Below are 144,179 nucleotides of genomic sequence, written 5' to 3' on the forward strand. Positions count from 1 at the left end.
CTGCCCAAGCTCAAGGTCTATGTCATCTCCCAGCTCAAGATGCCGCAGTTCGATGAGCTCTTCAAGAAGGAGACAGGGAAAGACAGGTAGGGTTTTGACATTTTGACCCTTGGGTCAATGATGCCATTGGGTTTTGGCTTTGTGAGTCTGTCTGTCTGTCCAATTCTGGTCAAGAATGACTTCCGAAAAATACAGTCAGTGTGTTTGAGGACTTGAGCCACTTGAAGCAGGATTTGCCAGGGAAGTCGAATGCATTGTAGTCAGTGCTCTTGGGCATACACATTCTAATTCAAAAGCTGCTTTTGAGCATTTTTAACAATAGAATAAGAAAGAAATCCCAACAACCACCCAACCACTCACACTATCATTAATGGGATTTAGTTCAAAGCACTCTGAATATATGTTAGGAACTAAGAGGATTAGTTGTAGACCATGGGGTATGAGAATCTCATTGAATGGGACAATGCAGCTAGAGAGGGATTTTAGCAATCTGTAAGTACAGAAACTCTGTCCCAAACAAAATGCTGGATCATGTTGTGAATGGAAGTGGTAGAAGAAGAAGAAACAAGACGTTGTGTAATAACGCTGAGACAACCTAATGCCAACTACCAATTTTACATTACGAAGTGTTAGGTTCTAATTCTCAGAGTAAAAACTCTACGGACACTATGAACGCTCAAACCAAGTTTATTCTTCCCAGAGGGTCAATTAGACAAAGACATGGTGTCAGCCGTGGTAGTATACATACCCCACTTTGGGTGGAGTCTCCTCCTTATCGCTAAACATTGCATCATTATTGCTGGGCAGGTAGCCTAGTGGTTGGAGCATTGGGCCAGTAACCGAAAGGTTGCTATATCAAATCCCCGAGCTGTTAAGGTAAAAATCTACTGTTCTGCCCCTGAACAAGGCGGTTAACCCACTGTTCCTAAGCCACCATTGTAAATAAGAATTTGTTCTTAACTGACTTGCCTATCAATGTTAATAAAAAATAAAAAAAAATAAAAGTGATATGGGCCTTAAATGGTTCCTCCCCTTATCAGCACTGCTACATGTGATTGTTCTCCCTGCAATCAGCCCCTCCCAAGTTTCATTATGGCACCTCTCATGTCTCTTTTATAACTAATGATTAATAATATAACTAGACCACTAGGCCACCCTAGGGGGCGGCAGGGTGGCCTAGTGGTTAGAGCGTTGGACTAGTAACCGAAAGGTTGCAAGTTCAAATCCCCGAGCTGACAAGGTACAAATCTGTCGTTGTGCCCCTGAACAGGCAGTTAACCCACTGTTCCTAGGCCGTCATTGAAAAATAAGAATTTGTTCTTAACTGACCTGCCTAGTTAAATATAAAAAAAGGTAAATTTGTAAGTCGCTCTGGATAAGAGCGTCTGCTAAATGACTTAAATGTAAATGTAACTAACGATTAATAATAGTTAAAGCTCAGAAACATTGACGAAATGTCTCTGTGTTTCTGCGCAGGAAAATCTCTTCGACAATTCGACAACAGAGTGATCGAATTAAGATAGTACAGTTACATATAATACGAGATAATTGGTGTCTTCATTAACTGTTGACAGGAAGTGACAAAAGTGCTGCACAGCCTCACAAGATAATGTCACTGAGGCAAAGCTAGGAGCAGAAACCGATTGCAGGTCCTACCAGACTTTCACTGGCTGGCATTCTCCCTGGGTACTCTCGCCGTGCCCCCCTGGCAGAGGCTGCCAACAGTAAACAGAATGAGCCCAGACAGAAGTGGCACCGCTGCCAGCTGGGATATCCCCCAGTGAGGGGCTGGTATGGCTGGCAGGTCCAGCCTCGACAAACTAGCCTTGACGGTTCAGTAGATGAAAGGGCTCCATTTTACAGGGGGCACTGCTTTGATGGCTGTTTAACAGCATTGAAATTGCGATTTCATGTCAAATCATGTAAATTAGGAATATGGCAGTGTGAAATCTTATGGTATTAAAAATTAAGCAATAAATTGAGGGCCTTGGGCAGGATGGATATCGCTGCAAGCACCACATATGGCCAGTTTTTTTCTGTCTCACAATTTCTCTCATTTAAATCTATTGAGTCATGCAATACATTTCGTTGGAACATATAGTATATATTGTGTCTTGTTTCCCCTCACCGTGTCATCCAGGAAGACCTCTAACTCATGGCTGAGCACTGGCTGGTTCACCATGGCCATTGCCCTGGAACTCTGTGACACGATCAATGTCTATGGCATGGTGGCTCCTGACTTTTGCAGGTGGGTTGGGTTCGGCACAGGTCACAGTGCTGTCGGACCCGAGAGTTTCAATGACATGTATGCCATAGGGATTATTACCCCAATGATTACTAATAGGCAACTTATCACTTTTATTATTATTATTTCTGTTCTGGCAAAAAAAAATATACCTGCTTGTGTTCTAAATATCTTGACTATGCATCTTAATACATGAGAGGGGAAGGTCGAATAAAACAAAGATAGATAGATGGAGGATAACAGGTGCTCCAGATAATGAGCTGATATCCACAGGCAGGTCCATGGGACCAGATCCAATGTCTGTGTTGTGTGAATTATTCATGCTGGCTCAAACTCTCCTCTGAGGCTAGAGTCTACTGAGTCTAGGACTGAAGAATTATCACAGGGAAAGAAGTAGCTTTGATAAGCACATCTCAGGGCTAAGACATATAATATACAGGCATTCGGAAAGTATGCAGAGCCCTTGACTTTTTCCTGATTTTGTTACATTACAGCCATATTCTAAAATGAAGTAAATAGTTTTTTCCCTCATCAGTCCAAACACAATACCCCATAATGACAAAGCAAAAAGGTTTTTGGACATTTTTGCAAATGTTTATATTTATTTAAAATATACAATATTACATTTACATAAGTGTTCAGATCCTTTACTCAGGACTTTGTTGAAGCACCTTTGGCAGCGATTACAGCCTCCAGTCTTCTTGTGTATGACGCTACATGCTTGGCACACCTGTATTTCTGGAGTTTCTCCCATTCTTCTCTGCTGATCCTCAAGCTCTGTCAGGTTGGATGGGGAGCGTTGATGCACAGCTATTTTCAGGTCTCCAGAGATGTTTGATCGGGTTCAAGTCTTTTTTTTTTTTTTTTTTATGTTATCTTTATTTAAATAGGCAAGTCTGTGCTCTGGCTGGACCACTCAAGGACATTCAGAGACTTGTCCCGAAACCACTCCTGCGTTGTCTTGGCTGTGTGCTTAGGGTTGTTGTCCTGTTGGAAGGTGAACCTTCGCCCCAATCTGAGGTCCTGAGCGCTCTGGAGAAGGTTTTCATCAAGGATCTCTCTGTACTTTGCGCCGCTCATCTTTCCCTCGATCCTGACTAGTCTCCCAGTCCCTGCCGCTGAAAAACATCCCCACAGAATGATGCTGCCACCACCATGCATCATCGTAGGGATGGTGCCAGGTTTCCTCCAGATGTGACGCTTGGCATTCAGGCCAAAGAGTTCAATCTTGGTTTCATCAGACCAGAGAATCTTGTTTCTCATGGTCTGAGAGTCTTTAAGGGCCTTTTGGCAAACTCCAAGTGGGCTGTCATGTGCCTTTTACTGAGGAGTGGCTTCCGTCTGGCCATTCTACCATAAAGGCCTGAGTGGTGGAGTGCTGCAGAGATAGTTGTCCTTCTGGAAGCTTCTCCCATCTCCACAGAGGAACACTGGAGCCATGTCAGAGTGACCAATTGCTCAGTTTGGCAGAGCGGCCAGCTCTAGGAAGAGTCTTGGTGGTTCCAAACTTCTTCCATTTAAGAATGAAGGAGGCCACTGTTTCCTTGGGGACCTTCAATACTGCAGAAATGTTTTGGTACCCTTCCCCAGATCTGTGCCTCGACACAATCCTGACTCGGAGCTCACAATTCCTTAAACCTCATGGTTTGGTTTTTGCTCTGACATGCACTGTCAACTGTGGGACCTTATATAGACAGGTGTATGCCTTTCCAAATCATGTCCAATCAATTGAATTTACCACAGGTGGACTCCACAATCAAATTGTAGAAACATCTCGATGATCAATGGAAACAGGATGCACCTGAGCTCAATTTCGAGTGTCATAGCAAAGGGTCTGAATACTTATGTAAATAAGATATTTCAGTTTTTTATGTTTTATAAATTTGCAACAATTTCTAAAAACCTGTTTTCGCTTTGTCATTATGGGGTATTGTGTGTAGATTGATGAGGAAAATAAAATATTGAATTGATTTTAGAACAAGGCTGTAATGTAACAAAATGTGGAAAAAGTCACGGATCTGAATACTTTCTGAATGCACTGTACTGCATCTCCACCATCTCTCTGTATTTTTCAATCCCTCTCTCTCTCCCTCCCTCTCTACCACTCCCCTCCCTATTCTCTATCTGTCTCTCGCATGCATGCACACACACTCTCTCTCTTTTTCTGTTGATCTCTCTCCTCTCCAATCTCACTCTCTCTCCCTCCTCTTCCATTTCCCCCCTCAAACTTCTCTCCCCCTCATTTCCTCCTTTCTCCAGGGCTCCTTCCCATCTCTCGGTGCCGTATCATTACTACGAGCCTTCGGGGCCTGACGAGTGCGCCATGTATCTCTCCCACGAGCGGAACCGGCGCGGCAGCCACCATCGCTTCATCACGGAGAAGACAGTGTTCGCCAACTGGGCTCGGATGTTCGACATCCACTTCTACCAGCCAGACTGGACCCCGTCCTCTACTCTCAATGGAAACAGCTCACTCACACCTGCTTCAGATGGCTCCTGATACCAGACATAGACAGAAAGGTCATCAGGACCTGGGGAAGAAGTGACTGTGTGTTTGGACACCAACATGCTGATTTTCCTCATCCTCTCCTTGGCTCCCTTATGGGAGTGTCCCTTATGGGAGTGTGTGGGAGGAGTGGAAAAGTACAAGGGTCATTCCACCAATTCAGTGCCTTTTGAGAAGTGTAATTTGGAAAAGATATATGTTTGATTTAACCTAATTTTAACATTCTGACATCAAGAGCACATGTTCAACTTCATAAAAAAATACATTTTCCCATCTCAGCAGGTTCAATTAAAAAATGACTATAGTAAGTGCTAACTAAGTGCCAAATAAAGTAACAGGGTTGATGTCTTCTTAAATCAGCCATAAATCCCCTTGTGACAGGGGGAATGGAAGCTCGCTGTGTGCAACAGAGGGTGGCAATTGAATGTAAGCTTCACAAAAATATTATGAAATTGTAAAAAAACAAAATGCCTGTCTATCTATGGGTAACAGGGATGACGTGTTATGCTCGACCCGCTCAGATTTCCACCACAAAACACCAGAACGTGGCAAAAAAGAGTGGAACCAGCTCACCTGCTTTTACACTAGGATCTGACTATTAAAGGAGAGTTCTGTTCACGTAACGTGTTGACCTTCAAAATGAAGGACAGATGTAAATGAATCACTAATCACATTAAATAAATAATCATCTTCAGAAATGACTTAGTTATTTTGTTGTTTTGACAAAGGCTTTACAATGATGGTGATACTTTGAGAAATGTTGGGATTAAGTGGGTTAACATCTTAGAAGTGACACAGGGCTGAAGGAGGGAAATGTCAAAAGGCAGAATTTTGGCACCTTAGCAAGTGTCATATAAAAAATCTGATTTATTGAATTCTCCATATGGTCTATATTAAATATCTCTTAGATTAATATAACAGACTTTTTAAGATATTGGTGCACAATTTTTACTTAAAATATCAAAGGGACCCAAAAGGCACTCTTTTCGTGGAATGACCCGCAAGCTGCAGTTGCTGGAGAAGCAGACTTCAAAGAAGTGGGTAGCTGCTCCTCTAATGGCGTACGCACACACTGTAAAATAAAAAATCTAGTTGTTAAGTAACTGGTTCCACAGCCTTTTTCTTTTGTTTACTCAACTTTTTGGTCCAAGTGTTACCAAAACAACAAAAAATTGTTGGCACAAACTTAGCTCCAACTTGAGAAAACTTGATGTGTTTGCTCAACTTGTGTTCGTTCTACAATGAAATATTATTTGGGCATCTTAACTAAAAAAGGCTGTGCAACTGGTTACACACACAAACAGTGCTTTTAACACACATGATTAAATTGTGCATTTTAATTTATACATTAATCATTATTCAACATGTCCTCACCTGGGATTTGAACTCACAACCTCCTGGTTCATGGAATGCAGATCTTCATACTACGCCACCATGTCTGTGTCAATTATCAGTTAATCAGACTTTGCTCTCATTATTGATTTGATTGACCTATTTCAGCAATTAGGCTAATTTATAACTCTGGGATGTACCAACTCAAATAATAATGACAGACGCAATATCTCCTTCACAATACTTAAAATAAATTATTTTGTTGAATTATTTACACATTCTGTAAGTAAATACATAGGGCCTATATAAAACCAACTGGGCACTAATAAAAGGAGAGCTCAAATACAAGGACAACTGGCTACCAATCTGTTTTTCCACACTGATACAAACTGGGAAGAGAGATTCTATGTAAAACTATATGATCGCATTGTGTCATCGTAGTGCCTTTTCCTTCATGTTTATGGAGAAAACAGAGCTGGAAAAATGTCAATTCTTATCAACTGAGCCTGACTTGATCACCTAGCTACGTTTGCTTTTTTCCCCAAAAAGTAACTAAGTAACAGATTACTTAAATTGAAAACTAATGCGTTAGGTTAGTCGTTACCACAAAAAGTTATCTGAGTACTTTAACGCGTTACTTTGGTATCCTAATGCCAGTAGCTACCCTCCCAAACAGGATGGGGCTACAGGGGCAACCCTTCGGAATGATGGGATCTCATCTACACAGCGTCCACCTGAGACCTGGATCATAATGAGCATCCCGGAGGTGGACCTGGTTGGATTTAAGGGCTTCAAAGGACAAGCAGGGTTTAAAACAAGCTTGTTTTTTAATTAGTCCAGTCCCTATAATCACACTCTCAGGGCGACATGATAATTACATTTGACCTTACCTCGTAAAATGCAGTGTAAATGTATAAGTAGGTTTTGGTGCTTACAAACTATTCACCTACAAGCCTCTTTATTCGTATATTTGGAAAAGGTTGATCTGAGTTTTACAGGTTCAAAGTGCCAAGGTGGTGTACTTGGTATACACAAATAATAAGCAGTCTTGTCCTGACTTGATTTGGGTGAGGAATCCTGTTTCCAAACCAATCTGACAAAACAGGCGTTAACAAAGGTTAAAAACAAATCATGAGCTATCCCCCTTCCTCTTTCAATAGTGTTCAACTTTATCACGATTGAAATCATACCGTTTGCGGATGCAGGGTGTAGAGTACATTACAGTATGTGTCAGGATTTGACACCTCATTGAGCCGGAGGATGAACAGTCAACGTTCCATATCATGGTCTGATCATTTCATCTTCTGAGCAGCAATTTCCATCATGACACATATCCCCATTCCTGACATAGATAAGCACTGGCGCTAAATTGCCGAAATTACAAATGTTGATAGCCCCTGGTAGTGGGGGAGATGGTTTTGGGATGTTTTGGTGGTGATTCTTGAATGGTTTTATCAGTAAAAAGTGACATCATCATCCAGTGGGACCAAACTGTTTTCTGCACATAGTTGAAATAAAGTATAAGATAAGTATAGGAAAAGATTGCATAGCCTACGCACATCCAATACTGAGCAGGTGCTGGAGATCAAATAACATGATCAGCAAAAGGTAAAAACAGAAGGCAGTGTACAGAGTCTGATGATTTATGAGGTATTATAACTTATCTTTTTTATAGGCCGTTAATAACTTGGCCCCAGTCCACTTTTAGATGACCAGAAGGTAGGCTTAAAACAGACTGTCATTTCTCTAAGTGTCAAAAGCTAGTGGAAATTCTTGGCAAATTTGAAATGTGAAGGTTATGAGGCGTTTTAGGAGATATTACTCATGTTTGCCCTGACACCTAGTGGCTATGTGTGTCCTCCATATATATGGACTGGTCTGTGGGTGCGGGAGAATGAATGTCTTGTCGTCTATTACTGTTTTAACGTTGATTGTGGGCATAGCGGGGCACTTTGCAGTGTGTGGGTGGTCTATATGGACAACAATTGTTCCAATCGCCCGAGGAAAGTTGCAATTGCCACGTTTTCCGCCTTTATGTGTTTTTCACCAGTAGAATATAGGCCCACCCTTTGTCTTTAGTGGATAGTTCATTGTTGACAAAATATTCTAAATATGGGCCTTACAGTCTGTGAGGAACCTTTATTATAGATCCATCTGCGAGGCCCCTATTTAAACTGGCAAGCCTGAAATGAACCTTTACCATGATAGACCAGCCTGTAAGGCCCCTATTTGCTCTGATCAGCCTCCGAGGAGCCTTTATTATAGACCATTAGACCAGCCTGTTAGGCCCATATTTACTCTGACCCGCCTGAGAGGAAACTTTATTATCGATTAGCCTGCAAGGCCCCTATTTACTCAGATCAGCCTCAGAGGAGCCTGTATTGTATTAGTTGTATGAATAGATAGCTCTATTTAACCAGCCAGCTAAGATACAGCTTGCTATATTAGCTCATTGCTCAAGAGAAAATAGCTAGCTAAGCAGTTAGCAGTGGTGTAAAGTACTTATGTAAAAATACTTTAAAGTACCACTTAAGTAGTTTTCTTGGTATCTGTACTTTACAATTTTTATTTTTGACAACTTTTACTTTTACTTCACTACATTCCTAAAGAAAATAATGTACTTTTTACTCCATACATTTTCTCTGACACCCAAAAGTACTTGTTACATTTTGAATGCTTAGCAGGACAGGAAAATAATCAAATTCACACACTTATCAAGAGAACGTCCTTGGCCATCCCTACTACCAGATGTGGCGGACTCCGTAAACACAAATGTGTTGAAGTGTGACCACTAGCTATCCGTAAATACATTTTTTTTATTTAAATTGTGTAGTCTGGTTTGCTTAATATAGGGAATTTGAAATGATTTATACTTTTACTTTTGATACTTAAGTACATTTTATCAATTACATTTACTTTTGATACTTAAGTTAATCTAAAACCAAATACTTTTAGACTTTCACTCAAGTAGTATTTTACTGGGTGACTTTCAGTTTTACTTGAGTCATTTTCTATTAATGTATCTTTACTTTTGCTGAAGAATGACAATTGGGTACTTTTTCCACCACTGGCAGTTAGTAACATTGGTAGCTGTAATTGCTGCATTATGTTGTCAGATGAAAAACATCAGCAAAATAGTCGACTAAGATGCAAGCTCCTTTAAAAAGAGAACTAAGCAGCTAAACAGCTTAGATGATTTATATATCAGCCTGTATACTGTCTAAGTAGTCTTGCTATTTCAGTCTTTATATGTTAGCCAGTATAATTTGAAAACAGTCCAGCCATTTCAGTGTTTTTTGGATCAGCTAGCCTGATTAAAGATTTCAAAATGGTTATTCTCGCTCTCCCCCTTTTACAATTTGAATTTGAATTGGCGGAGTTGCTTAAACATCAGCCTGTGAGGCAGCAGTGTGTAAACATCAGCCTGTGAGGCAGCAGTTTGCAAACATAGGCATGAGGGAGCAGTGCCTCACAGGCACAAGTCACTTGTGATAGTAGTAGATTGTATTGGTTTTTCGCAGTTATAGACTGAATTGTCTATGGCGTGCTAAAATATGCTATTCCTGCCATTGACCTGTGATGTTGTGTTCTTCAACAAAAAATAGACATATTTTCACCCTGTCTTTCTAATTCAGCTACTGAGTGGTGTATCTGTTAAGAAATGGCATCATATGGAACTGAATAAAATTTAAATTAATACATTTTTCTTATGTGGGACAATGCCTTTACAATTACATTTTAGAAGGATATGCATAGTTTATGTGTGGCCAAACAACTGGAGTGGAGATTGATAAGAGTCTTAAGGAAATAACAGTGGTTGAAGTGTGCTTTTAAACCAGCAGATGGAAATATAGTCCCAACCTTGGGAAAAACTTCCATCCAAATACATGTTGAATGCTGGAAGAACTCACCCTTGAATTTACACACCAACCTGTTTTTCCTCCCCTTTTTTTGTAATTATTGGGTTTAACCACATGGGAAGGAATCCTCGGAGAGGACAGAGCAAATCCTTTGGCTTACCACACCAGGATCAAGCTACAGAACAAGCTTCACAGAGTTATTTCAGGAAAATGGACCCTAGGTCCTGATCCTGCATTAACCATTATATAATGAACACATCATTTCAATTAATCGTATAATAACTGCATACAGATGTGTCATATCAAATGTCATCACATCATCCCTATGTGAGTGAGTGCCCTCTCCCAACTCTCCCAAGTCTAGCCTATGTCCCTTTGCAACATTTCTGCAATGGCCATGTAATGTTTCTGCAATGTTCCTGTAATGTTTCTGCATTGTCCCTGTAATAGTGTTTCTACAATGTTCCTGTAATGTTTCTGCAATGTCCCTGCAATGCAATGTCCCTGTAATATCCCTGTAATGTTATTGCAAAGTCCCTGTAATATCCCTGTAATGTTTCTGCAATATCCCTGCGATGTTTCCGCAATATCCATTTAATGTTTCTGGAATGTCCCTGTAATGTTGCTGCAATATTCCTGTGTGTAAAGTTTTTGCAATGTCCCTAACGTTCCTGCAATGTCCCTGTAATGTTACTGCAATGTCCCTGTAATGTTTCTCGAATGCCCCTGTAATGTTTCTGCATCAAGTAAAAGTTTATTGGTTGTGTGCACAGATCTTCAGATGTTATCGCAGGTGCAGCAAAATGCTGTGTTTCTAGCTCCAACAGTGCAATAATACCTAGAAATACAAAACAATGCACACATAATCCAAAAAGTAACAAAGAAATATCAGAACGAGCAATGTAAGAGTCTGTAATATACAGTATCTGTGTACCCCATTCACCCTCTGCAATGCTGCTGGGTTTTTCACACTAAACTGTTTCCCTTGTGTATCAACAATCGTCCCCGAATTGAGTCCATGCCCTGATGAAACGGGGGGGGGGGGGGGGGGGGGGGGACTCAATGTTAGGAAGGTGTTATATAATGTATAATGGTGTGTATGGACAGTATATTTATTTATTTTTGATTGGTCCTTTATTTGATCAGGGAGTCATACTGAGACCAACGTTTCTTGTACAGATGAGCCCTGAATTACAATTAAAATACACACACTGAACAAACAAAAATACAAACACAACATGCAACAATTTCTAAGATTTTACATAGTTACAATTAATATAAGGGAATCAGTCAATTTAAATAAATAAATTAGGCCCTAATCTATGTATTTCACATGACAGGGAATACAGATATGCATCTGTTGGTCACAGATACCTTAAAAATGGGGTGCGGATCAGAAAAACAATCAGTGTCTGGTGTGACCACCAATTGCCTCATGCAGCCCGACAAATCTCATGCGCATTGAGTTGATCAGGCTGTTGATTGCGGCCTGTGGAAGGTTGTACCACTCCTCTTCAATGGCTGTGCGAAGTTGCTGGATATTGTCAGGAACTGGAACATGCTGTCGCATATGTCGATCCAGAGCATCCCAAACATGCTCGATGGATGATATGTCTGGTGAGTACGTAGGCCATGGAAGAACTAGGATGTTTTCAGCTTCCAGGAATTGTGTACCGATCCTTGCGACATGGATCCATGCATTATCATGCTGAAACATGAGGTGATGGCGGCGGGTGAATGATACGACAATGGGCCTCAGGATCTCGTCACGGTATCTCTGTGCATTCAAATTGCCATCGATAAAATGCAATTGAGTTCATTGTCCGTAGTTTATGCTTGCCCATACCATAACCCCACCACCACCATGGGGTGCTCTGTTCACAACGTTGATATCAGCAAACCGCTCGCCCACACAAAGCCATCTGCCATCTGCCCGGTACAGTTCAAACCGGTATTCATTCGTGAAGAGCCCACTTCTCCAGCGTGCCAGCGGCCATCGAAGGTGAGCATTTTCCCACGGAAGTCGGTTACAGCGCTGAACTGCAATTAGGTCAAGACCCTGGTGAGGACGATGAGCACGCAGATGAGCTTCCCTGAACCAGTTTCTGACAGCTTGTACAGAAATGATTTGGTTGTGCGAACCCACAGTTTCATCAGCTGCCAGGATGGCTGGTCTCAAGGGAAGTTAATTTGGGGACTTGATCAATCAATCAGTGTCAGATTTTTATTTTGACTGAATCTGTGTTTGGATATTGGTTAGGCTACAATTAGTCTGTGGAAATGTTCGTTAAGTTGAGATGAGTGCTGCTCATGGTCATCTTCTCCAGTTGGCTCATGTATTACAACATTTTGCCTGTATGTTATGTAGGCTAGGCCTAGTTTAACAAGTTGAGTATTTGGCTCTGTTTTAAAATATCAATTTTTTATGCTGTGACGCAAGTTGTGTGGATAATTGCTTTTTGTTCTTTATTTTGTTATTGTCCATTATATTCTTACTATAAAATATATGGGTGTTGACTGCGAGGTGTGTCTTGTCTGGTTAATTAACAAAATAACTAATGATTTGATTTGGATAGTGCATCCATGGCTACACAGACCCATAACATAATTAATCTCAAAATATGCCATTCTATTCTTTTGAAAATACATTTCATTAGTGTTTCTTAGGACCTGCCTAAAACAAAGTAATAATGGATTTCTTTGTGATGGTGTATAATCAATGGATTTATTAAAATACTGTAGATATCCACCCACCTCGACCGAGGTCCTCTTAAAATTTCCGGCATGAGTATAGGAGATATAAAAGGCTTATCCAGGCAAGAATGTGGTAAAAATGGGGCTGTATGAATTGGGTTCTAAAAAACATTTAGGGACACCGATCCTTTCGAGGTTTTAAAAGTCAAATGAAAACATGATTAAAAAAATGTTTGACTTCAAATGAAATCTTTGAAAGTAAAGGAGTGGTGTGACAAAATAAAAATGAACAGGTTTTTATTCAGGACACAAAAAAAATCGAATGACATGAAACATGTACAACCCTGTTACACGTGTCCAGAATAGGGATGTTTCTCAACGGAAGGATGTCATTTACAAAAAACGGTTGTTTCTATAGTCTGGCCTGGAGATAGAAGCTGTTTATCGGTCTCTCAGTCCCAGCTTTGATGCAGCTGTACTGCCTCCGCCTTCTAGATGGTAGCGGGGTGAACAGGCCGTGGCTCGGGTGACTGAGGTCTTTGATGATCTTCTTGGCCTTCCTGTTCTCGTTAATTATAGACGTGTCCCCTTAGCAGAAGGTTCAGATCAGCGTTGTTTGCTTTTCTGTAAGGATCAGTCTGTTCCTTGTTAACATTTTATAAATGTCTGACTGTCATGACAGGTTAATATGCACCCTCTTCACACAGAGGTGGAACCATTGTGTACTTGAGTGCTTTCTTCAATGTTTCTATTAGCAGCCATAGCGTTTTCTTCTTGGATCTCTTCATTACGAGTGTACTTTAAATGTAGAATTTAAACTTTCACCAAAGGATTGAGTAGTCAGATTGGAATAGTTGCTGTCGAAACAGACACAGTGTATTTCAAGCAACTTTTTGACTACTTTTCACTGTATAAATATGTAAATGAAAACACCAATCTCATATCTCATTTACCAAACAGTCCTTCGCCTGCTCTTTCTGAGTCTGATAATGTACTGCGATGCGTTGACATAGCCCCATTCCATCTGCTAGTCTCATTGACCTAGCTAAGTGCAGCCTGTGATGTTAATATTTGCCTCTCTCCGCCTGCAGATTGCCTCTTTCAGAGTAGTGGTAGTATTTTCAAGTTGCATTTTCAAGTTTTTATTGTCACGTGCACAAGTACAGTGAAATGCCTTTCTTTCCCAACAATGTGCTAATCAATATCAGTTGTACTATAACTTTTAAAAAATTACAAAACACGAGAAATAGATATAAGAAGAACACAAGAAAGTAAGTAAGCAATATACAGGGTCAGTTCCAGGGTCAGTGCCAATACCATATTTACAATGTGCAGGGATACTGGAGTGGGAATGTTATATATGTACAGGGGTAAGGTGACTAGGCATCAGGATATATGATTAACAGAGCAGCAGCAGCGTCTATGATGATTGAGTGTGTGTGCGTGTGTGTAGAGTCAGTGTGAATGTGCATGTTATGTGCGTGTGAGGGTGTGTTGGAGTGTGGATAGAGTCAGTGCAACATTTCTTATTAAATGGAAGGGTCCATGGAGAGAGTCCATGTAGCAATAGTATGGGAGAACAGGTGGGGAATTCGGGGTTCCCTGTGGGACAGCGGCAGCCTCTGCTAGCCAACAGGTGGCCTGAGTGTCTGTGAGAGCATGGTGAGAGAACACATAATGGGAACGGAGTGTGTTGGAGGTGGGGATGGAGGGATGATGACAGATAGAGAGGAGAGAGGTCCGAGTGGTTTGGATAGTAGTAGAGAGATGGAGGATGGCGATAATGAGTTGAAGAAAGATGGAGGAGAGCACATTGGAGCTGGGGATAGGGCGTGAAAAGGGAAGAAGGTGGTAGATGTTTTTGCGATGGGGACAGAGGTATGGACTTTGTTGGTCTATGCTGGTCAGTGCTGGTCTGACTAGCATGGTTTAGCTGGTTAGGCTGGTGATGCCGGTGACCAGCTCTGATGATGCTGGTATGCTGGTATGCTGGTGACCAAGCTGGTCTATGCTGGTTCAGCATTGTCTTGCTGGACAAGCTGGCCTGTCTAGCTGGCAAAACCACGACCATAATTGTCATATTTCCCAGCACGGTTGATTAATTCATAAATTATTTTTTATTATGCTACACAAAGATAAATAACATGCATTTTTCTAAACTATTCCAATCTGTTAGTAGGACTCATTGCACCCGTATGTTTTCTCAGGACTCTTTTGTTGAAGATGTAAAACATGTAGGTTGGTCTGATGTGTATAATGAGGAGAATCCAGATGCAGCACTTGGAGTATTGGTACAATTATTCATGCCAATTGTTGACAAACGTCCACCTGTTAAGAAAGTAACTGTGAGAACTGTTAGAGACCCACCTGGATCGATGATGAATTGAAAAAATTGTATGGTTCAAAGAAATTATGTAAAAGAGGTGGCAAACAAGTCAGGCTGCTCAGCTGATTGGTTGAAGTACTGTCAATTGAAAAATATTGTGAGTAAAAAGAAGAAATTATATTACCAAAACAAGATAAATGACATAAATAATGGGAAAAGACTCTGGAGCACCTTAAATGATATTACAGAAATCCCAATTTATCTCCATCTTTCATTGATGTTGATGGGTCATTTATAACAAAACCTTTTGATATAGCCAATCATCTGAATTACTATTTCAACAGTAAAGTGGACAAACTGAGAAGTGAAAGGACAACATTGAACCGTGAACCATCATACTTGTGTATTGAAGATCTAATAAGGAAAGAGAAGGATTGCCGTTTTGAATTTTGTCAAATTTGTGGAAGCGGTGGAAAAACTTTTTTTTATCCATCAATAATGCTAAGCCACCAGGTGTAGACAACCTAGATGGGAAACTATTGAGAATGGTAGCAGACTGTATTGCCACCCCTATTTGCCATGTCTTTAACCAAAGCCTAAAGGGCTGTGTGTGTCCACATGCGTGGAAGGAAGCTGGCTCTAACAGCCAACCAATCAGTTTGCTGCCTGTTCTTAGTAAACTGATGGAGACAATTGTGTTTGAACAAATACAATGCTATTTTTTTAAGAACAAGTTAAATACTGACTCTTTTTTATATCTGAGAATTAACCAATGATATCAGGCCACACCCGGCCACGACACTGTGTGTGTCCTTTAACACTATATAAACTATATAAAGTGTTTGTCATTATACCCTGATGAAGACAGCTTGTTTGTCAAAACGTTGGATATTAGCTTATTAAATTATTGCATCTGAGCTCCTAGAGTGTGCGGCTCTCCTTTCATTTTTCAAGTGTTCTACTCCGCTAGCCAGCACCTCGCCGAAATAGGAGTGCGTTTCTTTTGCCTCTAAACTACTGACTTTCAGCATGCCTACTGTGTAGGGAAGGGCACTCAATTTGTACTGCACTGACTCCGATGACTGAAGATTGGCTAAAATAAATTGATAATAAGATTATAGTTGGATCTGTTTTGGATTTCTAAAAGTGAGAGGTTATAGGCCGACAGTCAGTGTCCGTATTTCAGTTACTATTCCATTTAACCCATATTCTTAAATTAGGAATATTCTGTTTATTCATGGATGTCAAAGGTGCATGTAAACAGCTTATCCCTAATAGACCTTAGGCGGGATATGAGCTACTATCTGGAATGCTGTGCACATGTGAACGTGGTCAAAGTAAGGCCTATTGATGTAATGTATTGTCTTATGCTGGTTTTGCTGGTGACCAGCATATGCTGGCATGCTGGTGTCAAAAACACAGTTCCCTCCAGCGGCAGCCACCGGAGCCTCCCCTGCTGAAAAATGAAAGAGAAAATAAACGGACTCAGACCAGCATAGGCTGGTCATCCTAGTGACCAGCCTTCGCTGTGTTCTGGAGACTGGCAGCCTTCTCTTTGATTTGGACAATAGAATGAATGAATGCATCACATCAGACCTTTACTTTTCAGATTTTTCAGAGATGATCAGATTAGTCAAAAGACCAATTAGTGAAAAAGAATATCAGGATTGGGCTGCCTGTGAAAACGCAGCCATCAAGAATATTCATTTGCCCAAGTTGAACATGTGTCTGAAAAATGACTGGTTTCATGTGGTGTGCCTCAAGGTTAGATCTGGGGTCCTATACGGTTTAGCCTTTACATGTTACCCCTTGGTAGTATTGTTAGAAAACATAGTGTCAAATTTCATTGCTATGCCAATGATAATCAGTGGTATATATCGGTATCACAAGATGATGTTAGCCCAATTAACACCCTGGTTGAATGTATCACTGACAAATATTTGGATGGCAGATAACTTCCTACAGCTAAACAAGGAATTCAATTGGTGCTGGTGGAGCGAAGGCCCACAGAGAGAAGCTGACGGCACATTTACAGTCTTTGTCATTATATGCAACCTACCTAGGTGTGATTTTAGACTCTGGCCTACATTTTGAGGCACACATCCGTAATGTGACTAAATTGGCTTTTTATCACCTAAGAAATATTCTCTGCCAGGCCAACACTGACACTAATGCATGCTTTTATTACTAGTAGGCTTGATTATTGCAATGTTCTCCTGTCTGGTCCTTCCCCCCCAAAAAAACATTAGCCAACTCCCAAATAATTCAGAATGCAGCAGCACGTGTGCTAACGAAGATCAGAAGGAGAGCACACACAATTCCTATTTTAAAGTCCCTGCATTGGTTGCCTGTTAGTTTTACAATTGATTTTATAATTGCTGTATTGATTTTTAAAGCACGACGTGGCCTTGCAACCGAATACATGTCTGATATGCTTTTAAGATATGTGCTTGGTTGGACCCTCAGATCCTCTGGCACTGGCCTTTTAGTTGTTCCAAAGGTCAGAACCAAAACATTTGGTCAGCCACTATGGTCCTGGTCCTTGGAACAGCCTGCTGGTGGATCTGAGGGCCTCAGAAACTGTAGAAATGTTTATGAAAGATCTTAACACACCTTTTTAGCCAGGTGTTTACATCGGGTGCTTTTAGTCATACTATGTATTTCATTTCTTTTATCCCATCCTATATATCTTATTCATGTTGTATTTATTTTATACATTAGTCTCTCGTGTCCATTGTTATTTTATTATTGTTTTACTTTTCAACTCGTCTCCTTCTCTTACCTTTTATTATGTAATCTGTCAAACACTTTGAAATGCATCCCTGCAAGACATACGCTCTATAAATGAGGTTTTGTTTGATTTGAACAGTCTTGCTTTCAGAAACTTCTTCAGGCAGGTGATGTTTCATTCAGAGACTCAATCATGGACACTCTTACTGGCGGTTGTGGCTGCTTAGCGTGATGTATTGTTGTCTCTACCTTCTTGCCCTTTGTGCTGTTGTGTATGCCCAATAAAGTGTGTACCATATTTTGTGCTGCTACCGTGTTGTGCTGCTGCCATGTTGTGTTTCTACCATGTTGTTGTCATGTTGTGTTGCTACCATGCTGTGCTTTCATACGTTGCTGCCATGCTATGTTGTTGTCTTAGGCCTCTCTTTATGTAGTGTTATGGTGTCTCTCTTGTTGTGATGAGTGTTTTGTCCTATATATATATATATTTTTTTTTATCCCAGCCCCTGTTCCCACAGGAGGCCTTTTGCCTTTTGGTAGGTCATTGTAAATATGAATTCGTTCTTAACTGACTTGCCTAGTTAAATAAAGGTTAAATAAAAAAATGTAAATTAATCACTGCTGTTGGGTACATATTATCTGTACGTTTGTGTAATGATGTCAATGCCTCAATTGCTAATGATAACAGATTATAGAGATTATTTAGATATAGTGCAGTAAACTTTGCTGGAATATTTAATAACAAAACAGGAACAATGTTATAGTGTATTATAGTTATAGTGGCTGTAGTGTGTAAAATACATTTAACAGAGTATACAGGCCTATACGACAAAATGATTATTTTATACAAGAAAGCAAACAGGGTCCAGCTGACCCATAGATTCATTGAATTCTTATATTGACACTTCTTAGATTATCTGCAAGATTAGGGGGAAGAGATAGCAAAAAAGGGTCCCATATTTGATAGAAATCATTTATCCAAATCAAATCAAATGTTATTTGTCACATGCAACGAATACAACAGGTGTAGACCTTACAGTGAAATGCTTACTTACAAGCCTTTAACCAACAATGCAGTTAAGAATTTTTAAAGATTTGTATTTGTATTTATTAGTGATTACCATTGCCTGGGGTTCAACCACATTAAGGCACTTACATCCCATATTAAACAGAAGATAAAACAATACATCATACAGTATAACAGTATTACACCACTACATATCTACAATACAAAATGTATAATAGCACCACAGTATCACGGCTCAGAAAAAGACCCAGATGCAGACAGTTCGAATAACGGCCGTTTATTATATAAACAGGGGGCAGGCAAAGGACAGGTCAAGGGCAGGCAGGGGTCGGTAGTCCAAGGCAGAGGTCAGTAATCCAGGGCAGTGGCAAAAGGTACAGAACGGCAGGCAGGTTCAGAGTCAGGGCAGGCAGAATGATCAAAACCGGGATAACTAGAAAACAGGCGCTCAAAGAAACAGGAGTACGAAAAACACGCTGGTAGGCTTGACAAGACAAGACGAACTGGCAACAGACAGACAGAGAACACAGGTATAAATGCACAGGGGATAATGGGGAAGGTGGGCGACACCTGGAGAGGGGTGGAGACAAGCACAAAGACAGGTGAAACAGATCAGGGTGTGACACATACAACAATAATACAATGTAGATTGAGCTGTGCTAAGGTAAGTGAGGGCCTATTCCCGACAACACCCAATACAAATAGCCATGGGTCCATTCTTATAAGACATATCAACATTCCCTCCAGCTCCGTTTTGACATTCTCCAAGAAGATTGTACTTAATGGGCAAGTCCAAAATAGATGGCCATGAGTGCCTTTTTCCTTCTTACACTTACAACAGGTATCCGAGAATTATGCTTTCATTTTACTACATATAATGGGAGTCGTATGAACCCTTTGTATAATCTTATATTGTGTCTCTTGCACCTTGTTGCAGGTGAACAGTTGCTTCGAGCATAGCCTTTGTCTAATTTTGAATGTATGTGCCTCTTCCCAGCTCCGTTTCCCGTACCCTGATCGGAGCACTTGAGTTCCTTTCATGACAAGTGAATGTTGAACCTTGTCTGTTCACTTTCAACTTTAATCTTGCATTTTGAATTGAAACTTGTTTACTCTATTTTGTCATGTAATTCACAAGACTCCTTCTCTGACATGTGAGTGAATGTACAAACTTGAACGGGAACTTGGTAAAAGACAAGCTGTTATCGCAATTTACACCAGTGGCGATCAGTGCCGTTTATGATGAAGAAGGACAACAACAAAAATTCACGAGCGTGGCCTTATTTCTAGTACAGCATATTGGATGACTGTCATTCATATTCCATTCACAGCGATAGGTTTAGGCTACTACATGATACTCAAATCTTCCCTGTACCCATCATGAGGTTGCTACAACCTAGCCTATGAATGAAAGTTTACAACGTAGGTGCACACAGGTCGAGATAAAAATGTGAGATGACAGAGTGACACATTCAATACTGCATGGCACACTCTTGCCTGCATCGAGCTCATCTAGGGTGCAATCATTAGTCCAACAGTTGCAAACAAGAGTTTATATTGGACAAATTCAGGTATTTTTATCTTTGTTTCACAATTCACTTTCATTGCAGTCACGTGGTATTCATTCTCGCCTCTATGCACTCTCCTCCTCTCACCCTTTCATTTGTGGACTTCAATGAACAACACATCAGCTGTACGTGACCAGGTGAAAAAAACGTTCCTAGCCAAACCATGTCATAACCACTATACACAGCCTACACCGTAATCCCCATATTAGCTAAAGTAACGTCATAGTCAACATAGCTAATATAACTAATGCGTTAGTAAACCCCGCCACAATCATGCAGTTACACCGGCAGGCCCCGGTGGCAATAAATGAATACATCCAAAAGCTTACCTTGACTTGGAAGAGTTCCAGTGTTGTGTTGGATAGTCATAGCCAGCTAACTAACATAGCATCCTTCTGTTTGTGCCGGGTGTTTGAGTAACTAAACTAGCCAGCTGCATTTGCTAGCTAAGTAAGTGAAACTGAACAAAATGACAATCTCTCTCTCTCGATTATCTTTCTTTTCTGAATAAATTAATTTGTTGAAAACTGTTCAACTATTGTCTTTCTCTCTCTTTGAGTCAACTACTCACCACATTTTATGCACTGCAGTGCTAGCTAGCTGTAGCTTATGCTTTCAGTACTAGATTCATTCTCTGATCATTTGATTGGGTGGACAACATGTTAGTTCATGCTGCAAGAGCTCTGATAGGTTGGAGGACGTCCTCCGGAATTCGTCGTAATTACTGTATAAGTCTATGGAAGGGGGTGAGAACCAAGAGCCTCCTAGGTTTTGTATTGAAGTCAATGTAGCAAGAGGATGACGGAAGCTATCTGTCCTCCGGCTACACCATGGTGCTACCCTACAGAGTGCTGTTGAGGCTACTGTAGACCTTCACTGCAAAACAGTGTGTTTTAATCAATTATTTGGTGACGTGAATATATTTAGTAAAGTTTTATCTTAAAAGGATAACTTTTTCAATGTTTTGCAATTTTTATTTTTATGAAATTCACTGAGGAGAAAGATTCTCCCCTTCCTCCTCTGAGGAGCCTCCACTGATTTACACTGTGCTGAATCAAATTGCAGTCATTACACTGAGCTAATAATTTATTTTACAGTTGTAATGGGGAATATGGGTGGAAATTCTAAAGCAGTAATTCATCGGTGCAAATATATTGATCATGATTAATAATTGCATTTGTTTCCAGTCTACTGAGGTGTTCTGTTGGTTGTGTTGTCAGACTACATGAGACCCAGCCCAAAGAGGTTATGGTTATGTTGTGGAAATTCACCACTAAGGACTCAAACTCAATTGAAATTTCTCTTCTCTCAATGTTCTGGGTGTACTGCCAATTGGTCTGAGGAGGAGGTCACGGTCACCTGCACGAACCAAGATAGAGTGAGAGGAGATGCTGTGTACAATTCAAGGCTATCTCTTCAGACAATAACATTTTCCCTCACAGTTATGTCTTACTGGATGCTGTGATCACTTGGGTAAAAATAACTCCAAAGTAGAGACTATGTTGCTCTGCTGATTTCAGCGTTTCTTAATCTCAAAGCATCAGTCATGTTCAAATTGTAGCCTATTACCACAGAAATTAGATTGCTAGTATTAGATAGCTACCCCCTATTGCCAGACGCCAGAATGAGCTAGCTACCCCCTATTGCCACACAACCCCAAAATGAAAAGTTTATTACTTCCCTTCCAACAACAGACATCAATGGAGCCAAGGTCAGTGCACTATGAGTACGGTGTTAAGGGTCAAAATGAAACGTTGGTTCTGATGTTATACTTTGTATAAGTGAAGCTTCTACGGTGGTGTATATAATTTCTGTTCGCTCCACAGGTAGTATTACCATTTCATTTTCATTTTCATTACAGTACAACGGTTTGATTTGTTTGATCTTAGCTAGCTACATAGCCGTCTTTGTATCAAAGATAATTGTGTAGTTATTGAGGTTCGCTAGCCAGCTATTTTCGTCCTAACGTAACGTAACGTAGTCAACACTGCTAGCTAGCCAGCTAGCCACCGAATAGCAGCACTGTAGAAACGATTACATTACAACGGAACGACTTGATTAGTGTAGTGTTAGCTAGCTACATAGTTGTCTTTGCTATCTTTGTATCTAAGATAATTGTGTAGTTTTGAGTAATTATCGGTTAGCTAGCCAGCTATTTTCGTCCGCCGCGCTGCCGTTCTCCTACCTAGTCAACACTGCTAGCTAACACTGCTAGCTAGCCAACTTCTACCGAATAGCAGCACTGTAGAAACTTACATTACAACGGAACGACTTGATTAGCGTAGTGTTAGCTAGCTACATAGTTGTCTTTGCTGTCCTTGTATCCAAGATAATTGTGTAGTTTAGAGAAATTTAGAGAAATTGTCGAGGTTACCTAGCCAGTTAGAGGTTACCTAGCCAGCTACACTTTCAAACAAAGTCAACAACGCAGCCACTGCTAGCCAGCCTACTTCACCAGCCAGCAGTACTATATCATTTTAGTCAATAAGATTTTTTTATTTTTTTTTGCAACGTAAGCTTAACTTTCTGAACATTCGAGACGTGTAGTCCACTTGTCATTCTAATCTCCTTTGCATTAGCGTAGCCTCTTCTGTAGCCTGTCAACTATGTGTCTGTCTATCCCTCTTCTCTCCTCTCTGCACAGACCATACAAACGCTTCACACCGCGTGGCCGCCGCTACTCTAACCTGGTGGTCCCAGCGCGCACGACCCACGTGGAGTTCCAGGTCTCCGGCAGCCTCTGGAACTGCCGATCTGCGGCCAACAAGGCAGAGTTCATCTCAGCCTATGCGTCCCTCCAGTCCCTCGACTTCTTGGCACTGACGGAAACATGGATTACCACTGATAACACTGCTACTCCTACTGCTCTCTCCTCGTCTGCCCACGTGTTCTCGCACACCCCGAGAGCTTCTGGTCAGCGGGGTGGTGGCACTGGGATCCTCATCTCTCCCAAGTGGACATTCTCTCTTTCTCCCCTGACCCATCTGTCTATCGCCTCCTTTGAATTCCATGCTGTCACAGTTACCAGCCCTTTCAAGCTTAACATCCTTATCATTTATCGCCCTCCAGGTTCCCTTGGAGAGTTCATCGATGAGCTTGACGCCCTGATAAGTTCCTTTCCTGAGGATGGCTCACCTCTCACAGTTCTGGGTGACTTTAACCTCCCCACGTCTACCTTTGACTCATTCCTCTCTGCCTCCTTCTTTCCACTCCTCTCCTCTTTTGACCTCACCCTCTCACCTTCCCCCCCTACTCACAAGGCAGGCAATACGCTTGACCTCATCTTTACTAGATGCTGTTCTTCCACTAATCTCACTGCAACTCCCCTCCAAGTCTCCGACCACTACCTTGTATCCTTTTCCCTCTCGCTCTCATCCAACACTTCCCACACTGCCCCTACTCGGATGGTATCGCACCGTCCCAACCTTCGCTCTCTCTCCCCCGCTACTCTCTCCTCTTCCATCCTATCATCTCTTCCCTCTGCTCAAACCTTCTCCAACCTATCTCCTGATTCTGCCTCCTCAACCCTCCTCTCCTCCCTTTCTGCATCCTTTGACTCTCTATGTCCCCTATCCTCCAGGCCGGCTCGGTCCTCCCCTCCTGCTCCGTGGCTCGACGACTCACTGCGAGCTCACAGAACAGGGCTCCGGGCAGCCGAGCGGAAATGGAGGAAAACTCGCCTCCCTGCGGACCTGGCATCCTTTCACTCCCTCCTCTCTACATTCTCCTCTTCTGTCTCTGCTGCTAAAGCCACTTTCTACCACTCTAAATTCCAAGCATCTGCCTCTAACCCTAGGAAGCTCTTTGCCACCTTCTCCTCCCTCCTGAATCCTCCTCCCCCTCCTCCCCCCTCCTCCCTCTCTGCAGATGACTTCGTCAACCATTTTGAAAAAAAGGTCGACGACATCCGATCCTCGTTTGCTAAGTCAAACGACACCGCTGGTTCTGCTCACACTGCCCTACCCTGTGCTTTGACCTCTTTCTCCCCTCTCTCTCCAGATGAAATCTCGCGTCTTGTGACGGCCGGCCGCCCAACAACCTGCCCGCTTGACCCTATCCCCTCCTCTCTTCTCCAGACCATTTCCGGAGACCTTCTCCCTTACCTCACCTCGCTCATCAACTCATCCTTGACCGCTGGCTACGTCCCTTCCGTCTTCAAGAGAGCGAGAGTTGCACCCCTTCTGAAAAAACCTACACTCGATCCCTCCGATGTCAACAACTACAGACCAGTATCCCTTCTTTCTTTTCTCTCCAAAACTCTTGAACGTGCCGTCCTTGGCCAGCTCTCCTGCTATCTCTCTCAGAATGACCTTCTTGATCCAAATCAGTCAGGTTTCAAGACTAGTCATTCAACTGAGACTGCTCTTCTCTGTGTCACGGAGGCGCTCCGCACTGCTAAAGCTAACTCTCTCTCCTCTGCTCTCATCCTTCTAGACCTATCGGCTGCCTTTGATACTGTGAACCATCAGATCCTCCTCTCCACCCTCTCCGAGCTGGGCATCTCCGGCGCGGCCCACGCTTGGATTGCGTCCTACCTGACAGGTCGCTCCTACCAGGTGGCGTGGCGAGAATCTGTCTCCGCACCACGTGCTCTCACCACTGGTGTCCCCCAGGGCTCTGTTCTAGGCCCTCTCCTATTCTCGCTATACACCAAGTCACTTGGCTCTGTCATATCCTCACATGGTCTCTCCTATCATTGCTATGCAGACGACACACAATTAATCTTCTCCTTTCCCCCCTCTGATAACCAGGTGGCGAATCGCATCTCTGCATGTCTGGCAGACATATCAGTGTGGATGACGGATCACCACCTCAAGCTGAACCTCGGCAAGACGGAGCTGCTCTTCCTCCCGGGGAAGGACTGCCCGTTCCATGATCTCGCCATCACGGTTGACAACTCCATTGTGTCCTCCTCCCAGAGTGCTAAGAACCTTGGCGTGATCCTGGACAACACCCTGTCGTTCTCAACTCACATCAAGGCGGTGACCCGTTCCTGTAGGTTCATGCTCTACAACATTCGCAGAGTACGACCCTGCCTCACACAGGAAGCGGCGCAGGTCCTAATCCAGGCACTTGTCATCTCCCGTCTGGATTACTGCAACTCGCTGTTGGCTGGGCTCCCTGCCTGTGCTATTAAACCCCTACAACTCATCCAGAACGCCGCAGCCCGTCTGGTGTTCAACCTTCCCAAGTTCTCTCACGTCACCCCGCTCCTCCGCTCTCTCCACTGGCTTCCAGTTGAAGCTCGCATCCGCTACAAGACCATGGTGCTTGCCTACGGAGCTGTGAGGGGAACGGCACCTCCGTACCTTCAGGCTCTGATCAGGCCCTACACCCAAACAAGGGCACTGCGTTCATCCACCTCTGGCCTGCTCGCCTCCCTACCTCTGAGGAAGTACAGTTCCCGCTCAGCCCAGTCAAAACTGTTCGCTGCTCTGGCACCCCAATGGTGGAACAAACTCCCTCACGACGCCAGGTCAGCGGAGTCAATCACCACCTTCCGGAGACACCTGAAACCCCACCTCTTTAAGGAATACCTAGGATAGGATAAAGTAATCCTTCTAACCCCCCCCTCCCCCTTAAAAGAGTTAGATGCACTATTGTAAAGTGGTTGTTCCACTGGATATCATAAGGTGAATGCACCAATTTGTAAGTCGCTCTGGATAAGAGCGTCTGCTAAATGACTTAAATGTAAATGTAAATGTATTCCATGTTACAGAGCAGCTTCTCAGGAACATATAACACCAGAACTTCATGAGGAGAGGATTTACCATTGCTGAGATCGTATTTTCAAGTGATCAGAAAAGGTCAAAGATAATCCATAGTCTAAAAGGCACCAAATCAGGTCAAAAATAATACATAGTCAAAAAGGCACCAAATCACCTGTCTAGAATTTTAAATTCAACACTTTTTGTCCAATATCAAAAGATAGGGTGGTTATGCCATTTTCAGGCTGATGTAGAACACAGATGATTCAAATAAAAGTACAATTTACTGAATTAATATGCAAATTAGGCAGTATGGAATACATAATTACAGGTAATTTAAGACCAATAATTGAAGGTAGGGTGGTCATATTATTAACAAATCTTCATGTTTTAATCAAAACTGAGTTTGTAACCATTTGAAACAACTACTTCATGCAAATTGTATACATCAAATGCTAATTATTATGTGTGAAAAAATATAATACAGAATGTTAAACCCATTCATTTAAAGTCAGGTGGTCATATTGTTAACATAAATTGCTGTTTTAAGCAGAACTGGGAGTCTACACTGAGGAGTAAGGTGCTGAGTGAATACACACACACACACACACACAGACACAGACACACCAGGGGTGACAAAAGAGTACATATACAGTGCATTCGGGAAAGTATTCGGACCCCTTGACTTTTTCCACATTTTGTTACATTACAGTCTTATTCTAAAATTCATTAAATTGTTTTTTTCCCTCATCAATCTACACACAATACCCCATAATGACATCACAATACCCCATAATGACATAGCAAAAACAGGTCTTTAGAAACGTTTGCTAATTCATTAAAAATAAAAAACTGAAATATCACATTTACATAAGTATTCAGACCCTTTACTCAGTACTTTTTTGAAGCACCATTGGCAGCAATTACAGACTTGAGTCTTCTTGGGTATGACGCTACAAGCTTGGCACACCTGTATTTGGGGAGTTTCTCCCGTTCTTCTCTGCAGACCCTCCCAAACTCTGTCAGGTTGGATGGGGAGCGTCGCTGCACAGCTATTTTCAGGTCTCTCCAGAGATGTTCGATCTGTTTCAAGTTCGGGCTCTGGCTGGGCCACTCAAGGACATTCAGAGACTTGTCCCAAAGCCACTCCTGTGTTGTCTTGGCTGTGTGCGTAGGGTTGTTGTCCTGTTGGAAGGTGAACCTTCACCCCAGTCTAAGGTCCTGAGCGCTCTGGAGCAGGTTTTCATCAAGGATCTCTCTGTACTTTGCTCCGTTCATCTTTCCCTCGATCCTGTCTCGTCTCCCAGTCCCTGCCACTGAAAAATATCCCCACAGCATGATGCTGCCACCACCATGCTTCACCGTAGGGATGGTGCCGGGTTTCCTCCAGATGTGACGCTTGGCATTCAGGCCAAAGAATTCAATCTTGGTTTCATCAGACCAGAGATCGTCCTTTAGGGTGCCTTTTAGGTGCCTTTTTTTGCTAACTCCAAGCGGGCTGTCATGTGCATTTTACTGAGGAGTGGCTTCCATCTGGCCACTCTACCATGAAGGCCTGATTGGTGGAGTGCTGCAGAGATGGTTGTCCTTCTGGAAGGTTCTCCCATCTCCACAGAGGAACTCTGGAGCTCTGTCAGAGTGACCATCGGGTTCTTGTTCACCTCCCTGACCAAGGCCCGACTCCTCCGATTGCTCAGTTTGGCAGGGCAACCAGCTCTAGGAAGAGTCTTAGTGGTTCCAAACTTCTTCTATTTAAGAATGATGGAAGCCACTGTGTTCTTGGTGACCTTCAATGCTGCAGAAATGTTTTGGTACCCTTCCTCAGATCTGTGCCTCGACACAATGCTGTCTCTGAGCTCTACAGACATTTCCTTCGATCTCATGGCTTGGTTTTTGCTCTGACATATATTGTCAACTGTGGGACCTTATATATACAGGTGTGTGTCTTTCCAAATCATGTCCAATCAATTGAATTTCCAACAGGTGGACTCCAATCAAGTTGTAGAAACATCTCAAGGATGATCAATGGAAACAGGATGCACCTGAGCTCAATTTCGAGTCTCATCCAGGTTTATTAGCTGACCTCTCGCATTTGACTTGAATCCAAAATGTGCCCAAACGGATGCAGTTGCATGACCGTGTTTTATAATCAGTTTCCACCTGTTATTGACAAACTGGACCTGATGTTACCGCTCAGATCTTCTGCTCTTTTCTGTCCATATGGGAAGTCGTGGTTAAATCAAGGTTTTTAATTGTTTTTGCTATTGCTATCTCTGCAAATTATTCAAATTCAATCATGAAGTTTGATTATCGCTTGCATTTGCATTGACGTCAGAGTGATTAGAAGGACAATAGAATGCTGAGTGCGAGGCCATTAGTGACTTGATGGCTGTTGGCAAGTGCATAGCCTAGTTACCGTGAATCAACGGTCATGTGGAATTTGACTGCGGTCATGACTCGTAACTGCCGGTGTTGCGTAATACGGTCACCGTAACAGCCCTAGGTCTGCGAGGAAAACCGGTGGCACATTTTATAAAGCATGTGGGAAATTCCTGTCTGACCATAAGACTACGAGACCCGCCCAAACTAGACCCTTACTGTGAGCTGCCCAGAAGGAGACACATCATCCGCAAACAATTGAATTTTACAAATTCAATTTAAAAAAATTATAAAACCAATAAAATTAAGGCGAGTAACGCATAAAAAGGTACCCATAGTCTTATAGAGAGAAGGCTATTCACTTGTCTTGTGAGAAGACTAGAGCGAGGGTGTAACGATACCATGGAAAGCCCCGCTGACAGCTGTCTGTAGGCATTTAGAAGAGAAGTGTTTATGTTGTCTGAAGCCACTAACAATAATATAAGGTGCTCATCTATATGTATAGAAAGCTACATATGGTGCATAGGAAGTAATTTTTTAATATTTTTTTTATTTATCCATTATTTTACCAGGTAAGTTGACTGAGAACACGTTCTCATTTGCAGCAACGACCTGGGGAATAGTTACAGGGGAGAGGAGGGGGATGAATGAGCCAATTGTAAACTGGCTCAGGAGACAGGAGAATCGTTGAAGATGCACATGGAGTCAAGTAATAGCACAAAGCGAATGTGGATGTGAGAGTGTGAAAGAGGTGCGTGTCTGAATGGATACCCAAAACCAGTCTGAATGGATACCCAAAACCAGTTCTGTTAGCTGAGTTTTTCGATCTATAGCATTATCTACGGTTATTATATATGTATTTGTCACGAACGTCGTAGAGAGGAGACCAAGGCACAGCGTGATGATAATCCATCTTCTTTTAATAAAGAAATAACACTGAACAAACTACACAAAATAACAAACGAACGTGAACGCTATAAACCCTGAGTGCAGACATGCAACCTCACATAGACAATAACCCACAAAACCAAAATGGAAAATGGCAACCTAAATAGGATCCCCAATCAGAGACAACGATAAACAGCTGTCTCTGATTGGGAACCAATTTAGGCCACCATAGACCTACATTACCTAGACAATACCAAAACCCCATAGATATACAAAAACCCATAGACAAGACAAAAACACCCATACCACCCTCGTCACACCCTGACCTAACCAAAATAATAAAGAAAACAAAGATAACTAAGGTCAGGGCGTGACAGTACCCCCCCCCCCCCCCCCCCCCCCAAAGATGCGGACTCCCGGCCGCAAACCTAAACCTATATGGGAGGGTCTGGGTGGGCATCTAACCTCGTTGGCGGCTCCGGTTCTGGACGCCGCCCCCCTTCTTTACACTGAGTCCGCTCTTGTAGCACAGACCTGTGGATCATCATCGGAGGCTCTGGACTGCGGATCCTCGCCGTAGGCCCCGGGCTAGGGACCCTCGCTGCGTGGATCAACGGCGGATGTTCTGGACTGGGGACCGTTGCTGGAGACCCCGGACTGGGGACCGTCGCTGGAGACCCCGGACTGGGGACCGTCGCTGGAGGCCCCGGACTGGTGACCGTCGCTGGCTGCTCCAGACAGGAGGGCGACTCACTAACTGCACCTGCTTCCTGACTCCCTGTGTCGACGTTACACTAATTCCTACACTTACCCTTAACCCTAGCCTAGTTAACATTAGCCAGCTGGGTAACGTTAGCCACCTAGCGACCGAGCTCAAATTCGTAACATATCATACTTTTTTCAAATTTGTACCATTTTACATTTTGGAAAATTCGTCACTTACAAGAACTGGTATGTGCTTTTCTAACGCCTACCAAACCCGGATCCGGGATCCCCCCCATCACAAAAGCTGACTAGCATAGCCTAGCCTAAAGCCACAGGGATATCATATAATAAAATGTTCATGAAATCACAAGTCCAAGACATCAAATGAAAGATACAGATCTTGTGAATAAAGCCATCATTTCTGATTTTTAAAATGTTTTACAGGGAAGACAAAATATGTAAATCTATTAGCTAACCACGTTAGCAAAAGACAACTTTTTTTTTACTCCACCATTTTCTTACTGCATCAGTAGCTATCACAAATTCGGCCAAATAAAGATATAAATAGCCACTAACCAAGAAACAACCTCATCAGATGACAGTCTGATAACATATTTATTGTATAGCATATGTTTTGTTAGAAAAATGTGCATATTTCAGGTATAAATCATAGTTTACCATTGCAGCCACCATCACAAATCGACTAGAATAACTAGAGAGCAACGTGTATTACCTAATTACTCATCATAAAACATTTCTTAAAAATACACAGCGTACAGCAATTGAAAGACACAGATCTTGTGAATCCAGACAATATTTCAGATGTTATAAGTGTTTTACAGCGAAAACACAATATAACGTTATATTAGCTTAGCACAGTAGCAAACCAAACAACAGCATTGATTCCAGCCAAACATAGCGATAACGTATTCACCACCAAAATAATAATTTTTTCACTAACCTTCTCAGAATTCTTCAGATGACAGTCCTGTAACATCATATTACACAATGCATATAGAGTTTGTTCGAAAATGTCCATATTTAGTGGCACAAAGCGTGCTTATACAATGAGAAAAGTTGCCAAGCTCCCCAGAAAATTTTGGGCGCCATCTTGGAGAGTCACCTAGTCTAATCAATAAATAATCATAAACTTGACTAAAAAATACAGGGTGGACAGCATATGAAAGACAAATTAGTTCTTAATGCAATCGCTGAATTACATTTTTAAAATTAACCTTACTGCGCAATACTGGGTGCAATACAGGGTGCGATAGCGCAAGGCTACATGGAAAATAATGTCGTCTTATGCATTTTACTTTTTCAACAGAACAATGAATTATCAGCATAAATAGTACTTACTATTAGCTGAACTCCCATCAGAATCTTGGGAAAGGTGTCCGTTGGCCAAAAGAATCGTTGCTGGGTTGGAGAATGTTTCCTTCGACGTTGCAATTAGCAGTACACCATGGCATTCGAGAGATACCCAACTAAATACAACGTCACAAAATGAAATGCCCGAAAATCGCAATATACTGACATAAACTGATATAAATCGGTTTAAAATAACAAGATTATGATGTCTTTAAAGCCTATAGCGAATAAAAACAGAGCCGGATATATTTAGTTTCTAAAACCAGAGCTTCTAAAAAGACATGCCAAGACCCTCTCTGCGTCAGCGCGAAGTTCCAAAAGGCAGGACACCTCGGTTCCAACCAATTTATCAACTTTCTGAACTGCGTAGAAACTCCATTTCAACTCTCCCTATTCGCTAACAACCAGGGGAAGGCGTATGCAGTGCATCTCAACCAATAGAAGACAGGCAAAGTTAAAGACAGGTCTCAGAGCAGATGAGAAAATTTGCCATTCTCACACAGACATAGGAAAAGTGCTCTAAGTCCAGTTCTCTTTCACTTACAGACATAATTCAAACGGTTTTAGAAACTAGAGAGTGTTTTCTATCCAATAGTAATAATAATATTGTATATTGCATATTGTACGAGCAAGAATTGAGTACGAGGCAGTTTAATTTGGAGACGCATTTGTGCTATGTCGAAATGGCACCCCCTAGTGGCAAGAAGTTATGTAAAGCAGCTGTTGATATTCACCCACCTCCCCTATTTAAAGGTTGAATCCATATGTTTTACATCGCTATCGGCTTCCCGAGTGTTTTAACAATGCATCGCTTCTATAACGGCCGAAGGACTCACATGTGTTTCCCAAAGCACAACGTAGGGAGAACTTTCAATCATTGCATGTGTAAATACTGATACAGTAGGATCGAAAGAAAGCCACCACAACTCTCGGATCCACGTTCTCCATTCAAATCTTACCTTAATATTAGATACTGACGACGGATCAGCTCCTAGAACTAAATTAACAGCTATGGCTGCAAATATTGAGGTGGCTTATTCTAATGCTTAGGCTATGCCATAAATTGAATATTTGGCATATCATTGCTTACATGTTGTTAGGTTTGAAATGGAGGCCAAATTTTGCCAGTAGCCTTCAATTAGCAAAACAGAACTCGATCGTATGAACATGACATTTATTTCAATATGATTTAAATACAGTATATAGGCCTATGTAGCTTAATGTATTTATCTTTTAAAGCAGTCATCTCGGTTTTAATTTGAAACATATTTTTACCCTTTGCTTGTTTATAACATTTGCAAAGACAATGGCAACTTTGTATTGTAATCAACTTTGTTCTGAAGTTATCGGCAGTCACAGAAACAGATAGAATCAAGATGTTTATGTTTAGCGGATATCTTGTGTATGAAGTGACGCAGAAGGGCAAAAAAAAGCATCTAACTACCCAGTTAGCTGTTCTACGAGTGGTCTGAGGCAGTCGGCAAATAATTCGTGTTTTCAAGTGCAACTTGAGTAACAAGGGTTTTGGGAAAGAGCTCCGAGATTTAACGATACGCCTATGACGTTTATAACGATGAACTTAGCCTTAAGATGCTTTTGGGTAACCAGGCCCTGGACCATAAATTATGTGAGACAAAACACATAATATTTTTTGGCATAATTTGAAGCGCAAATTACATTTTCGAAAAACACAATTTCCATGTGGAAATGTTGTGTAATTTTGTATAATCACCTTGAAGTCAAGAATACTTGGTAGCAACAGACCTACTTGCACAACCACTGTCTTAGTCTTCATCATAGGATCAGTAAGTTAGCAATGGATGTGCCACCAGTCAAGAAGAGAAAAACAAGAGGACATACACTACCGTTCAAAAGTTTGGGGTCGCTTAGAAATGTCCTTGTTTTTGAAAGAAAAGCATATTTTTTTGTCCATTAAAATAACATCAAATTGATCAGAAATACAGTGTAGACATTGTTAATGTTGTAAATGACTATTGTAGCTGGAAACGGCTGATGTTTAATGGAATATCTACATAGGCGTGCAGAGGCCCATTATCAGCAACCATCACTCCTGTGTTCCAATGGCACGTTGTGTTAGCTAATCCAAGTTTATAATTTTAAAAGGCTAATTGATCATTAGAAAACCCTTTTGCAATTATGTTAGCACAGCTGAAAACTGTTGTGCTGATTTAAAGAAGCAATACAACTGGCCTTCTTTAGACTAGTTGAGTATCTGGAGCATCAGCATTTGTGGGTTCGATTACAGGCTCAAAATGGCCAGAAACAAAGAACTTTCTTCTGAAACTCGTCAGTCTATTCTTGTTCTGAGAAATTAAGGCTATTCCGAGAAATTGCCAAGAAACTGAAGGTCTCGTACAACGCTGTGTACTACTCCCTTCGCAGAACAGCGCAAACTGGCCCTAACCAGAATAGAAAGAGGAGTGGGAGGCCCCGGTGCACAACTAAGCAAGAGGACAAGTACATTAGAGTGTCTAGTTTGAGAATCAAATGCCTCACAAGTCCTCAACTGGCAGCTTCATTAAATAGTCCCCGCAAAACACCAGTCTCAACGTCAACAGTGAAGAGGCGACTCCGGGATGCTGGCCTTCTAGGCAGAGTTGCAAAGAAAAAGCCATATCTCAGACTGGCCAATAAATATAAAAGATTAAGATGGGCAAAAGAACACAGACACTGGACAGAGGAACTCTGTGGGGGATGCATGCCAGCAAAGCTTCTACACAACACTAAACTATACATTAATGGCACTGTAACGGTCACAAACCGTGCCCACAAACTGTTAGGGGCTACATAAAGCTGTCCCAACAGCAGTCCCAACACCTTACCACTGCTACACCTGGCTATCAGCGGAGCCTTATCAGTGCAGCCTCATTTACTGCCTTTTAAAAAAACAGCTGATATGGCTGACCTGCTTAATCAAATGTGGTTTCTACTGACAATGTACAAACTATGGCATAAGGGGACGACCAGCGGATAAGAAGCAATCCGTAATTTCGATTAAGACATTAATGAGTGAGCTAGGACGGATGTAGTCAATATAACTATTTGTTCAGCACTTTTGAAATGTACAGCAACAAAATTCAGAACATGGGCCGTTCTTACAGTGTTCTCCCTGTACACCAAGTCAGAGCCATAGGATAAATAAAGGGGGCATATAAGCAGACATTGAAAGCTCTTACAATATTCGATGATTACATTACTCTAAAACAGGTTATAGGCTACATGTGCACCACCAAGTTAGAACAGTATGTGAAATTATGAGGTGAAAATAGATCAAATTATTATGGTGAGGCACATTGAACGCCATTTGGGTCTTTGTGTGTCAAAAAAGATACATGTCATATAACACTATTTGACGCGTTGAATAAGCTTTTAATTTGAAGCGTCAAAATGTCACAATTCTATTAAAGAGTGTTGTGTGTGCTGAATTTGCACGTGCAAGCCAAGCGCAACCACTACTATTTGTAGCACTGTCAAAGCTGTACACATTTTTTGTGTAACAAGCACACACCAGCCAGGAACGATGTGTTTACAATACCACGTTGGTGAAAATAGACCAAATTTTGTCATCAAAGAGAAAGATGCTGGATTTACAATTCCGAGTTGAATGACCATTCAAAACATATTGTCCTAGTTTGAGCTGTTTATTCCCGACTTCCCAGTTGCAATGCTTGCAGTTAGCCACTGTCACCGATTCCTTACAAACCACGCATTGTTGAATTTGTGATCTCCAAATTGTTGTGTAATGTTTATGTCCAATGGCCGATGAGCAGCAATACGTTTTATCTATATTTTCTCCTCATTATTTCTCTTCATATGACAAGGATTAAAAAGGATTTGCCAGTAGACTTGATTCATGATGATGACTGCTAGCTAAAATTGTGAAAGTAAGATGTTGACATGATCAGTCCAAGCTACTGTACATATAACGTGATTTGACGTAATTTCTGTGGCCAATGACCTTGAGCCTTCTTGGAAGGGAACTTGTAATATAACTCTATGGCAGGACCCAAAGGGCTGAAATGTTGGATGTCCACCCTTTCTAAGGACTTAAGCTTGGCGATTGCGTGAGTGACAGAGCACTGAGCCAATTACGGTGCAATGCTCCTATTTTCTGCTGGCCCGCTCCACCACCACAGAAAGCACTGAGCTAGGCTGAAACACCTGCATTTTGGAGCTGCCTTACTCAAGAAAACAAAAAAGTTGAGCTTTTGCTTGTCCGGGGCTACAAAACAATGTGTGCTGGTGGGGTACTTGAGGACTGGAGTTGAGAAACACTTTATAAGACTTACATTCTGTCTCACATAATGTTCTATATTTACCACCGTAGGTCATTGTCATCATAATGAGCACCCGCATCCCTGCTACTGACAGTATGCATGGCCACCTGAAACCAGATCCTAGGACCCCTGGGTCTACATCCTCCTGAAGAAGGCCATCATCTAGAAGCTTTTCCTGGTGGACACAGCTGCTGGGGCACCAAAGCCCACTCCCACATCCTCCACCACTGGAAATGCAGCACACTGAAGGGCTCTGGTAAGATCAGCAGCACCTCCATCAGCAGTAAGCCAGACTGCTTCTGCCTGAGTGGAGACGTTGGAGGCCTACCGGACACCATGATCAAGCCCATCACCTGAACCGCTGGATGGGGCATCTGATCAGAGAGAGCCTGGGTCCTGGGTGAAGGGTGGTTTGGAGGCTGCAGCAGCAGCACATTGATGTATAGGTGTTAAAGCTAAGGACCTAGACAAGTTTGGTTTTTGTATGAGCATATGAAGTACACTGCGTGCACAATTATTAGGCAAGTGAGTATACTGATCTTGTCATTATTCTATGCACATTTTCCATTATTCTATGCACATTTTCCATTATTCTATGCACATTTGCCATTATTTCTCCAAACCATATAAACTTGAATGCTTATTGGATGTAATCATTTTCAGGTGATATGTATTTGTGTAATGAGGGAGGGTGTGGCGAAAGTAAAATTATTAGGCAGCTTTATTACCTCAAGTAAAATGGGCCAAAAAAGAGATTTAACTGACACTGAAAAGTCAAAAATTGTCAAATGCCTTTCAGACGGATGCAACACTCTTGAAATAGCTAAACTATTGAGCCGTGACCACCGGACAATAAAATGTTTTGTTGCGAATAGTCAACTGGGGCGCAAAAAAACACATAGAGAAGAAAAGGAGCAAATGAACTGCAAAAGACTTGAGAAGAATTAAACGTCAAGCTACCAGGAACCCATTATCCTCCAGTGCCACCATATTCCAGAACTGCAACTTACCTGGAATGTCCAGAAGTACAAGGTGTCAAGTGCTCAGAGACATGGCCAAGGTCAAGAAGGCTGAAACATGACCACCACCGAATAAGATTCACAAGTTGAAGCGTCAAGATTGGGCAAAGAAATACCTGAAGACAGATTTTTCAAAGGTTTTATGGACAGATGAAATGAGAGTGACTCTTGATGGACCAGATGGATGGGCCCGTGGCTGGATCAGTAATGGACACAGGGTACCACTTCGAGTCAGGCGCCAGCAAGGTGGAGGAGGGGTACTGGTATGGGGTGCTATCATTAAGGATGAGGTAGTTGGACCTTTTCGGGTTGAAGATGGACTGAAACTCAACTCCCAAACCTACTGACAGTTTCTAGAATATTCTTTCAAGCAGTGGTACAGGAAGAAGTCCTCAGCATTCAGGAAGGCCATGATCTTTATGCAGGACAATGCTCCATCACATGCATCCAAGTACTCCACTTCTTGGCTAGCCAGCAAGGGCCTCATAGATGCCCGAATAATGACCTGGCCCACTTCCTCACCTGACTTAAATCCGATTGAGAACTTGTGGGCCCTTCTCAAACATGAGATTTACAGTGACGGAAGACAATACACCTCTTTGAACAGCATTTGGGAGGCTGTGGTTGCTGCTTCAGCGAAAGTTGATAGTGAACAGATCAAGAAACTGACAGACTCCATGGATGGAAAGCTCATGACAGTTATTGAAAAGGAGGGTGGCTATATTGGTTATGGAATATTTTTGAAAGGCCAAAAATTGTATTTCATTGTCATTTTTTTGTTACTTATGTTACACTTACTCTAAAAATTGAGAATAAGCAAGTGAGTTGGGAAAAATTATTTTTGTAATTTAGTTGCCTAATAATTCTGCACACTTATATTCTCCTGAGAAAAACAAAACTCAGATTTCCTTTGTTAAACATTCAGGTTAGAGGTTCAATAACATTTTGGATTGACTAAGAGCATTATGTTTGTTCAACATTAAAATGAATACTGAGGAATAGAATTAGCCTAATAATTGTGCACGCAGTGTATTGTGCATTCATGAGGCACACAGAACCTGCCTGGACGAATATGAACCCCTGAGTTAGCCCCATTGACTGTTGTTTCTAGCTAACCTACTACTGTACAGTACCACCTGACCTTGAAAGGATGTTGTTTTCTTGAGTCTTCACTGTGATTTTCAGCCGTATTATGATAGATGCAGGTGCTCAGAACTAAAGACATATGCTGCTCTCGAGTTCCTCAGAGCCCTTAGAGCCTGTGCAGAATGACAAGGCCAATTGGTTGTTTCAAGCTCGCTATCAGCCAGTGAGAGAGTGCCAGGCAATCTGAAACATCAACTACAGCAGGTGTTCCTCCGGTGAAGCTAATAGTTCTGTTTCACAGTCTTCTGCAATCCCAATATGGCAGCTATGCCATTGTTACCACGTGAAAATATGGGTTTTGAATTCTTAAGAGACTTTTCTGGCTGGCCCGGCCGTTGAGGTTGCTGTTGTGTCTTGCAGATGGTTGGCCTATCTCTTGGAGCTGCTGCGGTGCTGTGGACTGATGAAAAATGTGTTTTTGACACATTTGGGATTCATGTGTCTGTCTGTTCTAACTGAGAGTACTCCGTTCTGCTACCTCTGGTCTCTTAGCCCTCCCACCCCTACGGGAGGGCAGCTCCCTCTCAGCCCAGTCCAAGCTCTTCTCTGTCCTAGCAACCCAATGGTGGAACCAGCTTCTTCCTGAAGCTAGGACAGCAGAGTCCCTGCCCATCTTTCGAAAACATCTGAAACCCTATCACTTCAAACAGTATCTTAAATAATCCTCCTATGCCTGTGTTATGTGGATGTCCCACCTAGCTATCTTAAGACGAATGCACTAACTGTAAGTCGCCTGGATAAGAGCGTCTGATAAATGACTAAAAGGTGTATATATATTTTTTTGATAAAATGTTGAACTTTTTGTACAACAAATTTTCTGTATTAAGACATTTTTAGAAGTGATTCTCTCACCATGGGTGCTCAGCCTGCTTACAGCCGAGTCAGTTTAGCTCATCTGATGATGAGTTGATCACCTCTATCCTTTCCGTGGTTTTAAAAGGATTTAAGAGGATCATTTTAATTTAACATAACAGTGTTTACTTAAACCGTGTTGACGTCACATTACGTAAATTTATGGACTATGTATACAGCTGAAACAGAATGCACAAAGGTTTCCAATGAAAGTCACATCGGTGCAGTGTAACATATATCAAGTCACTGCAGTATAACTTGACTGTAAATGCCTCATCTGTGTTGAAATATGGCTTGGAAGCGTTTTCCGATCCCAAGGATCAAGTGGTTTGAGATTTGTGATTAATAAATTAATTATGTGTTCTTGAGTAAAAAATAAAATGCGCAGATGTTGTGTTTGTGTTAACCATCATGCCAACATTATGCATGCCAAAGATCGGCATTGGTGAAAAACGTATGTAAATTAAAACACATTCATTGTATCGTTGAAACTTTGTATTGCTATATCTGCTCTTTCCTACTTGAAAAACAATATAGACTACAAGTTCAATGATCCCTTTAGTATAATCTAAATTATATAAATTTTTCTACAAATTGCCTTTTGTTCAAACTGTGAATTTGAAGTATTTTGGGAGTAGGCCAAGACTATGTTGACAGGTAATAAAAATTAAGTTCAAATTAATTTGCAGTTATGAGGAAGTGATTTATAGAGACTTGTTAGAATAGTTCTGTTTGATTGTGTTTTAACACACAAAGCTTTTCAAAATGTTTTTTCTGACAGACCCCCCTGTATATCACTCCCATACGGTAGGAGGGTTAATGAGTTTCCCCATTTCTCTTTTCCCCTTTTTTGTGAACATATGTGAAATGCACTTTTCAAACTGTGAAAGACAGCAATACCAAAAAATTGTATAAAGATAGGCTAAACTGCTTTTCCAATGGAAATCCCTGATCACACATGTAGGCAATGTCTTGGAGACATTGGCTGCATTCCAAACTCAAAGTTGACAGCCCTTGGCCCTAAACCGTCTGCCCTTGGGGGAATCCCCGCAGCCGTCGGTCCAAATGATTAGCCAAGCAAGGGAAGTTTGCAACGCAAGCCCTCAGCCCTCGTTTTTAATGGAGTTTGCGAGTGTACAATTACGTTCACTTCAGGGCCTGAAACGCCCCATAATTCAATTTGCGATGATTGTACATCCGCTAAGGAAAGTCTGCCAAAATGTTAAACCTCAACGGCAATATGGTGTCAACATACAAGTGTAAGTTCAAAGGAATGTAAATAAGTTAGAAACTGTGCTACTAATGCACAAACACATCTCGTAAAAGTGTTGATGTTTTTGTTTGGTTATCTTTTGGAAATTGTAGAAATAAAAAAATGTCTTTCTTCAGAAGTTCCAGCTAGGCAGGCTAACGTTAGTTAGTTAATTTGCTAGCTATCATTCAGTAGGTGTATATTAATAAGGATATAGTTAATATAAGTAGACATGCAATAATAATTGACTGTAGCGCATATAAAGCACCCACAAGCTACCGATGGCTGAAAACAATCGTTGCTGGATGAACGAATTTCTGCCCTGCAAGCGTAAACTCGTCAGACGTCAAGACACATCATCAGAAGTGTCCAGTGTTGCAAAATAATTTTCAGGGTAAGTTGCTAGAGGCAGGTTGATTTGTTGCTAAATGACGTTGTGATGTCATTGCGTGATAACGTAAAACTGCGTCATGATGTAGAATACACAATAACGTTACTCAAATTGACTGGCCATCTCGGCAAAAAAACATGATTTGACATTTGTTCAGGTACAGACTCCCACTCTTTTCTGTTCTTCTGGCTGTACAATTTTGATTGAGACATGTTTTAAAATATATATATATATTTCACCTTTATTTAACCAGGTAGGCAAGTTGAGAACAAGTTCTCATTTACAACTGCGACCTGGCCAAGATAAAGCAAAGCAGTTCGACACATATAACAACACAGAGTTACACATGAAACATACAGTCAATAATACAGTAGAAAAATAAGTCTATATACAATGTGAGCAAATGAGGTGAGATAAGGGAGGTAAAGGCAATAAATAGGCCATGGTGGCGAAGTAAATACAATATAGCAATTAAAACACTGGAATGGTAGATTTGACAGATGAGTGTGCAAAGTAGAAATACTGGGGTGCAAAGGAACAAAATAAATACATAAATACAGTAGGGGAAGAGGTAGTTGTTTGGGCTATTTATAGATGGGCTATGTACAGGTGCAGTGATCTGTGAGCTGCTCTGACAGCTGGTGCTTAAAGCTAATGAGGGAGATAAGTGTTTCCAGTTTCAGAGATTTTTGTAGTTCGTTCCAATCATTGGCAGCAGAGAACTGGAAGGAGAGGCAGCCAAATGAGGAATTGGCTTTGGGGGTGACAAGTGAGATATACCTGCTGGAACGCGTGCTACGGGTGGGTGCAGCTATGGTGACCAGCGAGCAGAGATAAGGCGGGACTTTACCAAGCAGGGTCTTGTAGATGACCTGGAGCCAGTGGGTTTGGCGACGAGTATGAAGCGAGGGCCAGCCAACGAGAGCGTACTGGTCGCAGTGGTGGGTAGTATATGGGGCTTTGGTGACAAAACAGATGGCACTGTGATAGACTGCATCCAATTTGTTGATTAGGGTGTTGGAGGCTATTTTGTAAATGACATCACCGAAGTCGAGGATCGGTAAGATGGTCAGTTTTACGAGGGTATGTTTGGCAGCATGAGTGAAGGATGCTTTGTTGCGAAATAGGAAGCCAATTCTAGATTTAACTTTGGATTGGAGATGTTTTATGTGAGTCTGGAAGGAGAGTTTACAGTCTAACCAGACACCTAGGTATTTGTAGTTGTCCACATATTCTAAGTCAGAACCGTCCAGAGTAGTGATGCTGGACGGGCGGGCAGGTGCAAGCAGCGATCGGTTGAAGCGATCGGTCATTTAGTTTTACTTGTATTTAAGAGCAGTTGGAGGCCACGGAAGGAGAGTTGTATGGCATTGAAGCTCGTCTGGATGGTTGTTAACACAGTGTCCAAAGAAGGGCCAGAAGTATACAGAATGGTGTCGTCTGCGTAGAGGTGGATCAGAGACTCACCAGCAGCAAGAGCGACATCATTGATATATACAGAGAAGAGAGTCAGCCTGTGGCACCCCCATAGAGACTGCCAGAGGCCCGAACAACAGGCCCTCAGATTTGACACACTGAACTCTGTCGGAGAAGTAGTTGGTGAACCAGGCGAGGCAATCATTTGAGAAACGAAGGCATGTTGATTGATGTTGTAAGTTCTGTTCAAGATCAAACATTTATGACCAACTATATTCATTGGGTTTGGCTCGTCGAACCCATATTACTGCTACTGCAGTCAGCCAACAATGATTTGCAATTTACTGAAATTGCTGCTGGCCTGCTGCTGCCTGTGCACGAGCTGAGCGCCTGCTGCTGACGTCACTCACAATGCACTTTTGCAGCCAGGCACGTGTGTTGTGACTGAGTGTGTGACAGACAAAATCGTTTTTGTGTCATTTAGAGGGAAAATGCGTGCATTTGAGTCACTTTTCAAAAGTTGCTAAAAGTTCAATTTTTTTTTTTTTAAAGTAGCTCAATTTGTTGCTAGGTGCTGTTTGAAAAAAAAAAAAGTTGCCAGTGTAGTCTGAAAAGTTGTTAAATCTAGCAACAAAATTGCTAAATTTGCATCACTGGAAGTGTCCACTTAATTTGAGGGGAGAGGGTGTGTCTTTTCAGTGTTTGGAATGCAGCCATTGGCCAGCTAAGCTATTGCGTAGCAACACGTCATTGGCTCTAACGGTCGTCTCGACCCGAACTGCGCATGTGCAAACCGTCCAACCAAAGGCACTCCTTCAATATAATGTTATTTTTGAGGAAAATGAAAACGTGTCAGTTTGTCCCTTTCACAAGGTTGGAGTAATAACATGTTCAACTACTTAAGCCGTTTGCTCGAATCTAGGTTGTGCCTTCAGATTTCGAAAAAAATATTTGTTCACTTCTTTCATTTACTCCTCAAACACCGGCTTGGATGTTTGGTCTATTTTCGCAAGCTGTTTCGCGGAAGTCTTGCAATGTTGCGCTTCTAGGTTTAGAAACTCTATGGCAATACGCAACAAAGCGTCCAGGCGCCTGGAAAACCACTCGAAGAAGAAGAAATGGGTCAGTCGAAGACGGCGGATTGGATGATGAGTTCGAATCAAGCAGCGCGTCGGGCAAAGTTTGTGAAGATTAATGTTATGAATGGACAACATGAATGTTAATGAATCACTTCTTGTTGGGATGCGTTTGTTGAGTAGTCTTGTTGGGATGCGTTTGTTGAGTAAGGATGCATATGTGGGAGACCTGTTTGAGGTGTCGAAATATGCGCTGGAAAAAGTGGAGTCTGTCAGACCAGGAGTTGTCTTAATTTGATTAAGACCACTCCTGGTTTTTGGGATTTAAGGATTTTACTTTAGAAAAAAATGTGTATTTAACTAGGCAAGTCAGTTAAGAACAGATTATTGCGCCGGAAGACTCGCCCTCCTAGGTTCCCCTTGAGCCTGTGTAGGAATCCGATATGTAAAAAAAAATAATAATAATACTGCATTTTTGGGGGATTTAGTTCAGTTTATTTATTTTGGTTTGGTCGTTTATTTTTGTATTTGATAAAAATTTTGGGAATCCTGTTTCCATCCCGCACAGTAGGTGGTGGAATGCACATTACATTGTGCGATCGCCAATATACCATAGAAGAAGATCTTCGTCATATCCTCCCATCTTTCGTTGCCGCATGTTTCCTCGGATATTTGTGGATCAGGTCTGGTATATTGTTTTTACGTCCATTTTAGAGTGGTTTTATGGTAAACAATTACGTTTGTGTTTGATATTTGACTGGGATCGATGTACCTTAGATGAAAAGAGGCAATGACACTTCATAGGATACCCAGCAAATCCACTGTTTTCATTTTGTTAACTGGCTAGCCTGGCTATATCTGGCTATTTCTTTGCGTCTTCAACAGACAGCATCCCTTTTGTGAAAGATGTCGCATGTGGTTTAGGCTCGTTTCTGAAATTGTAGCTATGTTCTTGTTTAACTGTTCTCCGTAGGTAGTTAAAGTTAGATAGCTAGTAACAACGCCCTCTTGTCAAATGTGGTTAGCTAGCTCGCGTATTGACGTTCACATAATAAGTTCCCTAGCGTGTACAGTTGTTAGCTGGCTATCATAGCTAGCAGCTAGTTAAGTGAGGAATGCCGAACTCCATTCTCTGAGCGTTTATCGGCTAGTTAGCTTGGCAGCAGATGGATGTTGACGCAATCCCTAACACTTCCAGTCAAATTATGGAGGAAACTGGTCATCTGGAGCAAATTGTTCTGATACTAGTGTAGATAATTGACAAGATAACAACTCGTATGCCTCCACTTGAAAACAGTTCAGTTGCTAGTTTAAATGTTTTAGTTTAACTCTTACTCATCTGTAATTTTCCCAGGTAGAAACATGAACCAAGAAAAATTAGCAAAACTTCAAGCCCAGGTCCGGATAGGAGGAAAGGTAAGCTAATTTCCATATTTAGAGATTCAACAGGAAGTACATAGGGTGCGTTCAGCAGAACAGAATGGTGTGCAATGTTTAAAGGTAGTCAGTGATATGACGTAGATGCGCTAAGTAAACAGCATAGTGGGTCAATTTCCACAACAACTAAGGGCATTGGAGCGCAAGGCTAAACTTCTCCACTGTTTTGGTCCCATGCCTACCTATAGAAGTTTGAAGAGAGACCGTGCACATGCGCAGATACTGTGTGAGTTTAGTTATGCATCAGCAGTTTTTCTCTTGTCAGTCACTACCAGTCACTCAATTAGCCCAAGGCGGCCACTCAATTTAGCTTAGGGCCCCCAAAAGGCTAGGGCCGGCTCTGCCAGCATGTGTGGGTATGGATGTGGGTACACAGACACGTGAGCCACTCTGGCCCCTCATAATGTGTTCTAATTATTATTTTTTTGTCCCCCACCCCCATCAAAGTTGCCCATCCCTTTTCCACATGTTGGAGGCATGTTTGTTATACATTAATGTGTCTATCTGAACATTCCAAAACATTGCGTCCTGTTGAACGTGCCTCTGTTGAAATGTGTATTAAATCAAGTCAATCTTGATGAGTTAGACCTATATAATACATTTTTATCAAATGACAATATAGTCTAAAAGTTGTTTAAAATAGCACATTATTCTTGTCATTTATGGTGACGTGTGTAAATTAAATATAGGACTACTACTTCTATATTATATATTTGCAAATGTTTTATTTTTAATGATCCGCCTTATGGTTTCCGATACTGCTGATGGGTTGATAGAGCACTGGGCACACCACTGCTTTATTTAACCTCCATTGATGTACATTCTTACATCTTGCTGTGTTGTTTTCAGGGCTCGGCACGTAGGAAGAAGAAGGTCGTACACAGAACGGCAACAGCGGACGACAAAAAACTTCAGAGTTCGTTAAAGAAATTAGCTGTCAACAACATTGCTGGTATTGAAGAGGTAAACACAGCTACCATTATACATTTTGTGTAATCTTAAGTTCTTAAATGTTGTATTTTGTTTGTTTCATGCCTCCCTTATGCAGTGCCTTCAGAAAGTATTCATACCCCTTAATCCACATTTTGTTGTTACAGCCTGAATTCAATATAGATTCAATTAGGGGGGTTTCTCACCCATCAACACACAATGGCCCATAACGTCAAAGTGAAAGCCATGCTTTTGGAAATGTATTGAAACAAACATTTGCGTACTATTATTTTCAAAATTCTTAAAGCTCTGTCAAATTGGTTGTTGATCATTGCTTGACAACCATTTTCAGGTCTTGCCATATATTTTCATGTAGAGTTAAGTCAACATTTCGGCCACTCATGAACATTCACTGTCTTCTTGGTAAGCTACGGTGTAGATTTGGCCTTGTGATTTAGGTTATTGTCCTGTTGAAAGGTGTCTGGTGGAAAGCAGACTGAACCAGGTTTTCTTCTAGGATTTTGCCTGTGCTTAGCGCTATTCTGTTTTTTGTGTTTTTTTCCCATCCTGAACGATCATACCCATAACATGATGCAGCCACCACTATATGGAGAGTGGTACTCAGTAATGTATTGGAATAATTTATATTCAGGATAAAAAGTGATTTGCTTTGCCATATTCTTTTAAGTATTACTTTAGTGCCTCGTTGCAAACAGGATGCATGCTTTTCACTCTTGTCAATTAGGTTAGTATTGTGGAGTAACTACAATGTTGATCTATCCTCAGTTCTCCCCAATCACAGCCATTAAACTCTGTTTTAAAGTAACCATTGGCCTCATAGTGAAATCCCTGAACGCTTTTCTTCCTTAGCGGCAACTTAGTTAGGAAGGATGCCTGTATCTTTGTAGTGACTGGGTGTATTGATACACCCTCCAAAGAACTTCACCATGCTCAAAGGGATAGTCAATGTCTTTGTGGTTGAATCCATGTTTGAAACTCACTGCTCGACTGAGGGACCTTACAGATAATTGTATGTGTGGGGTACAGAGATGAGGTAATCATTCAGAAATCATGTTTAACACTTTTATTGCACACAGTGAGTCTATGCAACTTATGTGACTTGTGTTTTCGTTACAAATCGTTACTCTTATTTAGGCTTGCTATAACGGAGGTTGAATACTTATTGACTCAAGACATTTCAGCTTTTCAGTTTTAATACATTTGTAAACGTTTCTAAAAACACCGTTCCACTTTGACATTATGCGCTATTGTCTGTAGACCAGTGACGCAGTCTCAATTGAATCCATTTTGAATTCAAACTATAACACCCCAAAATCTGGAGAAGGTCAAGGAGTTTGAATACTTTTTGAAGGCACTGTAGATGTTTAAGTCTCTTGCGTGGACTGCAGCCTAGTATGGCTTTGGGGACCAAACTTGGAGTAGAATTTTGAAGTGAGCAAATCCCCCCCCCCCCCCCCCCCCCCCCTTACTGTCACCAGGTAAACATGATCAAGGATGACGGCTCAGTGATCCACTTCAACAACCCCAAAGTGCAGGCGTCTCTGTCGGCCAACACATTCGCTATCACCGGCCATGCCGAGACCAAGCAACTCACGGAGATGCTGCCGGGCATCCTCAGCCAGCTGGGCGCCGACAGCCTCACCAGCCTGCGCAAACTAGCAGAGCAGTTCCCTCGACAAGGTGGGTTGGCCCTCATGTAAAATCATTAGGTTAGGGCTGGGGTATATTCACAAGGAACCAACCGGGACAAAACGGGGAGGGACCTAGCAAAATTTGTCAAATAGAAGCTCTCGATTTTTGTTGCAAAACGTTTTCCGTTGCAAAGGGAAATTCTGTTACGGTGTGCACTGGGGATTATTTTGAGACCTGAGGAGCGTCTTGATGCTTACTATATATACACAATTGAAGTCGGAAGTTTACATACACTTAGGTTGGAGTCATTGAAACTCATTTTTCAACCACCACAAATTTCTTGTTAGCAAACTATAGTTTTGGCAAGTCGGTTAAGACATTTACTTTGTGCATGACACAAGTAATTTTTCTAACAACTGTTTACAGACAGATTATTTCACTTATAATTCACTATCACAATTCCAGTGGGTCAGAAGTTTACATACACTAAGTTGACTGTGCCTTTAAACAGCTTGGAAAATTCCAGAACATGATGTCATGGCTTTAGAAGCTTCTGTTAGGCTAATTGACATCATTTGGATCAATTGGAGGTGTGTACCTGTGGATGTATTTCAAGGCATACCTTCAAACTCAGTGCCTCTTTGCTTGACATCATGGAAAAATCTAAAGAAATCAGCGAGTCCTATATCGACATAACCTGAAAGGCCGCTCAACAAGGAAGAAGTCACTGCTCCAAAACCGCCATTAAAACGCCAGACTATGGTTTGCAACAGCACATGGGGACAAAGACTGTACTTTTTGGAGAAATGTCCTCTGGTCTGATGAAACAAAAATGACCATTATGTTTGGAGGAAAAAGGGGGAGGCTTTCAAGCTGAAGAACACCATCCCAACCGTGAAGCATGGGAGTGGCAGCATCATGTTGTGGGGGTGCTTTGCTGCAGGAGGGACTGGTGCACTTCACTAAATAGATGGCATCATGAGGCAGGAAAATTATGTGGATATATTGAAGCAACATCTCAAGAAATCAGTCAGGAAGTTAAAGCTTGGTTGCAAATGGGTCTTCCAAATGGACAATGACCCCAAGCATACTTCCAAAGTTGTGGCAAAATGGCTTAAGGACAACAAAGTCAAGGTATTGGAGTGGCAATCACAAAGCCCTGACCTCAATCCTACAGAGAATTTGTGGGCAGAAATGAAAATGCATGTGCGAGCAGGAGGCCTACAAACCTGACTCAGTTACACCAGCTCTGTCAGGAGGAATGGGCCAAAATTCACCCAACTTATTGTGGGAAGCTTGTGGAAGGCTACCCGAAACGTTTGACCCAAGTTAAACAATTTAATGGCAATGCTACCAAATACTAATTGAGTGTATGTGATCTTCTGACCCACTGTGAATGTGATGAAAGAAATAAAAGCTGGAATAAATCATTCTCTACTATTATTCTGACATTTCACATTCTTAAAATAAAGTGATCCTAGCTAACCTAAGACGGGGAATGTTTACTACGATTAAATGTCAGGAATTGTGAAAAATTGAGTTTAAATGTATTTGGCTAAGGTGTATGTAAACTTCCGACTTCAACTGTATATTTTTTATTGCAGTACTTGACAGCAAAACCCCTAAAGCAGAAGATATTGAAGAAGAAGACGACGATGTCCCAGGTAAGGGTGATTCCGTTTGCAAGGGAAGTATATCAGACACTTCAGAGGAAACATTACATCATTTCAACCTGTAAAACCATCCTTTGTTTTCCTCTTCTCTTCAGACCTGGTGGAGAATTTTGACGAAGCATCAAAGAATGAGGCAAACTGATTGATCTTCCCCTTGAGACCCCATACAAGGATTGGAACTGCAATTAAGAAACTAAGGCGGCTTCTCCGATGTTTTAACTTCTAGCTACGAAGACATATCATTTCAAACACTATCCCGTCAACCAGAGACTTGTGTATTTTGAAATGTCCCAAGGATGCAGTCCTTATCAGACTTGCTTGCTCACTTCAACTCCCAACACATTGGTCAACGGTTCAGTACTTTTCACCACATTGTTAGTCTTGATCAGGATTGCGGTGGTCATTAATTAAAGCTAGTCTTAATAATTTTGTTTGTTTTTACGAAACAAAATAAAGGTGATTAACGTTTTCTACATGGTGCTGTGGTCTTTCTGGTTGTTGAAAGGGGGTATTTAGTTTTTGAAGACTGTTGTCACAATGGCTGCCACCCTGGCCATCATTGTATCAAGATGCCTAACTATTTAGTCACTATTTAATTTCAAGCCGCTGTAGCCTCATGGTCAAAGTAATCAGGCCTTGCAGAGATGACATCCAATGTGATATTAGACTGACTTGGATGAAATCAAAGATGGTTGTAAGGACTTTTGTGTTATTTTTAGACAAATGTTTTCTGAGGTTTCATGTACACATGACTTGGGTATTATGACCTAACACTTAAACCACATAAAGACATGAAAATGTGCAGTAGACACATTTTTGGATAGGAAATAAGAGCACATTTTCTGTAATAGAATGATCTCATTAGGTAAACATATTCTAATACAGTGTACACTGCTTTAGAAAAGGACATTTAAGGACATCCTTGAGTTTACTTAAGACCTGCAGTGAGAGAGAGGGGGGGAACGGGGGACGCAGAAGGAGAGGGGAATAGTGGGAGGGAAATCGTCCCTCTGCTAGTGAGCAGGACTGCTTTTCTTGTCTTCTTCGCCACTAATGTTGCAATATGTTGAAGTTCTTCAGTGCCCGGGACGATGAGAATGAAAGCCTATTGGGTTCATTGACAGAAGGTAAGTTTTTTTTATTCTAAAATAAAATAAAATCATACAGATAGAACTAGATCATCTCGCGCTATCATAGGGGAAATTGTAGCTGATCTGTGCAGTCATGCGTCTTGCCGCGTGCGACACATTCATAGAAAGGCAGAAGCACACGAGAATATTCCTTCACCCTATATGAATTAATGGGAAAATACGACTTGAATTATATGGAAATAACGTGATAAAGGGAATAATGCTGCGATTAAAACCTGCAACGATTAATGAATCGGGATGGGGAGCAAATGTCGCATTGCCGTGTTCACTGGTTGAGAGGGGATTTAAACTGTTGCACGTGTGCTGGATGCGTCACCGTCCCGCGAAGCAAACGCTCAGTCAGCTGTACTGGTTGAGCCCTATTGTAGTTTATATGCGCCGTAAAAAAAGCTGATATATTTACCAGTTATCTGTGATCGTCAGCATGAATGGTTGGGTTGGGGTGCAATAACGAGGCGGCGGGGGGGGGGGTAAAGCTGCAATGCAGTTTTACCCCGACAAGAATTCACCAACGCTAAAGGGTAGGCCTACCTGAAATTGTGCAATAGGCAATAACCAACCAAGGCGCAATCACAGCATAATGTAACCCCAAATCTGAATTATGAATTTTTCTTCCTCACAGTCATAACATTTTGTCTTATTTCAGTTGATAGCGAAGTAGAATATTTCAAAAATATAGAATTACATTTATATTATCTTTATTTGTGTTATTGACATTATCCATCCATTCTCGAAAATGTCAAACTAATTGTATGCACCTTTATTAATAATGTAACGTTATAATATTAATGTACATAATCTAACATCCAGTTTTGCCACTGTAGCCTGTATTTATTTATGCTGGTGTTTCACTATAGCCCTATTCCCCAGAGAATGAGTCAGCTTTACCTGGCTGTCTGGATCTGTCTCCCTCTGAAATGGCACCCTATTCCCTATATAGAGCATTACTTTTGACCAGACCACTATGGGCCTGTAGTACACTACATAGGGAATAGGCTGCCAAAAGTAGTGCACTACATAGGGAAAGGCTACCATTTGGGACGTATCTAGCTCTCTCAAGCATGACAGTGCACATATGTTGGCCTCAGTAGATGATTTAACTTATTCAAAGCAATGAGATAAATGGCCTCCCATTTATTGGACCCATTACCACCTAGGAACATCTGGGATCTGTCCCATCTGGGATCATGGGCGTGAGTGATTGCTTAGGTGCTCTTGTGGACTAAATGTTATGTTCTTCATATATGCCTGTTTGTTCTCTTTGTGATGTAGAATGTCCATGTCAGGTTCATTTGACATATACCTTCACATAGTTTTGATCTGTTCCCGCGTCTTTGTATGAACAGATGAATCGGATGCTCCGTCTCTGATGGATGCTAAGCATCACTGGCTCCACAGACCCTGTCTGCTGATGCTCAAAGATGGGGATGTCACAAAGCCAGGACAGCTGGGCTGTGGACACATCGGATCAGATTCCCCTGCAAAACCCAAAGTCCATTCAGAGGGGGTCCTGAGCCCAGGGGTGGCTCCTGTTTCCCAACTGGAGACCCCCGCTCAGAGACTGATGAGACAGCTGGAGGAGGGAAACTGCACTGTGACCACTCTTTCAACATGGGGAGAGAGGAATTTTGGGGAGGCTTCTACCCCCCTAATGCTCAGCCCCTCCAAAGCTGCTGGGCCAGAAGTGGAGGTGGAGGTAGAAGAGGAAGTGAAGAACAGGCCCCAGCCATCCTCCTCCAAGGAGGACTCTGTGGTTGAGGAAAAGGAGCTGGAGGAGAGTGGACTTGAGCTGCAGGACCCCCCCAGTGGCTCAGATGCCCTAGGCCCTTACCTTGACGACCCGTCTGGTCCCCCTGTGGAGGAGCCCAATGGAGGCGGCCATGATGCCCAGATCCAAGGGCCTAGACTGGGGCTTCAGAGCCAGACCAAAGCCAACGGACTAGCTAATGATGAGACCAACGCCAACGGAGTTCAAGCAGATAGTGAAGAGGGAGCTGTGGGGGACTGCACACCTTCCCCTATGTCTCCATTAGTGGATCCAGACAATGAGCTACAGGCCGGCCCCACGGGCATTCTGTCCAGGGAGCGAGGCACTATCCTGGGGGAGGTAGCCCCCGTGTGGGTCCCTGACGCCCAGGCGCTGGTCTGTATGATGTGTGATGTCAGGTTCACCTTCACCAAGAGAAGGCACCATTGTCGCGCCTGTGGCAAGGTGAGGGTCTTGCACCACTATTTTGTGTGTTTGTGTGTCGGTTGTATTTAAAGTAAGAAGGGATTGGATGTTTGTCTCTGGTATGTTATCCCTGAGAAATTAGGCTGACCATTAGTGATCGTGTGTCTGTGCTACAGGTATTCTGTTCAGTGTGCTCCGGTCTGAAGTTCCGACTAACACACCTGGATGGGAAGGAGGGGCGTGTCTGTGTCTCTTGTCACTCAACTCTAGTGAAACGTGAGTATCACATGACAACACTGTTACCATGACACTACAGGTTAAATCCATTTAAATTCAATCACTTTTTGACAGGAACCCTTTTGATTTAAACGAAACCTTCCATACATATTTGCCAATTGTAGAAGTGCTCATAAAGTGATGTTTTGGCATTCGGCTCCAAATAATGAGATTTATATAATTTAAAAGCTTACAAACAGGGTTGTCAAACTATTTCTTAATTTCTGTGAATAAAAAATAAATAATAATATGTCCCTTTTTAACCTTTAATGTAAATGACCTAAAAAAAAAACTAAACTCAGATTTTTTTCATAATTGCATATGTTGTTGCTTATACCCTATTTTACATTGTCTGAGATTTTTGTGTTGTTCCCGCTATCGGTTGAGACACAACATGTTCCTGAATATAGGGTAGGTGTCATGTTTTGGCTGATGAATGCACTAAAATGAGAATAAAATACAGATTTCTACTTTCAAATGGTACCACAAACATGGTTGGAGATCCAAACATCAGAGAATGTTGACTTGAATGGGAACAGCAGTTGTTTGAAATTACAGTGCATTTGGAAGTATTGAGACCCCTTGACTTTTCCCACATTTTGTTACATTACAGCCTTATTCTAAAATTGATTAAATTGTTTTTTTTCCTTCATCAATCTACACATAATTCCCCATAATGACAAAGCAAAAATAGTTTTTTAGACATTTTAGAAAAAACAGAAATATCACATTTACATTAGTATTCAGACCCTTAATGCGGTACTTGTTGAAACAACTTGTACTTGTTGAAACAACTTTGGCAGTGATTACAGCCTTGAGTCTTCTTGGGTGGGATGCTACAAGCTTGGCACACCTGTATTTGGGGAGTTTCTCCCATTGTTCTCTGCAGATCCTCTGAAGCTCTGTCAGGTTGGATGGGGAGTGTCGCTTCAAAGCTATTTTCAGGTCTCTCCAGAGATGTTCGATCGGGTTCAAGTCCGGGCTCTGACTGGGCCACTCAAGGACATTCAGAGACTTGTCCCGAAACCACTCCTGCGTTGTCTTGACTGTGTACTTAGGGTCATTGTACTGTTGGAAGGTGAACCTTCGCCCCAGTCTGAGGTCCTGAGCGCTCTGGAGCAGGTTTTCATCAAGGATCTCTCTGTTCTTTGCTCCATTCATCTTTCCCTCGATCCTGACTAGTCTCCCAGTCCCTGCCTCTGAAAAACATCCCCACAGCACAATGCTGCCACCACCATGCTTCATCATAGGGATGGTGCCAGGTTTCCTCCAGACGTGACTCTTGGCATTCAGGCCAATGAGTTCAATCTTTGTTTCATCAGACCAGAAAATCTTGTTTCTCATGGTTTGAGAGTCCTTTAGTTGCCTTTTGGCTAACTCTAAGCAGGCTGTTATGTGCCTTTTATTGAGGAGTGGCTTCCGGATCTCTATGGACAATTCCTTCGACCACATGGCTTGGTTTTTGTTCTGACATGCACTGTCAACTGTGGGACTTTATATAGGCAGGTGTGTTCCTTTCCAATCATGTCCAATCAATTGAATTTACCACAGGTGGACTCCAATCAACTTGTAGAAACATCTCAAGGATGATCAATGGAAACCGGATTGATCTGAGCTCAATTTCGTATCTCATAGCAAACGGTCTGCATATTTATTTAAATAAGGTATTTCTGTATTCTATTTTGTATAAATTTGCAAAAATGTCTAAAAACCTGTTTTCGCTTTGTCATTATGGGGTATTGTTTGTAGATTGATGAGGGAAAAAAATGTATTTCATCAATTTTAGAATAACAAAATGTGGAAAAAGTCAATGGGTCTGAATACTTTCCGAATGCACAGTACCTCTGGAAATCATAGAAATATAGATAATAGAATAAACATGTCAATTTAAGTTGATAGTCGACAGTGGGTGTACCGGCGGTAATCTTTGTAGTAGTAATTAGAAGTTACAATTTCAATTCAAATGTTTGTGGTGTACCAGCTAAATTACAGTCTTCTGAAGGGATAGGTCCATTCTATGAGTTATATTTCTATGATTGAAATGACAAGAGCATGTTGTGTCTCAACCGATGGTGGGCACGACACAAAAACCTCAAATGATGTTAAATAGGTTCTAAGCTACAACATATGCAAATATGAGTTTACACGTTTTTCTATAATTGATGTTAAAAGTTTAAAAAATGACAAGAATTCAAAAAACCTTTGTTTGACAACACTGTTTGTAAGCTTTTAAATTGATCAAACTCAACCGTTAATCTTTTCCAGTGACGAAGACATGGATGTCTCATGGTGGTGTATGCAAAAACAGATCAACTTTTAGCACCTTTATCTCCTGAATGTTTGGCATTCGTTGTCCAAAAATGCACTTTCTGACCACTTCTTCCATGGGCGAACATGTATGGAAAGTTTTGTTTAAATCAGAAGGGATGCTGTCAAAATGGGATTGAGGCGATAAATGTCTTATAAAGTTAATTGGTGCAATATGTTGACATTTCTTCCTGTCTATATTATTGACTTTCTCTCATGTGTGTTTTTCTTTAGGAACCCCTCCAAGGGGCAGGAGGAAGGTGTGGTTTGCTGATGAGATCCTATCCAATGAGAAATCAGACTCTGCACCTTGTACCCCAATCAGAGGCCCCACCTTTTCACCGCTATTATTGAGGAGAAGTATAGCTGCTACAATCAGAAGCGCCACTGGCTCACCACAGACCAGCAGGAGGGCCCCAATAGCACAGGAGATGCCCCTGCTCAATGTATGTAACAAAACCTTATCAGACCAGACTGATTTGCTACAATTTATACAATTCAAATAAAAGTTCTAAGGGTGTGGTAACATGCTTTCTGTTGGTATCTTTGATATCCATAACCCCACAGTATTCCATAAGCTCTCTCTTTTTGACTATCTTTCTGCCTCACTATCTCCCTCCTCCTCCTCCTCCTTCCCCTCCTCCCTCCACCTAGGGGCAGTAGGTAGCCGAGAGGCTAGAGAAGCAGGTTCGGTTGCTGGTTGGAATCCTATGTCTGGTGGGAAAATCTGTCTGGAACTATCCTCGATGCTATCACCTGCCGTTCGGCCCTTGAGCAAGGCACTTAACCCCTAAACTGCTCACCCGGCGCCGTGTGTGCGTCAGAGCGGACCAATTTCTGTCTTGTATGGATTAATAAAGTATTCTCCTCCTCATCCTTCTTCTCCCTTCTCTGTATAGCCTCTGCAGGAGGCGTGTGGGCCCTGTGGCTGGGGTACAGCAGCCTTGGTCAGCAGCCACATCAGCAGCTCTGCCAACCTCATCCCACTGGAGGGCCTCCCTCCCATCCTCACCTCCACCGGAGTCAAAGGAGGTACGACCAGGCTACTATCACTGGAGATGCTAACGGCTAGCTTACTGCAAAGCCAAGTTTGGGAAACCCTGGCTTACTATACTGGGATTGTCATACAGTTAGGTAGATAGCTGCTGGAGATTCTAACGGCTAGCTCACTGTACTGATTGTCATAGGGTTATCTACTGGAGATGCTAAATGCTAGCCTTAGCTACTGAATGATCAGAGGGTTAGCGTTAGAGGTGTTACTCTGATTCATGATCAGGCTTATTGTCTTCATGTTGGGCAATTTAATAGGATGGTAACACTAGAGGCCAGCTTACAAATCTTATTTAGTCATATTTAGACACAGAAGTTAAACTATGGCTGACTGTTTTTAAAGGCGGTATTTGCATCTAGGGATGTCTAGCTCACAGTTTCCTCTGTCTCGCCCAGACTACACGGTCGAAGAGAGGCCCTCTGAGATGGTTCTCATCCAGGAGCTGGAGAGCGGCAGGCCCAACTCCCTGGTCTTTGTCCTCAACGCCAACCTACTGGCCATGGTCAAGCTGGTCAACTGTATGTGACCTTTACTCTCAACCTTCAACCTTTTCCAGTCATTGACAGTGTGTATACACTGTTTACATGTATTCTTAGCTCACCATTGACTCAAGTCACATGTATATTTTATAAGAGTGTCAGACCGTGTCACCAGCAGTGACCTCACATTGAAGTGCTGCCTCTCATTGGCTCTCCCCAGATGTAAACAGGAAGTGCTGGTGTGTGACGTCCAAGGGCATGCATGCGGTAGGCCAGGTGGAGGTGGTGGTCCTTCTGCAGTGTCTGCCTGAGGAGAAGAGCTTCCCCAAGGACATCTTCAGCCACTTCATACAGCTCTACAGGGACGCCCTCACAGGTGAGACTGGCGTTGACGTGGTCTGGCAACTTAGCTGCCGTTGATCAGCACTGGATAAAGCTCTGAAGCAGATCTTGAAAAGACTTCCAAGTCTGTTTAATGGTGTACTAGTCCCTCTCTCTATATATCTCTCATTATCTCCCTCCCTCACCTCTCTTTCCTTTTCCCTCCATCTCACTCTCTCTCCTTCCATCTCTTTCCCTCCACCTACCCCCTCCTTTCTCCACAGGCAAGGTGCTAAGCCACCTGGGTCTCTCCCAGTTCTCCAGTAGTTTCCTGAGCAGTGAGGAGCATGCAGGATTCCTCTGGGTACGCTCCACTCTCCAGTCCCTGCAGGGCCTGCCTATGCCCAACCAGCCCTTCCTCTTTGGCCTACTCGTCCACCGGGCTGAAGTACCCTGGGCCAAGGCCTTCCCCCTGCGCCTCATGCTCAGACTGGGGGCTGAGTACAGATGTGAGTCAGGGCTGCAGGAAGCAGGAGAGAGATGTAGCTGGGTAGAGAGAGAGTGTGTGTGAGCGTGCATGTGCGCGCGCACACACACACATGAAGGCAGCATAGCAGTCGTTTTGTGGTATCTGTTACGTGTGTTGCATTGGAGACGCAGTGTGCGGCTTTTCTCTTCTTTGTGTGGGTTTCACTGCCACATCCACTCAGTGTCATCCACATTAAGGCACTCCTTTCCCTTCCTTTCCAGTTTACCCCTGTCCTCTGTACAGTGTGCGCTTCAGAAAGGCTCTTTTTGGGGAAACTGGCCACACCATCATGAGGCTGCTAGTAGTAAGTAGCTTGCCTCTCATTACAATAACAGCAATCAACACCAAGGTTGCATTCATTTGGGCACACCCGTACCAAAACGATTCTTACTGGACAAATTCAGATAGTCCCTGCCTGTTTCAGTCAGTTGTTTCCATTTGGTGCCTAATGGATCACACATTTTTTCCCTCATTGCTTCCCAGGACTTCAGGAATTACCGGTACACTCTGCCAGTGGTGCCTGGACTCACTGTAGATCTGGAGGCTCAGAGGACCTGCATTAAAATCCCCACCAATGGCTATGAGGAGGTACAGCTAAACTATGAAACAACACTTGGTGAACTGTAACCAATAAGCTGTTATAAATGCTTATAAATACTTTATCAATGATAAAAACACTCCTTTATAAACAACTCTCTCATCAATACATTCTCCCTCTCTTTCACTCTCTGTCTCCCTATCACTCTCTGTCTCTTTTTCACTCTCTGTCTCTCTTTCACTCTCTGTCTCTCTATCACTCTCTGTCTCTCTTTCACTCTCTGTCTCTCTTTCACTCTCTGTCTCTCTTTCACTCTCTCTCTCTCTCTTTCACTCTTTCTCTATCTCTTTCACTCTCTCTCTCTCTCTTTCACTCTCTCTCTCTCTTTCACTCTCTCTCTCGCTCTCTTTCACTCCTCTCTCTCTCTCTCTCTCTCTCTCTCTCTCTCTCTCTCTCTCTCTCTCTCTCTCTCTCTCTCTCTCTCTCTCTCTCTCTCTCAGCTGATGAGGGCTTTGAATAAGTCCAATGAGCATGTGCTGGCCATGGGGGCATGCTTCAACGTGGCGGCAGACTCCCACCTCATCTGTGTTCAGGGGGACGATGGCCAGTACCAGACCCAGGCCATCAGCATCCACAATCAGCCTCGCAAAAGTGAGAAGCCCCTGTAATCAACAGAGGGTGATGGGGACTATGGGAGACTGCAGACTGCCTGTCCTGTAATCAAAGTAGAGGGGGAATGCTACACAGGGGCAAGTAGCACATCACCTACCATCAGAGAGAGGGAGAGGGAGGGAGAGAGATTACAGTACAGAGAGGTAATATTTGCTGCCACGTAACACAACCAGTGTATCTGGCTTTTGGCAGCCTAGGGAAAATCGTATGCGTAATTTGTCATGTTTTTATATGCTCACTGCAATAACTGTGCCTTTGCTGTGACTTTTTCACCACTGGAGGGCAATGTCGTGTCACGTGAGAGGGTGAACCATCGTGAGAAAGTTACTGGTGTAGAAAGCTCACCTCTGTCATTAGTTTTGGTTTAGTCCAACTGTAATATTTAGATGTTTACATCTACAAGCCGAGTGGTTATATATGGTGCTGTGTTTTGTTTCAGTCACCGGTTCCTGCTTTTTTGTGTTCAGTGGAGCTCTGAAAGCAGCATCAGGATATCTTGCCAAATCCAGCATCGTGGAAGGTAGTGTCATACTTGTGTATCTTCACTTAAAACTGGAGAGTTACCGTACTAATCGTATTGAACGAAAATACAGAAATAGTCATATTATGATTACTTGACTACTAACTTTCATCCTAAATAAGATTTCCTTATTTAGTCTGTCAATGTTTGTCTGTACGTGTGTGTCCATGTGCACTCAAAGTTGTGTGTGTGGCTGTATGTATGTGCATGTGAGTGTGTGTGTGTCCTTGTTGGTGTCTGTCTCTCTCTCTCTCTGTGTGTGTGTGTGTGTGTGTGTGTGTGTGTGTGTGTGTGTGTGTGTGTGTGTGTGTGTGTGTGTGTGTGTGTGTGTGTTTGCTTTTGCTGTCCCCTTCTCCAGATGGGCTGATGGTGCAGATCACCGTGGAGACCATGGTGGAGCTTCGCCGGTCGCTACGGGAGATGAAAGACTACACCATCACCTGTGGGGGTATTGACCAGTCAGACAGCCAGGAGCATGTCCAGGTCCAATGGCTGGATAAGGAATGCACTTTGAATAAGGGGTGAGTGTTAGGTCATTAAACTTCTGATCAGCGTACCATGATTCGTTTTTTTAGCCTATCATTATCCTACATTTATTCTACAGTGTTGTTGAGTACTTGTTTCTGATTGGCTAGAAGGGCATTCTAGAATAGACATTAAAACCAGATAACGGGCCGGGTTGTGAAAGATATCAGAACACCTTGCGATCCTGACTCAATAGGCACCTACACATGCAGACCGTACATGCTACAAAGTTACAGAACGCTAAACCAGCAACCACACAAACTGAACTTGGATACATTGTAAAGGCAGGTCCAACGAGAACCTGATGGTCACTCTGAAAGAGCTCCAGAGTTCCTCTGTGGAGATGGGAGACCCTTTCAGAAGGACAACCATCTCTGCAGCACTCCACCTTTCAGCCCTTTATGGTAGAGTGGCCAGACGGAAGCCACTCCTCAGTAAAAAGCACGTGACAGCCCGCTTGGAGTTTGCCAAAAGGCACCTGAAGGACTCTCAGACCATAAGAAACAAACTTCTCTTGTCTGATGAAACCAAGATTGTATGCCAAGCGTCACGCCTGGAGGAAACCTGGCACCATCCCTACAGTGAAGCATGGTTGTGGTAGCATCATGCCGTGGGGATGTTTTTATGCGGCAGGGACTGGGAGACTAGTCAGGATCGAGGGAAAGATGAACGGAGCAAAGTACAGAGTGATCTTTAATGAACACCTGCTCCAGAGCGCCCATGACCTGTCTGGTGCGAAGATTCACCTTCCAACAGGACATTGACCCTAAGCACACAGCCAAGACCACGCAGGAGTGGCTTCGGGACAAATCTCTGAATGTCCTTGAGTGGTCCAGCCAGAGCCCGGACTTGAACCCGATCGAACATCTCTGGAGAGACCTGAAAATAGCTGTGCAACGACACTCACCATCCAACCTGACAGAGCTTGAGAGGATCTGCAGAGAAGAATAGGAGAAACTCCCCAAATACAGGTGTGCCAAGCTTGCAGCGTCATACCCAAGAAGACTCGACGCTGTAATCGCTGCCGAAGGTGCTTTAACAAAGTACTAAGTAAAGGGTCTGAATACTTATATAAATGTGATATTTCAGTTTTTTATTTTTAATACATTTGCAAAAATTTAGAAAAACCTGTTTTTGCTTTTTCATTATGAGGTATTATGTGTAGATTGATGAGTGGAAAAAAACTATTAAATTAATTATAGAATAAGGCCAATATATCCTCCGAACACCGGCTTTCGGGCATTATCACTTAAGTCTCAACGAGTGGCCCAACGTCGCGTCGTCAATTATTTCCAAGGAATGTAAAGAACGTTGGCATTTCATATCTTACTTAACCTCTCTCACGAACCCCATCCCATTGTCGCTTCATCCATTTTTCAAGTCTGCCTCACACTGTTGTCCATTGCTGTAGAATACCCTTTATCGTCGCTTGCCTTCTTTGTATGGCTGTGTGTGCGTGCCTGTGTGTCTTGCAGTGTTATCAGCCCCATTGATGGGAAGTCCATGGAGTCCGTCAACAGTGTGAAGATGTTCCAAAAGTCAGAATACAAGTCCAATGGAAAGGTCATCCGCTGGACAGAGGTACGCACATCCAACTTTTCACCGCTAGTCTTGACTCTTGTGTACCATTTCTCTCTGTACTGTATTCCCTAAGTACATGCTTGTGTCTTGTGAGTCTCTTGTGTGTTTCCCAGGTGTTCTTTGTACAGAGAGGGGATCATCCTAAGAGCCAGAGTGACCACCATACAGAACACAGCCGGCTGACAGAGAGACTGGCCAGGGCATTCTGCCTGGCACTGTGCCCACACCTCAAGCTGCTGAAGGAGGATGGCATGGCCAAGCTGGGGCTGCGTGTCACACTGGACTCCCAACAGGTGACGGTGCCATTGAATGAACATACTGGACTTGGACCATTTAGATGTTAAGAAATAACATTTTCTGGAAGCGGAATCTTTCAAATTGTGCATCATCTTACTTTAATAGTTGTAGTAATTCTTGAATGCCTAAAATGTGAGTTGTTGACCACCTTTTTAATAGGAAGTTATTAGTCATGTAAACAGTGACAGGATATAGGCCTTCGGGATATTACCAAAGCTATAAAAGCTATAGATGTGTGGCGGGTTAACATCGCTGTTTCATGTTCCAGGTGGGGTTTGTGGCCGGCAGTAATGGCCTGCCACTCCCAGCCCCGTACCTCAACACCCTGGACACTGTGCTGACCCCCATCATCCACAGCAGGGGGCGCAAGAGGAGCGAGGGACCCGTAGTCATAGAGCTCATCTTCTATATCCTGGAAAACATCTCCTAGGGGAGGGGGTCAAAGTGCACACACTCATCTCCACATCGCGCCATCCACTCACCATCCTCTCTCCTGGCTCTCCATTTGTGCTGCTGTGAGTTCGAAAGAGCTACAAAACAGCATTGGTTGAAGGAGTAAGCTCATTCAATGGACATAAAAGCTCACCTCCAGGCTCTATATGTCTCAGCCAGCCTGTGGCAAGGGGTGGCTGGGTGGTAAAGTGGTCTGACTCACCAAAGCTGTTCCATAGGTCACCCTGCCTTGGCCTCTAACTCAGCAGCAGAAAGAAATACCACCCTTGTTATTTTTCCACTGTCAGGCTTTGTACCAGTATCACCAGTGTTACTGTGGAATAACACCAAAACACACACATGAAACCCAAAAGTGGCCATGAGATCAGGGTATAGTAATCTGCTTTCATTTCGTGGCTTGAGACCAGTACGTCTGTATATTTTCAATAGAAATGCCCATATTTTGAGAATGCCTTTAAACTGGGGACTGGATTCAGCCCCTGACCTTAAAAAGCAATGGGAAAAAGAGAATGACTTCAAAAGAAATATATCAGTAGATCTGTAGCTAGCCGTTTGATGCATACTGAATGAATGTTTAAGAATGTTTTCATATTTGAATGTATTTGAATTCCTCTTGATTGCCCCTGAAATGCATTACTGTCAACCTAGGATTAATTAAACATGATATTAACACGAGGAAATCATACAAGGTTTTGATTTTTAACCAAATCACATTTTATTGGTTGCATACACATATTTTCCTGATTTTTTTTCTCAGGTGCAGTAATTCCGAACAATACAAAACAATACACACAAATCCCCAAAAATAAAAATAAAGAAATATCAGAACGAGCAATGTCAGTCCGGAATATAAATATATATGTATATGATGGTGTGTATAGACAGTGTATGAATAGAATTAGTGTGTACAGCAGTAGTTAAATAGGATGAGCCTTGACTAGAATACAGTATATATAGTATAACTATGAAATGGGTAAAACAGTATGTCAACATAATTAAAGTGACCAGTGTTCCATGACCATGTACATCGGGCATAAGTCTCTAAGGTGCAGGGTAGAGTAACGGGTGGTAGCCGGCTAGTAACAGTTACGAAGTTCACTGTAGGGTACTGGGCAGAGGCCGGCTAGTGGTGACTATTTAACAGTCTGATGGTCTGGAGATGGAAGCTGTTTTTCAGTCTCTCGGTCCCAGCTTTGATGCACTTGTACTGCCCTCACCTTCTAGATAGTAGCTGGAAGAACAGGCCGTGGTCCGGGTGGCTGAGGTTGTTGATGATCTTCTTGGCCTTCCTGTGACACTGAGTGCTGTAGATGTCCTGGAGGGCAGGCAGTGTGCCCCGGGTTATGTGTTGGGCTGACCGCACCACCCTCTGGAGAGCCCTGCGGTTGCGGACTGTGCAATTGCTGTACCAGGCGGTGATACAGCCCGACACGATCCTCTCAATGGTGCATCTGTAGAAGTTTGTGAGGATCTTAGGGGCCAAGCTGAATTTCTTCATCCGCCCGAGGATGTCTTTGTGAATGGACCATTTCAGGTTGTCAGTGATGTGCACCCCGAGGAACTTGAAGCTTTTCACCCTCTCCACTGGTCCCTGTCGATTTGGATGCGGTTGTGTTCTCTCTGCTGTCTCCTGAATTCCACAATCAGCTCCTTAGTTTTGTTGAGGGAAAGGTTATTTTCCGAGCACCACTCAGCCAGGGCCCGCACCTCCTGCATGTAGGCTGTCTCGTCGTTTTTGGTAATCAGGCCTACCATTGTTGTATCGTCTGCAAACTTGATGATTAAGTTGGAGACATCCGTGGCCATGCTGTCATGGGTGAACAGGGAGTACAGGAGGGGACTGAGCACGCACCCTTATGTTGAAGGTCAATGTAGAGGATGAGTTGTTGCTTACCTTTACCACCTGGGGTCCAGGACCCAGTTGCACAGGGCGGGGTTCAGACCCAGCACTCCAAGCTTAGTGATGAGCTTGGTGGGCACTATGGTGTCGAAGGCTGAGCTGTAGTTGATAAACAGCATTTGTACAGTGCATTCGGGAAGTATTCAGACCCCTTGACTTTTTCCACATTTTGTTACATTACAGCCTTATTCTAAAAGGTATTACAAAGTTTATTTTCCTTCATCAATCTACACACAATACCCCATAATGACAAAGCAAAAACAGGTTTTTAGTTTTTTTGCAAATTTATAAAACCAAATAACTGAAATATCACATTCAGACCCTTTACTCTGTAATTTGTTGAAGCACCTTTGGCAGCGATAACAGCATCGAGTCTTCTTGGGTATGACGTTATAAGCTTGGCACACCTGTATTTGGGGAGTTTCTTCCATTCTTCTCTGCAGATCCTCTGAAGCTCTGTCAGGTTGGATGGGGAGCATCGCTGCACAGTTATTTTCAGGTCTCTAGAGATGTTTGATCAGGTTCAAGACCGGGCCCTGGCTGGGCCACTCAAGGACATTCAGAGACTTGTCCCGAAGGTACTTCTGTGTTGTCTTGACTGTGTGCTTACGGTCATTGACGGTGAAGGTGAAGGTGAACCTTCACCCCAGTCTGAGGTCCTGAGCTCTCTGGAGCAGGTTTTCATCAAGGATCTCTGTACTTTTCTCCGTTAATCTTTCCCTCGATCCTGACTAGTCTCCCAGTCCCTGCCTCTGAAAAACATCCCCACAGCCTGATGCTGCCACCACCATGCTTCACCATAGGGATGATGCCAGGTTTCCTCCAGACGTGATGATTGGCATTCAGGTCAAAGAGTTCAATATTGGTTTCATCAGACCAGAGAATCTTGTTTCTCATGGTCTGAGAGTCCTTCAGGTGCCTTTTGGCAAACTCCAAGCAGGCTGTCATGTGCCTTTTACTGAGGAGTGGCCTCTGTCTGGCCACACTACCATAAAGGCCTGATTGGATGAGCGTTGCAGAGATGTTTGTCCTTCTGGAAGGTTCTCACATCTCCACAGATGAACTCTGGAGTTCTTTCAGAGTGACCATCGGGTTCTTGGTCATCTCCTTGACCAAGGCCCTTCTCCCCCGATTGCTCAGTTTGGTTGGGCGGCCAGCTCTAGGATGAGTCTTGATGCTTCCAAACTTCTTCTATTTGAGAATGATGAGGCAGAATTTCTTTGGTACCCTTCGCCAGATCAGTACCTCAACACAATCCTGTCTCGGAACTCTACGGACAATTCCTTCGACATCATGGCTTGCTTTTTGCTCTGACATGCACTGTCAACATTGGGACCTTATATAGAGAGATGGGAGAACCTCCCTAAATACAGGTGTGCAAGTTTGTAGCGTCATACCCAAGAAGACTCGAGGCTGTAATTGCTGCGAAAGGTACTTCAACAAAGTACTGAGTAAAGAGCTTGAATACTTATGTAAATGTGATATTTCATTTTTATTTTTTTCAAACATTTCTAAAAACGTGTATTTGCTTTGTCATTATGGGGTATTGTGTGTAGGTTGATGAGGAAACAATTTAATCCATTTTAGAATAAGGCTTTAACCTAACAAAATGTGGAAAAAGTGAAGGGTTCTGGATACTTTCTGAATGCACTGTATATAAAAGTATGCTTATCATGATATACCACAAACAAAAGTTCAAAAAATGCTTTTGACCAAGAAGACAGGTTCAATGGCACGAAATGTCGCGGCTTTCTATCAGCACCATGGACAGCGCCCTACACACTAAAGCAAGATTCTGATAAAAACCAACCAGCAATATTGTTTCAATCTTACCTTTTCAAAAAAGTTGCAGCTTCCTTGATGCTCTGTGGAACTTCCTGAATAATCAATCATTCCATTCTCCCCAAAATCTTCTTGTAAGATCCCCCTCAAATGGCAGTTGGATTAGATGAGCTTTCCTTAGGTGCAGCATGCTTCTTCTGTGCTGACTGAACACGTTTGTCAAAGTGGAAAATGAGTTCTCGCGTGTAGCTGTGTCCGCCCCAAGAGTCAGTCCATGTTTCATTGCAGTAAGCATGGTCGGCATAGCGGAGAGAGGCCTAGAGAATCGTTGCAAGATAGATATCAAGTGGGGCCAATTTGTCCTCATTGGAGCAAGAGCGACACTTAACTCAGATTCCACCAAATCTGTTTTGCTTAGATCCAACAGAGGTTTCACCACTGCCCTCCTGTCTCTTGATTCAATCGCATCCAATGTCCCCCTCAGTGACTACTGGTTTGAAATAAGGAACTCAATAAAGTCCACAATCGCCGACAAATACATGCGATTTCTTGCCGGCTGCCCATCAATAAGAAGTCTTGACAGTGACTTTGATGTTCCCAATAACACATCGAACTAGTTTTTCTTTCCACAGTGCAATGCATTACAAATGCTCTTTGCTTGATGTGTGCCTAGCAAATCCTTTGGTACGATCAATAGCATTCTTCCAGTTAGAATAACCAGCATAGGTGAAGGCCTTGTCTGCGTTAGCATTGGACCCAACACAGATCTTTCGACATAGGAAACAAAATGCAGCATCTGCAGTAACCGAGTATTCCAGCCACTCTCTTCCTATGAAACAGTTGCTATTAAATTCATGTTTTTTACAGAAAACCTGTTGGCTAGGATAGTATTTCTTGGCTAACCTAGGCTGGCTCCTCTGTTCCAAGATCATCAGGAACAGTCAGAGGTGGAGGCGGCTGTGGAGCCTTTATGGCGGCGCTTGTGGAAGGATGGGTAGGGAAGCCAATTTCTGATATCCATCGTGGCAGATTAGCTGGTTCGAGCTAGCTAAATAGGATAAGTCTAATAACACAAATGCTTTTTACAGCTAAGAGTGAAATAGCTTCAACTGTAAACTTGACCCCGCCCTTTTAATCAAAATCAAATATTACATGCAGAGGCGTATCACGTTATTTATTTAGCCTACAACAGGGATAAGAGGTTTTTCACGCTTTTTATGGATACCCAAAGGAGTCATACTTAAACGCCCAGTAGCTTTCCATAGCCCTTGTGCTGGAACCTGGTCTCAGAGCATTTCCTATTATTGTGTACGTAAATCTGAGATACTCCATTTAGTATGATATATTCATTTGAGAATGTCCATCATCCATTTTCGTATGATATGTACGAATATACGAATTTGCTAAACATACATTATGTTACAAATTTGCAAAGCATATGATATGTTTTTGCCTTAACAGTGCAAAATATAACGTTTTGGCCGACCCAACCAAATTAAATAGAAAAATAGATTTGTAGATTTGTCATTCTCATTGAAAGCAAGTCTAAGAAGCAGTAGATATGTTCTATGTGCGCTATTTCTATGTTCCCCTTCCTAAGTTTGGTTTTTGTACACCAGCTGAAAATACAACATTTTTGGTTATGAAAAATATATTTCACAGCGGTTTAGATGGTACATTGATTCTCTATACAATGACTGATTGTTTTGTCACATAATCTGAAATTAGGCAAACTATAAACATTTTAGCAACCAGGAAATGGCGGCAGGATTTCTGCATTTGTGACGACCGCCTCGATTTGGTCTTATGTAGCGAAATTTGAAATCGGGTTAAAGTTGAGACTCAGAGCTAGATAATGATATATCATACACTGTAGTTGAGGAACAAATGGGAAAGTAATTATGCTTTGAAAGTTGATAAACTTGTAACCCCACTTTTGAGAAAATGTCCCTTGAATGTTTTGGGACACCTACTGGAGATCCCTTCTTTGTCTACAGACATTCAGCATCGTTTACACCCTCTTAATCCTTAGCCTCACCCATCTCTTTAAGGATTCATGTGAGGCCATGTGCTCAACAGTGAGTACGGTAGTGTACAACCAAAGATTTCAAGACTAAAGGCTGGTTTATACTACTTCTATGTCTATATACTGTTGTCCCAGTGACATGAACATTCTATTGTTGTCCAACATCAAACTTGTCATTGTCGCTATGAAAAAGTATAAACACAAAAATGACAGCATGCATGACATCAGCAGCCTGGGGGTCCAAAATAGCATAACTGTTGCATTTTAACACCAATAAACCTATCCGTTTAAAAAAGGATTTAGTATATGTCAATCTAGCAAACCAGGCAACTAAAACAACTTTCTAAACAATGTTTTTGGTTAGTTTCTAGCTTGTTAGAAGGTGTAAACGGTACAATAAAATGGTTACTTGCATATTGGACTATTTTGTTTAGACATGTAGCTAACCATAATCCCAACTCATAACATTACTACCCTGCATGAATCTACAGGTAGCTAAAGCTAAACAACAAGCTAGGTTCAATGTTAGCTAGCTAGCTAACATTAGGCTATGACTAGCCACGCAAATGGCTCTGAGATACAAATAACATTACTACACAGATCATACACGGATCATACAGCCAGCTAACTTTAGCTAGCTAGCTAACAGTACACTTTAACTTGCAATGAAAACAACTTCTTGACAAAATTAGAAATGTATAATATCAGAAAATGTAGCTAGCTAGATTATTTTACCCATATACATGGATGAACACTTCTCCCTCTCTTTCACTGATGCCATGGTTGCCCTTAGTTTGAAGATGTAATCCAGACAGGTGTTTTATACAACAGCCTTCGGTGTTCTCTTTTCGACTCCCTCCGCGTTTGCAATCAAACGTCTGAATTTTCACCTTCTCCTTAGCTATCATACTCTGCTTCCACCAGGCATTCCACTGATTTCAAAACTCAGTCCTCCAAAAAGTGGAGAGCTTTAGCAACACTTGTGCAGTTCTTTGTGACATCTTTAAAAAAAGCCACATTAGAAAGCATACTAAGCAGCTCATGTTATAGACAGAAGTGTGCTACATGGCAGATCGATCTGAACTCAGATCAATCTGAACTCAACTTTCAGCATTTCCAGCCCATCCATTATCAGCCAATCATGGCTAGGGGAAGGTTCCTTACTTTTTCCATGGCTAAACCAACTGGGATCATAATTTAACCATTGTATTCGTATTTACAGATGGCATACAAGTTTGTTTTTAAGGCACATTAAAGTTTATATGTTCCAGAAAGCATTTTTGATCAAATAAAAAAATGTACATTCAAATGTCTGTCCTGTAAAGTAGTGACGTGCACCATATGCCTAGTTTCCTGACAAGAGTCACATATTGCACATTTAACTAACCTTCTGTCTTATGTAACCATACCAAATGTAACATAGCATACTAATTTGAGTATCCCGGATTTACATTTACTATGTTACGTCTAGTCTATCGGACCAGGCTGCCTACACACACTGCAGCAGCGCGCCCTGTCCATTGTGCTGACACTGCAGCAGAGGTACAGATTTTTTGGGTGGGTGCCAACCTGTCATTCAATCTTTTAACTTTTTGGCTATTTTTATATAGGGACATAAAACTAAAACTGAGGTGGCTAAGGTTTGAAGTGAGGGGGCTAAGCCTTCTTTAGCCCCCTCATGGTGCCTGGCTCGCGCCGAATGCAATTGGTTTAGACTTTACTGTGAAATGCTTGCTTATGAGCCCTTCCCAACAATGCAGAGATTAAAAAGAATAATACAAATAAAAATAGTAACACAAGAGGAATACAATAAAATACACAAGAATGGAGCTATATACAGGAAGTACCAGTACCAGATCAACGTGCAGAGGTACGAGGTATTTCAGGTAGATACTGTATGTACATGAAGGCAGGGTAAAGTGACTAGGCATCAGGATAGATAATAATAAGAGTAAAATAAAGAACAGAGCAGCAGCAGCAAATTAGTGTAAAAGTGTGTGTAATGTGTATGTGTGTTTGTGTTGTTTCGGTATGCGTTTGTAGTGTATGTGAATGTGTGTGGGTGTGTCAATGTAGTGAGTTTGTATACAGTGTGTATACTGTATATAGTCTAGTGAGTGTGCATAGGGTCAGTGTAAGATAGAGCTAGTGCAGATCGTTCAGTACGAATAATTTACTATTTAGCAGTCTTGTGGCTTGGGAGTAGAAGCTGCCTCGGAGCCTGTTGGTCTGAGAGCCGATGCTCCGGTACCGTTTGCCAGATGGTAGCAGATTGAACAGTCTATGGCTTGGGTGGCTGGAGTCTTTGGCAATTTTTGGGGCCTTCCTCTGACACCGCCTGATATAGAGGTCCTGGATGGCGTCTCAATCCACCACATCTGCCTATGTCGCACTTCCGCATCTGCGGTGAAAGGTGACAGAGCTAGAGCGGTGTTTGTCAGACCATGAGACATCCCGAAAATCGATCTTCTCACAAAATCATCTGTAGCTTCCGAGCAGTTTGGCCTACAAACTATTATGACCACTCTATGGAAAGATGAGACTCTCACGAACACGATGGTGTTCTCTCTCTACGACCTTCACAAGCATCTTGGGACTTGTTTGGGACTTGTCTGAAGTCGGTACAGACAATCTGCCAACTTCTGTCAGTAGCATCCGGACAGTTTGGGCTACACACTAATGTGACCACTATGTGGAAAGGTGAGACTACCACAAATACAAATGTCGATTGTTTTGCTCTAGGATGCCCATAGACCTCACAAGACTCGTATGAAGGTCCCCTGTTACCAGTTTAAAAAATGAATTTAACTATACTTTATGTATGTAGAGACTGTTCAGTTCCAAAAATAACGGGTTAAATACATGTAAACAAACTGTTTCCTGATCTTTCTTTTATATCTCAGATATAGGACCGATACTTCAGAACAAACTTCCTTTAGATTTTTTTTTTGGGGGGGGGGGGATATCTGTTGTTTGTATGGGCTAATAGCAGTAAGGCCAAAAATATTGTAATATTTTTGTTGATACTTCAAAGGGTCTTAAAATTCTAAATCAAATAGAAAAAGGAGCCTTGGTATGACATTCTTAAAACAATTCCATATAGCTTAGTATAACCCCCCTTCCCTTTTTAGACAGGGCTTAGACTCCTTCCGGGAAAATACATTATGACACCCTATTGTTTTCTCAATTACATTAAATTCAGATTGGAAAAACCTGCAAGTTTAAGTTACACCTGAGCGAGTCAGAGACCACTATTATGACACACCAAATGCATCCGATGGATTATTTTTGTCTTCTTCTAATGCCTGTTAAGGGAAAAGTCATCCATAAGAAAAGAAAAGTAATCAGATTACGTCACTGAGTTTAGGTAATCCAAAAATTATGTTACTAATTAACATTTGGGCAGGTAACTAGCAACTATAACAGATTACATTTAAAAAGTAATCTACCAAACCCTGTGTACAGTGCACTTGTCACCAGCTCCAAGTCAAACTCATATATCATGTGTTTGACCTAACCTAACCCTGAACCAGGCCCCCTCCCCCACACGGAGAAAGCTGTGGGCTGGGTGCTGACACTGAGCGGTCGGCAAGGCGCTCTGCTCCCCGGGTCTTCCGATGCATCTCATCAAACAAAGCAGAATGGGCCTCTTGTTTACATCCTACATGCTTGACGTAGTTTAGATGGCTGAGATAACACTACAAGGCAGGCATGCTACTGGAAATGCATTCATACCCATGTGAAACAAAACACTGTTTTATTCACTTTGAGCCTAGGCACAAAGAAATTCAGCTAACTGTTTAGACAATAAGCATTATGTAAAACCATGTGTGCCTACATGACCAGAACATTAGCTAGTTTCATGAGAAAGTATGTCAAGGTTCAATCTCATAAGTATGGGACTATAATGCAAAGATGTCAATTAGCATTTCTCAAATAGTTTAACTTATGAATTGAATCACTTAGCAGCCTCCAGCTACCAAGTAATCAACAGGACACCTTTATAAGACCTGACACTGTACAGGTGAAATTATGTGTGAAATGCATGATAATGTATGTGATATCAGCATAGAAGTATATTTTCTGGGGGATTTAAATATTGACAGGCTGTCATCAAGGTTCCCACTCAAGAAAAAACTTCAAACTGTAACCCGTGCATGCAACCTGGTTCAGGTTGTCAGTCAACCTACCAGGGTATTTACAAACAGCACAGGAATGAAATCATCACCATGTATTGATCATATCTTTACTAATGCTGCAGAAATTTGCTCAAATTAAAATTGTATAACTGCCTTAATTTTGCCGGACCCCAGGAAGAGTAGCTGCTGCCTAGGCAGCAGCTAATGGGGATCCATAATAAACAATATAAATACAAAATACTTAAGAAAACAAATGAGTTGTACAAATATATTCCTGGGCAAAAGTTGCACTATTAAACTTTTTCTGAGGATAGAAGAGAAGAGAGACCCACTACAGAGACGAGGCCATTGGTTAACCATTATTCGAAGTACTTGGTCATTGTCAGTCACTGATCTTCAGGGAAGGCTTTTACAGCTTTCATAGCCATAAAGTGTTTTTAATGCAGACTGAAATGTGTCAACTAAACTTGTGTGTAAAAGGTTTTTGGAACGCTGTCAACCTTTGGGTCTTTTTAAAAGCTACAGTATTCAACGAAGGTTCAAATTGTCATTAACATTTCCACAGGTAATACCAGTTACTTAAAAAGTAATTTATTGGTATTTAATTTAACATAGATATAGTAACAAAATTCTAAAGCATACCAATTTCATTAGTTGTTTTTGACGGTAAAACTATTTACAAAGGTGTGTTCAAGTTTGATGATAGAAACTGTACAGTGTCATCTGTCCACAGGCGGTCAGAGGGACATGATCGGGTGGCGACAGGTGAGTGGTGGGTGTAGGAGTGTTTGTGCGCACATGTACGTATAGTGTGTAACCTTTCATGGGAACTGTCTTCATTGGCAACATCAGTGAAGATAACATTAGGTCATAATAACATGTCTTCTCTTCATAAATTGTGTTCCATAGTTAGTTTCCCAGTTTAAAGAAAAAAACTGTTAATGTGGGACCCCAACTGAGGAAATCATTGACCACGTCATTTCCCCAGGTTGTTGTGCGGAATAAAACTTAACGATCAGAAAATAAACATAACCAAAACATTCTTTGGAATCCATGGTAGTTTGTGCGGGATCTCATATTCATGCGTCTTGGGTGTTCTTTTCCGAAGATCCTAGGACTTCTTCATCTTGCCTGCATGGGCACTGCCATTTTTGTGGTGACTGGAACTGTTGCTGGTGCCATTGCTGGTACTGTTCTCATGGTATTTGCCATTGGCGACCAAGGTGGTCCCGTTGGCCTTGCCATTGAGGCTGGGCTTGGTATCCTGCTTGGGCAACCTCTTGCCCTTTACGTAAGCCTGGTACCAGAAGTTGGAGAAGAGCACAAAGAAGAAGGTGCCATACATCCAGATGAGGTGGATGAACAGGGGGACCTGGTAGTCACAGCTCTTCATGAAGTAATACTGGGTGGCGTGAAGGGACACCATCACAAACTGAACCTGTTGGATAGAGTTGGTGGAATGATGAGGAACGATACATATGTGGGGATGGATGTTCTGAAGTGGCACAGTGCTTGCACTGATGAACAATGGTATTTACCTCTTTAGTATTCTGCATCTACAACAGTCCCCCAAAGAATTTAGTAAAAATAACCTTTTAGAGAAACAACTAAAAACTAAATGGCCATGAAGACCTGGCAATAGCAAACTACCGATAAGTACAAATCCATACTGGAAATGACAAAGCCCTATACATCCATTCAAACTAACAAAACATACCAGCTGGATGGCGGTCATGTACTTCTTCCACCAGAGGAACTTCTGGAATTGTGGTCCAGCCGCAGACAGGCCGTAGTAGGAGTACATGATGATGTGGACGATGGAATTCACCATGGCATGGAAAGAGCCCATTCCCCCTGGGGTAAAACACACAGAACACTTCAAACCAACCCTGCCCACATTCCACTGGATCCTCCAACAAAATACCTGTCTACTAAGAGTTTCTTTAAATTCATGAATGAATGGGTGATGAGCAGTGTGTGGTCTGTATTAACAGCTAATTCATGACAGTCGTTTATGTTGCTTCAGGATTCCTTCTGGGTTAAGCATGTAATCACGGGTAACACAAACACAATTTTTAGAAGGCATGAACTTTTGGACTACTACACTTTAATTGAAAAGGCTCAATTTCCTCCAATAGTTTGTCGACTTCAAGTGGAATTGTCTTCCCACCATTTCACACACCCAGTATTACAATACAATTACATGACGATAAATGTTTTCTTTTTTTAAATGTCAAAAGTTGAACTAGTATTCCAGTTGACTGGTAGAAGGCCAGGCAGTAGTGTGGACTGACCGGGAGCAAAGCTGACGCCCCACCACCAGGTCCAGGGCATGAAGGAGTGGTGGAAGACGTGCAGGAAGGTGATCTGGCCATGTTTCTTCCTCAGAACGAAGAACACCTGACCCAAAGAGAGGAACGTCAGATACAGCGATGATCACCTCAATGTGAACAGAGGGAGAGACTCCAAATCGAAGGGAAATAATCTGAAGTCTTACCGTGTCCAAGAGCTCAATGAATTTGGAGAACAAGAATAACCAGGCCACTCGAACCATCTAGTGAGGGGAACAGAACATGAAAAGGTGAGAATTTGGACAAAACAGCCTAGTCTAAAGATAGTATTGATACAATGGATCAGTAGGAATATTGTAAGAATGTTGACCTTGTCATGCATACTTTCTTTTCAAAGAAGATGCATCTCATGACCCTCACGGGGAACCCATGTGTGAAGCGAAGATTCAACACTTACTCTAAGGCCTTGGGGGCTGTCTGAGTAATCAATTGCGTCACATCTCCATGTGTATGTTGTGGCCCAGCCAGACATCAAGAACTAAGAACACAAGAGGACAAAATCAGTTTAGACATACTGTAGCTACCGGTAGTCAAACTAGATTGGTAGATTGGAAAGAACCCATACTGTTATTGACACAAGCAAGTGTATATTGACTATATGGAAGTATATCGGTCACCTTTATGTAAATCTCAAATCTTATTTACCTCTTTGCATCCTGCCTATCTAGGCAATAGTAATTTAGCTAGTGTTCTAATTATCCAACACAATCTGGCCAAGGAGGCGAATGACCCATTTAGATAGAGCTGCCACATACCAAACACCCAATATACTGCCAGGGAAAGATTAGCTCCAAGTGATGTTGCGATGCCTCTCAAAAGAACCAATCAAGAACCTGATCTTGGAGAGACAAGAGCTTTGCTTCACAGTGTCTCACCTCATAGACAATAAAGGTTGACATCGCCACCATGGTAAAGTTGTAGGCGATCATGGCCTCCTTGAGCTGGAAGGGCTTGCGGTTGGCCATGAAGCGAGGCCCAGCGACCAGCACGAAGAAGATGTAGGTCAGCAAGATGGCCGTCATGTTCACCGGACTCTGCATGAGTGGGTAGCCCCACAATCGCGGGTCTGAGAAACAGAACATTCTCAGAGTTGTGAAAAACATACTACAAAACAGGTCTATGAGCAATATGTCAGTTACCGCTTTCAAAGTACACAAAGCAGAGGTATAGTCAGGTAATTAACTATGTCGAAAAATACCTCACCTGTTCCCTTCAAGAGGAACTCGTAGACCTCCATGGCTCTAGCACCAATGTCCTGAAGCATTTTGACTAGCTTCCTTCCCCCTGTGGTATCACTACCCAATCACCTGTGGAAAAGCAAATAGATAAGTCATTATGTCATTTTAATAATAGCTACTACACTCAGCAAATACGTTATACTGTATATAGAGGTAAGTGTAATATGCTACTGCAATACCCTTATGTATTGACTTACAGTGCATTCCAAAAGTATTCAGACTCCTTGACCTTTTCCACATTGTGTTATGTTACAGCCGTATTCTAAAATGTATTAAATAAATAAAAATGTCCTCATCAATCTACACACAATACCCCATAATGACAGGTTTTTAGACATTTTTGCAAATGTATTAAAATTAAAAATCAGAAATAACTTATTTACATAAGTTCAGTCCCTTTGCTATGAGACTCGAAATTGAGCTCAGGTGCATCCTGTTTCCATTGATCATCCTTGAGATGTGTTTACAACTTGATTGGAGACCACCTGTGGTCTATTATATTGATTGGACATGATTTAGAAAGGCACACACCAGTTTATATAATGACCCACAGTTGACAGTGCATGTATGAGCAAAAACGAGCAAAAACCAAGCCATGAGGTCGAAGGAGCTCCGAGATAGGATTGTATCGAGGCACAGATCTGGGGAAGGGTACCAACACATTTTTACAGCATTGAAGGTCCGCAAGAACACAGTGGCCTCTATCATTCTTAAATGGAAGAAGTTTGGAACCACCAAGACTCTTCCTAGAGGTGGCCGCCTGGCCAAACTGAGCAATCGGGGGAGAAGGGCCTTGTTCAGGGAGGTGACCAGGAACCCAATGGTCAATCTGATAGAGCTACAGAGTTCCTCTGTGGAGATGGGAGAACATTCCAGAAGGACAACCATCTCTGCAGCACTCCACCAATCAGGCTTTTATGGTAGAGTGGCCAGACCGAAGCCACTCCTCAGTAAAAGGGACATGACAGCCCGCTTGGAGTTTGCCAAAAGGCATCTGAAGGACTCTCAGACCATGAGAAACAAGATTCTCTGCTCTGATGAAACCAAGATTGAACTCTTTGGCCTGAATGCCAGTCGTCACGTCTGGTGGAAACCTGGTACAATCCCTACAGTGAAGCATGGTGGTGGCAGCATCATGCTGTGGGGATGTTTTTCAGCAGCAGGGACTGGGAGACTAGTCAGGATCGAGGGAAAGATGAACAGAGCAAAGTACAGAGAAATCCTTGATGAAAACCTGCTCCAGAGTGCTCAGGACCTCAGACTGGGGCAGTGACCAACAGGACAGTGACCCTAAGCACACAGCCAAGACAACACAGGAGTGGCTTCGGGACACGTTTCTGAATGTCCTTGAGTGGCCCAGCCAGAGCCCAGACTTAAACCCGATCGAACATCTCTGGAGAAACCTGAAAATAACTGTGCAGCGACATCTACCAAACTACAAGTATTTTAATCAAACCTGACAGAGCTTGAGATCTGCAGAGAAGAATGGGAGAAACTCCCCAAATACAGGTGTGCCAAGCTTGTAGCGTCATAACCAAGAAGACTCGAGGCTGTAATCGCTCCCAAAGGTGCTTCAACAAAGTACTGAGTAAAGGGTCTGAATACTTATGTAAATGTGATATTTCCGTTTTTACTAACTAATTACTAAAAAACTGCTTTTGTTTTGTCATTATGGCTTATTGTTGAGACGAATAAAACTATTTCTTCCATTTTAGAATAAGGCTGTAAAAAGTCAAGGGGTATGAATACTTTCCAAATGCACTGTATATGCTATGCAATTGCAATACCTTAATTTACTGACTTCACAATGTCATTACAGTGTCATTACCCAAACATCATTTATGGTATTAAACATATCAGGGCTGCCTGCATCAAATGAATATTTTTGTATTTCCCCAAAACCATCAATCCTTGTTACTCCCCAAAACCTAAAATACAATAGAACGTCATAGCATGGCATTACTATGGCATCACTTTACAGCTGGTATTTTATTTGGTTTCATGACATGAGAGAATGAGAAAGGAAATGTGTGCGCTGCAGTTGACAGTCCTTGTTCAGCAGCAGAGTGCTCTGCTTATGAACAAGTATCACTGACCCAAACGGGTTGTCGTCAATGACCCAGCATTCCACACTCTGCCCCTCGCATCCCAGCATGCCTTGCCCCTGTCCCTGCCCCTCGGCAGACATGGCCTGACAGTAGAGGGGAGGGGCTACAGGAGACAGACGAGTATCTCCATCCCACAGCACAGAGGCAGCCCTCGCCTCAGTTTGGGACTGCCAAGTACAGGCACCAGGCCAAAACACAGAACAACGGCAAATCACAAACTCTCCCTCTCTGCTCTCCCCAAATGACCCCGGCCGTGAGAGAGAGAGAAGGCAAAGGCAACAATCTTTGATGTTTAAATTTGTTCTAGACCGGTCTCAAGAGATCAAGGTGCAGACATAACTACACTGACTGAAGAAGGGAGATCAAACAGGCTTATTTGAAGACATGTTATCTCTGGAAACGAACAGCATAACACAGGTGTGATGGTTTTACCTCAGGTTTATAAGGACAATTCGATTGAACTAAGTGACCCGCAACTTTTATCCTCTACCAAACTACAAGTATTTTAATCAAACAAACAGTAACCATCTGATATTTGGATGACAATGAAATATGTAGATAAAGGGGAAAAAGTAAAACTGTAAACATTTGTGTTAATCATTTATTTTGTTGAAAACAAGGAATGTTTTTTTCAAACATGAAGAGGTGTGTGTGTGTGTGTGTGTGTGTGTGTGTGTGTGTGTGTGTGTGTGTGTGTGTGTGTGTGTGTGTGTGTGTGTGTGTGAATATTGCTGACTTTCATACAGAGTTTCATGTCTCACAGTTTTGACAAGCAGGTCTGAACCAATCATAGACATCGATGTTTCACAAGTTTAGACAGCACAGTATCTAGTGAGTACAGTACAGTACAGAAGGGTAAAGAAAAGTAGAGTATATTCAGTACAGTAAAGTGGACTTTAGTTCAGTACTGTAGAGTATGGTTCAGTGCAGTAGAGTAGAGTAAAGTACAGCACAGTAGGGTAGAGCAGGGTTTCCAAACTGTTTCACTTGGGGCCCCCCTTCCAGCATTGGGGAAGATCCCGTGTTCACATTTTGTCATGTGGTGCAAAGAAATTTTAGCAGTTTTTACGCTAATTGTCTTGCAATTCTTTACATTTTGTCATGTCAGAGACCTGGCCGGGTGGTGCCAGAATAACAACCTATCCCTCAACGTAACCAAGACTAAGGAGATGATTGTGGACTACAGGAAAAGGTGGACCGAGCACGCCCCCATTCTCATCGACGGGGCTGTAGTGGAGTAGGTTGAGAGCTTCAAGTTCCTTGGTGTCCACATCACCAACAAACTAGAATGGTCCAAACACACCAAGACAGTCGTGAAGAGGGCACGACAAAGCCTATTCCCCCTCAGGAAACTAAAAAGATTTGGCATGGGTCCTGAGATCCTCAAAAGGTTCTACAGATGCAACATCGAGAGCATCCCGATTGGTTGCATCACTGCCTGGTACGGCAATTGCTCGGCCTCTGACCGCAAGGCACTACAGATGTCACGATCGTCTTGACTTTGAAGAGAGGACCAAAACGCAGCGTGTGAGAAATACATTCTCCTTTTATTTGAGAAGAGCAACGAACGAAACAAAAACAACAAACTGACGACCGTGAAGCTATATAAACAAATGGTGCTGACACTGACCACTACACAATGACATAGACAATTACCCACAAATGCATGATGCCCATGGCTGCCTTAAATATGGCTCCCAATCAGAGACAAATGAAAGACATCTGTCTCTGATTGAGAACCACTCAGGCAACCATAGACATACCTAGACACATTCACTCAACCATAGACATACCTAGAAACATTCACTCAACACAAACTCATACACTACACCCAACACCCCCTTTACCATATAACCACCCAAAACGACAAAACACAAACATTCCCCATGTCACACCCTGACCTAACTAAAATAATAAAGAAAACAAAGAATACTAAGGCCAGGGCGTGACAACAGAGGGTAGTGCGTACGGCCCAGTACATCACTGGGGCAAAGCTGCCTGCCATCCAGGGCCTCTATACCAGGCGGTGTCAGAGGAAGGCCCTAAAAAGTTTCAAAGACCCCAGCCACCCCAGTCACAGACTGTTCTCTCTACTACCGCATGGCAAGCGGTACCGGAGTGCCAAGTCTAGGACAGAAAGGCTTCTCAGCAGTTTTTACCCCCAAGCCATAAGACCCCTGAACAGGTAATGAAATGGCTACCCGGACTATTTGCATTGTGTGCCCCCCAACCCCTCTTTTTACGCTGCTGCTACTCTCTGTTTATCATATATGCATAGTCACTTTAACTATACATTCATGTACATACTACCTCAATTGGGCCGACCAACCAGTGCTCCCGCACATTGGCTAACCGGGCTATCTGCATTGTGTCCCACCACCCACCACCCGCCAACCCCTCTTTTACGCTACTGCTACTCTCTGTTCATCATATATGCATAGTCACTTTAACCATATCTACATGTACATACTACCTCAATCAGCCTGACTAACCGGTGTCTGTATGTAGCCTCGCTACTTTTATAGCCTCGCTACTGTATATAGCCTGTCTTTTTACTGTTGTTTTATTTCTTGACCTACCTATTGTTCATCTAATACCTTTCTTGCACTATTGGTTAGAGCCTGTAAGTAAGCATTTCACTGTAAGATCTACACCTGTTGTATTCGGCGCACGTGACAAATAAACTTTGATTTGATTTGATTTGATGTCTAATGTGTATATGTGTAACATTTGAGCGACTCAAAAACGAAATATCTATGGGGGGGGGGAAACGAAATAAAAAACATTAGCTAACATTGGAAAGTTGATCTGGATATTTCTGACAAGTTATAAATAGCTCTTTAAGGTATGCAATGACTGACATGACAAGAGGAAAACTACCCAATTTAGAAATTGCACCTTGTACCATTATACTATTACAACTTTAAAGACAGTTTAAAGCCGGACTGAATTCCTTTAAAAATATATTAATAATTTTTCAGGGGGACCCCCTGCGCCACCCCTGCTGACTGTATACTTAATTAAACTCTACTGTACAGTACTCTAATGTACTGTACTCTACTATACTGAATTAAACTGCACTTTACTCTAATATACTGTACTCTACTTTGCTCTACTGTACTGTACTCTACTGAATAAACTGTGCTGTACTGTGCTGTCCAAACTTGTGAAACATAGACGACTTTTCATTGTCATTTAGCTTACTGGGTACATTGTTACAATGGGGATGATTGTCAGATTGTGACAAACAACCCTGACATCAATGCTAATTAAGATGTTAGTTACCACATGGCTTGACCTAGGAACTCACAAATAAGCTTGAAATGTAGCTCTCCCTTTCCACCTTTCAATAAAAGTAATTGTTTATGGATACTCCCATCGTACAACTATTTATGAAAGAAATAACAAGCATATGAATATATACTTTCACCCATGAGAAATACAAATATTGTTCTCACCTCAATGTTTTGTGATCCTGACCTTAATTGGCCACATGGATGACCTCTGCTATAGAGGACACATTATTATCTTGGAAATTATTACACAGGCCCCCAACAGCTGGGATGTGTGGGTGCGGTCCCATCTCACTACACTATGGAGCAATAGGGATCCATTGTTCAGTGCAACCTACACTGCGCTCTCCCTGCACTTGGAGTACAGTCTAGTCCACCCTAAAACAACACCATTAAAGGTAATGATACACTATGTCTACTAGAATGTGCAGTGCGAGAGTCTGAGGCCAAATGAGAGGGATATCAGGACCAAAAAAAAGACAACATTGCAGGGAGTATAGAAAAGTGTCTTACCATACAGCAAAAATGCATATTACAGAATCGTCATGGAATGAATCAAACAGTAATGTCTGAGCATACAGAGAGCAGTATAGAAAAAATTGTCAAAGTGTACACCGTTGAATCAGAGGGACCCTACATAAATACAACAATAGTGCAAGTGGAAGGTCTTGTCGCTCAGCTCCCATCCGCTGGTATGCTCACGGAAAGCCCTTTCAATAAACCAAACACTAGCCTGGAGGTCTTTAATGCAGCAAGAATGCCAAACAACACTGGGGGACAACTTAAGGTAAGTGCTTTGTTGAGGGTGGCAAACACACAAACGTTTTTTTTTTTGCGTGTACATGTCAACGGTTACCAGTTCATGCACTTCCACACCGTTTGAAACTTTGCCCGACATGATTCAGATTTATTCAAGTGGTGTAAATGACGACCTGTGACCTACTTAAATTGAACCTATGACAAACAGAAGTTTGTCAACACTAGCTTAAGGGAACTAGCTTACGTATGCACTATTCTGAAAGGTGTTGAATAGCAAGCCATTCCCGTTAATCTGTTTCAGCATCTGTACTCTATCATGAGGAAAATACAGTGTCTTGTTCTTTTCCTTTTGACAGTGATAACCCACTGGGTAAAAACTGGTTGAATCAACGTTGTTTACACGGCGTTTCAACAACAAAATAAATCCACGTGATGTCATTGAATCAACACAGAAAACCGATTGGATTTCAAAAAAGTCATTGGCGTAAGGGAATTGTCTTTTTTCCAACCAACTTTTGACCTAAATCCAATGACATGGTGACATTTGTTTATTTCAGGTTGAATTCAAGTTAGTTGACAAGTCAACCAAATGTAAATCAAAACTAGACGTTGAACTGACATCTGTGCCCAGTGGGAACGAACTTGAATTCCTGCAGCCAGCCATTTTCAGACCAACAGAGCTTTCTATAAAAGGTATGGACTGTAATCATCTGAACTGCAAACAAACCTGTATGCAAAGGTAACTGGCATTAGGTTATCTGCACTGTACATCTCTTGAACCCTGGTAAAGGTGAGGAGTACCAGTAACTGTAGCCACAAGGCATAGCAAATGCACACAGTGAAGAGGCAAAGGAATGCCCCGTTTGCTTGATCCAATCTAGTGGCCAATGGCATCTGCACATTTTGTTCACCTGGATACCTTCAAGGACACAGATTAAAACGGCACGGCAGGGGATATCAGGTTAAACTCCTATTGTCTTGATTCCGTGTGTGATCATGACAGCATTCCTGAGCAATGTGAGTGGAAATCTGACATGTAGGCCTCTAAATGTTAATGCACATGTCACATTATGGATACACCACCTGGAAATGTCAAGGAAAAGCCAGCAACTAAAGTAGAGGTTATCATTTACGCAACCACATTTTATTATGAGTTTCAGGCAGACAAGCGGAGCGTCATGGACGCCTACAGGTGAAATAGGGCAAAGTTCACAGTATGCAGGTCTACAGTGCATCGGCAGGCCTCGGAGCTTCCTGGCTGTTGAATGAATGCGCACGTGTCGGTGTGATTGTCGTTTCCATTCCGATTCATATCAGAGACCAAACATTTCAGGAAGCTCTTACACGAATAGCTGTGGAGAACGAGGCGAGTCGGCATGAGCAACATATCTGTGGTGCCGGCACACATCGCAGTGCCTCTAACTCATCTACCGTCTGTCTTGTTCTGAGGAGAAACACTTTCATATTAAGTAATCACGTGAACATTCTGACAACTGTTGGAAATCTATTGTAATAATCTATTGTTCCTTAAATCTCTAGACAGACTTGTGAGTTGTTAAAAATCTCACTGAATAATTGGATCTAACTGAATGGAATTTACTGCCAGAGATCTGAGTACGGTGCACAGAGGAGCAGTTTGTATTGAGAGGCTTTCTAATAAGGATGTAACATTCTTCGCTACGCATCGGTCCCCGATTCGAAATGTTTACGGTACAAGTGAATCGCCGGTTAACTCAATTATTTTGCTCATATTACATTCTTTCTACCTTCTGAAAATACCTCTCGTCTTCTGTGACAACTGATGAATCCTCTCTGTCAGTGTCGAACTGAGTGTAACTGACAGTCATTCATCTACGAGTCATTTTTCATGCCTAACAACCCCAGGCAATATCAGTAGCCTAGTCAAATTGCGCACTGGGCACAAACTGATAGAATCCATGTTGTTTCAACGTAATTTGTCAAAGTATTGTGATGTGGAATCTAAGTGGAAAATACAATGTTTTTTAAAAAAAGTAATCAACGTAAACTGCTGTTTTGAGGGTGGAATTTCAACCGCAGGATTATTTCAACTGGAGAGTTGATCTATCTACAGCTATTAATTTGGTCTCCCATCCAGGGTTTAAACTGAACCCAGTTTTGAGATGACCAATATGCTATCACGAGAATGATTGAGAGAGCTCTTAATAACTAAATAGATTCACTGTTGCTAGTAGAGTCACTCCAAAAGGTAGGTTTAACAGAGAAAATGAAATGTAACCATACTTTTGTAAGTATATCATCAATGATACTATTTAGGATTATACAGCTTTTGTTTCAATTGAACCCAGGATTCAACTGAAAATAGACAATACATATAGGCCTAGGGTTTCAAGCTTTGGATGATTTCAAATGTAATCTTCAAGCTAATCATTAATATGTTTGATTCATGTCTCCATCTCATCTACAAATCAAAGTTCAAAAATACAACTAAAATCAAACCAAACATGCATTTTACTTAAATTTTGAGTCCTATTCTTCAACTTTGATTCTTGGTTGACATATCAATTATTAATTTGTAGACAAACTGGAATTAAAGCCAGACTAAGTCAGTGGCACAAAACATACGTCCTTCTCAAATGTTGATATTTGGTTGCGCTGACAAACAACCACAATTCAATATCACTTTTGCAATACAATAAATAGCCTATTAACTTAACAAATTATATGGTGGATTCACGTCTCCAACTAAACCGAAAATAAAAGTTCAAGAGTAGGATTAAGTCAGTGGCTCAGATTAAACTATCCAAGCATTAGATATCCTTTAAATGTTGATATTTGGTTGCACTGTCAACCAAACACAATTACTTTTGTAATAGACTGAATAGCTTAAAGGTAAGGGTATCTTACAAAGTAATGTCACAGAATTAATCAACTTAAAATGAGTAACATATCCATGGCCACATTTTGAGGTTAGCCTACAGTAACTATGAACGTCTTCCTATGTAATCATAGAAAGCGTGCATGTTCAAGATAGCATGCAAAGGTCGCAGGTCGGTGGAGATCTTCACAATTGATCACTTGCACTATGCTGCCATCCAGGTCATTTGTTTCTGCTATTTGATGAAGTACAGTGATATCACATTAAGTTGTTGTATGAATACAAAATATCTGACATTGTATTCCCATTTAAACTTTGTTGTGTTTTTAAATGGTTGAAAGAGTGGCGATAACACATTTAGATGAACACTAAACCAATAATCAGACATTGTTTTTACAATGGAATTTGTCTGTGCTTTAAGATGGTTGAAAACATAGCGATAACACATCAGGAATTCAATTTGACTGGGTGAATAAAGGTTGAAATCTCATTGATCAACATCCCAACCAAATATTACCCAGATTTCCACGTTGAAATGATGTGGTGCTCCCAGTAGACGGCTTCGGGCGCTGACAAATGCGAGCCAGGCGGCCTGTTCCTGATCTTGCACAACCGCGTGACACCCTCAGCATTCAAATGCTAAAATGGCTTGGGCGATATTAGGCTTTACTAGTTGAGTGACAACCTATGTCATTTGCATCTGTGTGCTGTTGAAAATGGTGTTTTACTGGAATGAAAGTGAGCTACCAGAGACACAACTCTCATATGTCTATACAGTGCATTCAGAAGGCATTAACCACAACCCTTTACTTTTCCCACATTTTGTTGTGTTACAAAGTGGGATTCAAATGTATTCAATTGTCAGCGATCTACACAAAAAACTCTAATGTCATAGTGGAAGAAAATGCCTAACATTTGTAAAAAAAGAAAGGGAAAAAAATGAATATATCTTGTTTAGATAAGTATTCAACCACCGGAGTGAATACATGTTAGAATCACCTTTTGCATCGATTACAGCTGTGAGTCTTTCTGGGTAAATTGGATGTTGATCATTGCTAGACAGTCAATTGTCACGATCGTCGTAAGGATTGGAAGGTGCAGCGTGGTAGGCGGACATTTAATTTAATTTAAATGAACACCGAACAAAATACTGAACGAACCGTGACGCTACTGGTGTGCACACAGGCAACTAACTGTAGACAAGATCCCACAACACACAATGAGGAAATGGCTGCCTAAATATGATCCCCAATCAGAGACAACGATAAACAGCTGTCTCTGATTGGAAACCATACCAGGCCAACATAAACCATTAATCCCCTAGATGACCCATCCTAGTCACTATCACGCCCCAACCAACAGAGAATAAACAGCTCTCTATGGTCAGGGCGTGACATCAATTTAAAGTCTTGCCATAGATTTTTAAGGCGATTTAAAGGAAAACTCCACCCAAAAAAATGATATTTTGGCATTTGTTTAATTTGCCCATTGTTGACCTAGCCCAAAATGTATTTCTTGTCAGCAATCAAGTTTCCAGATATGTAACTTTCAAAATACAGAAATCATCCCTGTATGATGCATTTTGCATCATATGATTTCTAAGAACATTATTCCGCTTTGACATTATGGGGTATTGTGGGTAGGCCAGTGACAAAAAAAATCACATAATCCGTTTTAAATTAATGCTGTAACACAACTAAATGCGGAAAAATTCAGGGGTTTGAATGCTTTCTGAAGGCACTGTACCTGCTGAATGAATTTGATTTAGATTGTTCAGATTCACCATCAGCAGTACTTTTGGTTTTGCTTTAAACAATCAGTGCATATGTTCCTTTTTAGATACACAGGGTGAAGTTTATAATTTCATAACAAGGACAGCAATCACTTTTGCGAGAAGCACTGCATGGCCAAAGCAAGAGGAGAAGAGAAAATCACTCTTTGATTTTGAGATTGGGGTGAAATCCAAAGTTGTGCTTATACATTCACTGGCTATGTCATAGCTAATTTATAAATTATAAATATTGATACATTACTAGCTCAAACACGTCATCTGCAAAAATTACAAGTTAATTCGTGGGTGATGGTTAGGCTTGGGGGATATATACCGTTTATACCGTATAGCGAGGTATTTCGAAGTACAGACGGCAGGATTAACTATAAATAAAGTATAACTATAAGAAAACGAAGATGTGTCAAATATATTATATCCAGCTCAGGACTCCAGCTATGCATTTGGTTTGCTAATACACACACACACACACACACACACACACACACACACACACACACACACACACACACACACACACACACACACACACACACACACACACACACACACACACACACACACACACACACACACAGACAGAGAGAGAGAAGTCAGCTCAGACAGATCCAGCTCATGAGCTCCATCAGCAGCAGATTTTAATTTAGAATGGAAAATGAATGCGTTTATGCACATCGAATCGTATCGCAGCAGTTGAGCTGAGATAACTGGGACGCTGATCGCATTTGTTTGATTCATTATAAAACAATTTTGTGGGATAACAGTAGTCCTTCAGTTATAATCTGACAGCGTCATCACTTCAATCTGGCCATCTCTACCGAATGCCTCAAGACGTACCAATCACATGAGCTCACTACAAAACTCCTGAGCTTTGAAACGCCACTTAAGACTCCCCACTGACAATGTAACAAAGCTCTCTGAATGTTGCTGTAAAGACTTCCAGGAGAATTTCCTCAATGTGTTGTGACTGCTAAGTCAGCAATAGTTGTTTTGTTGTGACTGCTAGGTCAGCAATAGTCATTGTAATGGCGCTTGTAATGACATTTAGGCTACTGATGTTTCCATCTTGCTGACCGTGCGTCTTAGTGGTTGGGGTATTCATTTTTATTTTGTTTAAAAATAATCTTATACCGGGTTCCAACACCAATGCTTTCTGTTTCATAGCTGTAACAAAGGCACTCCACGAATACAATTTATTGGAAACTTGTTTGTTTTTTAATTTTCATAAATCCACATAAGAGGTGGAGTGAAAACAGCATGCCCCCCTATGGTAATCAAATGACCATCCAACAGATTCGATCACCTTAACCAGAGGGTCACAAAGTCCATGTGCTACACTACCTCAATTCCATGAAGGAAACACCACATAGGCCTAGCTAACCAGCTAACCTTACTGTAAACAAAAAGACAAATGTAGCCAATTGATTTACCCATTTTTTGGTATTTAGAGACTGCCTGCTCCAGAATGGATGGAGGAGATACTTCCACCAAGCTATCAACCTCGACCTATCATGTGATGATGAGCCATCTCGAAACCTTGGCCAGACGCTATTCTCAGTGACTTCACTATTGACATTGAAAACCCAGAGGAGAGGCAGAGGAGAGGGGGAAAAAACATCCACAGGGAGAGGGAGTCAAGGAGGAGCCCATTAGAACAAACACACAGTGCAGCATCTGTTTAACAGGAGTGTCTGCAGGGCTGCTAAACCTACTGTACACACACACCGGGTTTTCTACCTCTGCACACACACACACACACAACGTCCAAACAATGTCTGTGTGTTTACCCCAGCCTGTTAAGACACAGAACAGAGCTATTCCCTGAGGTGATACAAGACCTAAAACCAACTTAGGGACACAAACCCGACCGGTAAAAACCATTGGCTCAACAAGTGGGCCAAAATTTGACAAAGGGAAAGAGGGGTTAGGGTTAGTTTCCTGGGTACTCCATCTTGTGCTAAGTGGGTGGACTTACCTCGTCGTTGCTGTGGTAAACTTCCTGTTCTCCTCAGAGTGGGCTAATGGATGCCAGTGTGGACGCCAAGTCCTGTTCACCGCAGAGGACAGCTTGCTAGCTCTCCCTGTCCTGATGGAGAGAAGGGCCAGGACAGCAGTCGAGGGAGAGATATGGAGAGAGAGGGAGGGACAAAGAGAAAGAGAGGAGGGAGAGGGAGTGAGTTAGAGAGAGAGCAAACTGACAAAGTGTGACTGGTACTGCTGCCCTCCAAGTCCCCACCCTCCCTGACTCATAAACACAGTGGATGAATAACTAGTTCAGAAAAAGAGAGCAAGGCATAAAGAGAGGGAGCGCAAGGGAGGGAGAGAGAGAGGGAGGGAGGGAGCAGTGTATATGTGTCAGTGAGATTGCAAGCCAGGCAAGTAAGAAAGTAAAAGCAAGAGGGAGCTGGCCTTCTATTTCAACCGGAGGTGTGAAAAATAGTAAAAAAGGTGCCCTGGTCTGGCTGGAGTTGCCCCATCCCCCTCCTCTCTCCCCCCATTCCTCTCACAGAGGTAAACACAGCAGAATATGGTATCCTCCTGCGGCTGGTTTCTCTCCCAGGGGGCGGGCTGATAATATAATTCTCAGGCACAGCAGCAGAGAAATCACTGGCGACTCTGTTATCATGAAGGGGGCCATTGTTGCGCCGCTAGCGTCTCTGTCCCCCAGCCAACACAAAGAAAGTGAAGCTAACATCCATTTCACCCTCCATCTGGACTGGAAGTCCAAGTCTTTACTCAAATAAACATGTACACCCCCACAATGACACCTACAAAACAATCATGAGATTTCTAAATGGAATTGAATTTTTTATTTCTCATCAAACAACATGGAGCACTTCCCCTAGTCTAGAGACTGTGACATTCAGAACATGTAAGAGAAAGAGACCAGTTGGTGGATGCAATAAAACATGTAATTTTCCTGTTTACTCAAGGCTGGTTGTTGAATCTAATAACATAGACGCAGCCATTACGGTTCCTACTACATGACGACAGTGACTCACTGACTAATACTACAGTATGTTGTAAGTGCTGCTTGCTCTAACTCGTGTGAAATCACTTAGTCTGATCTCCCCACCTCGCCCCAGATTTAAAAGGAGGAACAGATGTTCAGATAATCTTTAACGCTGCATAGTTATGACATAGCTATGACGCTCACTCACTTTCCCTCTAGAAGAAACATGTGCGACACAGACACGAACACACACACGTCTTGGTATACCAGTCCTGGGCCACACAGAACAGTTAGGTCGGAGTCGGACACACTACACCCTTTCGTTTTAAATTGACCCTTTCCTGCCTTTATTCACCCAGTCAAATTGAATTCCGGATGTGTTATCACTATGTTTTCAACCTTCTAAAAGCACAGTCAAATTCCATTGTAAAAACATGGTTGGGAAGTTATGAATATTTTTCATCATTTCATAATTAATAAAGATTATTAAAAAATGTATCTATTTCAGATTTTGGTGATGTACATAACGTGTAATATTAGGATGCAAACTAAAAATTGAATTCATTTCAACTCTATATCTGACATGGTACAGCCATGTGCATCAGGTCTATACTTTTGTTTCAAAGTAGATTTGTTTCAGACTACCAAGAATGTGTGACCTTGATTTAACCCACTGCAGTATAAGGTTATTAAGTAGCCTACTAATTTCGCTCTACTTTCAGCAAGCTCTTAGATTCTTTGTGATCTACAACAGTTGGCAAACTAGCCATCACTAATTAAGAGTGAATCTACTCTAACGAGGTACTTAGCCATGACTAAGACCTTCAAGTGAGCATCACAAATGGCACCCCATACATATTCCCATCAACTGTTAATAGTTGTGCCGGAGCACTTTAATGGCCTCTTAGTTTCTCTGTAAGCCAAGGCCATGTTACCGTATTGCTCGGTCCCACAGGACAGAGTAGAGAGGAGGGAAGCAGAGGGTTAGAGGGAGCTCTCTCCCTCCTCCCTCCCCTGCTCTTATCCAAAGGAAGCAAGGTTAAGTGCCTTGCTCATCAGCAGATTTTTTCACCTAGTCGCTCAGGGACTTGAACCAGCAACCTTTCGGTTACTGGCCCAACGCTCTTAACCTCCAGGCTACCTGCTGCCCTCAGATTTTATTTTACCACAATGCTATATGACTGTCAGCATAAACTGCAACACTAACCCATCTCGGCATGTAGCCTAGTGTTGGGCCAGAAACCGAAAGGTCACTAGTTTGAATCTCTGAGCTGACAAGGTGAAAAATCTGTTGATGTACCATTGAGCAAGGCACTTAACCCTAATTGCTACCTAACTGTTGATAATGGCAGACCCTGGCCATGACCCCACTCTCTGAGGGTCTCTTAGAGAGAGTAGCGTATGCAAAAAAAACATATTTCCAATACACGCTTGTACATGTGTGAAATAGGACCAATATAAGCACCCAACAAATTATTAATCTGTGCCCTGCTGACCTGGTGTGTGAGAGAGTGTGTTCTAATGCTTACAAAACAAGTAAGCACGTGTCTCTGAGACTTCTCTCTGTACCCTAGACTGTGCTGTACCAGGGCCTTCGCTACTCTCACATTCCACTGAATGGAATGAGGGCCCAGAAGTGTTTTGGGGTGAATTTCCCCTTTAAAAATTGTTTTCCAATCATATAAGAAAGAAATCTCAATGAGCATTACACACATATGCACACAGCATTATGAACCAGGAGTAATCAAAGAGTGACCCAAGACTATACCCTACTGTACATTCTGGCAACAAAAATCCTCCCAATCTTTGCAATATGGCTGGACTCTCAATGACTGACATGTTTATGCCACCGCCGCTAGTGTTTTTGTCTGGGAGGAAGCCTGGTGAAGGGGTGGCCGAGGTAAGCGGCACCGTAGTAGTACAGCCCCTACCTGCAGGAGCAGACCAGACAGAGCATGCACACTCTACGCTGGTCTCATTCTGTCGTCGTCGCCCCCCCCCCCCCCCCCTCCTTGTTGCTCCCTCACTGAGTACTCAGGTTTCTGGAACTTTCCACAGAAACACAAGGTCACTGCACGTTCAGGGGCAGGCTGAACGCATGTGAATGTGTTCCTATGCATATGAAACCTGGCTGTAAGTCATTCACTACCCTCTAAAGGTGTGGGTGGGGAGGGTGGATAGTTTGAGTCAGAGGTGTCCACCCTTCAGAGGGATGTGAGGTGAAAGTGCTCCACCCTATACCGAAACACAAAAATCAATGAAACTTTTCTGAAATTAAGGTCATGCTACTGAAATTCTAATATAGCCATTCCAGAACATTGGTCAATGATCAGTCTTGAAATAGCTAAGATATACCAGATATGTACCCAATTGTGTAGGTTGTGTTTTATGTACCATGCCGTGGCGGTCTTCTGCATGCCCGGCCACACAAGGTTTGAGACATCTATCTCCACTTCCCTTCTGATCAGTAGCAAGGGATCTCAGCACTTCTAATTGGATTGATGTTCTATTTATGTTCTATTTGTGATATGTTTACTGTATTTGTGTATGAACTGTACTATGAGAGAGCTCCAACAGAAATGCCAATGAATGTATTACTTTTAATACCTGCAAATGGCAAAGAAACTACTTGATCTTGAAAAAAGGAAGTAGTTACTAGAGGTTTCCTTAATTCCTCGCATCCTCTCTCCTCAAGGTACCTCATCTTGGACATTCTTCACCAATGCATTTTGAGAAGGGGGAGAGAGAGAATGCAAGGTAAGTTCCTTTCAAAATGTCAGCCCAGTTGATAGACATTGTTCAGTCTGTTTTCAGTTAGCAGTGAGATCCTAAGCCAAAATTAAGCTGTGGCTCCCTGCAACACGGTCATTGAGATCAAACGAAGCAGGTAAAAGGTAATATCCTGAAGGTAGACTTGACCTATTAGTGTAGAGCAGGTCTGGCAGACAGCGTACTGTGTGATTATGTAAGACTATGTATATATTGAATGAAATGACACCATCCATGATGGATGTGAGGAATGCCTTGCCTCTGGTATGAAAATAACTTCCACAATCTGATGTGTCCAAATCAAAATAATTAATCCATTCATTCACTCATTCATCATTCATCTCATTCACTCATTCATTCATCACTCATCTAATGGGGCGGCAGGGTAGCCTAGTGGTTGGAGCGTTGGGCTAGTAACCGAACAGTTGCAAGTTCGAATTCCCGAGCTGACAAGGTACAAATCTGTCGTTCTGCCCCTGAATAAGGCAGTTAACCCACTGTTCCTAGGCCGTCATTGACAATAAGAATTTGTTCTTAACTGACTTGCCTAGTTAAATAAAGGTAAAATAAAAATGTTTTAAAAAAATCAACGCTCATGGTGAACCTGGGATGGTGTATATGCTCGGGGAAACATACTGATGTTCGATCCAGGTGCAGTTCTCTCGGTCGTCAGAGGTGATTAAAAGGGAACATTTGTCTGCAAAAGTCTTATGAAAGAAATGATTGTGTAGTGCCTTCTAACTACTCACTGTGCTTAGACAAATTAAGCGTTTGCATTTCTGCCATCATGTGGCTCACGAGGCTCCTCTTCAGGACACAAGCAAATGTCTGCTTAACCTAATGGGAAAGTAGAGCACATAGCCAACTCTTACGAGTAACAAGTTAAGCCATTGTCCTCTCTGTATTCCTGGATGACTGGGGGGAAATGAAACCAGGAGAAAGCCAGCCCATTGCTTAGTGGCCAGTCAAACAATGAGCAAGGGGCATAACATGATGACCCAAAGCATTTTATTCAGTCCAGTCTGGGTCGTCCTTCCCTTGAGAAGCTGTAGAGGACCGGTTTCCCGGACATACTGTACATTAACCCCAGTCCTGAACTAATATGCATGCTCAATGGAAAATCTCAGTTGAAATAGATTTTATTTCAGGCTTATTCTGTGACCGGGAAACTGTCTGAAAATGTTGACACATCTGACGCAATCGCTTCGCGCAATTAACATTTTAGCCTGTAGACAAGGCTATCCTTTAGGCAGCAGCCATTGACACTTGACACTGATTGGGGGATAGCAACATTCAAACTAACTGTGTAAACCAGGGGTGGGAAACATATTGTCACACCGTGATCTGTTTCAGTTGTCTTTGTGCTTCTCTCCACCCCCCACCAGGTGTCTCCCATCTCCCCTCATTATCCCCTGTGTATTTATACCTGTGTTGTCTGTTGCCAGTTCGTTTTGTTCATCAAGCCTACCAGCATCTTTCCCCTTGCTCCTGCCTTTTCTATAGTTCCTGTTTTCCAGTTTTTGACCATTCTGCCTGCCCTGAGCCTGCCTGCCATCCTGTACCTTTCCCCACCACACTGGATTATTGACCTCTGCCTGCCCTGACCCTAAGACTGCCTGCTGTTCTGTACCTTTTGGACTCTGATCTGGATTACTGACCTCTGCTTGACCTGTCATTTTGCCTGCCCCCGGTTCTAGTAATACACTTTTGTTACTTCAACACTGGCTGCATCTGGGTCTTCCCTGAAATGTGATAGTATGAACTGGCCATGACCGACCCAACAGACTCAGACCAGCTCCACAATGCTGTCTCCCAGCAAGGAGCCATTAATGGACGACACGAGGAGTTACTGCAATGTCTTATGGAGGGACTCTAAACCCTGGCAGAACGCCATAACCAGGCGTTCAAGAATTTGCTGGAGTAATTCCACGGATTCATCACTAGGCAGCGGGTCACACCCGTAATGCTTGCAGCCCGGGTGCTGCCCATGGATCTTGACTCCCTCATAGCCTTGACCATCCGGGTTGATGGGCAAAATCTAGAATGTGGGAGGGAGAGGGAATCTACGCCCTCGATTCCCACCTTGCCTCCGAAGAATCCTGGAGACCCCCGAAGTCTACATGTCCGAGTGAACCCGACGTCACCCAAGTTCTCTCGGGAATCACCGAGGGCTGCCGACTCGCCCCCTTCGGAGTCCAGGCACCTGGGCAGGGCTAGATTGACTCCGGCTGAGTGCTTACGCCGACTCCACACTCAGCGCTGTCTATGTTGTGGAGCCAAGGGACATATCGTAGCTACCTGTCCATAAAAAAACCAGGCTCATCAAGAAGGGGCGAGTACTCTGGTGGGCCTTATGGAGAACTTTTCCTCTCCCCTTACTCGCACCCCTTTCCATGCCATCCTGCTGTAGGGGAACCAGTCGAAATCTCTCCGGGTACTCATTGACTCTGGGGCCGATGAGAATTTTTGAGATTCTACCCTGGTGTCCGAGCTGGGCATCCCCACTCAGCCCCTCTCCATTCCCATGGACGTTACAGTGCTGGATGGGTGCTCTATAGGCCGGGTCACTCACAATACCACTCCCATCAACCTACGAGTGTCAGGGAACCACAGCGAGGCAATCCAATTTATGCTGATGAAGTCTCCTCGGGTTCCCGTGGTATTGGGATTCTCTTGGCTCCAGCAAACACAATCCCATCATTTTTATTTGTTGAATATTTTTTATTGAACCTTTATTTTCTTTAACTGGAGAAGTCAGTTAAGAACAAATTATTATTTACAATGACGGCCTACTCCGGCCAAACCCCAACGATGCTGTGCCAGTTTTGCGCAGCCCTATGGGACTCCCAATCACGGCCGGATGTGATATAACCTGGATTCGAACCAGGTACTATAGTGACGCCTCTTGCACTGAGATGCAGTGCCTTAGACCGCTGCGTCACTCAGACTGGAATGCTGGTGCCTTTAATGGGCTGGAGTCCGTTCTGCCATGCCCACTGTCTGAAGTCAGCTCAGCCTGCCCTGGGATTTCTTCCTGTGGACTCGGAAGTTGCCCCGGACCTCTCCGCCATTCCCGCAGAGTACCAGGATCTCCGGAAGGTGTTCAGTAAGGCCCGGGCCACTTCGCTTCCACTGCACCGACCCTATGACTGCGGGATTGACCTTCTCCCAGGCACCACTCCACCCCGGGGACAGCTGTACTCTCTGTCGGGGTACGGATACCAGGGCTATGGCGTCTCTCCCGAGTTGATACGTTTGACATGTCGTGTGTGTCTCTTAGAACAGGGCACCCCTCAAGGGGGTAATATCTGGCGTCTCTGAAGCATGGAGTACCATGTACCGGGCTGCAACACAATGTCAATTAACAGGATAATGGCGGACGGAAGACAGGGTGGTGCGGCAGGTGCCGCTTCTCATATGAATGCTGTTATTTTATCTAAAACATCAGGTGTACGCCGACCCCAGCTAAGTAACTCATGCAAAGAGTTAAAGCGCAATTATGTGTTTTATCTCCAGTACTTTGCCATGATTGTCAGTTATGTAGCTGCTCTACTGATAATCTCAGTGCGTCCTTGCTGGGATGACACAATCAGTCTACTACCGGAGAATACCAACACCAAACACATTGGTTCACCGTTCCACGGGAGCGGACAGTACACAGCATACCATAATGTTCTGAATAATGGCCAAGTCTACCTCGCTCCCTATTCCACTGAACCGCTTAGGCGTAACAAACACAAGTCCAACATTTATCAGAAACTTTTAAACTACCTGTTCACTACCCTCCTACTCTCCGGGGATGTGCAACTCAATCCTGGGCCTAACATCACCGAGCCAGCGATACTCGGAGTGGAAAGCAGTGGATGGCCTCGACCACTGATCGTCGCCGCTGTGGAAGTGGGTGAGTGCTATGGTCCCATGGTTTCTCTCGACTCACCCGGCTCCAGGATAGATTTTGACTCTTCAAACATACCCAAGTCACTATATGCAATCCCTGACTCTGCTTCTGGTACGCAAGCTGTTTTAATTAGTTCCCCGCATCCAGTGCAGGCGGGAGGGAACATTCGTAGTGTCATTCCAAAAAGTGATCAAATTCAACATCTACTCACAGACTCCAACCTTGACTTCCTCTGCCTCTCAGAGACATGGCTCCATAAAAATTCTCCATATGCTGCTTTGATTGTGCCTGGCTACAATGTTTTCAGAAGAGACAGGGTTGAAGGAACAGGAGGGGGTGTGATGATTTACATTAAAGAACATATCCGATGTAAACAAATTGATTGGTCATGTGATAATGAACTAGAATGTATTGGCCTGAACGTTACACTGTCTCCCCAAATGTCTTTTACCCTTATTGGAATGTATAGGCCACCTTCCACCAAAAGTGTGTTTTTTGATCAGTTTAATAACATGCTTAGGGAATGTGATTTTGGGAAAGAGGTCATCTTAATGGGAGATTTTAATATTAATTATGAAGACAAGTCTTTGTAGGAAAACCCTCAAACGGATCACTAATACCTTTGTCTTTACACAGCTAGTTAAAGGGCCAACCAGGGTGACTTGTTGCTCTAAAACACAGATTGATTTGGTGTTCAGTAATAAACCAGAGAGAGTGACTGAATCATTCAATATGGTTACTGGGCTATCTGATCATAATCTGACACTTATAGCCAGAAAGCTGTCTAAGAGCAGGTTTAACCTCTCTACTGTTAGAAAGCCGGATCAACTAAGAATACCTAAGAGTGAATTCAACTATTTTGAAAACGCAATTAAGGGAATTAACTGGAATGATCTCTTGTCCTATACAGACGTGGAAGCTGATAGACAGGTCTTTCTATCCACAATGCAGACTACAAGAAATGGTTTCCTAAAGAAAATCAAATCCAAACCTTGCCAAAAGAGCACTCTTCCTTGGCTAAATGGAGAAATCTGGAAATTGATGAAAGAATGAGATTATGCTCTAAAAATAGCCTTAAGATCCAAATAGAGCATGACATAGGTTTACCATGTTGAGAAATAAGGTGATGAAAGAAATCAGACAGGCCAAGGCAAACTTTTTTATAAACATAATTGGTGAAGCAAAGGGAAATTCTAAATTGATCTGGGAGAATGTAAAAAAGTTAACAGGGAAAGACCATAGTATCACTGCAAAAAGACTTGAAATCATGGTGAATAACAATCTAACACAGGATGCAGTCGAAATAGCAATAGCCTTCAATTCCTACTTTATTGACTCTGTCAGGGTACTGACACAGAACCCCTCCACTGGTTTCTTGGGCTCAGTGCTAGTAAATGACACTCAACCTGTCTTCATCATAAGGGAGGTTTCTGAGTCAAAGGTGAACAAGGTGATTAGCTCACTAAAGAACTCTAAAGCCAAAGATGTGTTTGGCCTGGACTCTACCTTTCTTAAAAACTACAAAGAGTCACTCATTGGCCCCATTACTAAGGTCACCAACACATCTATTGGTCTCGGGGTGTTTCCAAGGGCATGGAAGTCGGCCATAATAACGGCCATCTTTAAATCGGGTGACCCTGCTGATGTGAGTAACTACAGGCCCATTAGTATACTACCTGTGGTGTCAAAGGTTGTTGAAAAGTATGTAGCAGAACAACTAATTGCCCACCTCAACAACAGCCCCTTCACATTACACTCCATGCAGTTTGGCTTCAGAGCGAAACACTCCACAGAAACGGCCAACTGCTTTCTTCTGGAAAATGTGAAGTCCAAGATGGACAAAGGGGACGTTGTTGGGGCTGTGTTTCTGGACCTAAGGAAGGCTTTTGATACTGTTAACCATGAGATTCTCATCACAAAATTGTCCAAGTTCAACTTTTCCCCCGATGCCTTGGATGGATGAAATCATACCTTGAAGGCAGAACTCAGTGTGTTAGAGTGAGCAATGAGCTGTCGCCCACTCTTAGCTATGATGTGGGCGTGCCCCAAGGGTCAATACTGGGGCCCCTCCTGTTCAGCCTGTACATTAATGATCTGCATTCTGTCTGTACTGCACCACATATCACACTTTCACAAAATGCATGAAGACATGGCTAAAGGTCAATCAGATTTGTGAACATAATCCCTAGCTGTGTATTGTATTCCGTGTTGTCTGTTGTCTGTAGCTTGTGAGGTGTGGAAACACTTTGTTGCTTTTATGAATTTTGTCTTGCTGCTTTTTGTTCTATGTTGCTCTGTCTGTATGCTACGTCTTGCTTGTCCTATGTTGCTCTGTCTGTATGCTATGTCTTGCTTATCCTATGTTGCTCTGCGTGTGCTCACTGCTCAATGATTGTCTATATTGTAATTGTTTTTAATAACCTGCCCAGGGACTGCGGTTGAAAATTAGCCGGCTGTCTAAAACCGGCACTTTTACTGAAACGTTGATTAATGTGCACTGTCCCTGTAAAAATAAAATAAACACAAACTCAAACATTGAGGACTCCCTAGCTGCAGGGTTCATCCGTCCTTCTGCCTCCCCCGCTGGCACAGGGTTATTCTTTTTGGAGAAGAAGGACAAAACCATGTGCCGGAGCATCGACTACCGGGGCCTCAATGACATCACGGTGAAGAACCGCTACCCGCTACCACTAATCTCCTCGGTCTTCGAGCAGCTCCAGTGGGCCACAGATTTCTCCAAGCTGTGGGTCGAATACGCCAGCAACACCCTTGCTCTGCCACGGGTCTCTCTCCCTTTGAGTGTTCCCTGGGCTATCACCCCCCGCTCTTCCCTGAGGAATACCTTCAGCCCAGATGTTTGTCCGCAGCTGTCGTCGTACCTGGAAGAGAGCCCGGTCGGCCCTTACGGCCACCTCCATGTATCGGCGACAAGCGGACCACCACCGGACTCTGTTTCCCCAGTATGTCTCACAGCCCTTTGTCTCCTGTTTCCAGGCCCACCCCTCTCCCCGTCTTGTCGACGGCCAACCGGCGTACTCGGTGAGACGTCTTGCTGAAGGTTCGACCTTTGGGAAGGGGATTCCAGTACCTGGTTGACTGAGAGGAGTATGGCCCGGAGGAGAGGTGCTCGGTCCCAGCTAGCGACATCCTTGTCCCAGGCCTCATCGCTGATTTCCAACACCGGCACCCCGGTCAACCAGGTATGCGCCCAGGTAGGATGCCAGGTGGCGCCCTTAGAGGGGTGTGGAGGGGGGGGGTTCTGTCACACCCTGATCTGTTTCACCTGTCTTTGTGCTTGTCTCCACCCCTCATCTGGTGTCTCCCATCTCCCCTCATTATCCCCTGTGTATTTATACCTGTGTTCTCTCTTTGTCTATTGTCAGTTTGTTTTGTTCGTCAAGCCTACCAGCGTTTTTCTCCTTGCTCCTGTCTTTTCTATAGTTCCTGTTTTCCCGGTTTTGACCATTCTGCCTGCCCTGACCCTGAGGCTGCCTGCCGTTCTGTGCCTTTTGGACTCTGATCTGGATTACTGACCTCTGCCTGCACTTGACCTGTCATTTTGCCTGCCCCCTGTTCTAGTAATAAACTTTTGTTACTTCGACTGTCTGCATCTGGGTCTTCCCTGAAACATGATACATACGGCCTGTGGGCCAGATTCGGCTGTGAGTCCACTCAATCCGGCTCGCGAGCCCACTCAATCGGTCCCAGGTAAGGTTTGAGTAAACTTTTTTTTTTTTAATCTAATGTCTCTGCCCAAAATGTTGGGACAAATGTTCCACTGTCCAATAAATCCATATTTTTGTTGTTGTGAACAGCATCACTCAGACATTGATTTATGGCACAGTGGAAAAATGCATTGCAGTCAATTGCAAGTGATGGCTCGGCACAATGTGACAACCAATTGTCTCTGTAATGAAACAAAATATATATTTTTTAAATGTGGTTTGGGGGATCAACTACTAGCACAGAGTAGGCCAGATTCAGTGGCTATTTTAGCATGGTGGGGCAAACAATTGGTGGGGCAAACAATTATATATTTTTTTATGCATGCCAGCAAAGCCACTACACTACACAATATGGTGACAAACAGTGCCCCAAACTGTTAAGGCCTACATAAAGCTGTCCCAACAGCAGTCCCAACACCTTACCACTGCTACACCTGTCTGTCAGCGGAGCCTTTTCTGGCAGTGATCAGTTCATTCAGCCTCATTAACTGCCTTTTAAAAAAACATAACTGATATGGCTGACTTGCTTAAACAAATGTGATTTATACTGAGAATTGAGATGTACAAACTATGGCACAAGGAGACAACGAGCGGATAAGAGGCAATCCGAGTTTTGATTAAGACATTAATGAGTGAGCTAGGACGGATGTAATAGTTCAGCACTTTTGAAATGTACAGCGACAGAATTAGGAACATGGGCTGTTCTTACAGTATTCTCCCTGCACACCAAGTCAGAACCGTAGGATAAATAAAGGGGGCATATAAGCAGACAATGAAAGCTCTTGCAATTTATGGTGCTTTCAAGACAACTCGGAACTCTGGAAAAAAAACAAGGTAGAATCATGATGACGTCAGTGATCTTCAGGTCGGAGCTTTAGAAAGTGGCTTGAGTTCCTGACTTGCAATACAGAGTTGGATGACCTTTCAAAATGTATTTTCCCAGTCGGAGCTCGTTTTTTCCGAGTTCCCAGTTGTCTTGAACTGAAGTCAGATTTCCCAGTCCTTAGTTTCCAGTTGTTTGAGCGCGGCAGAAGTCATGCTGAATTGACAGCATGGCCAATGTTGAATGTTTATCATTTTAAGCTTCGAAAAGAGACCCTTAAACCCAGACTTGGACCACACACCCACTCCACTGAATAGCAGGCTAGTGATTGCTTTGCAACGCTTGCAGTTAGCCACTGATTCCTTCCAAACCACTCATTTGCGATTTGAGATTTCCAACTTGTGTAATGTTTATGTCCAATGGCCGATGAGCACCGATAAGTTTTAACTATAATTTCTCTTCATTATTTCTCTTCATATGACAAGGATTAAAAAGGATTTGCCAGTAGATTGTTGACTTGATTCATGATGATGTCTGCTAGCTTGCTAGCTAAGATTTTGAAAGTATGATGTTGACCAATCAAAGCTACTGTAGATATAACGTGATTTGACGTCATTTTATCTGTGGCCAATGACCTTGAGCCTTCTTGGTTGGGCACTTCTAATGTAACTCTATGGCAGCACCCAAGGGGAATTTTTGAGTTGTACCCTTAGATTTGGAGGTGACGTTGCGTCCCCAAGAGTGACAGAACACTGAGCCAATCACGGCACAACTAGTACGTTACCAACCCCTACGCTCCATATTTTCTGCTGGCTGCCCACCACCACAGAAGCACTGAGCTAGGCTGAAACAACTACATTTTGGAGCAGCTTTATTAACTCAATTTTATTTTTGTAATTTTTTTTACATTGTTTGCAAACTGATATGTGACACATGTTAATGCCAAAATAACATGCAAAGCGGGCAACTCCCATCCCCCCAAAAAATGGTCGCCACTGGCCAGATGTAAAAATGACACAATGGCATTGTGATTGCACAATTGATGGCCCACACACTTCTTGTTCATGTAGTAACGGTAGTGGCACGCGCATGATCTTGATTACAAATCTGACTGTAATTTGTAGGAATTAGGAATAGCATATTCACATAGCATGTACATAAAAAAAATACGTGTTACTTCAGACTTGTACAAGTTTATCAAGTCAAGTGGTTTTGAAATCCCCTACCATGACTAATCATATGTATGCATGCAAGTATAATAGGGAACTGTTGTGACTTTGTGACAGCCTAGCCAACAGTATACTTTAGATCACCTGCAGCCACATACCTACAGGTTACCTGTTTTACAATAGTTATACTAGAAATACTTTTGATTCAAAATTCAAGTGGAATACAAAACAGCAAGTATCTAATAATCTGTCAAATAAAAATATTACCCACCTGGAACAAAGTGGTGGAGAGCGTGAGAAGCTTGAAGAGGGAACTGTTAAGTGTGTCGTGTTTCAAGTGAAATGCTTGTCCCTCCCTCCGTTTTTGATCCCTTTGATGGAGCAGGAAAGGGTGGGTGGTCAAAGGAAAAGGTGGAGTCGTTTCTCACCAGAACTAGACCGGTGAGAGCGTTTCTTAAATTTATTTAACTAGGCAAGTCAGTTAAGAACGAATTCTTATTTACAATGACGGCCTACCCCGGCCAAACCCTAACCCGGATGACGCTGGGCCAATTGTGTGTCGCCCTATGGGACTCCCAATCACAGCCGGTTGTTATACAGCCTGGAATCGAACCTCTAGTACTGAGATGCAGTGCCTTAGACCGCTGTGCCACTCGGGAGCCCCGAGGATGCTGAGACATATAATGGTTCCAGACTGTCAATAGTGTAATTGTAGCCATTTATGATTGGTATTAGATAGCTTTAAAATGGGAGCCACAGTACTGTACACACACGGGCTTATTTTATTAGTAATTTACGATACATTCTTGGTTCAACTTACTTGACTGAGTTCTGTTATAATCTGTTTTATTATCTCTAATTAGTTTATACTGTCCTATTCAGCAGTGGTGTCATTTAACAGATTACTTTGCAGTAATTTGTGTGGTACATTTCTAATCTTTCTCTTTTTTTTATTTCACTTAGTGTGAAAGGGGACAAAAGAAAGAAGAAACCCGAAAACACTGCTCTTGATAGCGTTACTGATCGTCAATAAGCTTTACGTATCGGCCTCGCGGCCTTCGTCAGAGCTTTAACTTCGTGTGAAAGGGAAAGGCTTGTCATAGCATTGCAAGGCATTTCTGTAAATCTAACACTCATTTCATCATTGATTATTGGCAATGACTTTTTGACCTCAGCTTCTGTTTAAGCTCTGGATTCCATGAGAAACTTTTCTCGTTTCTGAGCCCTCAAGACCAAGAGATATGGAGATGCTGACACCCAGTGGATGTTGTGGGTCCTTGCATGGAGAGTTTGACCCGTAATTACATGAAAACCTCTTCACTGCAGCTGTGCGATACAGAATTCATGATTTTGAAATATGCACTTTGATGATCAATATTCAATTTTTTTTTGATTGAGTGGAGGTCTATTTTTGCTTAATAGGTTGCAAATCTGTTATAATCGTCATGTAAAACACAGTACGTAACATGTTACGGCCAATCACAATTGGACCGTTTATTCCCAGTAACATACCAAGCGGGTCACCGGGTAAGTCTTCCCTACATGACATGCACTTCAGAGAGAAAGGCCTGCTCTCTCTCTCTGCCGGTCCCTCCCTTTCTCTCATGCTGCAGGCCTGGAGCCCACTCCTTTATCACGGCACTGCAGGAGGGTCCACTGAATGCAGCCAGTGTCTGACCAGGTAACTTTAAACTACAGAGAACTCTTCCTCTGGATGGCGTCCACAGCACCATTAGACCATTAGGGAACAAACAAGCCTTACCGTTTTACTGTGGAAGGGAGCTGGTGAACAAGAACATTTCTGCGAAACATGCTGAAATTGATTACTCACGGCTGTTTTCTCTTTCATTCGTCTCCTTTGTAGATTTGTGACACTTGCTTGTGTACGTGTGGCACCACACGATACATTTCCGCGGGCCAAAATTGATGGATTTGGTTATGTCTCGGCAATGACAGTGAAATGATGTGTTTTTGAGAAATGGCAAAGAGAGAGCGAGAGACTAGACTGCATGCCAAGAGGCCCGCAGCACTTATGCGCAGTGTGTGTCCGCTCCCCCTGCTCTGGCTCTGTGGGATAATAAGAGGGTTTGTTTTCCCCCAAGCTCCCACATGAGGGCTGGGCCTCGTTGGCTAAGGGGGACGGGCTGCCTTCCTACAGGATATGTAGAGACAGAGAGAGAGAATGAGGAGTGGCAGAGAGGGAACCTCCTCTGTCGATTTATAGGTCTTCCATGCACACACACACACACACACACACATAGATAGACACACACACACACACACAAGGATAGACACACACAGACAGCAGGGGCCTCTCAAACAAAGTCAGGATGTGACATCACTCACAGGAAGAGAAGCCAAACAACTTTTCGACTTGTACTTTTTTTTTGTCTGCGCTGCTGTCTCGCTGGCTGCTCAGTGAAGTTGGAGCCTCGAGGTCTGTTGGTGGCTGGGAAGGAGGGAGTATCCGTAGGAACCGGAGAGGGACAGATCTGCCTGGATCGTTGTCCACATTCCAAGTCGTCCACATTGGGAGCCCAGCCAGGTACTGTGGGGAAACTTCTCCCCTTTTTTTTAATGTCTCTGTTGATCTCCTTGTATCTCTCTCACTCTTTCACTTTGATGCATATAACTGGATCCAACTGCTCTTGGTCCATTGCATTAGCAACTCTTTTCTCTCCCACACATGTGTGTAGGATCTAGAAAGAGCTGCAGTTATTCTCCACTGTCCGAAGGAAATTCCATGGAAAACTCAGTAAAGTATGCAGTGTGCACAGTGGGTCTGGTCCGACATCCCCCGTACGTGATCAGACATGCACCAGTCTGTAATTGGAGAGGCATGTGGAGACTGGGAAGCAGTGAAGTCAACAAAGCGAATGTAGCCCAATCCCTTGGCCTGTATAGAAATGTATTCTCTGTGCACTGCGACTGTTCAATACTGTAGTACTCTGAGGTTTACGGTCCATGACTGTTATTCACATCTGTGCATCTGAAAGTTAGATACCATAACTAATGGAGTGTAGTAGCCATCACCAAATCAGCCAACTATCCAGTTGTGGACCAGCACATAATGTTCTGGTCATTCTCAAAGGGACTACAAACTCAGTGCTTTCCCAATGTTGAATGCCTGTATTATCTCCAATAGAAATTCACCAGTAGAGCTAATAGATGTAAAGTACTGAGGAAGAGGAGGATCCTGTTCACGCCACACATACTGTGTACAAACACCATGCATATGTGGAGGAAGCTGTCAAGAAGATGGATGACATTCTCCTCCTGAACAGTCCAGGGCCCCTCATTCCTACACGCCTCAGAGTAGGAATGCTGATCTAGAATCAGTTCTGCCTTTAGGCTCATAATGAAAAAGGTTGTATGGAGAGGGGGGACCTGATCCTAGGTCAGCACTCCTACTCTGAGACGCTTTATAAATACACCACGAGGAGTGAAAGAGGAAGCGCTTTGTCAAAGTTCTGCTAACGTCTAACGCCTCGATCAGACCGACGATGTCATTGCATCAACACTGCGTAATAAGTTCTGCAGTCAAACTTTTTTCATTACGTAACCAAACATTTTAGTGGGTATGAATGCAACAGAAGTTCAACATTCACCTTTTGCTTAGTAGTTCTGTCAAGTCGATGCATACAATTTGATGCATATCTTGTATAAATCCAATATACGCACCACACAGAACACAGAACGCACTGCAACTGCCTCTGCAACACAATACTGCAGGGCAAACTGAGCTTTCCATTGGAAATGAATGTACTTCTGGTGTACCAAAACGCAATGCCGCTATTGGTCTAATCGAGGCGTAATAGCAAAACGACAGTAAAACGACACTAAACCAAGTGTAATGCAACATTTCTACTTGGACTCGTTCTGCATGAATCTGTAGATTTCAGACTCAGAGCACCTGAATAAGCTTGACTTTTATATAGAAAGAGAAATATTTCCCACTTTAACCACACAAGTTGCACCATAACAAAACCAGGAACTGTTGAGAGCAGTTGTGTGCAATGGAACGTGGGACACAAATGTGGATCCAGTCACATATCGTCATAAAGGCACGAGACAGTGTCATTTAGAATGAAAGAAGAAGCTATTTTAAAAGAAGCTTCAGAAGCATTTTAGAACATCATAGTGTTTCTAATTTATTCAGCGTATAATATTTGGAACGAATACCTGCATGACTTATTGACAGCTGTAAAGTTTACCTTGACTTTTCAGAGCACTCCACATGAAACTCATGGAAACTCAGTAAAGTAAAGAAACTCAGTAAAGTTCAGACCCTTCTTAACCATGGAGCTGAGTAGCCAGCTGGCGACTAAAGCTGCCCTGTACTGAACTATTTTGCTGGGGAGTTCTCAGTAAGATCTGATCCAGCATGAGTTATTCTCTTCTCTCTGGTGCGCTTGACTTGATTGATATTCGAGTTGTTGTGATGACTCATCGCTCTAAACGACTCCCCCCCTACCCCTTCATCCCCCTTTTTCATACTGATATTCTGATACTGACAATCATTTGTTATTAACCCTTATGATAAAAAAAAAAGCAATTTAGTCTAATAGATTTTGTCCCTCTGCAACATTCACCGTCTGAAAGGAAAATGTCAAACCCATTCAGGCTGTTTGATCCTTAATCAGTCCAGGACATTGCAAAATGATCTCCCCATTATCTGCCAGATGGTTAATAGCTAATAATGACTGGATGTATGACGATATTACAGTAATTATCTACTGTGCTATTGTCCATCCCTACAGGAGAGTAGATCTCCGTCAATATTGTATCAGGTCAATGGCGAAGGTGTTAGACAAGTCATGGTGCTACAATTGAACTTGAGGCAGTGTAGCTGCGCTACTCAAGTGGATTTTCTCCAATGGAGTTGTATGACCAGTGAGAAGTAGTGTTCTGCATAGTTAATGTTGAGCGTGTGGGTGGCGGCTTTAGGTGGAAAGTTCAAAATGTCTCATGTACAGGCGACGTGAAGAACCCTTTCACAACGCTTCCTCTTAGTGAAGTGCAGCATGCTCTTCATTCACACAATTACCTTTGGCTCTCCCCTCTGATCTGATTTCGGTATTAGATCACACTGGACCTATTTCAAGGACACTATGGTTGTTAGTCTTGTGACATTCAACGCATAGTGGCCGCCAGAAAATAGTGGTCACCAGAAATGAATTCCGCAAATGGATTCTTCTCACCTCACATTTGGCGTCGTATTTTCTATTCCGAGCAGTTTCACAATCACTACATGCTTTGCTCATCAAGTCCTTCAAGATATTCCTTTCATAAACCACCTTACAGTATTTTTTCTACTTTGCTGCTTTCATTTCCTGATTTCTATCATGCTGCCTGATTCTGGTCTGTTGAACACTTTGTTTGCAGGCATGATAGCATTGTGAACGAGCTGAGCATCTCTAACCTCTCATGACCTATTTTGTTTCCTCTTTGTCTCAGAGAGGGGTCCCTCCATTCTCAATCATCCCCAATGTAGAGGTCACTGCCCTCCGAATAGAACAACTCCTCAGAGACCTGCAACCTAAACAAACGTATGTTAGTGAAACCTGTCCAATCCATGCTCAGGAAACCCCCCCAACACACACACTAACCATTAGGCCACACCATAGAGTCCACCATTAAGACAATGGCGCTCTGTCTCGGACAAGTCTTCAGCAAAGACAAAACGTTTAGGCCTCGGAAGCGCTTTGAGCCTGGGACACAGCGCTTTGAGCTGTACAAGAAGGCCCAGGCCTCTCTGAAGTCAGGCCTGGACCTGAGGAAAGTGGTCCAGCTTCCCGAAGGAGAGAACATCAACGACTGGATCGCTGTGCACGTGGTGGACTTCTTCAACCGGATCAACCTGATCTACGGCACGGTCAGCGAGTTCTGCACTGAGCGCACCTGCCCCATCATGTCGGGGGGCCTGCGCTACGAGTACCGGTGGCAGGACGGAGACGACTACAAGAAGCCCACCAAGCTGCCCGCCTTGAAATACATGAACCTTCTGATGGACTGGATAGAGACGAACATCAACAACGAGAACATCTTCCCCACGAGAGTAGGTGTGTAAGGCAGTGGTTCCAAACTAGGATAGTGAACGCACCTGCGATGTGGCTTCATGCCCACGCTCTCTGACAGTATCTTTAATGGATCTTGAAAGGTTCAAAGAAAGGTTAATTAGATAGGTTAATTACACAATGAGGGTGGCAGAGTGTGAATTATGGGGGACCAGTGTGAGCTAAGCTCCCATGAATGAGACATGAGCTCCTCTAAATGCAACAAAATTCAAACTTTCCCTAAATATTGATAATTTGACCAAGACGGGCCGACAACGCTGACCGCAAGAAGCATCAATCTCACTGGAGAAAGCATCCGAGTGAGTAAAACAGCGCCCCTCTGTCTCAGTATGTGTAGCCCATGTATCTGATGCTGTCTGGTCCAAAAGAGTATGATGCTTTCTCCGGTGAGATAGATTCAGACACTTGCGAATTGAAGGAAAATTATGAAATATAATTTCATAATTTTTTACATTTGTTAATAGTTTTTTGGGGAACCATAGATTCCCTTGGCATCCATGAATGCACACCACTATATTAGGCCTAATGACAATCGCCAAATGTCATTACATTTATGGTGTTGTAACAGATGTCTTTTTCCATTCATCAAATAGCAAGTGTACAGTGTGCACGGATTGGATGCTGGCATTATTTTGGAGTAGACAAATGTGCGCAGCTGCAGGTAGCCTACTTCTTGAAGTGATTTGTTTGACAATCATATGAAAACATCATGACTGGTTGTGTTTGTAACGGATGTGAAATGGCTAGGGGACGGTTTAAAGTTATACTGTTACATTGATGCTGTTGACCCGGATCACTGGTTGCTGCGGAAAAGGAGGAGGTTGAAAGGGGGGTGAGTGTAACGGATGTGAAATGGCTAGCTAGTTAGCGGGTACGCGCTACTAGCGTTTCAATCAGTTACGTCACTTGCTCTGATACCTAGAAGTAATGTTGCACCTTGCTCTGCAAGGGCCGCGGCTTTTGTGGAGCGATGGGTAACGACGCTTCGTGGGTGACTGTTGTTGATGTGTGCAGAAGTCCCTGGTTCGCGCCCGTGTCGGGGCGAGGGGACGACGTAAAGTTATACTGTTACATGTTCATGCCACATTAAAATGAAATACATTTGTTTTACTGTTAAATGACATCTTTACTGTTAGGCCCATAAGAAAATTCCGAAGTGAGGCTCCCCCCAATGTCACGGTATAATTTACACTCTGGGGGGTGGCATTTGGAAGAAATTGAATGGGGTACTCTGAGTCTATTGTTCATTGTCGAAGGGTTGTTATCAAGCTCTGTTTGAGGAGGGAGATTACGTGCATGAATAATCTATTAAATTAACATGTAATTGCGTTGCGGGCTGCCGGGAGAAATTGCACAGTGTATGATCTACCTACAGTATAGGATATTGATGTCCAGTGTGTTTTGAATGATCTCCAATGGAAACGAATGTGATAGCTTTAATGCTAAGTGAGATGTAATTATGGAACATAATAGAACATAATTATGGAACATAATGACATTCTGATAGTTACAAATAGATTTTCATGAATGCATCCAGGGATGGTCTCTAAAATGAATCTAATGGGGTGGCAGTCTTCCTCACTGACAGTTCTATCCTCTTTGGTCCCAGGTGTTCCTTTCCCTAAGAACTTCCAGCAGGTGTGTAAGAAGATCCTGAGCCGTCTCTTCCGGGTCTTTGTGCACGTCTACATCCACCACTTTGACAGCATCTGCAGCATGGGCGCCGAGGCCCACATCAATACCTGCTACAAACACTACTACTATTTCATCTCTGAGTTCAGCCTCATCGAGCACTCTGAACTGGAGCCCCTGGTGAGAAAGGAGGTGTGGGCGTGAATGGAGGGGCAGAGGGGTCAAAAGTAGTGCACTAAATGTGGAATAGGGTGCCATTTGGGATGTATCCTTAGATAGAGCTTGGGTGGAAGGTTTCCATTTGTATGTCCTGTGAGTTCATATTTAGGACAGGGGTAGAAGGGTGTCTGGATATGAATTTCTGAGGGCGTATATCCCTCACATTACTATCATTCAGACTGACTCGTTTTGCCGTGGCCCAATGAGGGAGGAGCTTTCATTTTCCTCCATAAAACGAAGGCGGTGTGTTGTCTGCGTTATTTCACACCACAACAGAACATGTTGTTTTGAGTGTCTGCACATAAACTGGGTGATTATACAGAATCAACTCTGGGCATAGAGCATATTACTAAATCACAGTCCAGTATAAAATAATTATACGATAGCTGTGTGTCTTTCATGTTCCCTTTGGCACAGTCATTGGAATTAATGATGCACCCCTTATTTCCCCAGTTTGCGTCATAAAATAAACTTGTTAAACTCTTTGTAAAAAAATCTGCTTTGGTTTATATAACCATCATAAGTGAAATTGCAGTCTAGAAAGCCATAACTGAGAATCATGTCACTTTCAAGTAGTTTTCTCTAGTGCAGAGAGCTTCGTTACATCTGAACAGATGGAGGTAGGAGCTCCAAGGTACAATAAAATGCCTCTGTTATCATCATTATAAAGGACAGACTTTACTTCCCCTCTGGTGAAAAAGTAATGAGACTATATCAACAACATAATCTGGGGGGAAATAAACGTTGTTCACATAAGAGGGTGTGATAGACTGAGCATTTAGCTTTTCCGCTTATGGACGACTAGAGGTAAGATGGAAACAGCCCGAGTGACTTCTCATCAGATGAGGACTTTATTGTAGCCTATCTGTTCGAATATATTTGTTGCCTCATACAGCGTGACAGTAGATGTGTAGCATTGTCTGTTACTATAAATTAAGCCTGGGGCCATCTACTGGTCATTTGTCTATCATATGAATTGCCTGTCTCTCCTCTCTTTTCTTTACCCCCAGAGAGCAATGACAGAGAAGATCTGTAACTAAACCACTTGGACAATGGAGTGTACATCATGTCAAAATTCCCCGGAGCCCTTCAAGAGACCCACTGCTTAAATACCATTGCAAACACTCCAACCAAAGGACAAATGAGTGGATTTTGAGTGGATTTGAAGAACTTAAGTGTTATCCATCAAGCATTAGAATGTTTATTCACATTTTCAGCCAATATGGCTATATGTTTTAGGAAAAAAGGACTGTTCTGCTTCCTAGATGTTGTGCTGTGACATGCAGCATTTCAGTATTTTGTGTTTTATTTGAATAGCTATTCTAGCTCTGTTTATTTAAGCATGAGTATGTTTTTCTTGTGCATATGTTCTTGACATCATTAACTTCCAAAATGTGTTTGCGGTTTCGAGGTGTTTGAGCCATTTTGTGACGGACAGAAGGCGACGTCACAAGACCCCTCTCCAGTATTTAGCATTGTGTGACAAATACGTGTCCAATGTGTCCCAGCCAGAGGCAACAGAGTTAAGGACTTTGAAAAACAGACATTTTGTGAGGTGTCTGGGTAAGTACAGGGTGACAACTGCAAGCAATACTTGTGAAATACTGACTTCATTTTCATCTACCAAAACGAGGGATTCAACTGGGATTACTCTGGGAGACTCATCTGATTGAGACGTGTGACTGATTCAATTGCCAAGTGTTAGGACAAGTTTAGTTCACCCACTACAATTAGTGTTTTGTTGCATGCCTTGTTAATTAGCATTTTATTATTAAGGACATTTTTTAACTGTGATCAAACTAAATATCAGACATAGGATATTTTCATTCAGATGGTGACCAATTAAAACCTGCCTCGTTGCTTTTGTAAAACCTTAAAGTAACTGTCCAGTGTTTCCAGATTTCTATGAAATGAATTACAATATGAGTGAAATGGTTTTCCTTCCAAAAAATGGTAATTAAGTATGTTAAAAAGCAGCTTTTCTGTGTTGCAGTGGTGTGGGCTTACCCCAACAAAAGAATGGTGTGGGCGTATACCGTTCAAGAAAATCTTAACGCAAGTAAGATTGGCCAGCTCATTCTCCTCAGGAGAATAACATCATCCTCTATTTGGAAATAGCATGCATTTTTGAAACAGTCTATTTGAGATACAAGTTTGAGGTGTTTTTTAAATGTATTTTCTTTAATGCTTTGGCCACAAATAAGAGTATAGGATGAGTCAACAGCATTGAGAATGAGTTAACAGAATATTAACAGAATTTTCACTGGACAGTTACTTTAAACAACTTTGCGATTCTGTGTGTGTGTGTGTGTGTGTGTGTGTGTGTGTGTGTGTGTGTGTGTGTGTGTGTGTGTGTGTGTGTGTGCTTGCACGTGTCTATGTGTGTGTTCGTTTTGAGGAAAGCTATTTGATATTAAAATACTAATATGACTCATGGATATAACTAATAGGACGTCCTATTTATTGGGGCGGCAGGGTAGCCTAGTGGTTAGAGCATTGGTAACCGGTCACCAACCGCCAATGCTTAGTAACTGCAAGCTTGCAAGTTCAATACCCGAGCTGACAAGGTGTCGTTCTGCCCCTGAACAAGCAGACACTGTTCCTAGGCTGTCATTGAAAATAAGAATTTGTTCTTAACTGACTTGCCTAGTCAAATACATTTATAGGGAAAGACTATTATAGGGCATGGAGCCCTATAATAATATGGATACACCCCATATTTGGCCCCTGGGGGAATGTGGCAACCATTTTTCAAAATGCATGCAGATGGTAACAATATTTTGGAAATCTGTTCTAAGATAAATGCTCCAAATTTGGCACAGAGGTAGATTTCTGGACCCTTAAAATAAGATATGGAGCCAGCCCAGATATGCAGCAATTAAAAGATAGATTTATGTAGCCTGAAAATATTTATATATGGAGCCACCACAGACTTGACCCCTGGGGACAGTTACTTTAAACAATTTTGCAATTCTCTCTGTCTGTTTCTCTAGTGTGTGTGTGTGTGTGTGTGTGTGTGTGTGTGTGTGTGGCCACTGTCAGTAATAAAATGTTAGAGTTCTGAAGGCCTTTTTTGAGATAAATACATCAAATTTGGCACAGAGGTAGATTTATTTAGCCTAAAAAGATTTAGATATGGAATCACCACAATTCCGACTTTTGGAATTCGAAAAGACTGTTTTAAGATAAAGGCTCCAAATTTGGCACAGAGTTAGATTCATGAACTCTGAAAAGGTTAAGATAAGGAGCCACCTCAGATTTGCAGCCATTTTAAATAGCCATATACGGTAACACTGGTTTAAAATTCAGAAGGACTATGATATAAACACACCAGATTTGGCACAGATGTAGATTTATGTAGCCTGAAAATATTTATATATGGATCAACAGATTTGGCCCCTGGGGGCCGAGGCCTGCATTTTACTTAAAGGGTCCAGACTGTACCACTATTTTACACACCATTAATCTACAAAGTCATTGCCTGTGCTTCTTAGAATTTTTAAATGTCATATTTCTGGCCTATACGTCTCACTCTGGATCTCCTGAAAACCAAAATGTTTAACAATAACACTTCTAAGATGAGTATAGCGGAGGCTAGTTAAAAAGTTCTAGTGATTTGGTAGCCTTGCCAGTGACTTGAACCACCCTCGGCCAAAGACAGACTTATTTTTTGGTGAAATGGTTAAGATGTTTGGTTATGGAGCGGGAGTCTGGGGTTCACAACCTACCAGTTACATGAGCATGTAGACAAATAGCTACTAAAGCTACTTTGCAAAGCCCATATCAGGAGAAAATTCAGACTAAGGGCTAGATTCAAGCTAGCCGACACCCGCAAAGCTGTTGTTTTGGCGGAACAACGTTAAAGCTGTCAAATCCACAAGCGGCTCCTGGCATTATACCTAAAGCAGGCATTGCCATTGGCTGCACAGAGTTGCATTAAGAGAAATCTCATGCAACCTTGTTTACAAGTTCGAACACTGGAATGTGAGATGTACTGTAATCTACACTAGGGCTGTTGCGGTGACCGTATTACCGACACGCCGGCGGTCACGAGTAATGACGGCAGTTAAATTCCACGTGACCATTTAGTCACGGCAATTAGGCTTCTCCAAGCTCTGAAACTAATGATGGTCATTAGTAGCCTACCAAACTTGCTAACTTCCTGGTACTCAGCACTCTATTGTCCCTCTAATCACTCTGACATCAACGCAAATGTGATTGAAAATCAAAAACTTAATGAGGAGCTCATTTATTTAACTAGGCAAGTCAGTTAAGAACAAATTCTTATTTACAATGACAGCCTACCCCCTGGCCAAACCCTCCCTTAAACCAGACGACGCAGGGCCAATTGTGCGGCGCACTATGGTACTCCCGATCATGGCCGGTTGTGACACAGCCTGGGAATGAACCAAGGTCTGTAGTGCAATGCAGTGCCTTAGACCGCTGCGCGACTTGCCACTCCTGTTGCGCAACATTTCTATGCAATTGCGAGAGAAAACAGAGTGATGGCCTCTATTAAAAAGAGGAGGTTCCCATCAGCTTTCTATAGGCTATGCCTACTATATTTATTTCTCAACTTTCCTAATATTAAGCACATTGCTTATCTTTTCAACAGGAGTATAGCCTACCTGGCTGGCATGAAAAGGAACCACGGGCAAAGCATCCTGCATTTGCTATTTAAGTGCATAGATGACATGTATTTTTTCCCCACTGCCCCTGTTTCGAGACAGGTGCATGATAATGGTCCATTCTAAATCAAAACAAATTTCACACATATATTATTTAGTATGTAACGGCTGTCAATGTCGTTCTCCTCCTCAGACGAGGAGGAGCATGGATCGGACCAAGATGCGGATTGGTAAGTGTTCATTATTTAATGGCAAACCAACAAACACTACAAATTAACAAAATAACAAACGTGACTAACCTGCAACAGTCCTGTGTGGCCCAAACGCTGACACAGGAACAAACACCCACAAACCACCAGTGAAACCCTGGCTGCCTTAGTATGACTCTCAATCAGAGACAAACGATACACACCTGTCTCTGATTGAGAATCATACCAGGCCGAACACAAAACCCCACATAGAAATAGAAACCTAGACCAACCCACCCAATTCACGCCCTGACCAACTAAAACAAATACATAACAAAGGAAAACAGGTCAGGAACGTGACAGAACCCCCCCCTTAAGGTGCGAACTCCGGGCGCACCAGCACAAAGTCTAGGGGAGGGTCTGGGTGGGCGTCTGTCCACGGTGGCGGCTCTGGCGCTGGTCGTGGTCCCCACCCCACCATAGTCAACCCCCGCTTCCGTGGCCTCCTCCCAATATTCACCCTCCATGTCAATCCCGCTATTCCAAAAGGCAGTAACAGACTGAGGGGTAGCAGTTGACTGAGGGGCAGCACCAGGATAAGGGGCAGCACCAGGATAAGGGGCAGCACCAGGATAAGGGGCAGCACCAGGATAAGGGGCAGCACCAGGATAAGGGGCAGCTCCGGACTGAGTGGCAGCTCCGGACTGAGTGGCAGCTCCGGACTGAGTGGCAGCTCCGGACTGTAGGGCAGCTCATGACTGGAGGGCAGCTCCGGACTGGAGGGCAGCTCATGACTGGAGGGCAGCTCATGACTGGAGGGCAGCTCATGACTGGAGGGCAGCTCATGACTGGAGGGCAGCTCATGACTGGAGGGCAGCTCATGACTGGAGGGCAGCTCATGACTGAAGGGCAGCTCATGACTGAAGGGCAGCTCATGACTGAAGGGCAGTTCTGGCAGCTCCTGACTGGCTGGCGGATCTGGCAGCTCCTGACTGGCTGGCGGATCTGGCAGCTCCTGACTGGCTGGCGGATCTGGCAGCTCCTGACTGGCTGGCGTCTCTGGCAGCTCCTGACTGGCTGGCGTCTCTGGCAGCTCCTGACTGGCTGGCGTCTCTGGCAGCTCCTGACTGACGGACGGCTCTAGCGGCTCGGGACAGACGGGCGGCTCTAGCGGCTCGGGACAGACGGGCGGCTCTAATGGCTCGGGACAGACGGGCGGCTCTGAAGGCTCGTGGCAGACGGATGGCTCAGATGGCGCTGGGCAGACGGATGGCTCAGATGGCGCTGGGCAGACGGATGGCTCAGACGGCGCTGGGCAGACGGATGGCTCAGACGGCGCTGGGCAGACGGATGGCTCAGACGGCGCTGGGCAGACGGATGGCTCAGACGGCGCTGGGCAGACGGATGGCTCAGACGGCGCTGGGCAGACGGATGGCTCAGATGGTGCTGGGCAGGCAGGCAGTTCAGACGGCGCTGGACAGACGAGCAGTGCAGGCGGCGTTGGGCAGACGGCCGACTCTGACCTGCTGAGGCGCACAGTAGGCCTGGTGCGTGGTACCGGAACTGGAGGCACTGAGCTGGAGACACGCACCATAGGGAGAGTGCGTGGAGGAGGAACAGGGCTCTGGAAACGCACTGGAAGCCTGGTGCGTGGAGTAGGCACTGGTGGTACTGAGCTGGGGTGGGAAGGTGGCGCCGGATATGCCGGACCGTGAAGGAGGACACGCGCTCTTGAGCACCAAGCCTCCCCAACCTTACCAGGTTGAGTGGTCCCCGTAGCCCTGCCAGTGCGGCGAGGTGGAATAACCCGCACTGGGCTATGCAGGCGAACCGGGGACACCACCTGTAAGGCTGGTGCCATGTACGCCGGCCCGAGGAGACGTACTGGAGGCCAGATACGTTGGGCCGGCTTCATGGCATCCGGCTCGATGCCCAACCTAGCCCTACCAGTGCGGCAAGGTGGAATAGCCCGCACTGGGCTAAGCACGCGTACTGGGGACACCGTGCGCTTTACCGCATAACACGGTGTCTGACCAGTACGACGCCCTCTCACTCCACGGTAAGCCCGGGGAGTTGGCTCAGGTAACCAACCCGGCTTCGCCACACTCCCCTTTAGCCCCCCCCCAAGAAATTTTTGGGTGAGCCTCTCGGGCTTCCAGCCGCTCTGCCTTGCTTTAGCCTCATACAACCTCCTCTCCGCTTTCGCTGCCTCCAGCTCCGCTTTGGGGCGGCGACACTCCACTGGCTCTGCCCAGGGTCCTTTACCGTCCAGGATCTCCTCCCAAGTCCATTCCTCTTTTCCCCATTGCTGTTGTTCACTCCGTCCTTCTCCAATCCGCTTGGTCCTGGTTTGGTGGGTGTTTCTGTAACGGCTGTCAATGTCGTTCTCCTCCTCAGACGAGGAGGAGCATGGATCGGACCAAGATGCGGATTGGTAAGTGTTCATTATTTAATGGCAAACCAACAAACACTACAAATTAACAAAATAACAAACGTGACTAACCTGCAACAGTCCTGTGTGGCCCAAACGCTGACACAGGAACAAACACCCACAAACCACCAGTGAAACCCTGGCTGCCTTAGTATGACTCTCAATCAGAGACAAACGATACACACCTGTCTCTGATTGAGAATCATACCAGGCCGAACACAAAACCCCACATAGAAATAGAAACCTAGACCAACCCACCCAATTCACGCCCTGACCAACTAAAACAAATACATAACAAAGGAAAACAGGTCAGGAACGTGACATAGTATATGTAAAGACCGGATTAAATCAAGAATAGTCTGATGGGTGACAATATTAACCTATCACTTGTGAATTATATTTTATCACTTGTAAATGACGCCCAGCATAAGACAAGAAACAAAACCTTTATCTTATCATAGTCACACACCTCATGTAGCCTAGCCCATAGATCTACATGTGTTGATAAGGTTTGTATCACAACTAAAGTGGCCAAATAACTTCTTAAAATTAAAAACATTAATCCGCTTTACAAGTGGTGTATAGCCTAATTGGCATACATAAACAGAGCGTGAGTTTCAAGTTTGGGGAAGATCAAATTTACCATAAAAATGCACCTTTATAATAAAAGTGTTACATGCATTTGCAGTCACTTTTGATGATGGTGTTTTCCCTTTTGATAATGGTGTTTTCCCGCTAATGGAACATTCGTGCTTATAGCCTACTGCCATGTGCGCATTGCAGCACTTATAATGTGAATAAATAGCCTAATAGTTGATCAACATTTGAAGCTAAATGTTCTGATCTGTTGCGTCAGCCACATTGCGTCAAAAAGGTTTTTGATGCTACTGTAGTGGTTGTATTGATTTGGGATCTATCGCATCCCACAACTTTTGAATTATGGGCGATAGTGGATTGACATAGGCTAGTGCTTTTGCTGTTCGTTAGGCCTACTCATCTTGTTGGCTGACGAAAAGTAAATGTGGACAGTTCTTCCAATATCTTCAATATGCACCTCAGAATTGGATAAGGACGAGCAGTTGCATCCCCAATGTGTCGGTCTTCACTTGTAGCCTGTGAGAAAGACCTGATCAGGTGATGGATGGCCATGTGAGTGAAAGGTGCTTCGGAACGCGCAGCAGTCATTGAGAAGGGCACAAAGCAGCACTCCAAGGCCAAGGGCACAATGGCCACTGGCTGCAAAAGGCATGGATTTTTTTAGGGTGCATTACGGCCACACAAAGGGAATGTCGCGGTGAAATTCGAGGCATTATGAAGTGCTTGTCAAATTGTGAATGAGAGACTGATAAAGTGTGTACAGCCTGCACAAACTTTTTTAAGCGGAGCACATGCCTTTCAAGCGACTTTTTAAAAATCATCATTAGAGTCGCTTCATGCAGCCTTACATTGTATTACACGTCAAAACATATAGCCCAACATTTGTAGAACAACTAAAGTTACATTAATAACTCTAAATTAAGCATATAGGAGTACCTATTTCTTTGTTAACCCCTCAACACAAAGTAGCTGCATGTACACACTCCCTGAAATCGTTTGAAGAAAATATCCTTAATATTCTATTCAGCTTTGTTCAATTATGTTCTTCATACTATAAAATAATGCCATGGAACTTTAAGCAAATCTTGTCTGCTTAATGAGCTAGTGTAGTCCACAGCCATTTTGGCATAACCAGATCAGAACCTAACATCAGGACAACTTAGAGAATGCTATTCTGTTCTTCTGAAATAGACTACATCTTCTTCATGTCATGCTTCTTTAGACCTGTCTAAAATAGATAATGGATTTATTGTAAAAGTGTCGGCTATATTATATGGATTTATTAGACTTTTTAAAATGTAGATGTTCCAAAGATCTGCATCAGTGGCTTGTAGGCTAAGCATGGAAGCTAGGAGATGCTAAATGTGTTTATGTTAATTAACGTCAATTACTATGAGACCAACAGTTATTTGCTTGACAATCACCGGCAGACGAAAATCTGGGACCGCCACAGCCCTAATCTACACCTCGATTAGGCCGATAGAAAACCTCAGTATTTTGTTTAATGGTTTTCAATTTGAGCGTCTTCATTTCTATGTAGCCTACACTTTCTCATCCTGAACTTCTAATGCGAGTGTGGCTTAATGACAATGATCAGAAGAGCAGCTATTCAATGATTTGACAGCTCCAGCGCAGTTACACCGCCATTATGTGGGTGTCGGCTATCGCCGGTTAAACCCCTCGAGTCGATGGCCGCGCCCCCATGGAAATCAAATTAGTATAATAAAATAATTTATCAAAATCTGTCTGTTTAAGATAGAGATATCTGCTTTTTTTGCATGGGCTGCATCTCAATCCACTGTATCCGCCAACGGCGGCCTTCCGTAGCTGTGGTGGAGGTGGCCGAGCTGGAGCGGTGTTTGTCAGACCATGAGACATCCCGAATATTTGTCTTCTCACAAAAATGTCCGTAGCGTCCGAATGGTATGGAAAGATGAGACTCTCACGAACAAGATGGTGTTCTCCGTTTTGCTCTGTGACCCTCACAAGCGTCAATGGACTCGTCTGAAGCGTCAGGAACAGTTTGGGCTCTATGGAAAGGTGAGACTCTGTTTTCCATGTATGAATCTGTTATTCAATGCATTTCAATGGGCTAATAGAAGTAAGGCAAAATTCAACGTTTCATGAAAAAAACGGGGGAACTAAAATTCACATCAATCTACTTTCATCACAAAATGCACTATTGTTTTGCTAAGCTGCCCCACTAGCAGTGGCTTCTTCTTTTTGTCTAATGACTGAACTATAGACATGGTAGAGGGGGGGGGGGGGGGGGGCAGGAGCTATGTCAATAACTGTATTTAAATATGGAAGTCATTTTCGCATGGCCCCATGCCCCGGTTGAGTGGAGATTTCCTAAGGACCAATGGAATGGTCTAATGTGCAAAACCCGCTCAAACGGGGCACCGGGCCATTAAAAACTAACAAGCCCATGTTGTCCACCCATCACAACATCCAGAGGATGTCAGAGGCTCTGATGGAAGATTTAAAATAAAATAAAATGTATTTAACCTTTATTTAACTTAGCAAGTCAGTTAAGAACAAGTTCTTATTTACAACGGAGGCCTGGAGGTTAAGGGAAGTCACAAGTGTGTTTTGACAAGTTGGTAAGCTGGATATTAGCTATTTATGAACAGCAATTTAAGTTAACTCTAGAGAGTTCTGGAAGGCTTGCAGCTCTGCCATCGTGCTCTGCCTCACCATATCTACCAACTGAAAAAATAATGAAACATTTCAGGTTGTTAGCTAGCTACTGGAGTAGTACATCCGTATGTGAGTAGGGGCAAAACAAAACAGAAAATGTAACAAGAGAAGACCCGATAGTAGAGCTGAGTAGAGCATAGAGCTGGCTTTCCCAAAATAATGATATGGCATGCTCTGACTTGAACACACATTCTACAGAACTGGGTGGACTTCTTCTTACTGTTTTCACAAATATGCAGAGCTGTTTGTACAGTTTAACTGCTGTAGGCTATGTGTCAGACATATCTGGGTCATTCATTGGGTGAGTTACCTAGTAATTCAAGCAAACACAGCTCGACTTCTTACTGGTGAAAGCAGTCACGACTTGGTTGTGCCAGACTGGAGGCAATAAACATAGTGTTAACTAGCTATTGCAGATTTTTGACCTTATTAGCTAACAATCTAGCTAACCATATAAAGTTATCAGCTATATGAAAATCATTTCATGAAAAGCCAAAGCAACCTTAACCAGACATTTGCGCTAGTTGAGTCAGCTAATACGTCTTGCTAGCCAACGTTAGCTAGCTAATGAAGTGATGAATTACTTATGATATAAACAAAATTCTAACCTGGAATCTGTGTCCAAATAGGCCAAACTCCCAAGTGGATTAAGGCACTGCATCTCAGTGCTAGAGGCGTCACTACAGACCCTGGTTCAATTCCAGGCTGTATCACGACTGGCCGTGATTGGGAGTCCCATAGGGCATCGCACAATTGGCCCAGCGTCATTAGGGTTTGGTCGGGGTAGACTGTCATTGTAAATAAGAATTTGTTCTTAACTGACTTGCCCTTGTTAAATAAAGGTTAAATAAAGGTTAAATAAAGGTTAAATAAAAAACCTTTCCTGTTGCCTCAGAGATAATAACAGCAGAGTCGAGTAGTACCAGACTGCCAGTTATTATGCTTATCTTGATGTTAAAGGGGAAATGTAGCATCATTTTCCATGAGTAATACAAACAGGCCTACACTATCACTGGATGTAAAAGTATGTTTGGGAATATCCATAAGGTTTTTCTCAACTGTTTGTCAGCGTTCAACTGTGCTCCTTCTTGTTCTTTCTCTCCCTCTCCACCGCCTGATCTCTCTGGCTCTGCTTGCACTTTCTTGCTCTCCCTCCCAGATCATTATGAATACGGGCCCAGCTTCACAACCAACTCACTGTCTGCTGGGTTATCACATTGGCACATAGTGCATAATTAGTCAGCATGCACATTGCCCACACAGTGCAATTTAAGCAATAACTGCTTTATTATCAAATTGGCACATAGTAGTCTAACATGTTAGTCAGTAAACACAATGCACACTCTGAGATTGAAGCAATAATTTATTATCTAATTGGCTAATAGTACATAGTTAGTCAGTACATCGCCCTCACTTGGTCCATTAAAGGATCTGTCAATGAGTTATGACTCAAGCAATCATTCAAAACATAAGGAAACAGTCTTTCCGTTGAGCAGCTACCCCCAGCGGTTGACCTGAGTTAACAGTTGACTTGTTTAAACAGTGGTGGAGGCCAGCCAGCCAGTAAGCGTTTCAGACTCAGCCAAACGAAAGAAGAACAGGAGGACAAGAGCAACATACAGTTTCACTGGAAACTTCAACCGTGATAAGGATTAATCAGACAGCTATGTCAAATATCTGTTTCCAAATAACCCAATCTGCGGGAGAAAAAATATATATTTTCTTCACAAAGTTGTCTATCTGACCGCCCGCTCCCGCCCGCAGCATGAAAAAAGCCAACCGCGCCACAATAATCTCTGTTGGGGCCCACAGGAATGCAAATGTTTCACTTTTACTGTAAAGAGTGTTGTGATTTTAAATGCACTTGAAATCAAATTTGATTTGACTTATGCCCTAACAGTGTGTGGAATTTGTGTTCTCCAAGTCAGTGTGGCTCGGCAGAGTACATGGCCCCAGAGGTGGTGGTCTTCACAGAAGATGCTTCGTTCCACGTCAAGCCCTGTGACCTCTGGAGCCTGGGGTCATACTTTATATTCTGTTGAGCGGCAGCCCCCCCTTCACCGACCACTGGGGGACTGACTGTGGCTGGGACCGAGGAGAGACCTGCCACATCTGCCAGGTACACAAACATAGTGTACATATACCCACACCTCCACACACAACATCCCCAGTTCACCTTACACAGTACTACTACAGCGCTATTTGTATTAAGCATTTTTTTTGCATTTATAATGAATGAGTCATGTTATTATGGTGAAAAGTCAAGTTATAAGTCTATGTTGTGTCCAACCCCTGCAGAATAACCTGTTTGAGAACATCCAGGAGGGACAGTATGAGTTCCCAGAGAGGGACTGGGCCCATATCTCTGCCCAGGCCAAGGACCTCATCTCCAGGCTACTGGTACGGGATGCCACACGCCTCAGTGCTGCCCAGGTCCTGCAGCACCCCTGGGCGCTCGGGGTGAGTGCCAAGGCCAAAACTTAACTGGTCCTCTGAGTACTGTATGGGTGTATGGCCATAACATACTGGATCTATTGTTTGGGTGGGTCTCAATAGTCTTAACTGGCTTCCTTGCCTTGTCCCCTCTGCATAATCTATTCTACCCTGATCTGAGAAGGCTGAATGGGTGAAAGCCACCTATAAGAAACCAGAGGGCTTGTTTTCACCAGTCCATTTCCTCCAAACTGTACATCATTGATGAAGGAAAGGATACATTTAAAAGAAATTGACACTGTTGTATTTAAACTTGTTATTTATTCCCCCCAAGAATGCACCAGAGAGAGGTCTCCCAACTCCACACTTCCTCCAAAGGTAATCCACTCAGCTCTCATTGGACAGAATGTATAGTACATAACGGTAAAAAAAAAATCTCAAAAAGTTGTGGAGAAGTACAGATCAGGGTTGGGTTATATAAAAATATCCAAAACTTTTTAACATCCCACAGAGCACCATTAAATCCATTATTAAAAAATTGAAAGAATATGGCACCACAACAAACCTGCCATGAGAGGGCTGCCCACCAAAACTCACGGACCAGGCAAGGAGGGCATTAATCAGAGAGGCAACAAAGAGACCAAAGATGACCCTGAAGGAGCTGCAAAGCTCCACAGCGGAGATTGGAGTATCTGTCCATAGGACCACTTTAAGCCGTACACTCCACAGAGTTGGGCTTTACGGAAGAGTGGCCAGAAAAAAGCCATAAGCAAACACATTTGGGGTTTGTCAAAGGGCATGTGGGAGACTCCCCAAACATATGGAAGAAGGTACTCTGGTCAGATGAGACTAAAATGTTGCTTTTTGGCCATCAAGGAAAACGCTGTCTGGCGCAAACCCAAACCCTCTCATCACCCCGAGAACACCATCCCCACAGTGAAGCATGGTGGTGGCAACATCATGCTATGGGGATGTTTTTCGTCGGCAGGGACTGGGAAACTGGTCAGAATTGAAAGAATGATGGATGGTGCTAAATACAGGGAAATTCTTGAGGGAAACCTGTTTCAGTCTTCCAGAGATTTGGGACTGGGACAGAGATTCACCTTCCAGCAGGACAATGACCCTAAGCATACTGCTAAAGCAACACTCAAGTGGTTTAAGAGGAAACATTTTAAAATATTGGAATGGCCTAGTCAAAACCCAGACCTCAATCCAATTGAGAATCTGTGGTATGACTTAACGATTGCTGTACACCAGCGGAACCCATCCAACTTGAAGGAGCTCGAGCAGTTTTGCCTTGAAGAATGGGCAAAAATCCCAGTGGCTAGATGTGCCAAGCTTATAGAGACATACCACAAGAGACTTGCAGCTGTAATTGCTGCAAAAGGTGGCTCTACAAAGTATTGACTTTGGGTGGGTGAATAGTAATGCCCGCTCAAGTTTTCTGTTTTTTGTGTTATTTGTTTCACGATAAAAAAATATTTTGCATCTTCAAAGTGTTAGGCATGTTGTGTAAATCAAATGATACAAACCCCCATAAAATCTATTTTAATTCCAGGTTGTAAGGCAACAAAATAGGGAAAATGCCAAGGGGGTGAATACTTTTGCAAGCCCCTTTATACTCGCAGTGGCTGCCTGGTATTGTGATGCAATAATTTCCATGGTTAATGTAGAATGTTCATTCAAATTATGTTAACTGATGAGGCTCATGCAATGGAATGTACTTTTTGTCAATTGAGTTTAATCAACAAATCACAACACATATTGACGGGTACACTTCCTGCTTTTACTTCATGCTTTCCTCTGATGGGTACACTCGCAATGGCCGCTAGTCCACCCATTATGCCATCATTGACTAGAATGGGGATTCCTGTTCTATTCGTTCTATTTCTATGGCTGCTACTGCAGGCTAGGAGGTGGAGTTTTCTTCTTAGCTCCATTCCACTTGTTTATCCTTGTAATATCGTGGTGTGGTTCTAAGATCCTTACAGGTCAAATTCACCCATTTTCTCTACCCAGTTCCCCTCTTTTTCCTCCTCAATTCCCCTCCATCCTGGTGCTAGTCTCCCTTCCCCGTCTCTTCCTCTCTATGTGGTGTTTGCCATGGGTCCCCTCCAGGACGGAGACAACGCACACTATCTGAGAATGGACGATAGCTGCCATTGTCAGCAGAATCCTGTGTAGCTTCACTGGTTGGTAGCCCCATTGTCCAAGCTCTCGTCATGGCCAGTCGTCTTCTTATCAGCTAGAAACAGAGACACAGGAGCACAAAGGGAAGAACTTTTATCTTCTACTAAACTAACACATGCTTAGTCACAGCTTTGTATCAGTTGCTGAGTCTGGTTTCAGTGACTGGTTTGGGTTGAGGTTGGTTTCCTGCATTTGATAATAACCTCAAACTACACGGACCGCAATCCCATGTTAAGACCACAGAAACCGAATCACTAGAATGTCCGATGAAGGGATTCTATTTGTATGATTAAGACTGCTAGTGCTGGTTGGTTTATGCTAGCTATACTTAATTGCCCGGCTATTTGAATTAAGGAATGGATTATTGATCATATCAGTATGGGGCCTTTAATTCATACAGTATATATAGCTCAGCTGTAAAGATCCTGTTATATAAAATAGTTGTAATTTATGTTGTGTTGGTCAAGCTGTGAAAAGTTTTCTGTACTGAGAGGAATATGGTATTATTTATAGAGTTACTTAATACTGCAAAAGTAGAGCATTACTTTTCAGACACTTGGGAATTATGTTTTTTGCATTGGTTTTATTAGTCGATATAAACTATGAGTAGGGCTGCACAAATCTCAAAACGTTCCTAAAATGTCCGGGTTTTTTTTCTCCGAAAATCTAGTTGGATGATTTCTGGAACCAGCAGGGAATAAACTATAAGGGAATCCTCCAACATGGAATTCGTCGACCGAGATCTCTGACAAGCCAGGGAATTTTTGGAAGGTTTGGGGAATTCTGCAACCCTAGCTGTGACTTTCCCAAATATGGAGACATATGAAATATATCTGTACCATTAACTAGCATGACAAGCAAGCAGACACTGAGTATGGTTGCATGCACACAATACTGCAACTCTTGTGGATAATCGGATTAATATAATAGTTTGATTGAAGTGTTTACATGCTTTGCAAGAAGAACGCATACATTCAGTTGTTCCGAACTCACTTCACTTACACTAAAGAGGGAGGCTCGCTCGGATGGTGCTAATATTTGAAGTTTTGATAAAAACTACAAGCATTACCTCACATTTCCTTTCCAAATGATATCAGGACAAGTCTGCAATTACTTCCTTCAATTATTTTTTTATATTTTTCAGTAATACTACTAACCTGTTGCTCCATTTACTGTATGTGAATTCATTGTTGTTTTGTCTATTCACAGACATTGTCATAATCAGTGATTTGGAAATGCGACAATGTCTATTGTTTTAATTGTCTAATATTATGTGTTGTTTTTAAACGTTTGTGACTGAAGTGTTTGATATGTGTGTAGTTTATATTCTAGACGGGATGGTGTAGAGATACCTTTCTCTGGAGGAAAGGGAGTTTTATTTGATATATATCAGTATTTTTATTAAATGTTTTGTTGTTTGCACAAACATTTAGATGGCTTGTCTGTAAATGGATCTGAATGAATGTGCCAAAGAAATCATGGAGATATAAATAACGTACCATGTGAAGACTGAAGGCTAGCCTGTCACATTAAATTAGTTTCGTGTTTTTAAGAATGAAATTAGTCAGATGGCCATTTCAGCCTGTACAATATATTTGTTCAAATCCACCTAGTTACTGAAATGCTCTTTGGTTAGTGAAATACTCTTAAGTTACTGAAATGCTCGTGCTTTTTTAAAGATTCCTTATGTTTACCGAATTGATTTATCTCTACCAGTTGACTTTTTCACCCCTGTAAGAGCTTGTCCTTTATTAATGGGGGACACTGATGGTAGTCTAGCACTTATTCCCCTCACCCTATTAACTTAATGTATTACCCGGCTAATGTCAAATGGCATGTACCCATTACCCGGATCTCACCTGGTTGCCATGGATACTCCATCGCTATAGCAACTAAGAGGCATTCATAAATGGGCATGACTCAACAAAGGGTTTCCGTCAGAGACAGTGCAACACATTAGGGATCAGTCAGTGGCTATGGTAAAGCCCGCTCACTCTGCCCCTAATCCCTATGTAGTGGACTATTGGCCCTGGTCAAGTAGTCTACAATATACGCAATAGAGAGACATTTGGGACGAAGCAGCCTAACCTCAAATTAGATGGGACGAGACACACTAATTGGCATAAACTATCAGCGAAATACGATGTCCACTGTTTGTTGTTTAAGCCCACGTGTATGAGTTCCTAAATATGCATATGTTCTTATGTTGCACATCAATAGCCCCGTGTGGTGCTGTTTTCCCAATAAAACCCATTTATTTATTTTTAAATTATTCAATGTTGTTGTCCTTTTTTCTCACCCTCGTTGGCAGAACTCAGACGTGATATAACAATTTGATCAACGTCCAGCATGAGTAGATAGACAGATCGAGAGAGCGAGAGATAGCGGTCTACGGTTAGAAAAACGGATTGAATTGGTTTATTTCGGGCCCATCACTCACCAATTGCTCATAGAGTGTGAATGGTGAGTGAGTTGCGAATGGAGCAAGGACATTGGATAGAGGACATGGATGGAGTGATCGCGATTCACCTGTCCACACTCCTAAACGAGCTCCTTAAAGGAGAAGGTAGCAGCGAAGATGCATGAGCGAGCAGACACTCATGATGTCCTTGAGAGGTATGTAGCCTACATGCAGAGACTGGAGAGCAGACCCGGCGCCAGAACGAATTAGTTGGACGGGCATTTGATTTCAATAGGCGGGCCCATTGTTTTCACGGGACTTCCTAAACTGTGCACAATGCGTGTAATAGTAATGACCAGGCAGCTCGTGAGTTTCAAGTTTGGGGAAGCTTATAGTACGTATCCTACAATTTTTACTCATCTGTGTTCCAGTTATGCACAATTTCGTGCAACATTTTCGTTTCAATAGCTTTTTTTTTTTCAAAATCATTGTCACGTGGTTAATCATAGAAATCTGAAGTACAATTATAAAAATTAAACTATTGGCGAGATCACTATCAATATGAGGCGTGGTGATTATCGAGGAACTATGTTAAAAAAAACGGACTTTGTTGACTTCTGTGAGGCGAATAAAAAATGAGTGGTGTACGTGGTGAGTTGGTCAATCAGCGATAACCGAGGTAAAGACCGTTTCAGGCTGGATATTCGATGGATATTCGCCTGTAGTTTTCCTTACGTCCACCAACAGCAGTTAGGGACCGTCAATATAGTGACCAATCACATTTTTCAAATTTCAATAGCTCTTTAACCATTACTCATAAAACGTTCAAAACTGGTTCTAGCTAACCCGATGGCATAGACACACATTGCACACACTTTTTTTTGTCGATTTACATCTCGCACTATTTTAAATTATTTATTAAAATGTTTGAATTTCTATAGCTCCTTGGTCATGTGACCTACTGACTTCAAACAGGGTTCAGAATGTACACTCAGTGGCCCTACACATTGTGTAACAGTATAGCTTCCGTCGCTCTCCTCGCCCCTACCTGGGCTCGAACCAGGGACCCTCTGCACACATCGACAACAGCCACCCTCGAAGCATCATTACCCTTCGCTCCACAAAAGCCATGGCCCTTGCAGAGCAAGGGGAACAACTACTTCAAGGTCTCAGAGCAAGTGACATCACTAGCTAGCCAATTCACATCGGTTACACTCACCCCCCTTTTGACCTCCTCCTTTTCCGTAGCAACCAGTGATCCGGGTCAACAGCATCAATGTAACAGTATAGCTATACTATAGCTATGCTTCTAATTTCAATAGCTCCTTGGTAATGTGACCTACTGACCTCAAACAAGGTTCAGAATGTCCACTGCCTACCCTTCTATATTGCACACCCTTTAGTTTGTCCCTTTTCATCTCACACGTTTTTACATAAATTTTTCAAACTTTCTAATTTCAATAGCTCCTTGGTCATGTCACCTACTGGACTAAAACTGTGTTCAGAATGTACAATCAGTGGGCCTACACATTTCACACCCATTAGTTTGCCCGATTTCATCTCACACGATTTTACATACATTTTTCAAAATGTACAATTTCAAAACATCCATGGCCTGAGTGCTGCCCCCAGCCACCGAGTTCGGCCGCCCCTGCTTGGACTCGGAGTGCCCCCCACCTTGATGGAGGCCTCCTTGTGCACCTGGTAACCTGAAACGAGCTCTGTGCACCTGGTGACCCGCCCGCTTTTATTCGCTCAGAGACTAAGTCTCCAACCCAACCTCCACAGCCTGAGTGCTGCCCCCAGCACCTGAGTCCGGTCGCAGTCCCCGGCAGGTGCGGGCGCTCACCTGCCAAAAGAAGCTATCCCGGCGGCCAAGGCTGATTCCTTCAAGCCCGTTCCCTTGGCTGAGTTTTTGCTAGATAGTAGGTAGGGACAGTGGGAATCTCGTTCACCATTCATGCGCATCACTAATTAGATGACGAGGCATTTGGCTACCTCAAGAAACTCTTAATTATGTCCCGCCATTTACCCCCGCTTCACCCCCGAATTTCCTCACTTTGACATGAGGGGGTCACAGCAACCCCGAAGGTGGTTTGAGTGCGACCACGAAGGATAGAATGCTACAGTCAGATATCATCAAATTGACATCAATTCAAGTCACGCCCGGTGGTATCATCAGAGGCTTTTCTGTCTTACAAACTGAACATCAGTTGCCACTACTAACCTTCAGCGGACTTTAACTGGGTTTTTACACCCAATCGACATCAAGTGCCAGCACAATACTTATAGGCTTGAGAAACAGATACCCCTCACAGTATCTACCGACACCATCGACCGGGTGTCGGAAGAAGCAACAGAAAATAATCATCCCCTTTCAATCATTTGCTTGCCCAGTCAGCCCTCCGGGACAGAGCCAATAGGAACCACCTTTACCAGCGCTTCATTGATATTCCTCACTTTGACATGAGGGGGTCACAGTCACTCCACGGGTGATTTGAGTGCGACCGCGACAGGTGGGTACACTCCTTTGAATTTCATCAAGTTGACATTCACTGATCCGTGCCCAGTGGGAACCTAGGCTTCTTCCGTCCGTTGTATGGTTCCGCAGCAAATCAATGGGCGTGGATGGTACTACCCACATCAGATGTAGGCCTCCCTCCCCAGACAAGCTGAAGATACCTCTCCCCACTTCGTAGGCCATGAGCCAGATCCATGCAATGCCCTATCACTGTGGGGCCATTGGGTTTAGTTTCCGCCTTAAATCTAGTGAGCATAGAGGAGACCTCCCGACCTACAATGTGTGGGGCTGGCGACCGCCGTAGCTGGGGAGATCCGCGAAAAGGGCCCGGCGCACGCCCAGAGTTTCCGCCGCCAACCGTCAGACCCAATCCCCACCAGTCCGCCTTCGGCCCGCTGACGGACACGACCCCGATGAACCCCCGCACACAGCCCCTTGCGAGACCACGGACGAGGGACCGCGAGATGGGCCGCACAACGAACTTCCAATGGTGGCGAGAGGAGGGCGATGGAGCAACTGCTCCCCCAGCCGCAGCTCGAGCCCAGCCCCGCTTCGCACCCCAGCCCGACCGACCCAGCCCTTAGAGCCAATCCTTATCCCGAAGTTACGGATCTTTTTTGCCAACTTCCCTTACCTACATTGTCATAACATGCCAGAGGCTGTTCACCTTGGAGACCTGCTGCGGATATTGGTACGGCCCGGCGTGAGATTTACACCCTCTCCACCGGATTTTCAAGGGACAGGGAGAGCTCACCGGACGACGCTTTCCAGGGCCTTGGCCCCTCTCTCGTGGTGAACCCTTTCCAGGGCGCCCTGCCTTTCACAAAGAAAAGAGAACTCTCCCCGGGGCTCCCGCCAGCTTCTCCGGGATCGGTCGCGTTACCGCACTGGATGCCTCGCTATGCTCGTCTCCGCCAGCCCGTGGACATTCTGAAAGTAGTTTGAGGTCATTAGGTCACATGACCAAGGAGCTATTGATATTTTTAATTTAGAAAAATGAATGTAAAATTGTGTGAGATGAAAATGGACAAACCAAAGGGTGTGCAATATAGAAAGGTAGTCAGTGGACATTCTGAACCTTGTTTGAGTCCCATAGGTCACATGACCAAGGAGCTATTGAAATTTGAACGTTTGAAAAATTAATGTATAAACGTGTGAGATGAAAATGGACAAACCAAAGGGTGTGCAATAAAGAAGGGTAGTCAGTGGACATTCTGAACATTGTTTGAGTCAAGTAGGTCACATGACCAAGGAGCAATTGAAATTCAAATGTAAAAAAAGTTTGCACTTTGTTTACGCTCCCTAACTATTTCAACTTGAAATAAAAAATGCTGCTCACATTTCCACATGTTTATTAGCTTTGGAAAGCGAATTAATGTACAAATCGTGAAAATAAAACCTGTGCAATGTTGTGCGCATTTTTTCCAACATCATGACACTCATTTAGAGTGTGGCTCAAGTGGTTTGAAAGCTATTGACGTTTGAAAGCGTGAATATCCATCGAATATCCAACTTGAAAGCGTGAATATCCATCGAATATCCAACTTGAAACTGTCTTTACCTCGGTTCAGCAATAAGAAGACATTGACAAAATGGGCACCTTCCTACATTTGCATGCATTCTGGAGAGAGACGCACCATATCTTCGTCCCCCCCACCCCACCCCACCTTCTACTTGATCCAACATTTAAAATGATACTCAAAACACATTATCTTCACACATATTATAGACGCTTTTCACTGACTGCCGCAACTCAATCAGCTAAACCTATTGCCACGCGCACTACCCAAATTGCCTGCTTCCCAAACACACTTTTGATTAGAAACAATCCACAACAAAAACATTTAAGAAGCTATTGATCCTCTGTGGCTAAGTCATGCTCCTTGATGAAGTATTTTGAATGATTTTATTTAGACAGGAGTAATTATATAATTTTAACGAAGCGTCAATTTACTTTAGGACAAGTTTATGACTTCATATTATTCCCATAGAAACGCATTGGGCTTACACTGGACAGATTTTGGACCATAACGCCGTCCGTGCTGGAGAGGAAGGTGTATCACAAGTAATGCTTTATTGGTTGCACTGTGTTGGTGGATAGTTCTGAACCAGGTGTGGATTCATTTGTCTGGGCTATAGGTCTACAAAGCAGCTTTCCAAAACAAGCTTTTCACATTGCTATCGCAATAATTTAATTAACAAGAATTATCCCCATAGTAGGCTACATATTGAGCTTTTTCAATTTCTGCAAAAAATATAATTTGCATGCATAGTCAATTGCTGCAGATATCTGGAATAGAATGAAAAAGTTATTTGAAAAACGATCCTGTCTGTGTTGGTTTGTTTAACCGTTAGTCTATGTGCTTTAACAGTTCCGTTGTACTGTAATTGTACAGCAAGTGTTCATCGGTGAATGGCGTTCAAATGGTGCCCCTAGTGGTTTAGCGTTAACCATGCATGACTCTAACGAGCGCTCTTCTCTTTTACTCTATGGTATTTCACCTTGTTGGCTGTGTGAGCGCACAAGAGGAGTGTAACCTAAAGTCGACGATTCGTATCGAAAGGCAAACGACTGGGAATTTCAAACAACATTACCTAAATGATGGAACTGATCAAATGTAAGTAAGATCAAGTGCTCTCAAAGGCGTTGTACACTATTTGATGTTTTCATCCCCAAGAGAGGATTTATTTATCTATTCTATTCTAAAGGAATTGTTAAATGACAATCAGTGATTTTAGAAGATACTGTATGTTGGTCATTAAAGAACAAGTTAAATGAGAGAACTATAATGGTACTAACATTTTTCATTTTTCATCAAGGTAGCCAAATGTGTAAACAGTTTAGACAGTTTTGTTTATTGGCTTTGTCAGTCTTAAACTGATATTGCACATTTATGTAGTCTAGAATGCACTTTTAATAAGATAAGATCACTACCACAATGTTGTCTATGAATGTCTGCGTGTAGCTTTGCAAATAGGACTATAGAAGCAATTGTTTATTTGACTTGCAGAACAAAGTGTGATTGTACTTGTTCTTTCCGTACGTGTGAACAATAACAACGAGTCCTGAATGTGTTATTCTCTGTGAAAAAACGGGGCATCAGTGTGTTGCAGAGATAAGGATAATAATACCCTTGATTTATCTGGTCTTTGTAGCATTTATTACACATGGATGCATAATGCATCAGCTTTTCTCCCTCAATGTCAGTTCAATTACCTTTAGACCTGTGTGACAATGACCTATTTCCAGAAAACCTATTTCTATGGAAGGAACACGTCATCTGACTCTTCTGTCTATCTCTTGTAGGGCAGAGAAAACCATGACCTGACCTGTATCTGGGCTGGACTATCTTGTCATTAATCAAGCCTATTACATTGTATCTGAATCCATAAGACAATTAAGTAATATGCAATCATAAAAAGATCAGAGTTAGACAGTACCCATCATCAAGCCAAGAGATGGTCCTTTCCAAGAAGAGCTCCAGGACCTCGGGGCCCAAGAAAGCATGCAGAAAATGGGGCCTGTGGCCCCAGAGTTTCCCCTCCCCGGCCCTGTGCTGCGCCTGTGGCCTGGGGATCATGCTGGCAGGCATCAACATCACCTTGGTGGGGGCTTTCACTTTCAAGTCCTTCATCCCCGCCAGCAACCCATCCATCGTCATTGGGCCACTGCTCCTAATAGTGGCTCTGTCCTTTTTTGGGGCATGCTGCGTGTGTAGCCGACGGGCCCCGGCCCGCGATACCCGTAAGGCCAAGGGAGGCGAGAGCTGGGGGCTGATGCGGATGGGGGCCGGCGCAACGTTTGAGATGGAGACGAGCGAACACACGCTGCAGGACACTACCGCCGTGCAGCTCAGTCCCACCAACTCCCCGAGCTCCTCCCACAAGTCTAGTAACTCCACCCATAGGGACACCCCTGCACTGCGGGCCTGTGAGGATGACCCTGCCTCCAGGGCCTGTGAGCTCACCACCTCAGAGACCTATAATATAGATTTGACACCTGATGACCAGGTCTTGACCGCAGAGGACCAGGCAATGACCACTGAGGACCAGGCATTGACCACTGAGGACCAGGCATTGACCTCTGAGGACCAGGCATTGACCACTGAGGACCAGGCATTGACCACTGAGGACCAGGCATTGACCTCTGAGGACCAGGCATTGACCTCTGAGGACCAGGCATTGACCACTGAGAACCAGGCATTGACCACTGAGAACCAGGCATTGACCACTGAGAACCAGGCATTGACCTCTGAGGACCAGGCATTGAGCTCTGATGACCAGGCATTGACCTCTGAGGACTAGACATTGACCTCTGATATTGAATATAAGGAGAGCATCCAGATGAAGGCTATAAACACGCCTTACCTAACGTAGCAGGGCTGTATCTCCTGGCTATTACATAAACTGGTGCTGTATACTCCTCTGGTACTATATACAGTACATTCGGAAAGTATTCAGACACTTTCACTTTTTCCGCATTTTGTTACATTACAGCCTTATTCTAAAATGTATTAAATCATTTTTCAATCTACACACAATACCCCATAATGACAAAGCAAAAACATTTATTTTTTTATATCTTTTTTTATTTTATTTATTTAAATGGCAATATAACATTTACTTAAATATTCAGACCCTTTACGCAGTACTTTGTTGAAGCACCTTTGGCAGCAATTACAGCCTTCGAGTCTTCTTGGGTATGACGCTACAAGCTTGACACACCTGTCTTTGGGGAGTTTCTCCCATTCTTCTCTGCAGATCCTCTCAAGCTCTGTCAGGTTGGATGGGGAGCGTCACAGCACAGCTATTTTCAGGTCTCTCCAGGGATGTTTGTTTGGGTTCAAGTCCGGGCTCTGGCTGGGCCACTCAAGGATACTCAGAGACTTGTCCCGAAGTCACTCCTGCGTTGTCTTGGCTGTGTGCTTAGGGTCGCTGTCCTGTTGGAAGGTGAACCTTCGCCCCAGTCTGAGGTCCTGAGCGCTCTGGGGCAGGTTTTCATCAAGGATCTCTCTGTTCACGGCTCCTTTCATCTTTCCCTTGATCCTGACTAGTCTCCCAGTCCCTGCCGCTGAAAAACATCCCCACAGCATGATGCTGCCACCTCCATGCTTCACCGTAGGGATGGTGCCAGGTTTCATCCAGATGTGACACTTGACATTCAGGCCAAATAGTTCAATCTTGGTTTCATCAGACCAGAGATTCTTGTTTCTCATGGTGAGAGTTCTTTAGGTGCCTTTTGGCAAACTCCAAGCAGGCTGTCATGTGCCTTTTACTGAGGAGTGGCTTCCATCTGGCCACTCTACTGTAAAGGCCTGATTGGTGGAGTGCTGCAGAGATGGTTGTCCTTCTGAAAGGTTCTCCCATCTCGACGGAGGAACACTGGAGCTCTGTCAGAGTGACCATCGGGTTCTTGGTCACCTCCCTGACCAGGGGCTTCTCCCCCGATTGCTCAGTTTGGCCGGGCGGCGAGCTCTAGGAAGAGTTTTGGTGGTTCCGAACTTCTTCCATTTAAGAATGATGGAGGCCACTTTGTTCTTGGGGACCTTCAATGCTGCAGAAATGTTTTGGTACCCTTCCCCAGATCTGTGCCTCGACACAATCTGAGCTCTACGGACAATTCCTTCAACCTCATGGCTTGGTTTTTGCTCTGACATGCACTGTCAACTGTGGTACCTTATATAGACAGGTGTGTGCCTTTCCAAATCACGTCTAATCAATTGAATTTACCACAAGTGGACTCCAATCAAGTTGTAGAAACATCTCAATGATGATCAATGGAAACAGGATGCACCTGAGCTCAATTTCGAGTCTCATAGCAAAGGGTCTGAATACTTATGTAAATAAGGTATTTCTGTTTTTTTTAATATAAATTTGCAAACATTTCTAAAAACCTGTTTTCGCTTTGTCATTATGGGGCATTGTATGTAGATTGATGAGGATTTTTTAGAATAAGGCTGTAACGTAACAAAATGAGGAAAAAGGGAAGGGGTCTGAATACTTCCCGAATGCATTGTAAACTGTGGGTAGTGGAGTCTCTGGTCAAGAAGTTTCATCCTGGATATTCTTTTGGGATCATTTGAACTCATGAATGGCCATGATCTATGGTGGGCTGTGGTCATGAACCCAATTGTAAAGTGGGATGAAGTGCATGTTCGAGAAACGAAACAAATCAATATGTTCTACTGTGCATATTTTTAAAGGACTGTTAGATTATGTGTTTAAACTTAACCTTGTCCCCAGACTCAATTGCTATGACAGAGAGCCGGCTGAAGGATGAGGTTAATTCAGACGTGGAAAGAGGTGTTGACTAGATTATCTCAGATATTATAAGGGCAAGCTCTGCCAGTCAGTCTCAGCGTCAGTTAATGTTTGCGTCCCAAATGGCACCATATTCCCTTTAGGGCTCTGGTTTAAAGGAGTGCACTATAATGGAAATAGGTGCCATTTGGGACGCATAATATATGAGGAGAAAAAAAATGAAGAAGAGGAGAACTAAGCCTCTGATTCGTCGTAGATTGTGTCGGTCTCCCTGTCTGGCTAAATCTAGTCCTCGGTATGAGAAAAAAAACACTGTTAATCTTGTTGGATGTTGTACTAAGATCTGGGGACTGTGGGGAGGATGATGGCTACATTTACAGCCAAACCCCCTTTGGTGAGGAGCTTATACGAAGTACAGTTAAAGCATTTAAAGGGACAGTTCACCCAAATGACAAAATCCAGTAAGCAATCTTTGGACAACGGTAAACAGCAATCTGTGCTTTGTTTTTGTGTACCTGGCCACCTGACTGCATATCTGGTAAGGAAACCAATATGTAATTTAGTAATTTGGGTGAACTATGCCTTTAAGACTGTAAAAACATCATGGACAGTACCAGCACAGACCCTGTCATACTATTTTGAGATATTCTTCTTTCTTTTCTTGGCCTATTGGTAAGTCCTGTTACCTTGGAAACCGTATGTACAGTAAAAGGGACAACTTAGTATTTACAGCAAAGTAAGGCTCCCTGAGTCATGAAAGCTGGTGAATCATTGGCTAGCAGAAACTGTGATTCCTGTCATTTTCTCTCTGTGTCAACTGCAAGCATTGCATTGTAGTACTAATGTAGAGCATTAAAATATATGTGTCCTTTGCATCTTATTCTTATACTGTATGCTAGGAGGAGGGAGATGTTATTCGCTGTAACTGTTGTACAATAAATGTGATGGGTTTGTTGGGAAAACATAAAGAAAATACTGTTTGCAACCTAAAACTGACTCAGATATACAGTATGCTTACATTTCAGATATACTGTACTGCAGGACAAACATTCTGGGAGTCTAAATGTAGCAAGCCTCCTAATCCAGATCTCCTCCTTGTAGCCTGGGGATGAGATTAACATGCAGCTGACACCAGACAGTAGGCAAGTTTCAGACAAGACAGTATACACTGAGGGTACAAAACAATAGGAACACCTTCCTAATATTGAGTTGCACCCCCCTTTGCCCTCAGAACCAGTGGCACAACTTTCACTGCATTTCTGTCCCCCCCAGTTTTGTCATTGGAATGTGATACAAAACGAGGCAACGGTGTGTTTTAGGACCATGTGGACGCCTCCGAGAGGGCGAGGAGGGTTGGCTGTTTGGAGTGTTTATCCGATCGGATCAAAAAATGATGCCCCCCTTTTCTAAAACCAAAGTTGCGCCCCTGCTCAGAACAGCCTCAATTTGTCGGGGAATGGACTCTACAAGGTGTCAAAAGCATTCCACAGGGATGCTGGCCCACGTTGACTCCAATGCTTCCCACAGTTTTGTCAAATTGGCTGGATGTCTTTTGGTTGGTGGACCATTCTTTATACACACAGGAAACCATTAAGCGTGAAAAACCCAGCAGCATTGCAGTTCTTGACACACTCAAAATGGTGCGCCTGGCACCTACTACCATACCTCGTTCAAAGGCACATAAATCTTTTGTCTTGCCCATTAACCCTCTGAATTGCACACCGAACCACATAACACAATCCACGTCTCCATTGGCTTAAAGATCCTTCTTTAACCTGTCTCCTCCGCTTCATCTGCACTGATTGAAGTGGATTTAACAAGTGACATCAATAAGGGACCTGGATTCACCTGGTCAGTCTGTCATGGAAAGAGCAGGTGTTGCTGATGTTTTGTACACTCAGTGTAAACTAGACCAGGCAGGATGTGGGGATAATTCTGTCTTATCAGCAAGGAAGCCTGTGCAGTGAATACAAGACAGCTCCTTCAGCTCTTTCCACAGCGTTTTGCCCCACCACCACCACTTGGCATTTCACCCAACAGGCCGTGGCAAGGCGAGACTGTCTGTTTACTCATCGTTACACATCTGCCGTCCGCAAACACAGCTAGCCACACAACCATACATTACAACGAGCAGAGTTCACAGCAGACAAGACCAGTGCAGAGGAAGCAGATGCTCCAAGTTGACACAAAATGGCCGTCGGGTATTTCAATAACACATTATACAATGTCTTCAGAAAGTATTCATACCCCTTGACTTACTCCACATTTTGTTGTGTTACAGCACGTGTCAAACTCCTTCCACGGAGGACCGAGTGTCTGCGGGTTTTCGCTCCTCCCTTGTATATGATTGTTGAATTAAGGTCACTGATTAGTAAGGAACTCCCCTCACCTGGTTGTCTAGGTCTTAATTGAAAGGAACAACCAGCAGGACCTTCATGGAATGAGTTTGACTCTCCTGTGTTAAAGCCTGAATTCAAAATGGATTAAATAGATTTGTTTTTCTCACCCATCTACACATAGACCAGGGGTCTTTTCACAGTCCCCAAATCCAGAACAAATTCAAGAAAGCGTACAGTATTATATAGAGCCCGTATTGCATGGAACTTCCTTCCATCTCATATTGCTCAAATTAACAGCAAACCTGGTTAAAACAGATAAAGCAACACCTCACGGCACAACACCTCTCCACTATTTGACCCAGACAGTTTTTGTGTATGCATTGATATGTAGGCTACGTGTGCCTTTTAAAAAATGTATGTAGCTCTGTCCTTGAGCTGTTCTTGTCTATTGATGTTCTGTATTATGTCATTCTGTATTATGTTTCATGTTCTGTGTGGACCCCAGGAAGAGTAGCTGCTGCTTTTGCAACAGTTAATGGGGATCCTAATAAAACACCAAATACCAAAAACACATAATACCACAGAATGACAAAGTGAAAGCATGTTTTTAGAAATTTTAGCAAATTGCAAATAAAATACTGTCACGGCAGTAAGCATGGTAAGCGTACGTTTTCCTTTATTAATAAAAATGACGCCGAACAAAACAATAAACACTAAAAAAACAAACCGTGAAGCTTAAGGCTATGTGCCCTAAACAAAGTCAACTTCCCACAAAGACAGGTGGAAAAAAGGGATACCTAAGTATGGTTCTCAATCAGAGACAACGACAGACAGCTGCCTCTGATTGAGAACCACACCCGGCCAAACACAAAGAAATAGAAAACATAGAAATAAAGAAACTAGAATGCTCACCCTAGTCACACCCTGGCCTAACCAAAATAGAGAATAAAAGCCTCTCTATGGCCAGGGTGTGACAAATACAGAAATATCTCATTTACATAAGTATTCACACCCCTGAGTCAATACTTTGTAGAATCACCTTTGGCAGCATCCCGGAGTCGCCTCTTCACTGTTGCCGTTGAGACTGGTGTTTTGCAGGTACTATTTAATGAAGCTGCCAGTTGAGGACTTGTGAGGCGTCTGTTTCTCAAACTAGACAGCATTGTACGAGATATTCAGTTTCTTGGCAATTTCTCGCATGGATTAGCCTTCATTTCTCAGAACAAGAATAGACTGTCAAGTTTCAGAAGGAAGGTCTTTGTTTCTGGCCATTTTCAGCGTGTAATCGAACCCACAAATGCTGACGCTCTAGATACTCAACTAGTCTAAAGAAGGCCAGTTTTATTGCTTCTTTAATCAGCACAACAGTTTTCAGCTGTGCTAACATAATTGCAAAAGGGTTTTCTATTGATCAATTCACCTTTTAAAATGATAAACTTGGATTAGCTAACACAACGTGCCATTGGAACACAGGAGTGATGGTTGCTGATAATGGGCCTCTGTACGCCAATGTAGATATTCCATAAAAAATCTGCCGTTTCCAGCTACAATAGTCATTTACAACATTAACAATGTCTACACTGTATTTCTGATTAATTTGATGTTGTTTTAATGGACAAAAAATGTGCTTTTCTTTCAAGAACAAGGACATTTCTAAGTGACCTCAAACGTTTGAATGGTAGTGTACATATTACCTCAATTACCTCGACTAATCCGTACCCCTGCACGTTGACTCGGTACAGGTACCCCCTGTACAGTAACTTCACCATCCAAAGTGTAGTTTAATAACTTCACCATGCTCAAAGGGATATTCAATGACTGCTTTATTTTGTATTTTTACCCATCTACCAATAGGTGCGAGGCATTGGAAAACCTCCCTGGTCTTTTTGGTTGTATGTGTGGGAGTGGTGTAAACACTATTATTGCACACAGAGCTAGTCCATTCAACTTATTATGTGACTTGTTTATCACATTTTGACTCAAGACATTTCAGCTTCTCATTTTTTATGAATTTGTAAAAAATTTGAAAACATCATTCAACTTTGAAATTATTGTGTGGAGGCCAATGAACAATTTTTTTTTTTTTTAATACATTTTAAATTCAGGCTGTAACACAACAAAATGTGGAAAAAGTCAAGGGGTGTGAATACGTTCTGAAGGCAATGTAAATCTGGTGACTGGCATTGTTGCCACTTGAGATGGAGTAGGGACAGCGCACACGAAGTTAGGTTGATTTATGTTTGCACTGATCTCATTTGGCTGGCTGCATCCAGAGAAGATTAGGGTTACATCCCAAATGGCACCCTATTCCCTGTATGGCGCACTACTTTTGACGCCTTTGGCCCTGGTCAAAAGTGGTGCACTTTATAGGGAATAGGGTGCCATTTGGGACGCAGCCTGGATGTGTTACGATGAACCACAGTCACAGGGGCCGTAGATTCATTTGTATACCTTCATGGGAATATTCATTAGATAGGATCTGAATTGCAATCACTGGCGACAATAACTGCTTACGGAGGCAAAATTCTAATGTGATTTGGGAGCCCATGTCCCTTTCTCTTCTCTCATTGTGGGGCAGTGCTTTGTGTATTTAATAACGCTGACATTGGGACTAAAGGCCTAATCGCTTGGTCATGTCAGGGGCAGAGCACATGGTTATTGCCTATATAGTTCAGTAAAGCATTGCATTTCTCATTAGCCTGTGCTCAGGGCCATTACACACCTACCATGCAAGCCTTGTCATGCAAATGTGATGCTTTGAATGAAGAATGCATTCAAAACTCTGACAAATAAAGTGGGGTATAGGAAATACAAAATAACCTCATATGAAGATTTGATAAATGGTGAATTCTGGTTTAAAAAAAAATACATTAGAATTATTGTCATATTTTTTTTTTTTTATGATTTGTTGAAGACATGCAATTATTACTCAGACAAGCATTTTATTTGACAGTCAGCAAAGTTATTTGAACCCCTGTCTCCATCTAGTGAATAAAGGTGGAAAAGACACCAACGGTCAATTTGTATGTCGTATACTGTATGATTCTGTCACTAGAGGGAGATCTAACCATTCACAATAGAAGGCAGAGAATGTGAGACTGTGCAAGGCTTGGCACAAAAGACATGTCAGTTATATCTAGATGTTATTTTTACGCCTTCTAAATGATGTTAATAGCCAGCCGCATACCACCTGCATCCCACTGCTGGCTTACCACTGAAGCTAAGCAGGTTTGGTCCTGGATGGGAGACCAGATGCTGCTAGAAGTGATGTTGGAGGTACACTATCCTCTGGTAAAAATAAATCCCCCAGGGCAGTGATTGGGGACATTGCCCTGTGTAGGGTGCTGTCCCAATCTGGCCCTCATAACATCATGGCTACCTAATCATCCCCATCTTCCAATTGGCTCATTCATTTCCCTTGTAACTATTCCCCAGGTCGTTGCTGTAAATTCATTTTTTTTCTCAGTCAATTTACCTGGTGAAGAACGGGTAATAAAATATATGCTCTGTATTGTATTCAATATTCTGACCAAATTAATTATTAGATCATTTATTCATAATCTTCAACACTTGTGAGAGTTGCTTTGATCATCTTGTCTTTGTAAGATCTAACAATCAGATCAATCTAATCAAAACGATCACGTCTGTAATGGTATCTTAGGATTCATTACGTTGGATATAACATATTGCTTTCTTCAATGTTGTAGATCCAAGGACTCTGGAGTCGGAATATCATTTATTGACGTATGTAATAATAGGGTTGAGAAAATGATTGGACATTTTCCAAAATTCACAGGTTTTCCAGAAGTCCTGGTTTGAATTCGGCAAACCCTGGATCGGAATATTAATGCCAGACTTTGTCGCTGTCCTTGGGCCCCAATTTCTTCAACAACTTTTTGTTCAGAGAGAACGTATCCTCCAGTGGCCCCGAACCGCTCTAGCCTACTAACTTGAGATGCTAAACGCACTTTTCCCCCGGGGAAATATACCCGGGGTGCGAGATGATTCTGGAAGATAGAACAATAGCAAGGTGAACCGTCTGTTTAACGCTCTTTGCACAAAACTATCAGCTGCAGGTGAATGACCAGGAACGTGAGAGTTTGTAATGACCTCACTATATATTATAATAGCGCATTTGTAAGGATAAACATCATGCTTTAAAAATGGACCACTTTCAGTCAAAGTCAAAATGTCAAACATTATTTTGATTCTCTTAAAATTCCACCTTTTCCGAAGCTTCCAGTTTCCAGTTATATTGAACTTCCTTCCTTCTGTCATAACAATATAAAATAAAACATAGAAACAACATTTAATTGACATTTTTCATTACAAAAAAATATCAATTTTACATTAAAGAAGGAGTGCCTTCTTTTTAGAAAAAGCGTAAGTCTATTAACTAACTCATGTAGCTATTGTCTCGAGCCTTGTGGTGTCTTTGATTTCCTATGTAAATCACCAGCCCAATTACAAAATGAGCCGTGTGGTGCACTTGTCTTCTCGCTGCAGTGGGCTCTTCTATTCCTGATGACTGCTGTAGTATAGGTGCTGCTGAGCGCTGACTCGGCTATTGTAAAACAAATGATATGTCTGTCTTCTTGACACAATAATCCACATCTATTTCAACAGGGAGGAGGAACGGCATTTAAGCCGAATGGAGGATATTACTATTATTACTCATCTCATGATAAATGCATAAATGTCCACCAAAGCTGAATCCGACATCGTATTCTAATGGCCTGATTGCTCTATTCAGATATATTAATTTCTCGCCTCATTCTCTAGCAGCCCTGCCCCCTCCTTTTAATGCCAAACTGGTCATATTTTGTCCCCAGATTAGCATAGAGGCAGGCTGACAGTTGCCTCTGCTCATGGTATTTAGGAGACATAATTCATTCATAGATCTAGAAGTGCTCTCGTTTGTCATCCCCGTTTTTCTGCCGACTGACGCTTTCCACCATTTCCTCTGGGTGGTGTGTGTGTGCGTGTGTGTGTGTATGCTTGTGTGTGTGTCAGGGGAGGGGCAGGCCATCTGATGTATTAGCTGGCATATGCAAGCAATGAATTATCAAGGAGGAGGAAAGGGAAAAGGAGTCAATGATCCCCTCCTAGAGAGAGAGTCCAGGCCTGTGTGGCCTAAGGGGCCCTTTCCGTATTCACCCAATCATTTCACAGGAAAGTGTGCAGAGGGACCTAGGGAGTAGTGTAGGAGGGAGAGAAGATGGAGCACCAGTGCTCATGAACATACCCACTCACACACTCTTTCCTTTCCTCAAGCTCACTCTTGCCCCCTACTACGCACGCACGCACACCCACGCACGCACGCACGCACACACACACAGTCCAGGGCAGGAACAGGAGAGGCGTTCTGATCACTTCAGTAATAATCCATTTTTATACACACCTACTCCTTCTGACTGATTCGGCTGAGCTGGAATAGCCACGCCGTGACCGGCAGCCATTTTGCCATCATGTCCCAGTTTTCCTCCTTTCCTCTCTGCCTTTCCTCAAATCAAAATGTGGCCCTGATTGACTGTACTGCTCTGACTAATAGAGTGGATACGGCAAATGGAATAACTGTTTTTTCCCCTCTCTCTTTCTCCCTCTCTCCTTCTCTCCCTCACTCTCATATTTCCACAGATGGAGCGTTTCGATCCTGTTTTTGATGAGGACGAGCCACTCGGCGCCGGCGGGTGGCGGATGCCGATGCCTCAGACGGCGGCGGCACGTGGTGGCAGCCTGGGCCGGCGGAGCCTCCCGTGACTGACAGGGCTGACAATTAGGTCGTTAGACAGCATTATTGTATGTCCCAAATGGCACCCTATTCACTTTATAGTCCACTACTTTTGACCAGTGGCTATATATAGGGAATAGGGTGCCATTTGGGACGCACCCTATGAGTGGGCTGATAGATGGCTGATGGCTCCGTAATGGGTTTTTAATGCTGGAATCTAAGCGGAGTGCCACCGGGGACAGCAGGCATTATGTGCAACCAGACAGGTGGGTTCCTCAACAAGAAAGGGAGAAACTCTCTTGGGTTCTGAGGGAAGGATGAAGGGAGGAGGGGAAGAGGGGAGGAAAGAGGAGAGGCTCTAAAAATAAAACAGCCCAGCGACTGATCCTGTTCAACACAAGGAGAAAATAAAGTGTTTTTCGCTGGATGACTGACCTGGTTTCAGATCCTCCATACTCCTGTGTGGTGTCCATAACAGGACTTGCTTCAAGGTCAAGCTGCCCTAATATGGACACCGTACTTCCGGCTCTTCACTTTGATCTGGTAGAGAAGGCCCGTTTATAAAAAAAAGTTTTTGCCTTCTTTTGTTTTGGAATGATTTGTTCATTGTAGTAGGGGTCTTAAGGAAATCACAAGGGAGAGAAAATTGTCTCCACCATCCAAATGATTGTATTTCCTAAGAGGTGAAGTGGTGTTTTAAATCGTTTTAATCTGAGATGGCTCAATGGCAGTAGGGAACTAATTTTAAAACAATGGACAATATCCCGTCCTTTTGTATTGTTGTATTGTAAAGATTTATCATTTGGCACAGTGCACATTGAATCCAAGCTGCCCAGAGTTTTAAAATCCAGAGTTTTTTTTTTTTTAAATGTATCTAAATTTAGCCCATATAACGAT

At 43.0% G+C, this 144,179-nt stretch overlaps 5 protein-coding genes across 6 annotated transcripts in view; 4 read left to right on the forward strand and 1 right to left on the reverse strand.

Moving 5' to 3' along the window:
- LOC120055149 (alpha-N-acetylgalactosaminide alpha-2,6-sialyltransferase 5-like) overlaps positions 1-4,745 on the forward strand; it is a 16,025-nt gene extending 11,280 nt beyond the window's left edge. Inside the window, exons 3-5 of the mRNA XM_039003072.1 lie at positions 1-86; positions 2,141-2,248; positions 4,505-4,745. The exon at positions 1-86 is cut by the window's left edge and continues 327 nt beyond it. Of these exons, the coding sequence (XP_038859000.1) occupies positions 1-86; positions 2,141-2,248; positions 4,505-4,745 (435 nt within the window). The remainder of the gene's footprint in view (positions 87-2,140; positions 2,249-4,504) is intronic.
- Positions 4,746-43,359: 38,614 nt separating this feature from the next.
- LOC120054636 (transcription factor BTF3 homolog 4-like) lies at positions 43,360-48,955 on the forward strand. 2 transcript variants are annotated; one of them, XM_039002132.1, is made up of 6 exons: positions 43,360-43,472; positions 44,144-44,205; positions 45,076-45,189; positions 46,656-46,857; positions 48,414-48,473; positions 48,578-48,955. In XM_039002132.1, the coding sequence occupies exons 2-6, from the start codon at positions 44,152-44,154 to the stop codon at positions 48,622-48,624; spliced, it is 477 nt and encodes a 158-aa protein (XP_038858060.1). In that variant the 5' UTR covers positions 43,360-43,472; positions 44,144-44,151; the 3' UTR covers positions 48,625-48,955. The 2 variants fall into 2 exon arrangements, with proteins under 2 accessions (XP_038858060.1, XP_038858058.1); XM_039002130.1 differs by having other exon boundaries at positions 43,423-43,472; positions 44,148-44,205.
- Positions 48,956-49,545: 590 nt separating this feature from the next.
- Positions 49,546-61,452, forward strand: LOC120055150 (zinc finger FYVE domain-containing protein 9-like). Its single transcript, XM_039003073.1, has 16 exons — positions 49,546-49,609; positions 50,980-51,845; positions 51,983-52,082; positions 54,624-54,835; positions 55,289-55,421; positions 55,836-55,958; positions 56,140-56,295; positions 56,525-56,749; positions 56,991-57,073; positions 57,253-57,357; positions 57,808-57,958; positions 58,419-58,499; positions 58,858-59,020; positions 60,500-60,605; positions 60,719-60,898; positions 61,171-61,452. Exons 1-16 carry the CDS (start codon positions 49,546-49,548, stop codon positions 61,330-61,332), a joined length of 2,910 nt encoding a protein of 969 aa, XP_038859001.1. The 3' UTR covers positions 61,333-61,452.
- Positions 61,453-71,777: 10,325 nt separating this feature from the next.
- Positions 71,778-87,779, reverse strand: LOC120054405 (elongation of very long chain fatty acids protein 1-like). Its single transcript, XM_039001820.1, has 8 exons — positions 87,573-87,779; positions 74,757-74,860; positions 74,429-74,619; positions 73,951-74,031; positions 73,700-73,756; positions 73,497-73,602; positions 72,920-73,056; positions 71,778-72,640 (listed from the first exon to the last, which is right to left on the reverse strand). Exons 2-8 carry the CDS (start codon positions 74,815-74,817, stop codon positions 72,314-72,316), a joined length of 960 nt encoding a protein of 319 aa, XP_038857748.1. The 5' UTR covers positions 74,818-74,860; positions 87,573-87,779; the 3' UTR covers positions 71,778-72,313.
- An 18,754-nt stretch (positions 87,780-106,533) lies between these two features.
- LOC120054406 (MOB kinase activator 3C-like) lies at positions 106,534-111,067 on the forward strand. Its single transcript, XM_039001821.1, has 3 exons — positions 106,534-106,996; positions 108,621-108,823; positions 109,873-111,067. The coding sequence occupies exons 1-3, from the start codon at positions 106,579-106,581 to the stop codon at positions 109,900-109,902; spliced, it is 651 nt and encodes a 216-aa protein (XP_038857749.1). The 5' UTR covers positions 106,534-106,578; the 3' UTR covers positions 109,903-111,067.
- The last annotated feature ends 33,112 nt before the right edge of the window (positions 111,068-144,179 follow it).

This window comes from Salvelinus namaycush, chromosome 10 (genome assembly GCF_016432855.1).
Source record: "Salvelinus namaycush isolate Seneca chromosome 10, SaNama_1.0, whole genome shotgun sequence".
NCBI classification, from domain to species: Eukaryota; Metazoa; Chordata; class Actinopteri; order Salmoniformes; family Salmonidae; genus Salvelinus; species Salvelinus namaycush.

Excerpts from the sequence above, each read along its gene's own strand:
- LOC120054405 (XM_039001820.1), bottom strand. The coding sequence starts at position 74,817 with ATGCTTCAGGACATTGGTGCTAGAGCCATGGAGGTCTACGAGTTCCTC. Across the intron at positions 73,057-73,496 it reads GGGCGTCAGCTTTGCTCCCG|GGGGAATGGGCTCTTTCCAT; the intron begins GTCAGTCCACAC and ends GTTTTACCCCAG. Across the intron at positions 72,641-72,919 it reads ACATGACCGCCATCCAGCTG|GTTCAGTTTGTGATGGTGTC; the intron begins GTATGTTTTGTT and ends TCTATCCAACAG.
- LOC120055150 (XM_039003073.1), top strand. The coding sequence starts at position 49,546 with ATGTTGAAGTTCTTCAGTGCCCGGGACGATGAGAATGAAAGCCTATTG. Across the intron at positions 54,836-55,288 it reads AGGAGATGCCCCTGCTCAAT|CCTCTGCAGGAGGCGTGTGG; the intron begins GTATGTAACAAA and ends TTCTCTGTATAG. Across the intron at positions 58,500-58,857 it reads CAAATCCAGCATCGTGGAAG|ATGGGCTGATGGTGCAGATC; the intron begins GTAGTGTCATAC and ends CCCCTTCTCCAG.
- LOC120054636 (XM_039002132.1), top strand. The coding sequence starts at position 44,152 with ATGAACCAAGAAAAATTAGCAAAACTTCAAGCCCAGGTCCGGATAGGA. Across the intron at positions 44,206-45,075 it reads AGGTCCGGATAGGAGGAAAG|GGCTCGGCACGTAGGAAGAA; the intron begins GTAAGCTAATTT and ends TGTTGTTTTCAG. Across the intron at positions 46,858-48,413 it reads AGAGCAGTTCCCTCGACAAG|TACTTGACAGCAAAACCCCT; the intron begins GTGGGTTGGCCC and ends TTTTTATTGCAG.
- LOC120054406 (XM_039001821.1), top strand. The coding sequence starts at position 106,579 with ATGGCGCTCTGTCTCGGACAAGTCTTCAGCAAAGACAAAACGTTTAGG. Across the intron at positions 106,997-108,620 it reads CATCTTCCCCACGAGAGTAG|GTGTTCCTTTCCCTAAGAAC; the intron begins GTGTGTAAGGCA and ends CTTTGGTCCCAG. Across the intron at positions 108,824-109,872 it reads ACTCTGAACTGGAGCCCCTG|AGAGCAATGACAGAGAAGAT; the intron begins GTGAGAAAGGAG and ends CTTTACCCCCAG.